The 124,362-nt window shown below is 40.0% G+C and overlaps 8 protein-coding genes and 1 long non-coding RNA gene across 13 annotated transcripts; 3 read left to right on the plus strand and 6 right to left on the minus strand.

The window, feature by feature from the left end:
- Nucleotides 1-12,341: 12,341 nt before the first annotated feature.
- LOC137189355 (uncharacterized) lies at nucleotides 12,342-18,713 on the minus strand. Its single transcript, XM_067599139.1, has 7 exons — nucleotides 18,466-18,713; nucleotides 16,560-16,868; nucleotides 15,438-15,737; nucleotides 15,129-15,277; nucleotides 14,900-14,992; nucleotides 14,755-14,796; nucleotides 12,342-14,391 (listed from the first exon to the last, which is right to left on the minus strand). The coding sequence occupies exons 1-7, from the start codon at nucleotides 18,506-18,508 to the stop codon at nucleotides 14,251-14,253; spliced, it is 1,077 nt and encodes a 358-aa protein (XP_067455240.1). The 5' UTR covers nucleotides 18,509-18,713; the 3' UTR covers nucleotides 12,342-14,250.
- Nucleotides 18,714-22,837: 4,124 nt separating this feature from the next.
- LOC137188755 (uncharacterized) lies at nucleotides 22,838-24,580 on the minus strand. The gene is made up of 2 exons (XR_010929511.1): nucleotides 24,545-24,580; nucleotides 22,838-23,348 (listed from the first exon to the last, which is right to left on the minus strand). It is a non-coding gene; the product is annotated as an uncharacterized lncRNA (long non-coding RNA).
- A 17,579-nt stretch (nucleotides 24,581-42,159) lies between these two features.
- Nucleotides 42,160-58,409, minus strand: LOC137189356 (uncharacterized). The gene is made up of 12 exons (XM_067599140.1): nucleotides 58,147-58,409; nucleotides 56,155-56,196; nucleotides 54,770-54,906; nucleotides 54,473-54,605; nucleotides 54,101-54,373; nucleotides 53,412-53,717; nucleotides 52,645-52,986; nucleotides 48,962-49,110; nucleotides 48,749-48,841; nucleotides 48,606-48,647; nucleotides 45,677-45,718; nucleotides 42,160-44,463 (listed from the first exon to the last, which is right to left on the minus strand). The coding sequence occupies exons 1-12, from the start codon at nucleotides 58,187-58,189 to the stop codon at nucleotides 44,323-44,325; spliced, it is 1,743 nt and encodes a 580-aa protein (XP_067455241.1). The 5' UTR covers nucleotides 58,190-58,409; the 3' UTR covers nucleotides 42,160-44,322.
- A 2,648-nt stretch (nucleotides 58,410-61,057) lies between these two features.
- Nucleotides 61,058-82,559, minus strand: LOC137189361 (uncharacterized). Of its 2 annotated transcripts, XM_067599147.1 has the most exons (8): nucleotides 81,946-82,559; nucleotides 75,728-75,877; nucleotides 75,444-75,567; nucleotides 70,651-75,350; nucleotides 68,752-69,072; nucleotides 67,581-67,916; nucleotides 63,747-63,923; nucleotides 61,058-63,053 (listed from the first exon to the last, which is right to left on the minus strand). In XM_067599147.1, the coding sequence occupies exons 4-7, from the start codon at nucleotides 70,691-70,693 to the stop codon at nucleotides 63,772-63,774; spliced, it is 852 nt and encodes a 283-aa protein (XP_067455248.1). In that variant the 5' UTR covers nucleotides 70,694-75,350; nucleotides 75,444-75,567; nucleotides 75,728-75,877; nucleotides 81,946-82,559; the 3' UTR covers nucleotides 61,058-63,053; nucleotides 63,747-63,771. The 2 variants fall into 2 exon arrangements, with proteins under 2 accessions (XP_067455248.1, XP_067455249.1); XM_067599148.1 differs by lacking the exons at nucleotides 70,651-75,350; nucleotides 75,444-75,567; nucleotides 75,728-75,877.
- A 488-nt stretch (nucleotides 82,560-83,047) lies between these two features.
- LOC137189360 (uncharacterized) lies at nucleotides 83,048-87,459 on the minus strand. Its single transcript, XM_067599146.1, has 10 exons — nucleotides 87,408-87,459; nucleotides 87,254-87,296; nucleotides 86,913-87,088; nucleotides 86,616-86,748; nucleotides 86,220-86,492; nucleotides 85,826-86,131; nucleotides 85,574-85,728; nucleotides 85,374-85,502; nucleotides 84,177-84,221; nucleotides 83,048-83,979 (listed from the first exon to the last, which is right to left on the minus strand). The coding sequence occupies exons 2-10, from the start codon at nucleotides 87,291-87,293 to the stop codon at nucleotides 83,800-83,802; spliced, it is 1,437 nt and encodes a 478-aa protein (XP_067455247.1). The 5' UTR covers nucleotides 87,294-87,296; nucleotides 87,408-87,459; the 3' UTR covers nucleotides 83,048-83,799.
- A 2,117-nt stretch (nucleotides 87,460-89,576) lies between these two features.
- On the minus strand, nucleotides 89,577-95,813 carry LOC137189359 (uncharacterized). 3 transcript variants are annotated; one of them, XM_067599145.1, is made up of 9 exons: nucleotides 95,688-95,813; nucleotides 93,424-93,590; nucleotides 93,134-93,266; nucleotides 92,762-93,034; nucleotides 92,368-92,673; nucleotides 92,107-92,270; nucleotides 91,907-92,035; nucleotides 90,706-90,750; nucleotides 89,577-90,508 (listed from the first exon to the last, which is right to left on the minus strand). In XM_067599145.1, exons 2-9 carry the CDS (start codon nucleotides 93,436-93,438, stop codon nucleotides 90,329-90,331), a joined length of 1,245 nt encoding a protein of 414 aa, XP_067455246.1. In that variant the 5' UTR covers nucleotides 93,439-93,590; nucleotides 95,688-95,813; the 3' UTR covers nucleotides 89,577-90,328. The 3 variants fall into 3 exon arrangements, with proteins under 3 accessions (XP_067455246.1, XP_067455245.1, XP_067455244.1); XM_067599144.1 differs by lacking the exon at nucleotides 95,688-95,813 and adding an exon at nucleotides 94,627-95,277 and having other exon boundaries at nucleotides 92,107-92,237; XM_067599143.1 differs by lacking the exon at nucleotides 95,688-95,813 and adding an exon at nucleotides 94,627-95,274.
- Nucleotides 95,814-96,013: 200 nt separating this feature from the next.
- Nucleotides 96,014-103,466, plus strand: LOC137189358 (uncharacterized). 2 transcript variants are annotated; one of them, XM_067599142.1, is made up of 11 exons: nucleotides 96,014-96,161; nucleotides 96,493-96,574; nucleotides 97,497-97,511; nucleotides 97,618-97,748; nucleotides 97,837-97,972; nucleotides 100,059-100,343; nucleotides 100,494-100,832; nucleotides 100,932-101,113; nucleotides 102,056-102,154; nucleotides 102,262-102,384; nucleotides 102,484-103,466. In XM_067599142.1, the coding sequence occupies exons 2-11, from the start codon at nucleotides 96,523-96,525 to the stop codon at nucleotides 102,700-102,702; spliced, it is 1,581 nt and encodes a 526-aa protein (XP_067455243.1). In that variant the 5' UTR covers nucleotides 96,014-96,161; nucleotides 96,493-96,522; the 3' UTR covers nucleotides 102,703-103,466. The 2 variants fall into 2 exon arrangements, with proteins under 2 accessions (XP_067455243.1, XP_067455242.1); XM_067599141.1 differs by having other exon boundaries at nucleotides 96,015-96,161; nucleotides 102,481-103,466.
- A 790-nt stretch (nucleotides 103,467-104,256) lies between these two features.
- Nucleotides 104,257-109,845, plus strand: prpf19 (pre-mRNA processing factor 19). Its single transcript, XM_067599149.1, has 16 exons — nucleotides 104,257-104,444; nucleotides 104,612-104,761; nucleotides 105,125-105,201; nucleotides 105,709-105,850; nucleotides 106,025-106,098; nucleotides 106,212-106,277; nucleotides 106,378-106,419; nucleotides 106,556-106,630; nucleotides 106,740-106,815; nucleotides 106,938-107,047; nucleotides 107,244-107,399; nucleotides 107,521-107,590; nucleotides 107,678-107,851; nucleotides 108,149-108,231; nucleotides 108,826-108,931; nucleotides 109,032-109,845. Exons 1-16 carry the CDS (start codon nucleotides 104,426-104,428, stop codon nucleotides 109,127-109,129), a joined length of 1,518 nt encoding a protein of 505 aa, XP_067455250.1. The 5' UTR covers nucleotides 104,257-104,425; the 3' UTR covers nucleotides 109,130-109,845.
- A 639-nt stretch (nucleotides 109,846-110,484) lies between these two features.
- tcirg1b (T cell immune regulator 1, ATPase H+ transporting V0 subunit a3b) lies at nucleotides 110,485-119,825 on the plus strand. The gene is made up of 21 exons (XM_067599150.1): nucleotides 110,485-111,071; nucleotides 112,188-112,310; nucleotides 112,657-112,735; nucleotides 112,833-112,981; nucleotides 113,089-113,184; nucleotides 113,305-113,366; nucleotides 113,457-113,583; nucleotides 113,729-113,811; nucleotides 113,919-114,012; nucleotides 114,195-114,407; nucleotides 114,518-114,668; nucleotides 114,775-114,914; nucleotides 115,958-116,115; nucleotides 116,198-116,288; nucleotides 116,403-116,521; nucleotides 116,668-116,881; nucleotides 117,320-117,430; nucleotides 117,524-117,610; nucleotides 117,712-117,832; nucleotides 118,001-118,172; nucleotides 118,934-119,825. Exons 2-21 carry the CDS (start codon nucleotides 112,194-112,196, stop codon nucleotides 119,025-119,027), a joined length of 2,478 nt encoding a protein of 825 aa, XP_067455251.1. The 5' UTR covers nucleotides 110,485-111,071; nucleotides 112,188-112,193; the 3' UTR covers nucleotides 119,028-119,825.
- Nucleotides 119,826-124,362: the final 4,537 nt, after the last annotated feature.

A 124,362-nucleotide genomic window follows, 5' to 3' on the forward strand; every position in this document is an offset into this window, starting at 1 on the left:
CCATCTGCACCTTTGTTTAGGAAATTTAAAATTTTGTCAATTTATTCTGTAAATATTCTTCTAACATGTGTGTTTATGTTCAAATTCATATATCACAGGAAAAACCTTCCAGATACATGTCATAATTTTTTCCTTTCATCATCAGACATTCACTCTTATTCAATGAGGCGATCAAAGGACTTTCATTTACCTTATTGTCTCATTTCCAGTCATCAGTTTTTATCAAATTTAGAGGTCCTCATCTCTGGAAATTCAATTCAAAGTACAACTTTGAAGTCGTCATCCCCTTTAATAACGTTTAAAACACATTTTTAAAAATATCTTTTATCTAAATAGAATTTTGTGTGATTGGGTATGTATTACACCTCTTTTCTCTCTTTTTCTCTTGTTTTCTGCTATACATGTTTTTTTTTTGTCTATTTGATGTTATATTGTTTTATGACTCACTATATTTTTATGACTTGTTGAAATGAAGGGGAGGACTTTGTTTAAGCCCTCTGGGCTTCCTTCCTCTGCTGCATAATTTAACATAATAATATAATAAATAGTTTTTTCTGTGTAGTATTTTATTGTATCCTTTGTACAAAAAATTTTTAAAAATGAAGGTTTTCACCAACTTTTACTTCATTGAAGCCCACTGCCCAGGCAAGACTGTTGGCCTGTGGGGTGCAAACTGAAAGGCATAGATTTCTCATCCTGAATGTTAGGAATCTTACCTTGTGAGGCAGCTGGATTCACAAGATCATGCAAGAATCCATCTTGTCAGGCTTCAAGTTATGCGCTTGTGTCCAAACCACCAGTGGTTCAGACCATCAGCTTTTCATGAGGATTTTAACGTGATCGCGTGATCTTGCGAATTCAGCTGCCTTGCAGGGTGAGATAGTGATAGACGGTGATAGACAGATGGTTCAGCCTGCCCTTTTCCAAACAGTTTCTAAGGTCAACCTCTCAGTTGGTTCTGTGTAACAAACCATCTGGCACATCAGATTACTAGGAAACAGTCTTCCCAGCAACTTTTTTGGCATCACTCAATGAGCGTTGGATCCCCATCTTTGTAGCCAAATCATAGGCCAGTTTCCGTACATCCCATGATGTTAGCCCAAAGAGAGCTCTCTCCATATGTTGGATGTGGCACACCAGATAATTTTCAAAGACTGCAGAGAACACAGCCGTTTTCCACAGACGAATATGGCCTGGCCTCTTCATCAGCTTGTCAAGGTGCCGACGAAGGGTTTTTGGTGGTCTGCCAAATTTCCAAGACACTGATTTCAGTGATTCGCCATCTTAAATGCATTTAAGTTCATCCTCTAGAGCCTGCTTCCCATACGTTCCTCTATTACTTGTCCTCGCGTAGAGCCTCATCTATAATGCAATAAAAATTTAAATATAACTTTAAATACCCCCATCCACACATACACATACTAGGGATGTGCAGAGAGCCCATTATTTGTATTTGTATTTGCATAAAAATGGAAATAGGTGTAAAAATCCTGTTTTTGTTTTTGTTGCAATTCTAATTTTAGGATAAGAAAGTGCTGAAATAAATGTTTATCAATTAACTATTTTGCAAAGGAGGTCCCCTCACCGGGTCTCTAACTCAGGTCATCCAGGCCATCGGCAACTGCAGTAACTACTCAGCTAAAGCTCAGCAATGTAAATAACCTGCGCACTGTTATTTTACAAGTTTTTTTTTTCTTTCTGAAGACAAATAATTTCCAAAATATTTGTACGAAAGTACACTTGCCACACTATTATCCCCCACCCACCCACACACACACACACACAACAACATGTTTACACAGGCTAGAATATACCACATCACCACGGATGCTTAACCTACACTAGCAAAGACTTCAAGCTAGACAACAGCAAGCTAATATTGCCTGCTATAACATTATCATCATAACATAAAGTCAGCTAGTTAGCCTCTTAGACTGATAATAATACATTTCTTACTGTTGGTTAGCTATTATGTTATTGTGTTAGATGATGGTGTAAATACTTTCTCAGAAATCTAACATTAATGAGACTAAACTAGACCTCTTTCCTCAAAAATCCTAATCTTACACTTTCACATATTACAAAAAAGTATTTGTTATTTTTTGTTCAAGCTAATGGATCACCCTCCAGATGATTCACATTTTAACAGTAAAAAAAGTTTGTGTATATCCTTATAAAAAACACAGAGACTTATTCTGTGCTGTCAAAATATTACCTCCCACAGGTGAAACGATATTGATGCTATTCAAAGATTAGCAAGACAACAACCATCCAAGAAAAGAGCTGAAATGAAAACTGGCTCCATCTAGTGGTCATGGGAGGAATTGGGGGGTGGGGGGGGTTAGTTGTGTTTGGCTTCTTACCTCTGGGGGTCATCCTTGCCTTACGTTTTACCCTACGCTTCATTTTCAGTGATGCCACCAAGGCCTTGTGGCCATTCTGATCTCTGACCTCGAAGTGTCCACCACATGAACTTTGGAGGCTCTCAATCAAAATTCCACATGGCTTTGACAGCTGAAACCCACCGCAATTAACTTCATTCAAGTCCTTCCTCTCTAGCCTGCCTTGACGAACTATCTCAGTCTCTAATGCTTTCAGTTTAAGGTCACTTCCTGGGAAGAAGTAAATGTTGCAGGAGTTCGGTTTCAGATCAAAAGTGAAGTCAAGTCTTTCTCCAGGACTCCGTTCATAGGACCTCGTGTTTGCTGGAAAAGAGGATGCACAAGACAGAAAATATTGAATTGATTCTCCACTCAAAATCTTTTGAATATCAAACACACGTCACAAAAAAAGAAGAAAGATGTCACTTCAGGATTTTAGAACTTGAAGTGGTCATTTCTCACTATTTCCTGACAATTCATCGACTTACAGACCAAAGGATTGAGAATTTAAAAACTGAGAAAACTATAAAAACCCTTGTGAAAACTTTTGAAACAAAGGAAGCTAAAAGTAAGATTTTTCCTATGCCAAGGCAATAATGAAAAAACACATCTGATATTGACTATAAAACACACTTACACTTCATTTTCAGTGACACCACCAAGGCCATGTTGTCACTGTGATCTTTGACCTCAAAGCGTCCACCACATGAACTTTGGAGTCTCTCAATCAAAATCCCACATGGCTCTGACAGCTGAAACCCAACGCATTTAACTTCATCCGAGCCCTTCCTCTCCTGCCTGCCTTGACGAACTATCTCAGTCTCAAACCCTTTCAGGTTGGGGTGACTTTCTGGGATGAAGTAAATGTTGCAGGAGTTCGGTTTAAGATCAAAAGTGAAGTTGAAGCTTTCTCCAGGACTCCGCTCATAGGACCTTTTGTTTGCTGGAAGAGAGGATGCACAAGACAGAAGACCTTAAAGTGATTCTCCACCCAAAATCTGTATCAAAGACACGTCTCCTGCAGTCTTGATTGGGGGTATAAGTTTCTAGTTTTGTTTTTCACATAGCAGCTGTTGTCAGCTTAAAGAAACTGTTTGAGATTTTGAGGCATCTTGAGAAGATCAATACCCATCTCATGTCTGTATGGTAAGTATGAGGCAATTGCACTTACAATGTAAGTGATGGTGAATATGAAGCTCAACATTAGTCTTTTTGGTGCCAAAGTCCCTCTTTTCGTACTTCCACCACAGCGCAACAGGGAAACACTATCTGAGGACACACAAAGAGGGAATTTGATGCTAAAAAGATGGTAAATGTGGTATCCACTTGATATGACTCAGACTGCTGAAGTCTCATACAGTGCTGCTTGAAAGTTTGTAAACCCTTTAGACTTTTCTCTATTTCTGCATAACTATGACCTAAACATGAACAGATTTTCCTAGAACTAAATAAAGGGAACCCAATTAAATTAAATTTGAACAAAACCTTCAACGGCATTTCTATAGGATTAAGGTCAGGACTTTGACGTAGCAATTCCAAAATATTAATCATTCCTTGGTAGAACGGCTTGTGTGTTTAATGTCATTGTCTTGCTACATGACCCACTTTCTGTAGAGCTTCAGCTCACAGTAAGATACCTTGACATTTTCCTGTAGAATTTGCTGATACAACTCAGAACTCATAGCTCCATCAATGATTGCAAGCCGTCCTGGTCCTGAGGCAGCAAAGCAGCCTAAACCATGATACTACCACCACCATGTTTCACAGATGGGATAAGGTTCTTATGTTGGAATGCAGTGTTTGCTCATTCTCTTCTCATTCAAACCGAAAGCTCGATTTTGGTCTCATCCATCCACAGAACATTTTGCCAATTGCTTTCTGGCTTATCAACGTGGTCTTGAACAAACCGCAGATGGCAGCAATCTTCTTTTTGGAGAGAAGTGGCTTTTTTCCTTGCAACTTTTTTCCTAGACATGACCCTGGGATCCCTTGTGCCCTCCCAAGCTATTACATGTCTGCTCTTGGTGTGATCTTTGTTGTTCAGCCACTCCTGGGGAGTGTAATAATGGTGTCTGATGGTTTGATGTCTTCCATTTCTACACAATTTGCCTGACAGTCAACTGGTGGAGTCCAAACTCTTTAGAAATGTTTTTGTAACTCTTTCCAGCCTGGTGAGATCAGCAACACTTCTTCTAAAGTCCTCAGAAATCTCCTTTGTTAGAGCCATGACACACTTCCACAAACCTGTGTGGTGAAGCTCAGACTTAATAGTGAAGACCCAGATTTCTCTTCTTTAAATAAGGTAGGGCCTCCTAAACTCACACTTGATTGTCATCCCATTGATTGAAACACCTGACTCCAATTTCCCCTTCAAATGAATTGATAAAGTTTCACATACTTTTGCCACGCACAAATATGGAAAATTGGATTATTTTCCTCAATAAATAAATGAACAGGTGTAAGGTTTTTGTCTCATTTGTTTAAGTGATGTCTCTTTATCTTTTAGGACTTGCATGGAAATCTGATCATGTTTTAAGTCACATTTATGTGGAAATAGAGCAAATTCTAAAGGGTTCACAAACTTTCAAGCAGCACTGTATAAGCTTCAGATAAACTTTTAAATACATTTTTACTCTAAGCAAGGACTGTGGATTTTGGCCCCCATCAATTGCATTGAAAGCGCATTCGAAGGGGATCTTTTAATAGCCTTTATGAACAGGAGGAACGATTACAGCAAGGCAAACCTCTTTCAGTGTTCATGTGGGCACCTAACTGTTGTTTTAAGATGGACTTGAAAAACTGTGAACATATCCTTTAAAACCAAAAAATCAAGAAAAGAGTGACAGTCATAGTGTCAGATCCAGGAATGGAAATGAAATAAAATGAGCATAATAAGGATCCTCACCTATTACTTCAATGGTCACATTATGCAGCAGTTTCTTATCTTTGTCTCTCATTGTGTAGAGGCCGCTGTCTTCTTGGGTTAAATAACTCTGCTCATAGTAGTAATATACAACCCCCCAATGGAGATCTACTATCCTCTTCAGCGGCTTGCGCTCTATGGGTGGATACTTGGGATTCATCCCCCTCTCAACATGACGTGTCCACAAGACTGTGGCCTCTGAGTTGCCCTTAGGGGTGAACTCTAGTGACCAAGTGTCTCTGTGCAACATCCACCTGTACGTCTTCCCATATTGTTCCTCAACATAACGGTCATCTGCGAGGCCTAGAGAGGAAACAGAAACAAACACACACATGAGTACTAACCTGATGAATATATGTTGAAGAGGAAGGACACCTGCCAGCATTCCCAGACACCCTTTGATCCTTTACATATTATAGTGGTGGAATGTAACTTAGTACATTTACTCAAATACTGTAAGTAAAATTTTGAGGTAATTGTACTTGACCTGAGTATTTCCATTGTGTGCTATATTTCAGAGGGAAATAATGTACTTTTTACACCACTACATTTATGTAGCACTTGGCTCCTAACACTACTATTTAGTAAGGATTTTAATAATTTTGGACCACAATCAGAGGATACCAGATTCAGACAGGAGGCAGAAATGGCTATCTGCAACATTAAATGACCACATGAGACAAGAAGCCATAAACTGGTACCATGTATTATTTTTGAAAATAAACAAAATAAATAAAATAATTTTAAGTTCAGTAAATAATTAAATTCCACAAAGTCAGTTTCAATTTAGCAACAAATTATTTCTTCTGTCACTTTTTCTTTTGGTTTTGAACCACTGAGTTCTTTTCTGTTTTGACTAGGTGCACCCTTCCATAGGTAAACTAAATTCTCAATATCTGGATCCAATGTTAGTTAGATAACAATATCAGAACCATATCCTGTTCAATATTATCACTTCACAACACACTTCAACCTTGCAACAGTTCACTATTCACTGCTCTCGCAATAAGAAAAATCACTTTAACCAAGGCACAAAAATACACCATATCAATAGTATGAATACTCAGTCCACTCATTTAAACCAGGATATGGATGGTAGGGACATGTTGCTGGATTGTCCCTACCTACCAACCCTACCCTTAATGTAAACCTTACTGTTTACAGTAAGATCTCTAGAGTTGCCAGGTTTGTTAGTGTTCTGCAAAAAAGTGCGCTATTATGATACAGAGTGAAAGAGCAGGATATGGGGGATACTCAACCTGATGATTTGACAACCCTCAACTTCAAGCTGTATGCATTTATGACAAGCAGCAGGCCAGCAGCAATAATGGAGTCAGTGAAGTGGAGAATCTGAAGCGCTTAGTATTTATAGTTTAAATCTTTCAAATGTCACAGAATTGAAAATGACTTCACTGGGCAAAACTAAGGTCATTTGATATTATATTTAATCTCAGGCATTAGGTGTCGTTAGCTAATTTGTGACTGTGGCTCAGACATGCTGTTTAATTAAACAACTTTATTACTGTTGGTGAAAATTCCTCCCAAAAGCAAATTAAGACATCTGGTCCCTTTTTTAAAAGAACCACAGTATCAGTAACAGTTGAGCTTAGTTAGACTTTTCTGTAATCAGTCCAAACATTAATCTTTGAAATTAGTGAGAGAAATATTTACTATTTGATGTCATCTCTCCCCTTTTCCATACGTGGTTCAAGAGCAGAGTTATTATTGCATATGTGTCATTAAGACATGAAAATTAATTAGAAGCTAAATTAGCCACAGCTTGTCCAACTGATCTGTTTGTGACTGTCAGGCATCATTTCATTATGAAAATCCTGTCAGCAGCAGCCTGAGCAGCACAGAGACACACAAACAGGTGAGCTCTGATGTCATAGTGAAAGATCTGGCCATAAGTTCAGGAGTGGAATGAAAAATAATACAAATAGAAGTTTTTAGATGATTTAATGATACGTTTGAGCATCACGTTGGCTGTGCCATGAAAGTCTTGGGTTGTGTCACCCAATTCCACAAACTGAAAGAAGGACAGAATCTCAGGTAATGTTTGAAAACCTTACAGCAGCTAATTACACAGCAGCACATTACCTACAGGTTTCTAAACATTTATTTCAGTGTATGATGTATTGTGACAGTCTATGATATGTTCTAAATTATTAAATTTAAATATTAAATTTGGTCTCAGATTAATAGTTAAGTAGTCCATCAATAAAATAAAATGTAAAAATCAGAAAACAAATCGACATCAAGTCCGGTTTCAGGCGAGAGCAGAGGTTGAGAACAGTCACTAGCGCAAACAACTATAAAATCAGAAATGAACTTGACAATGAGTGACACTAGAGATGACACGGCATCTAGGCCACGTGAAGACGCAGTAAATGGACCAGGGGCTACGTGATGACGCAGTAAATGGACCAGGGGTTGCCTCCTTCACTGCATGGAGATTTGCAGAGATGTGGGTAAAAGAGGGGCCACACGCCGCGGATGACCCCTCCACAGGAAAGCAGAAAAAGAAGTCATCAAAACAGACTGTTTTCTTGGTTTGACAAGTAGGCATTTACTATAGGCTGTTTATTTTTTATGATGACAGCACGTTTTGCTGTTGCATGTTGTGATTATTTTCTATTCAATACTGAAGTTTGCTGCGCATAGAGTTGAATTAAACAGTGAGAATGACATGAGGTGTTGTGGCTCGTCTGGCCGAGTGGCGCTATCCACAGTGCTGAAAGGAGCGCTGGGGGATTTAACTCTGGCACGTTACATTTAACCTTTTGTTTTGTTCTATATGATCACATCTCCTGTGTGTCCGCATGAGAAAAGGATAAGGCGTTAACTTGGCATCACATCGCTTTATGAATATTACTGTAACAGCTGTAAGAAATAGCCTAACAGGCTTCATAGTCTACACAAGCCCACTGTGGTTATGATTTATTTCCATGAATAAAACTTTCAAAAACGTCCCCCTCTCTGATTTTTTTTTTTTTTTTTACAAATCGCACCCTGTATATACTAACCATACGTTTACACCACTGCAGATACCATAAACTACTCCTGACTGAGAACCAGAGAAATACTGTTACTATAAATCCTACAATCATTTATACACTCAGGGCAACAGGATACAGTCATACAAGCAGTCTAAAAGAGAATGAATCATTTTCACACTCACCCAAACAAACACAGGCACTAAGCAACAGCAACACTATCATCATCTGACGTGATTCAAAATGCAAAACCCGAATCCAGTGTCACACAAATGTACCGTCTTCGAACAATTAAGCGCACGATATGATTATAATTGATCAATACTTTACTGACACATCCTGGCAGAGTAACCCCTTAACTATATGCACAACATTAAGACAGAAGTTGTACAAAGTACACAACCCGCACTATACTGTTAGTTACTGCGGTTTATGGACGGGGTTTGTTGGGAGAGGCTTTGTCTGGGCCCACCCATCAGGGCGTTTCCATCGCAGTGCTCGTGGTGCGTTTAAGTACGGTCGGAAATGACACAATAAGCGCCATGCCGGGCTCTAGGGATGACAATTTGTTTTGTTTTTCCATTTGTCCCTTTCTGTGAAATATCTCAACATACAAGATGGATTGACACAGACATTTATGGTCCTATATCCGACTTATGGTATCCCTTGACTTCTCCTCATAACGTCATTGCCACTATGAGGATCGCATTTTGATTGAAATGTCTCACCAATATTGGATGGGTCGTCATGAAGACTTTAATGGCCCCGTCAAGGTGAAATGGTATAACTTCGGTGATCCCTTATAGAGCCCCTCCTCACATGTATTAAGACATTATAAAACCAGTAGCCTATAATTACCACGTTAAAATCCTAAAAATGACATCTACTCTTTCTCCCTCATTAAGAAATCCAAATCTATGAATACGCAAATATACTTCATTTCAAAACTCTAACTGCTAACTAACTGCTGGGTGCACCCTGGTAGCCTATTGGTTAAGACGCATGCCACATACTCACAATGTCTGTGGGTCAAATCCGGCAGCGTACTTGGTTGCATGTCACATCTCTCTCACCTCATTTCATGTCATCTCTACCGTCCCTATCTGATAACAATGCCAAAAAAATAAAATAAACAGTTTACAGAAAAGTCTTCTGATACTGTATGTACACTGGAAGTTTCAAGTTTCCACACCACATGATGGGCTTCCACAATGTTACAAATTATGCTCTAAACTTCAACTACACTTCAGCAGATGAATGTGTAAAGAGGCTTCCATTGTCAAACTCTGCACATATGTCATTCTGCACAGTGAAGCTCAAACATCCAACTGAAAGAACAAGAATAACAATACGTTTCTGAGTGGAGGGCTAATGTGCAAGTGAACATATATAGAGGACAGCCACTAACAAACCCACACCCCTTACATTTAGTCAAGGACACACCTTAACAGAAATGATGCTCTCCCCCCATTCTCCTCCGTAGTGAACTGCATGTCACCGCCTCAGTATGAGGGGCTGCCCTAAAGACTCTCAACCTTCTCCATCAGAGCTTCAACCTCCTAACATCTCTCAGAGTTCTCCCAGCCCAGATCCAGAGTTTCCTGACCTTTCCTGGGTTCCCTCCTGCTACCACAACCTCAAGGAGATTTTTAGTTTAGCAATGCCTGTGCCACGCCTTGCCTCTGCCCTATGACTGCATCATTGACCTGCTCCCCAAAACGTCACCACCCAAGGGTCGCCTGTATTCCATGTCAGCTCCTGAAACCCAGGCCATGAGGATGTAGAAGAATCCCTGGCTGCAGGGATTATTCATCCTTCCTCCTTTCCCGTCGACAAGGATAAAACCCTGCGGCCTTGCATCAACTACAGAGGACTCAACAAGATCACTGTCCGCAACAGGTAACCACTCCCTTTAATTTCCACTGCTTTTGAACAACTACATGGTGCTAAGGTTTTCACTGAACTGGACTTACAAAATTCTTATCACCTGGTTGGAATAAGGGATGGGGATGAATGGAAGACACCATTTAACACTCCAAGTGGTCATTACAAATACCTGGTCATGCCATTTGGACTCACTGATGCCCCAGCTGTCTTTCAGGCCCTAGTGAATGATGTCCTCCAGGAGATGCTCAGTGAGTTTGTTTTTGTTTACCTGGATGACATCTTAATCTTCTCTCCTGATGAGCAAACTCTTATCCAGCATGTCCAGCGGGTCCTCCAGTGCCTCCTCCATCACCAAGTCTTTGTTAAAGCTGATAAATGTGAGTTTCACATGCTCCCCTGTCCTTCCTGGGATTCATCGTGTCTGAAGGGGAGGTCAAGATGGACCCAGAAAAGGTTAGTGTTGTTGTTGATTGGCCCATTCCCACTAGACATAAGTAGGTTCAACGTTTCCTTGGGTTTGTTAACATTTACAGAAAGTTCATCAGAAACTTTAGTTCTGTTGCTGCCCCCCTTCATGCACTAACCTCCTCTAAGTCTAGCTTCCAGTGGAACCCCCGGGCTGAGCTCGCTTTCCAAAGACTAAAAACTAGCTTCACCTCAGCCCCTGTCCTCATGCTGCCTGATCCCAACCTGCAGTTTGTGGTGGAGGTGAATGCTTCCTATGTGGGTGTGGGAGCTGTTCTCGCTCAGGGGTCAGCTAAGGATAACAAGCTACACCCCGTGCCTTTCTTTCCTGCAAACTGTTGGCCTCAGAGAGATACTATGATGTTGGCAACCAGGAGTTGCTCACTATTAAGGTGGTGTTGGTTGGAGGGGGCCAAACAGCCTTTTCTTGTCTGGACAGATCATAAGAACCTTGAGTACCTGAGGACGGCCAAGAGGCTCAACTCAAGGTGGGCTCTCTTTTTCAACCTTCTCCATTTCACCCTGCTCTATCATCCTGGCTCTAGGAACTTAAAACCTGATGCTTTCTCCCCTTTGTTTCCCTTTGAGAACTCTAGTAAAGACACTACTCCCAGTCTTCCTGCCTTGTGTGTTGTGAGCTCAGTCACTTGGGACATTGAGAGAAAGGCCAACAAAGCTAATGTGCACTATTAACCTCCAGCTGGCTGCCTGTCAAACCATCTGTTTGTGCCTCCTGACTTACGTTCACAGGTCATCCACTGGGCCCACTCTACCTGGTTTTCCTGTCACTCTGGAGTACATAGGACTATGCTCATCATACGACGGCGATTCTGGTGGCTGGCCATGGAGAAGGAGGTGACAGAGTATGTGGCAGCCTGCCACACTGACCCTGATCAGACATCTCCGTAGACTTTGTGACAGGTCTCCCCCCTTCCAAAAGTAACATCACCATCCTTACAGTGGTGGATAGATTTTCTAAAATGGTCCATTATGTTCCCTTGCCCAAGTTACCCTCAGTCGTTATGTTGCATCATGTTTTTCGCCTCTATAGTTTCCGCAGGAACTTTGTGTCTGACCAGGGTCCACAGTTTGTGATACAGTTCTTGCAGGCTTTCTGTTCACTCCTCGCATCCATCAGCCTCTCTTCTGGACACCATCCCCAAATCAACAGTCAGACGGAGCAGCTGAAGAACCAGGAGCTGGAGACCAGCCTGCGTTGCCTCGCCTCCCAGAGCCCCAACACATGGAGCAAACAGCTCAGCTCGGTCGAGTATGCACACAATTCTCTTCCGTGTTCCCCGTCTGGTCTCTTCCCCTTTCTGCACGCCTATGGATATCAACCTTCTCTCTACCCTACCCTGGAGAAGGAGGTTAGCGTGCCCTCTGTGCTGGCTCTGTTTCGCCACTGTCGCCGCACATGGGCTTTTTGAACTTGCTCATTGAGTCAGTGTCTGCATTTGAGTCCACGCCTGTGGTTCAGACACACACTCAGTCACATTTTAGCTTCTGCTCAGTTGAGTTTCTCTTGAGAACCAGTTGGTATGGTGGGAAAGAATTTATATGCTTGGACAAGCTTTTGGCTATGTGGTGACATGCTGGGTTGGTGGTGCCTGCAAGTAAATTAAACTGTATGTGGTTTTTTTTGGAGACAGAAGAACAAATACAGATAACCATATATTGTAGCAGGGTGTTAGTTTTAATATACCTGACCTAAAGTTAGAATTTCTATGATACAAGCACAAAATGTTCTCATGTATTCACAAATATTTTACAACTCTTCATATTATGCTTCTCAATAATAATAATAAACGTTATGTATAGCACCTTTCATACAAAAATGCAGCTCAAAGTGCTCAAAGAAATTACATGCACCAACTGCGTCACATGAAAATAGACATTAAATGAACATTAAAAACATTAATGTAACATAGGATGGAAAATAAAACCCACTGAAAAGTTATAATACTTTTTTAAGTTTAAAAATCAAATACATATAATGCATAAAATCAAGTAAAATTCAAAATTTTAAAAGAAGTGCAGCAGTGCATAAGTGCAAAACAGTGTGCAAAAAATAATTTCAGGCCTGTATCAGGACATAACTTGAAACACTATCGAACACCCACTTTTAAAAAGCTGTAGGTACACTGTCAATACATGAGGTGGAGGAGTTACATTCAGTGACAGTCTTGCAAAGCTCAGTTAGTGTAATACAGGTGAATTTTTACATGGTTACATCATTTTTATAAGATTTACTGAGATCATCTGTGTTCACATCAGCAGCAATACTGTCTCTACTTGAGGTTATTTTGTTATTAAAGGACAATGCGAGTTCTTCACATTTTGATGGAGAGAACTGTGGGGGGTCGGGGGCAGTGTTGAGTAGCTGGTCAAAAGTAGAGAATAATATTATAGAGTTCCCAGCATCCTTTCTAATGATCTTGGAAAAGTAATCTTCTCTTGCCAGACGTATCGCTTTGTTATAGGCACTCATGGCTTCTTTGTATATATTACAGTGAACTTTGAGTCTAGTTTTCCTCCATTTTCTTTCAGCTACCCAACAGATTCTCTTGATCTCATTAACAGTTATTGTTTAACAATAATTCCCTTTTAGTCTTTGTTAAGGTTAGGTTGGCATCAAAAACACACAGTGAGGGTCAGAAAGAGGTAATACTGAAACACTATCAATGTTTAAACCTGTTGTTGTTACTAAGTCGAGAGTGTTACCATGCTGATGAGTGGCTTTATTTACATGTTAGGTGAGTTCAAAGTTGTCCAGTAAATTTACAAGCTCCACAGCTTTGGAGTCATTCTTTTTATTAATATGAATATTCAGGTCTCCATTCAGGATTAACCGATCATGTCTACACTTGATACTAAGTGAGATCAGAGAATTCCTGTAGAAATAGTGATGAATATCTTGGTGGCCAATATATTGTAATGATGAGCACTGATTATTCTGCTTTGAGCTCAAGAGCAAGATATTCAAATGATGTAAATTCAACAAGTTCAATGTCATTACACACAAACTATGTAGAGAAAATATTATTATTAGTCATATTATACTTATTTACACAACAGTCATAAACCCTAACATGAGTTCCGAAACAATTAAAAATGTAAATTAAATGAAATATATTAAAAAGATCTACTTCATAAATAATCATTAAAGCTCCAAAAAGGAGGAAGTGTACATGTGAGAGTGACTGATAAAATGGAGACACATGCAAAATAGGCACATTGCAACTGTAGTCAGTTTACTGCTTGTGTGTAAAAGTAAAAGTGTAATAACAGAAAATGTATTGACACAGTTACGTTAACTGACCGCAGTGGTGTTAAGGCGTTGGTGCCACTCTCCAGTGGATACATGCAGGACGAAAAGGCAACTGGTGCGTTTCATATTTTTGGTAGATGTCAAACAATCACTCTCTTTAAAACATTTAGAAATGTGTGTGACTTGCCTGAGTAAATGAACATGTTTCTGAAATAGCTACAATATATATCAATGTAACATCTACAACTCATCATTCATAATCCACACTAGAATGTATAATGCAAGCACCAAATATTACAACAAGGATACCCATCAAAATTAAGGCCTTCAGAGGAAGTTGAGTTTGTCTGAGGTATAAACATTGGCTGAGTCTGAGGGAAAGGTCATCCCCTTGAGTTCAAACTGCGGCTCAACGTCAGAGTAGACGAGGGCAGATGGAACGGCTGCCTGCTCTGCTGAAGCCGCAACCTGTAGAGAAAAAGACCGACATGTCACTGTGTATCAGAGAATCATCAGCAAGCTCTAATTTTAATACAGATCCCACTGAATTAAGTCTAAAATACAGATAACTGTTGTTATTGTTGGTGCGACATGGAGAATATTAATGTCAAATTATTACCACAGATGTTTTGATACTGCAACCTTTAGGAAGTTTAATGTTCATTATTGCATTCTGAGGAAGACTGTGGTCTGGTTACAGTGATTACACCAAGAAATGTCAGTTTGGAAGGAACACAGATGTTGAAAAATACTATAAATTGCACTTTTATTCATCAAGTGTCTGAGTATATGTGTGTGCATGCTCAGACTAACATGTGCAGCAGGTCATACCTCAGAATAAGAAGGTGGCACATTGTCAGTAGGATCGTGTACCTGCAGAGTGACATAATAGTTTAACGGTGGAGAGGCAGGAGAAAAGACAGACAAAAGAACAGGAGAGGAGAAGTTCTCTCTATGCAATGCAACACACACTAACCAGTGGACCAGTCGGAGTATAAGAAGGCTGAGCGGGGTAGTGTGTCCCAAAGGGCTGACTCAATTCATCTGACCTCGGTCCAACAAGTTCATCCTGGAATTTAAATTAAACACATACAGTCCAGCGACACGATGGGAATATATTCTTTTACAGCATGACAATGATTTTCAGCCTGACGGTATTGTACACACAAAAAAGTGTCTAGAAGCTGTAAGGCAGAACATGTCACCTCAGGTGCAGATGCAGCAGCAGCTTCAGTCTCAGAATCGTCCTCTTTGGAGGGCCTCTTCCCACAACAGCAGACGAACACGAAAGCGAGGACCGACAACACAAGCGAAAAAATGAAAATCCCAAAACCAACATCAGAAGACTGTAGTGCTGAAACAATGAGTCGATTAAGTGATTAGTCAATTGACAGAAAATGTATCATCAACAATTAAAAGCTAAAAATAAACAAAAGGTGCTGAAAATAATGTTTGTCTTATGCCAAGGCAATAATGAAAAAACACATGTGATACTAACAATAAAACACACTTACGCTTCACTTCCAGTGACACCACCAAGGCCTTGTTGTCATTCTGATCTCTGACCTCGAAGCGTCCACCACATGAACTTTGGAGACTCTTAATCAAAATTCCACATGGCTTTGACAGCTGAAACCCACTGCAATAAAATGAGTCCTTCCTCTCTAGCCTGCCTTGACGAACTATCTTAGTCCCAAACCTTTTCAGTTTGAGGTCACTTTCTGGGATGAAGTAAATGTTGCAGGAGTTCGGTTCCAGATCAAAAGTGAAGTCAAGGCTTTCTCGAGCACTCAGTTCATAGGACATTGTGTTTGCTGGAAGAGAGGATGCACAAGACAGAAGGCATTAAAGTGATTCTCCACCCAAAACCTGTATCAAACACACATCTCCTGCAGTCTTGACTGGGGTTATAAGTTTCTAGTTTTGTTTCTCACATAGCATGGCAGCTGTAGTCAACTTAAAGAAATTGAGATCTTGGTGTGTTTTGAGAATATTGATACCACTCTCATGTCTGTATGGTAAGTATGAGGCTAACATCAGTAAATAAACTTACAATTTAAGTGATGGAGGCCAAAATCCACATGCCTCCTTCTGTGCAAAATGTATTTAAAACTTTATCTGAAGCTAATATGAAGCTTCAGCTGTCTAAATCAAGTCAAATCAAGTAGATATCTTTCAACGTTACAGTCTTTTAAAAGCAAAGGTCCCTCTTTTCATTACTTTACTTCCACTGCAGCTCAACAGGGAAACACTGTCTGAGGAAACACAAAGAGGGAATTTAATGGTAAAAAGGCTGTAGATGTGGCAGATATCCACTTGATATGACTAAGTCAGACTACTGAAGCTTCATATTAGCGTCAGATAAACTTTTAAATACATTGTTGCTCAGAACAAGGACTGTGGATTTTGGCCCCCATCAATTACACTGAAAGCACATTTGATCTTTTAATAGCCAGTATGAATAGTGAGGAAAACCTCTTTCAGTGTTCATATGGGCACCTGACTGTTATTTTAAGATGGACTTCAAAAACTGTGAACCTATCCTTTAAAACCAAAAATCCAAGAAAAGATTGACAGCCATAGTGTCAGATCCAGGAAAGGAAATGAAATAGAATGAGCATAAGAAGGATCCTCACCTACTACCTCAAGGCTCACAGTACGCAGCAGTTTCTTATCATTGTCTCTCATTGTGTAGAGGCCACTGTCTTCCTGGGTTAAATAACTCAGCTCCAGATACCCCCAGTGGAGACCTACTTTCCCCTTCGGTGGCTTGTGGCCTAAGACTGAAAATGGCGCATCCCACCCCTTCTCGACATGAAGTGTCCACAAGACTGTTGCCTTTGAGTTGTCCTTGGGGGCGAACTCTAGTGACCGAGTGTCTTCAGGTATCATCCACCTGAACGTCTTCCCATACTGTTTCTCAGCATAATGGTAATCTGCGAGGCCTGGAGAGGAAACAGACACAAACACACACTTGAGTACAAACCTGGTGAATGTATGTTGAAGAGGAAGGACACCTGCCAGCATTCCCAGACATCCTTTGATCCTTTACATATTTTATTGATGGAATGTGACATATGTGACAAAGTACATTTACTCAAATACTGTAAATACAATTTTGAGGTAAATATCCTTGAGCATTTCCATTTTGTGTTACTTTATACTCCATTGCATTTCAGAGGGAAATATTCTACTTTTAATTCCACTACATTTATTTCACAGCGATAGTTATAGTTATTTTTCAGTATTCAATATCTTATATGTAAAACATATGATCAGTTCATTAAATATGGATTGTTTTAGTGAACAGAACTCCTCGTGCACCTCCAGTATTTTCAATCAGGTGCTGATCAGTCGCAGGAACATATTAGGTGAAAATCAAAATTAACCATCACACGAAATTATTTCACTGTGACTTTATTAGGAGTGAATAACATGTTTCACCCGGACCTGAAGAAGCTACAGGCGGAACACGTTGTTCGCTCCTAATAAAGTCACAGTAAAGTCAATTCAGTGTGCGGTGGTTAATTATGGATTGTTTTAGATTAGACTATTCGACAGTATAAGGTGTTTTACCTTGACAACATTAAAATGCTGTTAACATGTGCACATATATTAATCCGTTCTTATACTCAAATAACAATAAAATCGGAAATGGACGTGACAATGAGTGACAACTGAGATGACACTGTGTCTAGGCTACGTGATGACGTTGTAAGTGGACCAGGGACTACGTGATGACGCAGTAAATGGACCAGGGGCTACGTGATGACGCAGTAAATGGACCAGGGGTTGCCTCCTTCACTGCCTGGAGATTTGCAGAGATGTGGGTAAAAGAGGGGCCACACGCCGCGGATGACCCCTCCACAGGAAAGAACAAAAAGACAGACTCCGTCATCAAAACAGACTGTTTTCTTATTCTGACAAGTAGGCATCTACTATAGGCTGTTTATTTTTATGATGACAGCACATTGTGCTGTTGCATGTTGTGATTATTTTCTATTCAATACTGAAGTTTGCTGCGCATAGAGTTGAATTAAACAGTGAGAATGACATGAGGTGTTGGGGCTCGTCTGGCCGAGTGGCGCTATCCACAGTGCTGAGAGGAGCGCTGGGGGATTCAACTCTGGCATGTTACATTTAACCTTTTGTTTTGTTCTATATGATCACATCTCCTGTGTGTCCGCATGGGGGAAGGATAAGGCGTGAACTTTACATCACATCGCTTTTATGAATATGACTGTAACAGCTGTAAGAAATAGCCTAACATGCTTCATAGTCTACACAGGCCCACTGTGGTTATGATTTATTTTCATGAATAAAAACGTTTCATAAAGGTCCCCCTCTCTGATTTTCCTTTACAAATCGCACCCTGTATATACTAACCATACGTTTACATTACTGCAGGTACCATAAACTACTCCTGACTGAGAACCAGAGAAATACTGTTACTATAAATCCCTACAATCATTTATACACTCAGGGCAACAGGATACAGTTGTACAAGCAGTCTAAAGGCAAATTAATCATTTTCACACTCACCCAAACAAACACAGGCACTAAGCAGCAGCAACACTATCATCATCTGACGTGATTCAAAACCCAAAACCCGAATCCAGTGTCACACAAATGTACCGTCTTCTACCAATTAAGCGCACGATATGATTATAATTGATCGATACTTTACTGACACATCCTGGCAGAGTAAATCCTTCACTGTATGTACAACATTAAGACAGAAGTTGTACAAAGTACACATCCCGCACTACACTGTTAATTATTACGGTTTATGGACGGGGTTTGTTGGGAGAAGCTTTGTCTGGGCCCACCCATCAGGGCGTTTCCATCGCAGTGCTCGTGGTGCGTTTAAGTACGGTCGGAAATGACACAATAAGCGCCATGCCGGCCTCTAGGGATGACAATTTGTTTTGGGGTTTTTTTTTTCATTAGTCCACTTTTGCGAAATATCTCAACATACAAGATGGATTGACACAGACATTTATGGTCCTATATCCGACTTGTGTGATCTCTTGACTTTTCCTCATAACGTTATTGCTACTATGAGGATCACATTTTGATTGAAATGTCTCAACAACATTGGATGGATTGTCATGAAGACTTTCATGGACCCCTCAATGTGAATGGTATAACTTCGGTGATCCCTTAAAAAGTCCCTCCAGACATTATAATACCAGTATATTTACCACGTTAAAATCCTTTAAATGACATCTACTCTTTCTCCCTCATTAAAAATTAAAAATCTATGAATATGCAAATATATTTCATTTCAAAACTTCAACTGCTGAGTGCGCTCTGGTAGCCTACTGTTTAAGACGCATGACCGATACTCACTGTTGGACGAATCCGGCAGTGGACCTTTGTTGCATGTCATCTCTCTCACCTTATTTCCTGTCATCTGTACTGTCCAGGTCTAATAACAATGCCATTTTTTTTTAAAGTCTCCTACTGCTGTATGTAAACTGGAGGTTGCAATTTTCCACACCATATGATTGGCTTCCACAATGCCACAAATAATGCTCTAAACTTGCCCCTTTCAGCAGATGAATGTGAAAAGAGGCTTCCAGTGTGAAACTCTGCACATACATCATTCTGCAAAGTGAAGCCCTAACATCCAACTGAAAGAACAAGAAGAAAAACATGTTTTTGAATGGAGGGCAACTTTAACTTTGCATATAACACCTTTGGGTTCTATATGTAACATGGTATATGTCAATTGTCATACCTTACAAAATGTTGTAGTTGTCATGCTGTGGACAGTGACTATTGTGACTAATAACAATTCCAATTCAATATTTGTTAGGGAACTGTTCTTGTTATTAGATCATCAGCACCCATTCTCACTCTTAGAAACATATTCAGCCCTAAACAGACAGTATACTGTGGCAGACCACCTCATAGGGATGTGCAGAGAGCCCAGTATTTGTATTTGTATCTCTATTTGTTGAGGCAGCAAAATTATTTGTATTTGTATTCGAATAAAAGTGGAAAGAGGCTTAAAAATCCTTTTTTTTTCAATTACGTGTTATTTAAGTGTTACAATAACTGTCCATCAATAAACTACTTTACAAAGGAGGTCCCCACACCGGGTCTTGAACTGGAGTCTCCCAGATCATAGATGACTGCACTGACTACTGAGCTAAAATTTTACTCATCACCTCAATGCAGACAGACCTCTACCTATTTATACACCCATAACACAGACACAGCACACCCTGTAACATGTAGGGAAGAACTTCAAAGGTGATTCTTGCTTTGCACTTTTCATTTATTGCTTAATTTTTACAACCTAACTTTGTGAAAAGGAGAAGGGGAGGACTTTGCTTGTGTCAGTAGCTCAGCTTTATCTCTGGGGAACACCCCCAACTCCGGGAGTGATGTCCAAATAAGAAAATGTGCGTCATGTAGCAGGTGGATGTGACTCCCCTTGTTGAGACCTGCTGTTAAATGTAACAGCGAAGCAGAGGAGAGAGACTGAGATAGTGATGTGACCGACCTGCATGCTGGTATTTTACATGGGTTTTTTCTTCCTGAAAACAAATAATTTTTAAAATATTTGTATGAAACAAATATTTGTAAAAAAAAAAAAAAAAAAAAAAAAAAAAAAAACACACACACACACACACACACAAACAAAAATTCACTGTTTGTGCTTTGCCAAATAACATATTTGTATTTGGGCACACCCCTGCTACCTAACCACAGTAAATGATAACAACCTAAGAAAGACATGTGCAGACTGAGTGACCAGTCAAGTCTATGGTTATGACAATAGTAGTGTAGTGAACTTGGGTTGTAGTTTTCTGTAAAGGCTATGACAACTAATCAAAGATTCATGGGTTTTACCTGATCTGAACTGTTACTGCTGACAGAGACTCTGTGACCTCATTGTTCTCAGCTGGACTTGATTGCTGAGATGGCGAACTGGTAAAGGAGAGCTAAGCAACTGTGTCCAGGGGAGCTTGATGCATGTCAGGTAATCTGTCCGACAAAGCCACCGTTATTGCACTCATGGTAGGGGGTTGGGGGCCATTTGTAGCTGTTTAGGACTGCCGGTGGCGAAGACAGACAGTATAGGGGGGAGATGTTCCTGTGGTGGGGCTGATGATAGTTAGGAACCAGGGAACTGGTACAAGTATTTTTTCAAAGATAGCATTGAGACAGAAGAACAAACACAGATAACCACATATTGAGATAGGGTGTTAGTTTTAATGCACCTGACACAAAGCCAGAATTTCTATGATACAAACACAAAATGTATGTATTCACAAATATTTTACAACTCTTCATATTATGCTTCTCAATAATAATAATACTAATTTTTATGTGTATAGCACCTTTCATACAAGAAATGCAGCTCAAAATGCTTTACAACAAAGAAATTACATGCACCAAGTGCTTCACATGAAATTGAAATTGAAACATTGAAAACATGTTAAAAATATGAATGTAACATAAGATGGACAATAAAACCCACTGAATACTTATAATATATTTTTTAAAAAGTTTAAAAATAGAATACATTTAGTGCATAAAATCAAGTAAAGTGCGAAGCAGAGTGCAAAAAAGAATTTCAGGCCTGTATCAGGACACAACTTGAAACACTATCGAACATCCACTTTTAAAAAGCTGTAGGTACAGGGTCAATACATGAGGAGGAGGAGTTACATTCAGTGACAGTCTTACAAAGCTCAGTTAGTGTAATACAGGTGAATTTTCCCATGGTTACATCATTTTTTCGGGATTTACTGAGATCATCTGTGTTCATATCAGCAGCAATACTGTCTCTACTTGAGGTTATTTTGTTATGGAAGAACAATGCGAGTTCTTCACATTTTGATACAGAGAACTGTGGGGGATCGGGGGCAGTGTTGAGTAGGTGAGTTCCCAGCATCCTTTGTAATAATCTTGGAAAAGTAATCTTCTCTTGCCAGATGTGTTTCTTTGTTATAGGCACTCATGGCTTCTTGTATATTAGAGTGAACTGTGTGAACACTGTTATTGTTTAACAATGGGGAGATTCTGTTGGTCGACCCCTTTTTAACCTTTAGTGGAGCAGCAGTTTTAAAGCAGATGACAAGGTGTTGTTAAAATATTCAACCATGTCATTTAAAGAGCAGTCTTCACTGAATGGGTCAAATGATCTCATAATATTAGAAAACATTGTTTCAGCCTTGTCATCTAGGAATCTCTTTTGAACCAAAAATTCCCTTTTAGTCTTTGTTAAGGTTAAGTTGGCATCAAAAACACACAGTGATGGTCAGAAAGAGGTAATACTGAAACACTATCAATGTTTAAACCTGTTGTTGTTACTAAGTCTAGAGTGTTACCATGCTGATGAGTGGCTTTATTTACATGTTAGGTGAGTTCAAAGCTGTTCAGTAAATTTACAAGCTCCACAGCTTTGGAGTCATTCTTTGTTATTAATATGAATATTCAGGTCTCCATTCAAGATTAATCGATCATGTCTATTGATACTAAGTGAGATCAGCTCTCAGAATTCCTGTAGAAATATTGATGAATATCTTGGTGGCCGATATAATGTAATAATGAATACTAATAATTCTGCTTTAAGCTGAAGAGCAAGATATTCAAATGATGTAAATTCACTCAGGTCAATGTCATTACACACAAACTGTGTAGAGAAAATGGCTGCAATCCCTCCTCCTTTCCTGTTTTGTCTGACTAATAACAATGATAAAGGTTTGTTAGTGTTTCAACAGAAAACCAACGAAACTCCTTATTTACACAACGGTCATAAACTCTAACATGAGTTCCAAAACATTAAAACAAATATATTAAAAACATCTACTTCATAAATAATCATTAAAGCTCCAAAAAGGAGGAAGTGTACATGTGAGAGTGACTGATAAAATGGAGACACATGCAAAATAGGCACATTGCAACTGTAATCAGTTTATTGCTTGTGTGTAAAAGTAAAAGTGTAATAACAAAAAATGTATTGACACAATTACGTTAACTGACCGCAGTGCAGCGGTGTTAAGGCGTTGGTGCCACTCTCCAGTGGATACATGCAGGGCAAAAAGGCAACTGGTGCATTTCATATTTTTTGTAGATGTCAAACAATCACTCTCTTTAAAACATTTAGAAATGTGTGTGACTTGCCTGAGTAAATGAACATGTTTCTGAAATAGCTACAGTATATATCAATGTAACATCTACAACTCATCATTCATAATCCACACTAGAATGTATAATGCAAGCACCAAATATTACAACAAGGATACCCATCAAAATTAAGGCCTTCAGAGGAAGTTGAGTTTGTCTGAGGTATAAACACTGGCTGAGTCTGAGGGAAAGGTCATCCCCTTCAGCTCAAACCGCGGCTCAACGTCAGAGTAGACGGGGGCAGATGGAACGACTGCCTGCTCTGCTGAAGCCACAACCTGGAGAGAAAAAGACCGACATGTCATTGTGTATCAGAGAATCACCAGCAAGCTCTAATTTTAATGCAGATCCGGCTGAATTAAGTCTGAAATACAGATAGCTGTTGTTATTGTTGGTGCAACATGGAGAATATTAATGTCAAATTATTACCACAGATGTTTTGATACTGCAACCTTTAGGAAGTTTAATGTTCATTATTACATTCTGTGATACAGTCGAGAGCTCCAGAAGAGCTACTAAATGGACTTTGTGGTGAGATTTTGTCAGCTGGTATCTCAGTGTTGACACAATTGTAAGTTATTGATTATTTTAAGAAGAACATTTAGTTTTGTTTCCTAAAAATGGCAAATGGTGGAACAACTGAGGAACCAAAGTAAAACATAACTTTAAACATTCTTCTTCTTTTACATAAAAGAAAAAATACTTCAAAACAAAAAGAGAGGCAGGGGGTGATGAGTGGCCAAATCATGGCAAAAGTGGTTTTAAAATCTGAGAGACAAAGAAGTTACATGATGTCAGATATGTTGAAGAGAGTGTGCATCATTTAAATGGTACACTCATATTTTTTGGTGTTTTGGGAAATGGTATGTAAAGTGCTGCAACTTTGTATGATACTTTATCTCTGCAATTTCTCTGAAGAAAGTGTAACAGGAAGTAACATGTTTGGTTAAAATACTATTAATAGTAAGTCAAAAAGCTATTACAAAGTATGTGGGGAAAACAGTGCCACAGACACTGATCAATTGTCTTGTAATTGTTGAAGAAATCGTCTTAATATAAAAACTGAGACATATCTTGAGACTACAAGAAGCACAACTGGAAGGAAAATGGAATAAAGGGCTGTTATACAACAAGACTGAGCTACAAATGAATGCATCAACAGGACATAATGAATGATGCATGTATTTCACAGTTTGTTTTGTTATTAATATTTAATGTTGGAAATATCTTGCCAAAAAAGATTGTAAAACGAAATTATCACTAAAAACTCAAGTAAAAACACCGATTAGCACAAACAACACACTGGAGAGCGACTGATCATCTCAACAAAGGTTTGGTTACAGTGATTACACCAAGATATGTCAATTTGGAAGGAACACAGATGTTGAAAAATACTATAAATTGCACTTTTATTCATCAAGTGTGTGAGTATATGTGTGTGCATGCTCAGACTAACATGTGCAGCAGGTCATACCTCAGAATAAGAAGGTGGTGGATTGTCAGTAGGATCATGTACCTGCAGAGTGACATAACAGTTTAATGGCGGAGAGGCAGGAGAAAAGACAGACAAAAGAACAGGAGAGAAGTTCTCTCTATGCAATGCAACACACACTAACCAGCGGACCAGTCGGAGTATAAGAAGGCTGAGCGGGGTAGTGTGTCCCAGAGGGCTGACTCAATTCATCTGACCTCGGTCCAACAGCCTCATACTGCAATTTAAATTAAACATATACAGTCCAGAGACACAATGGGAATACATTATGTTACAGCATGACAGTAATCTTTAACCTGACGATATTGTACACACAAAAAAGTGTCTAGAAGCTGTAAGGCAGAACATGTCACCTCAGGTGCAGATGCAGCAGCAGCGTCAGTCTCAGAATGATCCTCTTTGCTGCAGCACTCCTCACAGCAGGACTGCAAGCAAATGCAGAAACACGCAACGAGCAAAAAAACTCCAATGCCAAAAGCAATGTGAGAAGGGTCACGATGATTTCCTAGTGCTGAAACAATGAGTTGATAAAGTGATTAATCAATGAGAAGAAAATATATCACCAACAATGAATCAATTGTGTAATTTGATTTAATCAAATGATTGATAATTTAAAAATATAAAACTACCTACCCCCTAAATGTTACATTACACATACAGAAATTACCATTAGAATGGTTTGATTAATTAATTTCAATTAATTTCAAATTGATGGACCTAGGACAAATCATAACTGGAGAGATTTGTTTAAATAATATATAACTTTATTATCACTGATATTTAAATTACTGACATAAATAATATTGTTACATAAAAAAACATGCAGGTGTGAACAAATCATTAAAATTAGGTGAATAATAGGATTATTTTCAATATTTTCAAATCAATAAAACAACTATGAAATTTCACACTGATGTGAACAAACCAAAACAATGTAATTTCAAATCAGAGAAACAAAATTAACAATCAGGCCTAAAAAATGCCATTTAAATCGGCAAAACACATCAAATTTCCAAACAGGACTCACAGTAGAAACGTGCCTCTGTTGCATTGCTTCATTCCTCATGAGACCATTTCATAAAGTTTTCACACCACAATATGAGAACAGCTCAGTGCAGTACAGACATTCAGCATCCTCATCATTCTGGGTCTTCTTCTTCACTTCGATCCTCTTATTTTCTTGGGGCTTTTACACAATTTTCTTGCCATTGGCCTTCTCCTCCAGATCTCTCCTGTAGGTGCAGCTGTAATCACTGCTGCTGACTCAGCCTTCCTTTTTCTGGGCCTTGCCTGCTGTAGCTTTGGCTGAGGTGAAAGTGCCGGGATGAGACTTGACATGGACAGAAAACAGCGTTGAACTTTATAAATAGCACTGTTGATAAAACATGTAGCCTCTAAAAGACGAAAGGACACTTTTGTTGTCTTGCCATGAATGGGCAGGTGGTACAACCTTGGAGGTGTGTGGAGCAGGCTGTAGGGCAGGTTCTGGATCAAGTCCTGTTCTCCAAAAATGTCCCTGTTACATGGCATAAGACCACAGGCCCTGAACCCTTTCATTCCTTTTCCCAAACTGGCAGCCTGGCGGTAAGCTTTACCAAGGACGCCAGTAATTTCATAGAGGTTAATCCTCTTTCCAGGTTTTTGGTCTTCCATCAGTCGGCCACTTTCAGGCTGTTCATCTTCAGGATTCTGAAAAAGATCCTGTCGAGGGGCTGCATTTTAAGGCCGCAGTGAGGCAGTAGTGAAATCATGATTATGCCAAGATGTCTTGCCAGATTAACAGCCTCTAAGGTTTTATGTGGGTGGTTCACATCAAGTATGAGGATGTGTGGATCATTCTTGCTGGCGTTCACGTTCTTTGCAAAATGGGTGAGCCACTCCACAAATAGGTTGCCGTCGAGTCAATCTGAAACTCTTCCCACAGATCCAGGAGGTGCCCCTCTCATATGGATCTCGGTCATTCTCTTTCTCAGGAAAATAAACATCAGAGGAACAAATTGCCCTGCAGCTTTCATCGTACACAAAGCAGTGACATTAAATCCTCTCTCAGCATTCGTCATCCTCCTGACTTGTTGAGCCCCTTTTGTTGCAACCACAGACTGGGGTTTCTGGACGTTTCGGACTCCTATCTGATCCATGTTCCACAGCTAGGTGGGAAATATGTTGTTCAGCCTCTGAAGCATGTTTTCATAAACATCAAAGAATTCACCCACTTTATTGAAGCCTACTGCCCCAGTGAGGATTCTCACATGATCACATGCTCTTGCAAAGTAAGCTGCCTCGCAGGGATTGATAGACTATGATAGACAGATGGTTCATCCAATTACCTACCAAGTATTTTTTGAAAGTGCCTGCCCTTTTCCAAACAGTTTCCAAGGACTATTTCTCCGATGGTTCTGTGTAACAAATCATCTGGCACATCAGATTACTAGGAAACAGTCTTCCCAGCAACTTTTTTGGCATCACTCAATGAGCGTTGGATCCCCATCTTTGTAGCCAAATCATAGGCCAGTTTCCGTACATCCCATGATGTTAGCCCAAAGAGAGCTCTCTCCATATGTTGGATGTGGCACACCAGATAATTTTCAAAGACTGCAGAGAACACAGCCGTTTTCCACAGACGAATATGGCCTGGCCTCTTCATCAGCTTGTCACGGTACCAACAAAGTGTTTTTGGTGGTCTGCCAAATTTCTGAGATACTGAATTCAGTGATTCGCCATCTTAAATGCATTTAAGTGCATCTTCAAGAACCTGCTTCCCATAGCTTCCTCTGTTAGTTGTCCTCATGTTGAGCCTCATCTATAATGCAACAAAAATTGACAATCTTTATTGAGAGCCCATTATTTGTATTTGTATTTGCATAAAAGTGGAAATAGGTGTAAAAACCCTGTTTTTGTTTTTATTGCGACTCTAATTTTAGGATAAGAAAGTGCTAAAATAAATGTTTATTAATTAACTATTTTGCAAAGGAGGTCCCCTCACCGGGTCTCTGGCTCAGGTCATCCAGGCCATCGACAACTGCAGTAACTACTCAGCTAAATCTCAGCCCTGCTACACACAGAGACCTGCAGCTGTTCACACATCCATGACACACAGACAGCACAGCGGCGCAAAAGAGTCAGATGGAGACAGCGATGTAAATATGCAAAGAATTAAAGCTAGACTACAGCAAGCTAATATTGCATATTGCCTGCTATAACATTATTCTCGTAAAAGTTAGTTAGCCTCTTAGACTGATAATGATACATTTCTTACTGTTGGTTAGCTATTATGTTATTGTTAGATGATGGTGTAAATACTTTCTCAGAAATCTAACATTAACGAAACTAGACTAGACCTCTTCCCTCAAAAATCCTAATCTTACACTTTCATATATTACAAAGACATATTTGTTATTTTTAAGTAATAGATCACCCTCCAGACAATTCTCATATTAACAATAAAAAAAAGTTTGATTTTGACTTATTTTGTACTGTCAAAATATTACCTCCCACAAGTGAAACGATATTAATGCTATTCAAAGATTAGCAAGACAACAACCATCCAAGAAAAGAGCTGAAATGAAAACTAGCTCTGTCTAGTGGTCATGGGGGGAATTGGGGGGTGGGGGGGGGGGTAGTTGTGTTTGGCTTCTTACCTCTGGAGGTCATCCTTGCCTTACGTTTTACCCTACGCTTCATTTTCAGTGATGCCACCAAGGCCTTGTTGCCATTCTGATCTCTGACCTCAAAGCGTCCACCACATGAACTTTGGAGGCTCTCAATCAAAATCCCACATGGCTTTGACAGCTGAAACCCACCGCAATTAACTTCATTCAAGTCCTTCCTCTCTAGCCTGCCTTGACGAACTATCTCAGTCTCTAATGCTTTCAGTTTAAGGTCACTTCCTGGGAAGAAGTAAATGTTGCAGGAGTTCGGTTCCAGATCAAAAGTGAAGTCAAGTCTTTCTCCAGGACTCCGTTCATAGGACCTCGTGTTTGCTGGAAAAGAGGATGCACAAGACAGAAAATATTGAAGTGATTCTCCACTCAAAATCTTTTGAATATCAAACACACGTCACAAAAAAAGAAGAAAGATGTCACTTCAGGATTTTAGAACTTGAAGTGGTCATTTCTCACTATTTCCTGACAATTAATCGACTTACAAACCAAATGATTGAGAATTTAAAAACTGAGAAAACTATAAAAACCCTTGTGAAAACTTTTGAAACCACTTTGGATAAACCAAAAGCTAAAAGCAAACAAAAGAAGCTAAAAATAAGGTTTTTCTTATACCAAGGCAATAATGAAAAAACACATCTCATACTGATTATAAAACACACTTGCACTTCATTTTCAGTGACACCACCAAGGTCGTGTTGTCACTGTGATCTCTGACCTTGAAACGTCCACCACATGAACTTTGGAGACTCTCAATCAAAATCCCACATGGCTTCGACAGCTGAAACCCAACGCATTTAACTTCATCCGAGCCCTTCCTCTCTAGCCTGCCTTGACGAACTATCTCAATCTCAAACCCTTTCAGGTTGAGGTGACTTTCTGGGATGAAGTAAATGTTGCAGGAGTTCGGTTTCAGATCAAAAGTGAAGTCAAGGCTTTCTCGAGCACTCAGTTCATAGGACCTTGTGTTTGCTGGAAGAGAGGATGCACAAGACAGAAGACCTTAAAGTGATTCTCCACCCAAAATCTGTAACAAACACTCGTCTCCTGCAGTCTTGACTGGGTTGTAAGTTTCTTGTTCTGTTTTTCACATAGCATGGCAGCTGTTGTCAGCTTAAAGAACTGTTTGAGATTTTGGGGCATTTTGAGGAGATCAATACCACTCTCATGTCTGTGCGTTAAGTATGAGGCTAAAACCAGCAAATGTAAGTGTTGGGGGCCAAAATCCACATGCCTCCTTTTCTGCAAAATGTATTTAAAAGTTTATCTGAAGCCAATATGAAGCTTCAGCTGTCTAAATTGATCAAATCAAGTAGATATCTTTCAATGTTAGTCTTTTTAGTGCCAAAGTCCCTCCTTCCTCTTTTTGTCCCTCTTTTTGTATAACTCAGACTGCTGAAGTCTCATACAGTGCTGCTTGAAAGTTTGTAAACCCTTTAGACTTTTCTCTATTTCTGTATAAATATGACCTAAACATGAACAGATTTTCCTAGAACTAAATAAAGGGAACCCAATTAAATTAAAATTGAACAAAACCTTCGACGGCATTTCTATAGGATTAAGGTCAGGACTTTGACTTAGCAATTCCAAAATATTAATCATTCCTTGGTAGAACGGCTTGTGTGTTAAATGTCATCGTCTTGCTACATGACCCACTTTCTGTAGAGCTTCAGCTCACAGTAAGATACCTTGACATTTTCCTGTAGAATTTGCTGATACAACTCAGAACTCATAGCTCCATCAATGATTGCAAGCCATCCTGGTCCTGAGGCAGCAAAGCAGCCTAAACCATGATACTACCACCATCATGTTTCACAGATGGGATAAGGTTCTTATGTTGGAGTGCAGTGTTTGCTCATCATCAAACATAACTTCTCATTCAAGCTGAAAGTTCGATTTTGGTCTCATCCATCCACAGAACATTTTGCCAATTGCCTTCTGGTTTATCAACGTGGTCTTGAACAAACCGCAGATGGCAGCAATCTTCTTTTTGGAGAGAAGTGGCTTCTTTCCTAGACATGACCCTGAGTTCCCCTGTGCCCCCCTGAGCTATTACATGTTTGCTCTTGGTGTGATCTTTGTTGTTCAGCCACTCCTGGGGAGGGTAATAATGGTGTTTGATGGTTTGATGTCTTCCATTTGTACACACTTTGCCTGACAGTCAACTGGTGGAGTCCAAACTCTTTAGAAATGTTTTTGTAACTCTTTCCAGCCTGGTGAGATCAGCAATTCTTCTTCTAAAGTCCTCAGAAATCTCCTTTGTTAGAGCCATGACACACTTCCACAAACCTGTGTGGTGAAGCTCAGACTTTAATAGTGAAGACCCAGATTTCTCTTCTTTAAATAAGGTAGGGCCTCCTAAACTCACACTTGATTGTCATCCCATTGATTGAAACACCTGACTCCAATTTCCCCTTCAATTGAATTGATAAAGTTTCACATACTTTTGCCACGCACAAATATGGAAAATTGGATTATTTTCCTCAATAAATAAATGTGTAAGGTTTTTGTCATTTGTTTAATTGATGTCTCTTTATCTTTTAGGACTCGCATGGAAATCTGATCATGTTTTAGGTCATATTTATGTAGAAATAGAGCAAATTCTAAAGGGTTCACAAACTTTCAAGCAGCACTGTATAAGCTTCAGATAAACTTTTAAATACATTTTTGCTCAAAGCAAGGACTGTGGATTTTTGCCCCCATCAATTACACTGAAAGCACATTTGATGGGGATCTTTTAATAGCCGTTATGAACAGGAGGAATGATTACAGCAAGGAAAACCTCTTTCAGTGTTCATGTGGGCACCTAACTGTTGTTTTAAGATGGACTTGAAAAACTGTGAACATATCCTTTAAAACCAAAAAATCAAGAAAAGAGTGACAGCCATACTGTCAGATCCAGGAAAGGAAATGAAATAAAATGAGCATAAGAAGGATCCTCACCTATTACTTAAATGGTCACATTATGCAGCAGTTTCTTATCTTTATCTCTCATTGTGTAGAGGCCGCTGTCTTCCAGGGTTAAATAACTGCGTCTTTGTGCCTTTGAGCCTTTACATATTTTATTGGTGGAATGTAACTAACTACATTTATTCAAGTACTGTAAGTACAATTTTGAGGTAACTGTACTTGACTTGAGTATTTCCATTGTGTGCTATATTTCAGAGGGAAATAATGTACTTTTTACACCACTACATTTATTTCACAGCTATAGCTACTAGTAATTTTTCAATATTCAATATTTTATACTTAAAACATATAAACAGTTCATATGTGGGTGTTGATTTGGGTGTGGACGGTAGGGACATGTTGCTGGATTGTCCCTACCAACAATTTTACTGAACTCAAACAATCTAGCCGCTTCAACTTAACATAATGTTTACAGTAAGATCTCTAGAGTTGCCAGGTTTGTTAGTGTTCTGCAAAAAAGTGCGCTATTATGATACAGAGTGAAAGAGCAGGATATGGGGGATACTCAACCTGATGATTTGACAACCCTCAACTTCAAGCTGTATGCATTTATGACAAGCAGCAGGCCAGCAGCAATAATGGAGTCGGTGAGGTGGAGAATCTGAAGCGCTTAGTATTTATAGTTTAAACCTTTCAAATGTCACAGAATTGAAAATGACTTCACTGGGCAAAACTAAGGTCATTTGATATTATATTTAATCTCAGGCATTAGGTGTCATTAGCTAATTTGTGACTGTGGCTCAGACATGCTGTTTAATTAAACAACTTTATTACTGTTGGTGAAAATTCCTCCCAAAAGCAAATTAAGACATCTGGTCCCTTTTTTAAAAGAACCACAGTATCAGTAACAGTTGAGCTTAGTTAATAAGACTTTTCTGTAATCAGTCCAAACATTTATCTTTGAAATTAGTTGGAGAAATATTTACTATTTGACGTCATCTCTCCCCTTTTCCATGTGTGGTTCAAGAGCAGAGTTATTATTGCTTATGTGTCACTAAGACATGAAAATTAATTATAAGTTAAATTAGCCACAGCTTGTCCAACTGATCTGTTTGTGACTGTCAGGCATCATTTCATTATGAAAATCCTGTCAGCAGCAGCCTGAGCAGCACAGAGACACACAAACAGGTGAGCTCTGATATCATAGTGAAAGATCTGGCCATAAGTTCAGGACTGGAATGAAAATACATTTGAGCATCACTTTGGCTGCGCCATGAAAGTCTTGGGTTGTGTCTCCCAATTCCACAAACTGAAAGAAGGACAGAATCTCAGGCAATATTTGAAAACCTTACAGGAGCTAATTACACAGCAGCACATTACCTACAGGTTTCTGTACATTTATTTCAGTGTATGATGTATTTTGACAGTCTATAATATGTTATTTTTAAATATTATTTTGGTCTTCAAATCCGGTTTCAGACGAGAGCAGAGGTTGAGAACAGTCATTAGTTCAAACAACTCTAAAATCAGAAATGAACTTGACAACGAGTGACAATTGAGATGGCACGGCGTCTAGGCTACGAGATGACCCAATAACTGAACCAGGGGCTACGTGATGACGCAGTAAATGGACCAGGGGCTACGTGATGACGCAGTAAATGGACCAGGGGTGGCCTCCTTCACTGCATGGAGATTTGCAGAGATGTGGGTAAAAGAGGGGACACACGCCGCGGATGACCCCTCCACAGGAAAGAACAAAAAGACAGAGTCCGTCATCAAAACAGACTGTTTTCTTGGTTTGACAAGAAGGCATCTGCTGTGGCCTGTTTATTTTTATGATGACAGCACGTTGTGCTGTTGCAAGTGATTATCTTCTTTTCAACACGGAAGTTTGCTGCGCATAGAGGTGAATTAAACAGTGAGAGTGACATGAAGTGTTGTGGCTCGTCTGGCCGAGTGGCGCTATCCACAGTGCTGAAAGGAGCGCTGGGGGGATTTAACTCTGGCATGTTACATTTAACCTTTTGTTTTGTTCTATATGATCACATCTCCTGTGTGTCCGCATGAGAAAAGGATAAGGCGTTAACTTGGCATCACATCGCTTTATGAATATGACTGTAACAGCTGTAAGAAATAGCCTAACAGGCTTCATAGTCTACACAGGCCCACTGTGGTTATGATTTGTTTTCATGAATAAAACACTTTCAAAAACGTCACCCTCTCTGATTTTTTTTTTTACAAAACGCACCCTGTATACACTAACCATACGTTTACACCACTGCAGATACCATAAACTACTCCTGACTGAGAACCAGAGAAATACTGTTACTATAAATCCCTACAATCATTTATACACTCAGGGCAACAGGATACAGTCATACAAGCAGTCTAAAGGCAAATTAATCATTTTCACACTCACCCAAACAAACACAGGCACTAAGCAACAGCAACACTATCATCATCTGACGTGATTCAAAACCCAAAACCCGAATCCAGTGTCACACAAATGTACCGTCCTCGACCAAATAAGCGCACGATATGATTATAATTGATTATTTACTGAACTGACACATCCTGGCAGAGTAAGCCCTTCACCATATGCACAACATTAAAACAGAAGTTGTACAAAGTAAACATCTCGCACTATACTGTTAGTTATTGCGATTTATGGACGGGGTTTGTTGGGAGAGGCTTTGTCTGGGCCCACCCATCAGGGCGTTTCCATCGCAGTGGTCGTGGTGCGTTTAAGTACAGTCGGAAATGACAGTTTAAGCGCCATGCCGGGCTCTAGGGATGACAATTTGTTTTGGTTTTTCCATGTATCCTTTTTGTGAAATATCTCAACATACAAGATGGATTGACACAGACATTTATGGTCCTATATCCGACTTATGGTATCCCCTGACTTCTCCTCATAACGTCATTGCCACTATGAGGATCACATTTTGATTGAAATGTCTCAACAATATTGGATGGGTCGTCATGAAGACTTTAATGGCCCCCTCAAGGTGAAATGGTATAACTTCGGTGATCCCTTACAGAGCCCCTCCTCACATGTATTAAGACATTATAAAAACCAGTAGCCTATAATTACCACGTTAAAATCCTTTAAATGACATCTACTCTTTCTCCCTCATTAAAAATTCAAAATCTATGAATATGCAAATATACTTCATTTCAAAACTCTAACTGCTAACTAACTGCTGGGTGTACCCTGGTAGCCTATTGGTTAAGACGCATGCCACATACTCACAATTTCTGTGGGTCAAATCCGGCAGCGTACTTGGTTGCATGTCACAGCCTATCTCTCTCACCTCATTTCATGTCGTCTCTACCGTCCCTATCTGATAACAATGCCAAAAAAATAAAATAAACAGTTTACAGAAAAGTCTTCTGATACTGTATGTACACTGGAAGTTTCAAGTTTCCACACCACATTATGGGCTTCCACAATGTTACAAATTATGCTCTAAACTTGAACTACACTTCAGCAGATGAATGTGTAAAGAGGCTTCCAGTGTCAAACTCTGCACATATGTCATTCTGCACAGTGAAGCTCAAACATCCAACTGAAAGAACAAGAATAACAATATGTTTTTGAGTGGAGGGCTAATGTGCAAGTGAACATATATAGAGGACAGCCACTAACAAACCCACACCCCTTACATTTAGTCAAGGACACACCTTAACAGAAATGATGCTCTCCCCCCATTCTCCTCCGTAGTGAACTGCATGTCACCGCCTCAATATGAGGGGCTGCCCTAAAGACTTTTGATTGGTTATGCAATGCAGGTTTTGTTAAAAACTCTAATTGTTTCCACCCAGTTTTAACAACTAAACCTGGGAGATTGTCCTCTGTCTCTGTGAGCGAAGCATTTAGAGACTGACCTGTGAGTCGAAGTTTTGACTAACTGGACAGATTTGGTCATTTTAAATAAGAAAATTTTAAGTGTTAGTGTTTTGTGTTCAGTCCTGTTTATTATTGTCTTTATCTATTTGTAGTCTTATAATAGATCTTAAATGCAGCAGCAGTAATATATCAGTGGGAACTGGGGTAAGCTGGGGGAAAGTTAGCTGATAAGTATGGGGGGATACATGCTTGTCTACTCCAGTTTAATCAGCACACACTATAGTAATGTGAAATCAAGTGTGACAAGGGTGACTAGGGTCCAGTGTGTTTGCTGAAATGCTTCTTGCAATGATTCGTGTGTGTGTGTACCTGCATGTCGATTGCCATAGTGTGCTTACCTACATTGGCTGGTTTGGTCTGCTGTGATAGGCTACTCTGGGTGGCTGGTTAGCTGGGGGACAGACTGTCTGAGTGGGGCATGTCATAGCGTGGCCTTTCTTGTCCTCAGTCCACTAACAACATGCTGTTGTCTGATGAACTCATCTTTGCAAAAGAGACTATATTCTCCTTACATCGTTGTAAGTGTGTGATGTTCTCAGATCTCTGACAATGGACCATACTGGGGAAAATGGTGGTGGCAGTAGTAGCTTTTCAGCCTGTCTAGTTACTTAATAGCTACTCATACTAAAAGCAAGGTTTATTACAGTAATATTGATAGTTCTATATTGTGTCAATGTATTATGGGAATTAAAGTAATCTCTGGGATTTTTAATCAGAAAGGCTGCAGAAAAGCCAAAATAATTAAACCACAATATTTTTACACTAATAAAAAGGAATCAGTGACACACAAAGCTATTAAAAGGCTGCAATAGAAAGACTAGTGTTCACAGGGAATTGGACATTTCCAAATGTCAAATTAAAACATATCCTCTTTCTGGATTGTTTCTTCCACAATTGCATACAAATAAAAACCAAAGCAGAATTTTTGAATAATTGTTCAATAAAAAGCTTCCTCTGTTAGTGGAAGGCACAGTATCTTATAATAAACTGTAATAATCCAGTATCATCTTTGAGGTCTCAGTTTGAACTCACCACAATCAACCTGGTCTCTTCAAACCAGGCAGACCTAGGGGTGCTAGCAGTGCTGCAGTACCCCCACCTCAAGGTGCTGAACCCCCCCAGGTGGCTGGCAACTAATAGGCCCATTTGTGTTGTTGCAATAATTTATTTTTTTCTGTCGTGTGTGAGCCGGTCCAGCAAAAATAGACCCTGCACATAATGATAGTGGAGTGGGGAAAGGAACTGGGTGTGAGACATACGGTTATAGCGCCAGTTGTCACATGCCAGATAGAATTGTCCCCAGCAACCCGACAGAGCCAGGCCTCAGCAGTTTTTCTTTCCAACATACACACTTGTCATGCCCCATGTGGATAGTTAACTTACCTTTTTGTTTCTCCTAGTGTTCTTTATCTCGTACTTCCTGTTTTATTTTGATACTCACCTCTTGTCTTGTTTCAGGTCCTTCACTTCCTGCCCGCTTGTGCTTCCCTCCTATGTGATTACCTGCCCTGCCCTACTGTGTTGCACCTGTGTCTCATTGTCTCCCCTTTCCTAGAGCAGTAGTAGTCTTAGTGTTCCTTCCCTCTGTGTCAGTTCATCTTGTTCCCCTGTGACAGTGAACCACTGTTCTTTCCCAATGTGAGTTTTCTCTGAGCCTTATTGTTACCTGACCTGTTTTTGCCTTTTTGCCTGCTGATTTTTACACTGTTGCTTTGCTGACTGATCTCCCATGTACCGGCCCAGCTGTGATTGAAAGGACTGATTTTTGAACTCTCTAACTGAGTCTGTGTCTGCATTTGAGTCCAAGCCTGTGGTTCAGTATTGACAGTACAAACTGGCCATAACATGAACTCAGCGGACTCAGACCCAGTGCGCTCTGTTCTCCAGGCACATGTTCACAAGATTCACAGACAAGATGAACAGATCAGTCTCCTTTGCCGTGAAATGAAGGAGCTGACAGATTGCCAGGAGTCACTCATGTCAGCCTTCAGAACCCAGCTCACCTTCCTCCATGAACAAATGTAGAAGATGCAGAAACAGCCGGTTTCTGCTGAATCGACACTGACGGCACTTTCAGGTTCTGGTTCCAATGCTGCTTCTCCTCTGCCGACGTCACCATCCCTTCCTCTGCACCTTTCCAGACCAGAGCATTTCTCCAGAGACTCAGGTGATTGCAGAGCTTTCTTAACCCAGTGTGATTCGCACTTTGAGCTCCAGGCTGCTGTCTTTCCCTCCAACCACTCAAAGATTCCATATATAATTTCTCAGCTGACTGGGAGAACGGAGGCCTGGGCGATGGTGGAGTGGAGCCGGAAATCACCTGTCTGTAATTCCCTGTCGCTGTTCTTCAAGACCTTCACCCAAATTTTTCAGCAGACAGCCCCCGGATGCAAGGCAGCCCGAGCCCTGGTGAGACTGCAACAGGGTAAGAAGAGGGTCTCTGATTATGCCATAGAGTTCTGCACTCTAGAGTGTGATTGGAACCAGCCAGCCTTGTCCAATGCTTTTCTTGATGGACTTTCTGACACTCTCAAGGACCAACTAACCCCCCTTAAACCTGCCTGCAGAGCTGGATTCCCTAATCACCCTAGTTATAGAGATTGACAAGCATCTGTATGAGAGATAGAGAGGCAGAACCGGACCCTGGAGTTTCCTGCTGCTCCAGCAGAGGCAACAGGCTGGCAGCTCCTCTTCTTCTTTCTGGTGACACTTTCCTCCTGCTGACTCCACCACAGTACCCCCCTCAGCCATAGAAGAGCCTATGCAGCTTGGCCAAACCCATCTGACTCCAGAGGAATGCCAGCGATGAGTTTCAGAGGGACGCTGCATCTACTGTGGTCAACCGGGCCACTTCATCCCTTCCTCCCGGTTTAAAGACTAGTGAAGATGAGGGCACTGGTGAGCCTTACTTTGACTATTTCAAACCCCTATCAATTGCAACTTCTAATGTCTCTCACATTCCCTGTGTTTTCTCTTAAGCATCCAGTCCTAGTTGATTCAGGCTGAGATGCTTACTGTATGGACTTTGATCTTGCCAGGAAGCTGGGCCTCAAAACTTTCTGCCTCAACCAGCCCCTGAATACCAGGACCCTTGACAGCAGGCTATTATGTAAGGTCACTCATCTCACGCACCTGGCATGCCCCGACTCCCACACCAAAAGAATCAGATTTCATGTCTTTCGAGATCCTTAACACCCACTCATCGTGGGATGCCTCTGGCTCACACTCCATAACCCTCACATAGACTGGAAAACAGGTCAGATAATTTTGTGAGGAAAGACTGGTGTTAAAGACTGTTTCTCCTCCTCTCAACCTTCTCCATCAGAGTTTCAACCTCCTAACATCTCTCAGAGTTCTCCCAGCCCAGATCCAGAGTTTCCTGACCTTTCCTGGGTTCCCTCCTGCTACCACAACCTGAAGGAGATTTTTAGTTTAGCAATGCCTGTGCCACGTCCTTGCCTCTGCCCTATGACTGCATCATTGACCTGCTCCCCAAAACTTCACCACCCAAGGGTCGCCTGTATTCCGTGTCGGCTCCTGAAACCCAGGCCATGAGGAAGTATGTGGAGGAATCCCTGGCTGCAGGGATTATTCATCCTTCCTCCTTTCCCGTCGACAAGGATAAAACCCTGCGGCCTTGCATCAACTACAGACAGACTCAACAAGATCACTGTCCGCAACAGGTAACCACTCCCTTTAATTTCCACTGCTTTTGAACGGTGAATGGTGCTTCACTGAACTGGACTTACAAAGTTCTTATCACCTGGTTGGAATAAAGGAGGGGGATGAATGGAAGACACCATTTAACACTCCAAGTGGTCATTACGAATACCTGGTCATGCCATTTGGACTAACTGATGCCCCAGCTGTCTTTCAGGCCCTAGTAAATGATGTCCTCCAGGACATGCTCAGTGAGTTTGTTTTTGTTTACCTGGATGACATCTTAATCTTCTCTCCTGATGAGCAAACTCTTATCCAGCATGTCCAGCGGGTCCTCCAGTGCCTCCTCCATCACCAACTCTTTGTTAAAGCTGATAAATGTGAGTTTCACATGCTCCCCATGTCCTTCCTGGGATTCATCGTGTCTGAAGGGGAGGTCAAGATGGACCCAGAAAAGGTTAGTGTTGTTGTTGATTGGCCCATTCCCACTAGACATAAGGACGTTCAACATTTCCTTGGGTTTGTTAATATTTACCGAAAGTTTATCAGAAACTTTAGTTTTTATTGCCCCCCTTCATGCACTAACCTCCTCTAAGTCTAGCTTCCAGTGGAACCCCCGGGCTGAGCTCGTTTTCCAAAGACTAAAAACTAGCTTCACCTCAGCCCCTGTCCTCATGCTGCCTGATCCCAACCTGCAGTTTGTGGTGGAGGTGAATGCTTCCTATGTGGGTGTGGGAGCTGTTCTCGCTCAGGGGTCAGCTAAGGATAACAAGCTACACCCCGTGCCTTTCTTTCCTGCAAACTGTTGGCCTCAGAGAGATACTATGATGTTGGCAACCAGGAGCTGCTCACTATTAAGGTGGTGTTGGTTGGAGGGGGCCAAACAGCTTTTTCTTGTCTGGACAGATCATAAGAACCTTGAGTACCTGAGGACGGCAAAGAAGCTCAACTCAAGGTGGGCTCTCTTTTTCAACCTTCTCCATTTCACCCTGCTCTATCATCCTGGCTCTAGGAACTTAAAATCTGATGTTTTCTCCCCTTTGTTTCCCTTTGAGAACTCTAGTAAAGACACTACTCCCAGTCTTCCTGCCTTGTGTGTTGTGAGCTCAGTCACTTGGGACATTGAGAGAAAGGCCAACAAAGCTAATGTGCACTATTAATCTCCAGCTGGCTGCCTGTCAAACCATCTGTTTGTGCCTCCTGACTTACGTTCACAGGTCATCCACTGGGCCCACTCTATCTGGTTATCCTGTCACTCTGGAGTACGCAGGACTATGTTTGTCATACAACAGCGGTTCTGGTGGCTGGCCATGGAGAAGGAGGTGACAGAGTATGTGTGCAAGGTCTCTTGACGCCCAGCTTCTGGTCAGCTCCATTCACTCCCTGTGCCACATCGACCCTGGTCAGACATCTCCATGGACTTTGTGACAGCTAACAAAGTTAGCATCACCATCCTTACAGTGGTGGATAGATTTTCTAAAATGGTCCATTATGTTCCCCTTGCTCAAGTTACCCTCAGCCAAGGAGACAGCCGAGGTTATGTTGCATCATGTTTTTCACCTCCATGGTTTCCCCATGGACGTTGTGTCTGACTGGGGTCCACAGTTTGTGGTACAGTTCTTGCAGGCTTTCTGTTCACTCCTGGGTGCATCTGTCAGCCTCTCTTCTGGACACCATCCCCAAACCAACGGTCAGATGGAGCAGCTAAACCAGGAGCTGGAGACCAGCCTGCATTGCCTTGCCTCCCAGAGCCCCAACACATGGAGCAAACAGCTGATCTGGGTCGAGTGTGCACACAATTCCCTTCCATATTCCTCATCTGGTCTCTCCCCCTTTCAGTGCGCCTATGAATATCAACCTCCTCTCTTCCCTGCCCTGAAGAAGGAGGTTAGCGTGCCCTCTTTGCTGGCTCTGGTTTCACTAAAGACTTACGTCTCAGAGTGGAGTCCCAGATCTCGCCCCCAGGTTTGCCGGTCCATTCCCTGTTTGCAAGGTCATTAACCCAGTAGCAGTCAAACTCAAACTCCCCAGAGCCACGAGAGTCCACCCAGCCTTCCACATGAGTCAAATTGAACCTGCCAAAGAGAGCCATGTGGTCCCTGCCTCCAGACCCCCTTCACCTCCCTGGTTCATCGATGGAGGCCCCGTTTACACCGTACACAAGCTCCTGGCATTCCGGCATCGGGGACGTGGGTTCCAATACCTGGTGGATTGAAAAGGATACAGCCCAGAAGAACATTCCTGGGTCTCAGCCAGGAACATTGTGGACCCCTCATTCATCCAGGACTCCCATCAGACCCACCCTTGCAAACATGGATTGCAGAAGCCAGCTGTAGAGGAGGGGGTACTGTCATGCCCCTTCTGGATAGTTAAATTACCTTTGTGTTTCTCCTGGTATTCTTTGTCTTGTACTTACTGTTTTATTTTGATACTCACTTCTTGTCTCGTTTCACATCCTTCACTTCCTGCCCTTGTGTGCTTCCCTCCTGTGTGTATTTGTTCTTTCCCCTCAACCTTCCCTGATTTGTGGTCAATTTTGTTATGTCAGTGCTACTTCGTTCAACTATTTGGAATATCTGGCAGATACTGTCTTGAGCATCTCTGTGAAAACATTTGAACTCTTTTTGAAGTTCCACTTGAAGTTGATCCACCATAAAGTGGATTTCTGACAAAAGGGGCCTTCCAGAATTTGTCAGTTCCTCTTCCACAACCATTTTGATTCCCTTCACTATGTTATCCATATCCGTTTCCATACTTTCCTTATGAGATACAATCTTTGATATCAGTTGGCAGTTGGCTTAGAAGTGTTTATTAGAGGAAGTCTGACTCTCTTCAACACCCTAGTTCAGCTCTTTTATTGCTAGACCTTGTGCTTCCATTGCTTTATGTAGTTCATGGTTTCTACCATAAGAGATTAAAAAAATTTTTCCAGGAACCTGCCCTGCCCTAATGTGTTGCATCTGTGTCTCATTGTCTCCCTAGAGTATATAGTCTTAGTGTTCCCTTACCTCTGTGCCAGTTCGTCTTGTTCCCCTGTCACAGCAGTCCAGCATTCTTTCCTAGTGTGAGTTTTCTGTAAGCCTTATTGTTACGTTAACTGTTTTGCCTTCTTGCATGCTGATTTATGCACTCTTGCTTCACTGACTGATCTCCTGTGTACTGACCCAGCGGTGATTAAAAGGACTGATTTTTGAACTTGCTAACTGAGTCTGTGTCTGCATTTGAGTCCAAGCCTGTGGTTCAGTATTGACACAAACTCAGTCACATTTTAGCTTCTGCTCAGTTGAGTTTCTCCTGAGAACCAGTTGGTATGGTGGGAAAGAATTTATATGCTTGGACAAGCTTTTGGCTGTGTGGTGACATGCTGGGTTGATGATGCCTGCAAGTAAATTATACTGTATGTGAATTTTTTTAGACAGAAGAACAAATACAGATAACCATACACTGTAGGAGGGTGTTAGTTTTAATATACCTGACACAAAGTCAGAATTTCCATGACACTAGCAGAAAATGTTCACATGTATTCACAAATATTTTACAACTCTTCATATTATGCTTCTTAATAATAATAATCATCATCATCATCTTTATGTGTATAGCACCTTTCATACAAGAAAGGTAGCTCAAAGTACTTTACAACAAAGAAATTACATGCACCAAGTGCTTCACATGAAAAAGAACATAAAATAGACATAAAATGAACATTAAAAACATGTTAAAAACATTAATGTAACATAAGATGGAAAATAAAACCCACTGAAAAGCTATAATAATATATTTTTAAAAAAGTTTATAAATAGTATACATATAGAGCATGAAATCAAGTAAAATTCAACATTTTAAAAGAAGTGTAGCAGTGCATAAATGCAAAACAGAGTGCAAAAAATAATTTCAGGCCTGTATCAGGACATAACTTGAAACACTATCGAACATCCACTTTTAAAAAGCTGTAGGTACAGGGTCAATACATGAGGAGGAGGAGTTACATTCAGTGACAGTCTTACAAAGCTCAGTTAGTGTAATACAGGTGAATTTTCCCATGGTTACATCATTTTTACAGGATTTAATGAGATCATCTGTGTTCACATCAGCAGCAATACTGTCTCTAATTGAGGTTATTTTGTTATGGAAGAACAATGCAAGTTCTTCACATTTTGATGCAGAGAACTGTGGGGGATCGGGAGCAGTGTTGAGTAGGTGAGTCCCCAGCATCCTTTGTAATAATCTTGGAAAAGTAATCTTCTTTTGCCGGATGTATTGCTTTGTTATAGGCACTCATGGCTTCTTGTATATTAAAGTGAACTGTGAGTCTCCATTTTCTTTCAGCTGCCCAACAGATTCTCTCGATCTCATTAACACTGTTATTGTTTAACAATGGGGAGATTCTGTCGGTCGACCCCTTTTTAACCTTTAGTGGAGCAGCAGTTTTAAAGCAGATGACAAGGTGTTAAAATATTCAACCATGTCATTTAAAGAGCAGTCTTCACTGAATGGGTCAAATGATCTCATAACATTAGAAAATATTATTTCAGCTTTCTCATCTAGGAATCTCTTTTGAACCAAAAATTCCCTTTTAGTCTTTGTTAAGGTTAAGTTGGCATCAAAAACACACAGTGAGGGTCAGAAAGAGGTAATACTGAAACACTATCAATGTTTAAGCCTGTTGTTGTTACTAAGTCTAGAGTGTTACGATGCTGATGAGTGGCTTTATTTACATGTTAGGTGAGTTCAAAGCTGTTCAGTAAATTCACAAGCTCCATGGCTTTGGAGTCATTCTTTTTATTAATATGAATATTCAGGTCTCCATTCAGGATTAACCGATCATGTCTATTGATACTAAGATCAGTTCTCAGAATTCCTGTAGAAATAGTGATGAATATCTTGGTGGCCGATATAATGTAATAGTGAATACTAATAATTCTGCTTTGAGCTCAAGAGCAAGATATTCAAACAATGTAAATTCACTCAGGTCAATGTCATTATACCCAAACTGTGTGGAGAAAATGGCTTCAATCCCTCCTCCTTTCCTGTTTTATCTGACTAATAAAAATGATAAAGGTTTGTTAGTGTTTCAACAGAAAACCAACGAAACACCTTATTTACACAACAGTCATAAACTCTAACATGAGTTCCAAAACATTAAAACAAATATATTAAAAACATCTACTTCATAAATAATCATTAAAGCTCCAAAAAGGAGGAAGTGTACATGTGAGAGTGACTGATAAAATGGAGACACATGAAAAATAGGCACATTGCAACTGTAGCCAGTTTACTGCTTGTGTGTAAAAGTAAAAGTGTAATAACAGAAAATGTATTGACACAATTACGTTAACTGACTGCAATGCAGCGGTGTTAAGGTGTTGGTGCCACTCTCCAGTGGATACATGCAGGGCGAAAAGGCAACTGGTGCATTTCATATTTTTGGTAGATGTCAAACAATCACTCTCTGTAAAACATTTAGAAATGTGTGTGACTTGCCTGAGTAAATGAACATGTTTCTGAAATAGCTACAGTATATATCAATGTAACATCTACAACTCATCATTCATAATCCACACTAGAATGTATAATGCAAGCACCAAATATTACAACAAGGATACCCATCAAAATTAAGGCCTTCAGAGGAAGTTGAGTTTGTCTGAGGTATAAACATTGGCTGAGTCTGAGGGAAAGGTCATCCCCTTGAGCTCAAACTGCGGTTCAACGTCAGAGTAGACGGGGGCAGATGGAACAACTGCCTGCTCTGCTGAAGCCACAACCTGGAGAGAAAAAGACCGACATGTCATTGTGTATCAGAGAATCACCAGCAAGCTTTAATTTTAATGCTTTAATTCAGATCCGGCTGAATTAAGTCTAAAATACAGATAGCTGTTGTTATTGTTGGTGCAACATGGAGAATATTAATGTCAAATTATTACCACAGATGTTTTGATATTGCAACCTTTAGGAAGTTTAATGTTCATTATTGCATTCTGTGATACAGTCCAGAGCTCCAGAAGAGCTACTAAATGGACTTTGTGGTGAGATTTTGTCAGCTGGTATCTCAGTGTTGACACAATTGTAAGTTATTGATTATTTTAAGAAGAACATTTAGTTTTGTTTCCTAAAAATGGCAAATGGTGGAACAACTGAGGAACCAAAGAAAAACATAACTTTAAACATTCTTCTTCTTTTACATAAAAGAAAAAATACTTCAAAACAAAAAGAGAGGCAGGGGGTGATCAGTGGCCAAATCATGGCAAAAGTGGTTTTAAAATCTGAGAGACAAAGAAGTTACATGATGTCAGATATGTTGAAGAGAGTGTGGATCATTTAAATGGTACACTCATATTTTTTGGTGTTTTGGGAAATGGTATGTAAAGTGCTGCAACTATGTATGATACTTTATCTCTGCAATTTCTCTGAAGAAAGTGTAACAGGAAGTAACATGTTTGGTTAAAATACTATTAATAGTAAGTCAAAAAGCTATTACGAGGTATGTGGGGAAAATAGTGCCACAGACACTGATCAATTGTCTTGAAGAAATCGTCTTAATAGAAAAACTGACATATATCTGGGGATACAAGAAGCACAACTGGAAGGAAAATGTTAAAAATGGCTGTTATACAACAAGACCGAGCTATAAATAAACCCATCAACAGGACTGTGTGAATGATAATGAATTATGAATGTGTTTCACAAACAGTTTGTTTTGTTATTGTTATTTTTTGTTGCAAATGTCTTGCCAAAAATGATTTAAGTGGAAAACAAAATTATTGCTAAAAACTCAAGTAAAAACACTGACTAGCACGAACAACACACTGGAGAGCGACTGATCATCTCAACCAAGGTTTGGTTACAGTGATTACACCATGAAATGTCCATTTGGAAGGAATACAGATGTTGAAAAATACTATAAATTGCACTTTTATTCATCAAGTGTGTGAGTATATGTGTGTGCATGCTCAGACTAACATGTGCAGCAGGTCATACCTCAGAATAAGAAGGTGGTGGATTGTCAGTAGGATCGTGTACCTGCAGAGTGACATAACAGTTTAATGGCGGAGAGGCAGGAGAAAAGACAGACAAAAGAACAGGAGAGGAGAAGTTCTCTCTCTGCAACGCAACACACACTAGCCAGCGGACCAGTCGGAGTATAAGAGGGCTGAGCGGGGTAGTGTGTCCCAGAGGGCTGACTCAATTCATCTGACCTCGGTCCAACAAGTTCATCCTGCAATTTAAATTAAACATATATCGTCTAGAGATATTTGGTTAAAATACTATTAATAGCATGTCAAAAAGCTATTATGAGATATGTGGGGATATGTGCCACAGACACTCATCAATTGTCTTTTAATTGTTGAAGAAATTGTCTTAATGGAAAAACTGACATATCTTGAGACTACAATATTAACAAAATTACCACTAAAACCTCACTGAAAAACAATGACTAACCAGCACAGTCGCCAGAATAAAATGTTGCCATTGTACATTTTTGCAAACTATGGATACGTTGAATTTTTACATTTCAATAGGCCTTTGTATCATATCAACATTTCTACAATATGTATCATAGCCTCCTGACTACCAGTAGTTCAATTTTGTCCTCTGTGGAGGACATTCGCAAACCTGAATATCTCCCATCCACAACATACTACTGCTTTAACTCCTTTTGCTGTCTATAGAGGACAGATAGGGCTTTTCAATGATACCAAATGTGAAGGGGTGGGGCTTTGGGACCATTCACTTCCACATCCAGGAAAATGGCGTCCGTCAGTGCAAGCACATTTTATGGGAAGAGGAAAGGTAAGTGAATAAAGCTTTTTATTGAGCAAATTTTGGCTTGAAATGTTGATGGCATTTTTTATATAAGTCTCTTAAGAACAGATTAAAACAGTTTCTGAATTAATTTAGTTGTATTTTAGCATATTATTGAAAAGTTTAAAAAATGTCCTCCGTAGTGGACGTTTATAGTTAATTACTTAATTTTGTCCTATTTTTTTTCAAATGAAAAGAAAGGGAGTCATTCTCAGAGGCAGAGAGAATTTTACTGCGAATCGTTGAGGGAAACTCAGATATTGAGTTGTCTGATGATATTGAGGATGTCTGAGTCTGCCTAGAACAGGAAAATTGTGCATTGATGAGCAAATGGTTCCATTTACTGGTCGATGCCCAGTGCGCCAGTATGTACCAGGTAAACCACACCCAATTGGGCTGAAGGTGTTTGTCTTGGCCGCACCAACCGGTCTGGTCTTAGACTTTGTGATCTACCAAGGCAAGACTACCTTCAAAGTTACAGAAGGAGAGGGCATCGGAGAGCAAGCCGTTCTTCATTTGGCAGAGTCTGTTCCCAGAGGAACCCACCTGTTCTTTGACAGGTTATTCACAACGATCAACCTCCTCGACACCCTGATGGCAAAAGGGATGACAGGGACTGGAACCCTCATGACAAACAGGGTGCCAAAGGAGTACAAGATCATAGGGGATAAACCCTTCAAAAAGAAAGGAAGAGGGGCATCAGAGATGGTAGTCAGAAGAAGCACTCCTGAACTTGCTGTCATAAAGTGGTTGGACAACAAGCCAGTTGCCATGGCATCCTCCGCCTATGGTATTGAACCTCAGGACACACGCAGAAGATGGTCCAAGAAGGACAAAAGGTTTGTCCAGGTGTCAAGGCCACTGGCAATTGCTGAGTACAACACCAACATGGGTGGTGTGGACTTGGTTGACCGAATGTTGAGTTTCTACAGGATGGCCTCTCGCACTCGGAAATAGACAGTGCGTGCAGTTTTTCACTTTTTTGACCTGGCAATCACCAACTCCTGGCTTCAGTATAAGAGTGACAGCCAGTTTCTGGGGAAGAAACCACTGAAGTTCCTTGACTTCAAACTGCTCCTTGGTGAAGACTTGATTACTCGGGCCCAAGCAGGCATCGCAAGTGATAGCGAAGATGACTACACTCCACCACGTCAAAAGTGGAAACCGCAGCCAAATGCAGCTTTCAGACACTATGGCGCCATCCATCTTCCAGAGATGGTGGACGAAACGCATGCATCAAGGTGTCGCAGATCCAGCTGCAAGAGCAAAACATACGTGATGTGCACAAAGTGCAAGGTATTCCTTTGTGTTTCCAAGAAGGGGAATTGCTTTTTGAAGTATCATACCAAATAAGGACTAACTGGTTGCCATCAAGGTTCAGTTTCACATACGGCGTTCTGATGTTCACTGTGGAAACATTATATCTTAAAAGCATAACAAAGCAAAACAAAAAAACAAAAGTGATGATGGACAGTTATGTGGATGTCAAACTCGTTCTTATGATGACTTTTTGAAATTTTCATTGGGACTAACTAGTTGCCATCAAGGTTCCGTTTCACATGTATGGCGTTCTGATGTCCACTGTAGTGGACACATGATATCTTAAAAATAAAAACTTTTTTTAAAAAAAAAATGTTTTCAGCATTCTAATTACTTAACAAGGATTGGGGAATTTAAAAAAAAATGTAATCGGACAATATTTTTTTTCCTGGTAGTCAGGAGGATAGGGAACGAGACGTAGTTCTGATGACATCTATATCAGCTGACTTTCTTATTTAGCGGAGGCAGGTGTGGAAGTGGTTAGAAAGTTGCAAAAGCAGCAGAGACCACTGTTTGAGAGTTTCAACCACATTTCAGCTGATGAAACCTAACATTTTACTGTAACATCCAGTCACTTGTACCACTGTATCTGTGGTTTGCAGACACGTACAATGCCAACGTTCTATTCTGGCAATTTACTAGTATAAACAACACACTACAGTGAAGAAATGTCAATTTGGAAGGAACACAGATGTTGAAAAATACTATAAATTGCACTTTTATTCATCAAGTGTGTGAGTATATGTGTGTGCATGCTCAGACTAACATGTGCAGCAGGTCATACCTCAGAATAATAAGGTGGCACATTGTCAGTACGATCGTGTACCTGCAGAGTGAGATAACAGTTTAATGGTGGAGAGGCAAGAGAAAAGACAGACAAAAGAACAGGAGAGGAGAAGTTCTCTATGCAATGCAACACACACTAACCAGCGGACCAGTCGGAGTATAAGAAGGCTGAGCGGGGTAGTGTGTCCCAGAGGGCTGACTCAATTCATCTGACCTCGGTCCAACAGCCTCATACTGCAATTTAAATTAAACATATACAGTCCAGAGACACAATGGGAATATATTCTTTTACAGCATGACAGTGATCTTTAACCTGATGGTACTGTACACACAAAAAAGTGCAGAATGTGTCACCTCAGGTGCAGATGCAGCAGCCGCTTCAGTCTCAGAATCGTCCTCTCTGGAGGAGCTCTCCCCACAGCATTTCTTCAAGCAACCGCAGAAACATGTCCCAAAGAGAGAAACAGCAGCAATAATACCAACTGTAGTATCACCGCGACTCCCTAGTGGTGAAACAATGAGTTGATTAATTGATTAGACGATGGTTAGAAAATGTATCATCAACAGAAATGTCTTAAATTGTCCCTGATTTATATCATTGCAAACTGAATATCTTATCTTGGACAAAAAGACAAGATGTCACCTTACCACAATTTATAGACTTACAGACCAAATGATTGATCATTTAAAAACTGAGAAATTATATAAACCCTTGTGAAAACTTTTGAAACCACTTTGGATAAACCAAAACCTAAAAGCAAACAACAGAAGCTAAAAATAAGGTTTTTCTTATGCAGAGCCGATAATTTAAAAAAAACACATTTGGCACTGATTTTAAAATACATTTGGGGGTAAAACGAGGTAAGACGCCCCCCTTAAGAACAATGTCTATTTTCTTTTAAAATATATACAATCTGAATATCAATATAATATGTTGACAAGATGTATGCTTACATAAACACATTCAGAGGGTAATTAAATCATAACAGACTACAACTTTGTTATTATAAAACTAAACTTAACGTCTTGTAAAGGGGCATCTTACCCCACAACTCGGGGAAGATTCTCCCCCACCAGGGTAAGAACACTTGGGGGGCATCTTCCCTCATGAGTAATTTTGATATATAGACTTGGTTTTCATGCATAACATTTAACTTTATTGACATTGCTCTTACTTGAACTGCATAATGAACTTACTTTTAATTGTTTTTAGAATGGTTTGATTATTGCCAATTAATTTCAAATTGATGGGCCTAGGACAAATCACAATTGGAGAGATTTGTTTAAAATATGTATAAGTTTATTATAATTGATATTTAAATTACTGACATAAATAATATTGTTACGTAAAAAAAACATGCAAGTGTGAACAAATCATTAAAATTATGTGACTAGCAGGATTATTGTCAATATTTTCAAATCAATAAAACAACTATTAAAATTTCATTTTGATGTGAACAAACCAAAAAACTGTCATTCCAAATCAGAGAAACAATTTAACAATCAGGCCTAAAAAACGCCATTTAAATCAGCAAAGCACAACAAAAATTAAACTTCCAAACAAACTCACAGCAGAAACCTGCCTCTGTTGCATTGCTTCATTCCTCATGAGACCATTTCATAACGTTTTCACACCACAATATGAGAACAGCTCAGTGCAGTACAGACATTCAGCATCCTCATCATTCTGGGTCTTCTTCTTCACTTCGATCTTCTTATTTTCTAGGGGCTTTTTCACAATTTTCTTGCCACTTGCCTTCTCCTCCAGATCTCTCCTGTAGGTGCGGCTGTAATCACTGCTGCTGACTCAGCCTTCCTTTTTCTGGGCCTTGCCTGCTTGCTTTGGCTGAGGTCAAAGTGCCGGGATGAGACTTGACATGGACAGAAAACAGCATTGAACTTTATAAATAGCACTGTTGATAAAACATGTAGCCTTTGAAATATTATAAGACACTTTGGTTGTCTTACCATGACTGGGCTCTCAAGCAGCCTGGTGGGAGTAGGTGTGTGGAGCAGGCTGTAGGGCAGGTTCTGGATCAAGCCCTCTTCTCCAAAAATGTCCCTGTTACATGGCATTAGGCCACAGGCATGAACTCTTTCACCCCCTTCCCCAAACTGGCAGCCTGGCTATAAACTTCACCAAATCGGCCAATAATCTCATAGATGTTGATTCTCTTTCCAGGTTTTTGGTCTTCCATCAGTCGGCCACTTTGCTGTAGCTCATCTTCAGGCTTCAGAAAAAGGTCCTGTCAAGGGGCTGCATTTTAAGGCCGCAGTGAGGCAGTATTGAAATCATGATTATGCCAAGATGTCTTGCCAGATTAACAGCCTCTAAGGTTTTATGTGGGTGGTTCACATCAAGTATGAGGATGTGTGGATCATTCTTGCTGGCGTTCAAGTTCTTCGCGAAGTGGGTGAGCCACTCCACAAATAGGTTGCCGTCGAGTCAATCTGAAACTCTTCCCACAGATCCATTCTCTTTCTCAGAAAGATAAACATCAGAGGAGCAAATTGCCCTGCAGCTTTCATCGTGCACAAAGCAGTGACATTAAATCCTCTCTTAGCGTTCGTCATCCTCCTGACTTGTTGAGCCCCTTTTGTTGCAACCACAGGCTGGGGTTTCTGGATGTTTTGGACTCCTATCTGATCCATGTTCCACAGCTAGGTGTTCAACATGTTCCGTTTCTGAAGCATGTTTTCATAAACATCAAAATATTCACCCACTTTTACTTTATTGAAGCCTACTGCCTGGGCAAGGCTAGTGGCCTGTGGGGTGCAGACAGAGAGGAATAGATTTCTCATCATGAATGTTTGCAAGATTCGCAAGATCAATCTTTTCAGGCTACAAGTTATGTGCTTATCTCTGAACCACCGGTGGTTCAGACCATCAGCATCCTATGAGGATTCTCATGTGATCTCGTGATCTCTGGAATCCAGCTGCCTTGTAAGATAATATGGTGATAGACAGATGGTTCATCCAATCACCTACCAAGTATTTTTTGAAAGTGCCTGCCCTTTTCCAAACAGTTTCCAAGTATTATCTCTCAGATGGTTCTGTGTAACAAACCATCTGGCACATCAGATTACTAGGAAACAGTCTTCCCAGTAACTTTTTTGGCATCACGAAATGGGTGTTGGATCCCCATCCTTGGAGCCAGGTCATAGGCCAGTTTCCTACATCCCACAATGTTTGCCAAGAGAGAGCTCTCTCCATATGTTGGATGTGGCACACCAGATCATTTTCAAAGGTTGCAGAGAAGACAGCAGTTTTCCCCTGATGAATATGGCCTGGCCTCTTCATCAGCTTGTCACATGTGCCGACGAAAGGTTTTTGGTGGTCTGCCAAATTATAGAGACACTGATTTCAGTGATTCACACAGTCTTTAATGCATTTAAGTGCATCCTCAAGAGCCTGCTTCCCATAGCTTCCTCTGTTTCTTGTCCTCGAGTAGAGCCTCATCTATAATGCAAGAAAAATTTCAAACCTTTTTTTCATGACTTTAAATAACCCCCTTCCCCATACACACATTAGGGATGTGCAGAGAGCCCATTATTTGCATTTGTATTTGTATTTGTATAAAAGTGGAAATAGGTGTAAAAATCCTGTTTTTGTTTTTATTTCAATTCTAATTTTAGGATATGAAAGTTTTGAAATGAGTGTTTATCAATAAACTATTTTGCAAAGGAGGTCCCTACAATGGGTCTCGAACTCGGGTCACCCAGGCCATCGATGACTGCAGTGACACACAGTCAGCACTGTGGAGCAGAGGAAAGAGATGGAGGCAGTGATGTAACCAACCTGTGCACTATTATTTGACCAGGTTTTTTTTTTTCCTTCCGAAAACAAATAAATTTGTAACATAAAGTCAGCTAGTTAGCCTCACAGACTGATAATAATACATTTCTTACTGTTGGTTAGCTATTATGTTATTGTGTTAGATGATGCATACTTTCTCAGAAATCTAACATTAACAAGACTAAACTATTCATTCTTTAAAGCGAGGGCGTCTTCCCTCAAAAATTGTTTGGCTTCTTACCTCGGATGGTCTTCTTTGTCTTATGGTTTACCCTACGCTTCATTTTCAGTGACACCACCAAGGCCTTGTTGCCATGCTGATCTATGACCTCGAAGTGTCCACCACATGAACTTTGGAGGCTCTCAATCAAAATCCCACATGGCTTTGACAGCTGAAACCCACCGCAATTAACTTCATCCGAACCCTTCCTCTGCAGCCTTCCTTGACGAACTATCTCAGTCTCAAACTCTTTCAGTTTGAGGTCACTTTCTGAGATGAAGTAAATGTTGCAGGAGTTCGGTTCCAGATCAAAAGTGAAGTCAAGCCTTTCTCCAGGACTCAGTTCATAGGACCTTCTGTTCGCTGGAAAAGAGGATGAACAAGACAGAAGATATTAAAGTGATTCTCCACCCAAAATCTGGTGAGCAGAAAATGTATCACCAACAATTAATCAATTTGTAGTTTGCAGAAATGTCTGAAATCGTCCCTGATTTATATCATTTGTAAACTGAATATCTTGTCTTGGACAAAAAAGAAGAAAGATGTCACTTCAGGATTTTGGAACTTGCAATGGTCATTTCTCACTATTTCCTGACAATTTATAGACTTACAGACCAAATGATAATTTAAAAACTGAGAACACTAAACAAACCCTTGTGAAAACTTTTGAAACCATTTTGGATAAACCAAAAGCTAAAAGCAAACAAAAGAAGCTAAAAATAAGGTTTTTCTTATAGCAAGGCAATAATGAAAAAACATATCTGATACTTATTATAAAGCACACTTACGCTTCATTTTCAATGACACCACCAAGGCCATGTTGCCATTCTGATCTCTGACCTCAAAACGTCCAACACATGACCTTTGGAAGCTGTCCATCAAAATCCCACATGGCTTTGACAGCTGAAACCCAACACAATCAACTTCATCCGAGCCCTTCCTCTCTAGCCTGCCTTGACGAACTATCTCAGTCTCAAACTCTCTCAGGTTGAGGTCACTTTCTGAGATGAAGTAAATGTTGCAGGAGTTCGGTTCCAGATCAAAAGTGAAGTCAAGCCTTTCTTCAGGACTCAGTTCATAGGACCTTGTGTTTGCTGGAAAAGAGGATGCACAAGACAGAAGATATTAAAGTGATTCTCCACCCAAAATCTGGTGAGCAGAAAATGTATCACCAACAATTAATCAATGTGTAGTTTGCAAAAATGTCTGAAATTGTCCCTGATTTATATCATTCTAATCTGAATATCTTGTCTTGGACAAAAAGAGAGAAAGATGTCACTTTAGGATTTTGGAACTCCTCTTATCTCTTATCAGACTTGCTGACGCTACCAGCAGCTCTGTCAGAGGCACAAACTGAGCTACAGTTATCAGTGTTGTGATATTTATAGCTGACACCATTTCTTTTCTGTGAAATGAATGTAATGTTAACCAGATACACAGCAGTTTAAAAGGCTCACATGCATTTTTCTATCATTACCTTTTACTATGAGCTTTATCCTTGATAGCAAAGTCTTGTCTTTTTTCCTGAAGTTGTAGAGGCCATTGTCTGCCTGAGTGAGTTCGGAAATCTCCCAGACATTATGCTTCACATGTCCTCTGCCTCCCGTATTGGTCTGAGGGTCTGTGCGATTCCACAGGACTCTTGGCTGGTCCACACTGAGGATAGGAGTGAACTCCAGGAATTCAGCCTCTCTAGGAACATTGAAGGAGTACATAGCCTTGTAAGACCTCACCACTTGTTCAGCACACTCTAAAAAAACACATAGAGGGAAAAAAAGGGTTGAATTATTCTTTTTAAGAATACTACAGATTTTCTGGTGAAAAATATAGTATTGTTTAATGTTCTCACCCAAAATGTTTAGTTTGACGATATCAAATGGTCTTTCACCAGCAATTGAGACTGAAAAAGTTCCATCATCTCTTTCTGTCAATTTTGTCAAAGTAACTGAGTAAGGAGAAGACTTGAAGCGTGGGTCCTTCACCTGAATAGACAGACAACACAAATAAATGTACTCAGGACAGAGAGAGATACATTCAAGATTGTCCTGATTTGAACAGGAGCCAGACATTTGACATATTTCAGATGCTATCTGGCATGGATACCACAGAAATATTGGTGAAAGATATTGCATCACAAGCTGCTCACCTTCCCCTTTTCCATCACTAGCTTCCTGGATCCGCCTGTCTTACTTGGAGTGAAGTACATCCGTCCATAGAAAAATAAAAGCCTAAATTGTGAAGTTCCTCCATAGCACACGTCTTTCTGAATAACATCAGATGAATCTTTAATCAGAAAGAAGTGAAGAAGAGATACTGTAGATGAAGGGTATATTAAGGTAAGACAGTAAACATCTGAGAGCATGCAAAAAACATATAAAAAAGGGCCTGGCTGTCTAACTATAATGTTGTAGAAACAGGGTCCACGCATCTTCCAACAAAAAGCAGCTGAATCAGATGCTTTTTAGTTTAGGACAACAGACTACGAAAAACAGAAGGGACTGGAGCACATTGATTAATTTGCAGCCTTTAATTAGTGTTGAAACATTAGTCTGTTTGCACAATTAAAGGCTGCAAACTAATCAGTGTGCTCCAGTCCCTTCTGTTTTTTGTAACTATAATGTTGCTTTGGGTATAAAAAAAATGAAGCAGATTAGATAAGGCCATGAAGATAACAAAATGCCTCAACGAGTGTACAGCACATCTGGCTCAAAGCAGATGTAGTGCTTATTTCAAAACCTCATTCTTCAATCCAAAAAGGAATGACGATCAAAGGAATTGGCAAAAACAAAACAAAAACGAGCCATTTTTGACTGTTTTTTCGTTATTTGATTCTGACATCAAAAAAAGTTTTCCGTTTTTTGGTTTTGAAACAAATAAGAGATTTACCGTTTTTTCATTTTTGATTACAAATGAATTACAGATTATCCGATTATACCCGTTATGGTCAAATGCACCAAAGTGAGTCTAAAAATAGAAGGTATGGACAGTGTTGATCTCCTGTTTTCTGTTTGATTTGATCTGATCGCAGATGTTAATTGGAACCCAACTATTCACATTTAACTCCACAGGAAGCAAACACATGGGCTGCAGCTGCTGCAGAATAGGCCTAACCCCTGGGCCACACTGAATGCGTGAGCAGCGCGTGTGCGTGTGTGTCGCTGAACTGCTGCGTCTCTCATGCTTGCAGCGTCCACACTGGAAGCGTGTCTGCTGCGGCGCTTCTGCCACTGGCAGCCCTATCTTTCTCGTTTTCCCTGTCTATTTCTGCACGCGGAGAAAATAGGCGAGACCTCGAACCTCTAGATGAAGCGCTCGTGACACGCGCTGCTCACGCATCCAGTGTGGCCCAGGGATTATGTTTTTACACGCACACAAGTTTGCATTTGTGCCAGTTGAATGTCAACAGGACCTACAGCATGTTTGGACACGAGCCAAATAAAAACAACGACTTTTTTAATGAAAGTTGATGCTAAATATTTTTAAATGCACAGTTGCATTTATTCTGTGAACCTGTGCAAATCAGCTACTCACCTGTTAGGCGATACCGGACAGAGCTAAAATCGTCAGTAACACCTGCAGAGAAATCAACAGTTTCACACATCGAGCTCAAGACACCAGAGAGACAAAAATCACTGTGAAAGAATAAGTTTGGTTCGCTAGAGTTTGTGCAGCACCCAGAACATTGCGCGTGGCTAAGTTGTTTTTATATTTAAGCAAGCAACCAAAGTTTATTTATATAGCACCTTTCACAGACACCAGACACAAAGTGCCTCTCGGTGGGTACCCTTAACAATATGGTGAAAGCTGAGAGGCATAGAAATATCGACAATAAACACCTCTTAACATACAATGAAGATAAGGAAGATAACTCCTATAACCGACCAAGGTACGTTTGAACCGTTTGTTTTTTCGGTACAATTGACACAGACAGAAACCGGAAACAGGTCGTTTTTTTAAATGTAAAATTTTGGGCAAAAAACAAAAAGCCCCAATTCAGTTTGATTTCTTGTTTTCCGTTCTTACTGACAGAACAAATTTACCACTCAAAGTTTCATTTTCATTGGTGGGTGGGCCCTCAGCACCCTCTTGTTTCTGATTGGCCAGTGTCTTCTATCAATTGTGTTTGAGCTGCATTCTTCAAAATAAAGGTTCCACCTCTTTGTCTTTGGACAGTGCAATGCCAACACAAAATATATAGAACAGACCTTTAGCCTTTAATAATTGATGATTATAATTGAATAATAATTTATTATGCTCTTACTGAGAGGTGCTGCACATGATTTTGTTTTATAACCTACAATGACAGTAAAACTGTTTTGCATATCAAATGAACAAGCTGTCATTCATTTTCAAATATTCACTTAGTGCATAGATTATAAAGTAATGCAACAGCATTATATTGTATTGCCAGTTCATGTGCAGCTGAGTGACCATAACACATTTTGGGCCAAATCCACAAAGAATGGATTGCGCCCACTAATAGCATCATGAATTGCGCAACATTTGTACCTGTAATCTGCCCCGTTTTAAGATCCTATTCACAAAAGATGCCGCTCAGAGCAATATGCCCTTGTTTTGCTTCTGATTGAGTGAGCGGAGCGGTTTCCAGTGTTTAAGACTTTTCTCCACATTTCAACACACATATTCGTTCATAATGAAAAAACTGCAGAGCACAAAAGCCTCAATTTGAATGTCAATAATAAATGTAATAGGCAGAGGTGCGCGCGCACACAGAGCTCTTCACAATTACAAACCAACTTTCATGTATTGTGCATCTTCTACTTCTCTAGTATTTCGCATAATATAATCTACTCAAATATCAAAATATAGCTATTAATGTGACTCAGGCAGGTCTGAAACGTGTTAGATTAATGTCTGAATCTTACAATAATGTCGTTCAGGTGTCACTGAATGTATCCAGAATGTTGCAGAAACATCAGTACTGATGTTCTGTTTGCTGTCAGCTGCACATGAACCAGCAATACAATAAAGCGCTGTTGCATTACTTTATGCAGCAACTGAATATTTGAAAATGAAAGACAGCACATTCATTTGATATGAAAAACACATTATTGTCATTGTAGGTCACAATAAATTATTTATCAACTATAACCATCAATTAATAAAGGCTAAAGCTCTGTCTGTCTGTTTATATATTTTGTGTTGACATTGGCACTTTCTAAAGGCAAAATAGTGGAACCTTTATTTTGAAGAGTACAACGCAAACGTAACTGATAGAGCACACTGGCCAATCAGAAACAAGGGGGCGCTGAAGGCCCTCCCACCAATGAAAATGAAACATTGAGTGGTAAATTCGTTTTGTCAGTAAGAACAGAAAACAAGAAATCAAGCTGAATTTGTATTTTTAGATTTTTGCCCAAAATTAAAAAAAAAAACAAAAAAACAACCTGTTTCTGGTTTCTGCCTGTGTCAATTGTACCGAAAAAACAAGCGGTCCAAACGTACCTTGGTCAGACAGTCATACAAGCAGTCTAAAGGCGAATTAATAATTTTCACACTCACCCAAACAAACACAGGCCCCCAGCAACAGCAACACTATCATCATCTGCCGCGATTCAAAACGTAAAACCTGTGTCCAGTCAGTGGTACACAAATGTACCGTCTCCGACCAATTAAGCGCACCATATGATTACGATTGATCAATACTTTACTGAAACATGCCGGCAGAGTAAACCCCTCACTATATGCACAACATTAAGACAGAAGATGTACAAAACATACATCCCGCATTACACTGTTATGAATAGCGGTTTATGGACGGGGTTTGCTGGGAGACGCTTTATCTGGGCCCACCCACCAGGGCGTTTACATTGCAGTAGCCTATTCGTGGTGCGTTTAAGCACTGTCGGAAATAACCATTTAAACGCCATGCTGCGGCTCTAAGAATGACAATTTGGGTTTTTCCCCCAATAGTTCGCTTTTGTGAAATATCTCAACATACAAGACAGATTCATGCAGACATTTATGGTCCTATATCTGACTTGTGCGATCCCTTGACTTTTCCTCATAACGTTACTGCTACTATGAGGATCACATTTTGATTGAAATGTCTCAACAACATTGGATGGATTGTCATGAAGACATTATAAAACCAGTATAATTACCACGTTAAATCCTTAAAATGACATCTAGCCTACTCTTTCTTCCTCATTTAAAAATTCGGAATTCATGAATATGCAAATATCTTTCATTTCAAAATTTTAACTTCTAGGTGCGCTCTGGTAGCCTACTGGTTAAGACACATGCCTCATATATCCCATACCCTTACCCTTTTCTCTCTTTTTTGAGTAAGCTTCAGGTAACCTTCAGAGAACATTCCCTGAAGGTTTTTTAAATAACCTGGAGAAAACCTTTAGGGAACATTCCCGGACGTTTCTCTAAAGTTGTTTTTGGTTTGTTTGTTTGTTTGTTTGTTGTTGTTGTTTTTGAGTAACCTTCAGGGAATGGTTACTCAAAAAAAAAAAAAAAAAAAAAAAGGGAAAGGGAAAGGTTTTTTTTTTTTTTTAAATATAACCCTTAAAGAACATTCCTAGAACATTTATTAAATGTTACAAATTATATAACCATCAGAGAACTTTTAGGGAACGTTCCCTATTTGCTAGGATTCCTATACAACATTCATGCACCTATAGTAATCAAGTAGTCCACTTACAGTGTTCATTTTGGGTCTTTTCACAAATGACAACATATGGAAAAAAGATTTTAAAACTACGGTAATTCTATTTGTTGTATTTTACTCCCATGATAAGCGGCTGCGGCACCATTACTGCCCACCTGAGGCTGGTGCCATGTGTACATTGAAAGCATGAGTGGAAAAAGAAAGTACTTTTCTTTCAATTACAACCGTAGTCTCCTCGAAGTTTATGACAATAAATTATGTAATATAATTAAGGATTACAACTAAAAATGAATAAGGTGTAAAATAATTAGGAGTACAATTTAGAGTAAAAAAAATCTTTCTTTCGTACTGTTAATATTCTGGGTTATTTTATGGGATAGGATAGGCAAAAATAAGCCTTGGGCTTCAGCTTATTCCTTTCTCAGTCATTGATTGTGTGAAATTTTGATTGTGTGAAATGGACTGGTGTAAACATATGAAGTTTTCGTCAGTTGCATACCCACACAAATTGTTGTTTTGTTCCTTATAATGTATGACCGAAATAAACCAGTCATTCATTCAAAAGGGGGAAATAAATCTAAGGAAAGGATCAGCGCTCTCTTCGCCGGTTCTGCCGCCGTGGAAAAGGAGGAACTTGTCATTGGCAAAAGTCAGAACCCCGCTGCCTCAAAAATGTGCGCACATTGCGTTTGAAACAACTGTATTGTATTTTCAAACAGTCAATAAAATTCAGTATATAGCGAAGCTGTCCGTTTCATTACTTTATATTTATGCAGGCTAATAAACATACAAATGTCAATTATGTTATAAAGAAAAAAAATGTTGATGATTATGTAGTTGGTAATGGAATTTTGGTTCTCCTCTGTTAGCGTACACCATAATTTTAAACATACATCTGATATTATTTAGCCTACTGATAATATAGCCACAGTCCATGATCTGAATGTTCATTTATTAACAAATAAAGACAAAACCATAATTAGGGAAGTGTTTCTCCTCACTCTCTCCACCGAGACTCATCTTGCCGGTCCAGGGACCGACCCATCAACCTTTAAGCCATCACAAGACACCTATGTCATTGTGTATAATTTTCCCCATTAATCTGTCAGCAATTTTTTTTGCCAAGCCATCTCTTTTGCCTTGTTAATTGCGGCAGTATTGCCCTTTCTGGTGATGACTCCTTTATATTCTTCATATAGATACACCAGTAGTGTTTGTGCTGCTGCTGAGAGGAACACCTCTCTAGTTTCTCTTTTTGTGACATAATCTCTTCTTTTTGACAATCGACTGATCTGGGCTGCTTATGTGCTCCGTGCACGCGCACACTGCAAGCTTATTCAAGCCTGGCAAGAGTAAGCATTGACTAGACATGGCTAAGCTGCATTAGTGGAACGGCTCGAGCCTTAAGTGAAAGTTGACGTTAATTCTAGCCAGGCCATTTCAAGTAAGCGCAACTTTCTTTACCTGTGTTGATGGAATACCCCTCAGGTGTTGTTGAGCTTTATTCTTCCTGAACTGAGCGAGCGGGACTGTGTCCTGAGGAGCTTTATGTATGTCGGGGGTAATTTCCCCAATGAAGCCACTGTTATTGCACTCACAATAGGGGGGTGGGAGCTGTTCGTGTAGCCGTTTAGGACTGCCGGTGGCGAAGACAGACAGTATAGGGGGGAGATGTTCCTGTGGTGGGGCTGATGATAGTTAGGAACCAGGGAACTGGTACAAGTATTTTTTCAAAGATAGCATTGAGACAGAAGAACAAACACAGATAACCATATATTGAGATAGGGTGTTAGTTTTAATGCACCTGACACAAAGTCAGAATTTCTATGACACAAACACAAAATGTTCACATTAATAATAATAATAACAACAATAATAATAATAATAATAATAATAATAATAATCTTTATGTGTATAGTACCTTTCATACAAGAAACATTAATGTAACATAAGATGGAAAATAAAACCCACTGAATAGCTATACTTTTTTTTAAAGAAGTTTAAAAATAGAATACATTTAGTGCTTAAAATCACTCAAAACACAATATTTTAAAGGAAGTGCAGCAGTGTATAAGTGCGAAGCAGAGTGCAAAAAATAATTTCAGGCCTGTATCAGGACATTATTTTAAACACAGTCAAACACCCGCTTTTAAAAAGCTGTAGGTACAGGGTCAATACATGAGGTGGAGGAGTTACATTCAGTGACAGTCTTACAAAGCTCAGTTAGTGTAATACAGGTGAATTTTCCCATGGTTACATCATTTTTACAGGATTTAATGAGATCATCTGTGTTCACATCAGCAGTAATACTGTCTCTACTTGAGGTTATTTTGTTATTGAAGAACAATGCGAGTTCTTCACATTTACATGCAGAGAACTGTGGGGGGTCGGGGGCAGTGTTGAGTAGGTGGGTTCCCAGCATCCTTTGTGATGATCTTGGAAAAGTAATCCTTTCTTGCCAGATGTATTGCTTTGTTATAGGCACTCATGGCTTCTTGTATATTAAAGTGAACTGAGTCTCCATTTTCTTTCAGCTGCCCAACAGATTCTCTTGATCTCACTAACATTGTTATTGTTTAACAATGCGGAGATTCTGTCATTCGACCCCTTTTTTAGGTTAGGTTGGCATCAAAAAACACACAGTGATGGTCAGAAAGTGGTAATACTGAAACACTATCAATGTTTAAACCTGTTGTTGTTACTAAGTCTAGAGTGTTACCATGCTGATGAGTGGCTTAATTTACATGTTAGGTGAGTTCAAAGCTGTCCAGTAAATTTACAAGCTCCACAGCTTTGGAGTCATTCTTTTTATTAATATGGATATTCAGGTCTCCATTCAGGATTAATCGATCATGTCATTGATACTAAGTGAGATCAGCTCTCAGAATTCCTGTATAAATAGTGATGAATATCTTGGTGGCCAATATAATGTAATAATGAATACTAATAATTCTGCTTTGAGCTCAAGAGCAAGATATTCAAATGATGTAAATTCACTCAGGTCAATGTCATTACACACAAACTATGTAGAGAAAATGGCTGCAATCCCTCCTCCTTTCCTGTTTTGTCTGACTAATAACAATGATAAAGGTTTGTTAGTGCTTCAACAGAAAACCATATTTACACAACAGTCACAAACTATAACATGAGTTCCAAAACATTAAAACAAATATATTAAAAACATCTTCTTCATAAATAATCATTAAAGCTCCAAAAAGGAGGAAGTGTACATGTGAGAGTGACTGATAAAATGGAGACACATGCAAAATAGGCACATTGCAACTGTAGCCAGTTTACTGCTTGTGTGTAAAAGTAAAAGTGTAATAACAGAAAATGTATTGACACAGTTACGTTAACTGACTGCAGTGCAGCGGTGTTAAGGCGTTGTTGCCACTCTCCAGTGGATACATGCAGGGCGAAAAGGCAACTGGTGCATTTCATATTTTTGGTAGATGTCAAACAATCACTCTCTTTAAAACATTTAGAAATGTGTGTGACTTGCCTGAGTAAATGAACATGTTTCTGAAATAGCTACAGTATATATCAATGTAACATCTACAGCTCATCATACATAATCCACACTAGAATGTATAATGCAAGCACCAAATATTACAACAAGGATACCCAACAACAAGGAAAATTAAGGCCTTCAGAAGAAGTTGAGTTTGTCTGAGGTATAAACACTGGCTGAGTCTGAGGGAAAGGTCATCCCCTTGAGTTCAAACTGCGGCTCAACGTCAGAGTAGACGGGGGCAGATGGAACGACTGCCTGCTCTGCTGAAGCCACAACCTGGAGAGAAAAAGACCAACATGTCATTGTGTATCAGAGAATCACCAGCAAGCTCTAATTTTAATGCAGATCCAGCTGAATTAAGTCTGAAATACAGATAGCTGTTGTTGTTGGTGCAACATGGAGAATATTAATGTCAAATTATTACCACAGATGTTTTGATACTGATACCTTTAGGAAGTTTAATGTTCATTATTACATTCTGTGATACAGTCGAGAGCTCCAGAAGAGCTACTAAATGGACTTTGTGGTGAGATTTTGTCAGCTGGTATCTCAGTGTTGATACAATTGTATTTTATTGATTATTTTAAGAAGAACATTTAGTTTTGTTTCCTAAAAATGGCAAATGGTGGAACAACTGAGGAACCAAAGTAAAACATAACTTTAAACATTCTTCTTCTTTTACATAAAAGAAAAAAATACTTCAAAACAAAAAGAGAGGCAGGGGGTGATGAGTGGCCAAATCATGGCAAAAGTGGTTTTAAAATCTGAGAGACAAAGAAGTTACATGATGTCAGATATGTTGAAGAAAGTGTGGATCATTTAAATGGTACACTCATATTTTTTGGTGTTTTGGGAAATGGTACGTAAAGTGTTGCAACTATGTATGATACTTTATCTCTGCAATTTCTCTGAAGAAAGTGTGTGAGTATATGTGTGTGCATGCTCAGACTAACGTGCAGCAGGTCATACCTCAGAATAAGAAGGTGGCACATCGTCAGTCGGATTGTGTACCTGCAGCCCCTTCAGTCTCACAATCATCCTCTCTGGAGGAGCTCTCCCCACAGCATTTCTTCAAGCAACCGCAGCAAGACGACAAAAAGAAAAAAACACCACTGGCAATAGCAGCTACAGTTTCACGGCGAAGCCCTAGTGGTGAAAAAATGAGTTGATTAACTGATTAGTCAATAGTTAGAAAATGTATCATCAACATATCATTGTAAACTGAATTATCTTATCTTGGAAAAAAAGGAGAAAGATGTCACTTTAAGGTTTTGTAACTTGCAATGGTCATTTATAGACTTGCAGACCAAATGATTGCTAAGAATCATTGCTGAGAAAATGGACCTAAAAACAAACAAAAGAAGCTAAAAATAAGGTTTTTCTTATGCCAAGGCAATAATGAAAAACACATTTGGCACTGATTTTAAAACACACTTGGGGGTAAAACGAGGTAAGACGCCCCCCTTAAGAAAAATGTCTATTTTCTTTTAAAATATATACAATCTGAATATCAATATAATATGTTGACAAGACGTATGCTTACATAAACACATTTAGAGAGTAATTAAATCATAACAGACTACAACTTTGTTATTATAAAACTAAACTTAACGTCTTGTAAAGGGGCATCTTACCCCACAACCCGGGGAAGATTCTCCCCCACCAGGGTAAGAACACCCAGGGGGCATCTTCCCTCATGAGTAATTTTGATATATAGACTTGGTTTTCATGCATAACATTTAACTTTATTGACATTGCTCTTACTTGAACTGCATAATGAACTTACTTTTAATTGTTTTTAGAATGGTTTGATTATTGCCAATTAATTTCAAATTGATGGGCCTAGGACAAATCACAATTGGAGAGATTTGAAAAAAACATGCAAGTGTGAACAAATCATTAAAATTATGTGACTAGCAGGATTATTGTCAATATTTTCAAATCAATAAAACAACTATTAAAATTTCATTTTGATGTGAACAAACCAAAAAACTGTCATTCAAAATCAGAGAAACAATTTAACAATCAGGCCTAAAAAATGCCATTTAAATCGGCAAAGCACAACAAAAATTAAACTTCCAAACAAACTCACAGTAGAAACCCTCCTCTGTTGCATTGCTTCATTCCTCATGAGCCCATTTCATAAAGTTTTCACACCACAATATGAGAACAGCTCAGTGCAGTACAGACATTCAGCATCCTCATCATTCTGGGTCTTCTTCTTCACTTGATCTTCTTATTTTCTTGGGGCTTTTTCACAATTTTCTTGCCATTGGCCTTCTCCTCCAGATCTCTCCTGTAGGTGCGGCTGTAATCACTGCTGCTGACTCAGCCTTCCTTTTTATGGGCCTTGCCTGCTGTAGCTTTGGCTGAGGTGAAAGTGCCGGGATGAGACTTGCCATGGACAGAAAACAGTGTTGAACTTTATAAATAGCACTGTTGATAAAACATGTAGCCTCTAAAAGACGAAAGGACACTTTTGTTGTCTTGCCATGAATGGGCAGGTGGTACAACCTTGGAGGTGTGTGGAGCAGGCTGTAGGGCAGGTTCTGGATCAAGTCCTGTTCTCCAAAAATGTCCCTGTTACATGGCATAAGACCACAGGCCCTGAACCCTTTCATTCCTTTTCCCAAACTGGCAGCCTGGCGGTAAGCTTTACCAAGAACGCCAGTAATTTCATAGATGTTAATCCTCTTTCCAGGTTTTTGGTCTTCCATCAGTCTGCCACTTTCAGGCTGTTCATCTTCAGGATTCTGAAAAAGGTCCTGTCGAGGGGCTTCATTTTAAGGCCGCAGTGAGGCAGTAGTGAAATCATGATTATGCCAAGATGTCTTGCCAGATTAACAGCCTCTAAGGTTTTATGTGGGTGGTTCACTTCAAGTATGAGGATGTGTGGATCATTCTTGCTGGCGTTCACGTTCTTTGCAAACTGGGTGAGCCACTCCACAAATAGGTTGCCGTCGAGTCAATCTGAAACTCTTCCCACAGATCCAGGAGGTGCCCCTCTCATATGGATCTCGGTCATTCTCTTTCTCAGGAAGATAAACATCAGAGGAACAAATTGCCCTGCAGCTTTCATCGTGCACAAAGCAGTAACATTAAATCCTCTTTCACAGGCTGGGTTGCTGGATGTTTTGGACTCCTATCTGATCCATCTTCCACAACTAGGTGGGAAATATCTTGTTCAGTTTCTGAAGCATGTTTTCATAAACATCAAAATATTCACCCACTTTTACTTTATTGAAGCCTACTGCCTGGGCAAGGCTAGTGGCCTGTGGGGTGTGGACAGAAAGGCAAAGATTTCTGAATGCTAAGAACCTTAACTTGTGAGCAGCTGGATTCACAAGATCATGTGAGAATCCATCTTGAGCTTCAAGTTATGCGCTTGTGTCCGAACCACTTTTTTGGCATCATTACATGGGTGTTGGATCCCCATCCTTGTAGCCAAGTCATAGGCCAGTTTCCGTACATCCCATGACGTTAGACCTAAGGGAGATCTCTCCATATGTTGGATGTGGCACACCAGATCATTTTCAAAGACTGCAGAGAACACAGCCGTTTTCCCCAGATGAATTTGGCCTGGCCTCTTCATCGGCTTGTCACGGTACCGACAAAGCTTTTTTTTTCTTTCTGAAAACTGATCATTTCTAAAATATTTGTTCAAAATACATACTTGTAAAAACCCATTATTTGTGGTTTTCTGAATTCCGTATCCAGATTTGTCTCCACCCCTAACACACACACACACACACACACACACACACACACACACACATACACACACACACACACACACACACAACCACATCTGTACACAGGCTACAATTTTTCACATCACCACGGATGCTTCGCCTACAGCGAAGAATTCAACTAGCTAGGTAGTACTACAGCAAGCTATTATTGCTAGCTATGTTATTATTGTATCATAAAGTCAGCTAGTTAGTCTCTTAGACTGATAATAATACATTTGTCTTTATGTTTTATTTATTTATTGGGACCATGTACAGTGTTAAACATAAATGTTACCCTTTGATGTACTGTACCAGAATTAGTTTATAACTAATTTTCATCTGCAGTCCCTTCAGCTGGTCACAATTAAAAAATATAACAGAACAATAAAAAACAGTACAAAGCAAAAAACATACAGGATACATACAAGGCTATACACAGTCGCACATCACATACAGCCACAATGTCAACTAGGAATTAAAAATGTAAGCTTGTCAAATTAAAAGCAAGATTATTTGTGTTCATGAGAAGACCATGAGAGAAAATGTAGAGTCAGTGGTTACAGAGCTGAGTAGCTTTAACAGACTTTTTAATTTGGTTTTAAACGTACTGATGTAACTGCAGCTCTTCATATCGTCAGGTAAGGCATTCCACTGAGTTGTAGCTTTTAGAGAGAATGCTGACTGCCCAAATGCAGTGCTACGAAATGGTCTGGTATGATCTTGTATAGAGGATATTCTACAAAATCCTACTCTTACACTTTCACATATTACAAAAAAATATTTGTTATTTTTTGTTCAAACTAATGGATCACCCTCCAGATGATTCTCATATTAACAGTAAAAAAAGTTTGTCCTTTTAAAATCCCCAGAGGCTTATTTTGCACTGTAAAAATATTATATCAACTTACCTCAAAACCACTTCTTTTGATTTCCTCCCACCAGTGAAATGATTTCGATGCTATTCAAAGATTAGCAAGGCCATTACCATCCAAGAAAAGAGCTGAAATTAAAATTAGTTCCATCTAGTGGTCATGGGGGATTTAGCAGGGGTGAGGGGTGTTTGGCTTCTTACCTTTGGTGGTCGTCTTAGGGTCTACCCTATGCTTCACTTCCAGTGATGCCACGAAGATCGTGATGTCATTCTGATCTCTGACCTCGAAGCGTCCAACACATGAACTTTGGAAGCGCTCAATCAAAATCCCACATGGCTGTGACAGCTGAAACCCACCGCAATTAACTTTATCCAACTCCTTCCTCTCTAGCCTGCCTTGACGAACTATCTCAGTCTCAAACCCTTTCACGTTGGGGTCACTTTCTGGGATGAAGTAAATGTTGCAGGAGTCCCATGTAAGATCAAAAGTGACGCCAAGCCTTTGTCCAGGACTCAGTTCATAGGACCTTGTGTTTGCTGGAAAAGAGAATACACAAGACAGAAGACCTTAAAGTGCTTCTCCACCCAAAACCTGTATCAAACACACTGCAGTCTTGACTGGGGTTGTAAGTTTCAAGGTTTTTTTCACATAGCATGGCAGCTTTAGTCAACTTAAAGAAATTGAGATCTTGGGGTGTTTTGAGAATATTGATACCACTCTCATGTCTGTATGGTAAGTATGAGGCTAACATCAGTAAATGCACTTACAGTGTAGGTGATGGAGGCCAAAATCAACATGCCTCCTTCTGTGCTAAATGCATTTAAAACTTAATCTGAAGCTAACATGAAGCTTCTGCTGTCTAAATAAAGTCAAATCAAGTAGATATCTTTCAGTGTTACAGTCTTTTTAGCGCCAAAGTCCCTCCTTTTGTTACTTTACTTCCACTGCAGCTCAACAGGGAAACACTGTCTGAGGAAACACAAAGAGGGAATTTGATGGTCAAAAGGCTGTAGATGTGGCAGATATCCACTTGATATGACTAAGTCAGACTAGTGAAGCTTCATATTAGCGTCAGATAAACTTTTAAATACATTGTTGCTCAGAACAAGGACTGTGGATTTTGGCCCCCATCAATTACACTGAAAGCACATTTGAAGGGGATCTTTTAATAGCCAGTATGAACAGGAGGAATGATTACAGCGAGGAAAACCTCTTTCAGTGTTCATATGGGCACCTGACTGTTGTTTTAGGATGGACTTGAAAAACTGTGAACTTGTCCTTTAAAACCAAAAATCCAAGAAAAGATTGACAGCCATAGTGTCAGATCCAGGAAAGGAAATGAAATAAAACAAGCATAAGAAGGATCCTCACCTATTACCTCAATGGTCACATTAAGCAGCAGTTTCTTATCTTTGTCTCTCATTGTGTAGAGGCCACTGTCTTCCAGGGTTAAATAACTCAGCTCGTAGTAGCAACATATAAACCCCCAGAAGAGATCAACTTTCCCCTTCAGCGGCTTGTGGTCTAAGGCTGAAAATGCCGGATCCATCCCCTTCTTGACATGACGTGTCCACAAGACTGTCACCTCTGAGTTGCCCTTGGGGGTGAACTCTAGTGACCGAGTGTCTTCAGGTATCATCCACCTGAACATCTTCCCATACTGTTCCTCAACATAACGGCCATCTGCGAGGCCTAGAGAGGAAACAGAAACAAACACACACTTGAATACAAACCTGGTGAATGTATGTTGAAGAGGAAGGACACTTGCCAGCATTCCCAGACATCCTTTGATCCTTTACATATTTTAGTGGTGGAATGTAACATTTACTCATGTACTGTAAGTACAATTTTGAGGTAATTATACTTTACTTTAGTATTTCCATTTTGTGTTACTTTATACTCCACTAAATTTCAGAGGTAAATGTTGTACTTTTTACTCCATTTCATTTATTTCACAGCTGTAGATACTGGTTACTTTTCAATATTTTACATGTAAAACATATGATCAGTTCATAAAATATGGGTTGTTATAGATTAGACTATTCAACAGTATTAGGTGTTTTACCATGACAGCATAAAAATGCTGCTAACATGTGCACATATATTAATCTGTTTTAATACTCAAATAAAATATATATATATACTTGTATGATAAACATAACACTAAATTGGGTCACTTTGCATAATGAGTAGTTTTACTTTTGATACTTAAAGTACATTTTGCTGACAATACACTTACTTGAGTAAGATTTTGAATGCAGGACTTTTACTTGTAATTGAGAATTTCTTTCATTGTGGTATTGCTATTTTTAGAGTAAAAGATCTGAAGATGCTGATATTTTTCCAGATCTTATATCCTATATATCATGTTATATACAGTGGTTATATAAAATATATAAATGTAAAATGTAAAAGAAATTTCACAAATGTGTGAATAGGAAACAAGAAATATTTTTTCAAAAGATGCACATATCCAGTCAAAGTATATATCCCTGCCTCTGCTGAGTTATTTTATCCCCGGTGGAGAAAAAAATGTAGCCTATCCCCTTCATAATGATTTATGCTGCTTCAGAGACCATATAAAATGTCTAAAATGGGCTATTTAGAAAATATAAAGTGCTGCAATGTGAGAACAGTCATTAGTACAAACAACAATAAAATCAGAACTGGACTTGACCATGAGTGATAATAGAGATGACACCGAGTCTAGGCCATGTGATGATGCAGTAAATGGACCAGGGGTTGCCTCCTTCACTACTTGGAGATTTGCAGAGATGTGTGTAAAAGAGGGGTCACACACCGCAGAAAAGCAGAAAAAGAGGATAGAGTCCGTCATCAAAGCTGTTTTCTTGTCTGACAGGTAGGCATCTACTGTATCCTATTTATTTTTATAATGCTAAAATCAATTGCCACAATGGTACCTCCAGCCCAGACAAAGTCCTCCCAGACCTCCAGACATAAAGGCAAGTAGGGGGAGTGTTTGGTGGCACTGCCTGAGGTAGCAGATGAAGTTTGGTGGCTGTCGTGCGAAAACTGACTGAACAGTAAGGCTTTGGAAAATCAAATCAGATAAAAAAATCTGCAAAGTAATGGGGCAAAAACGCAGAAAAAACATTAAGCAGGGAGAACTTGTAGTCTATGCATTTCCAAAAATGCATAGCCCTAGACGACTGCCATTTGGCCTATGCCACAGGTGTAGTCGTACAATCAGGGCACCAAGATACAGTCATACTAGCAGTTTAAGAGCGAATTAATAATTTTCACACTCACCCAAACAAACACAGGCACTTAGCAACAGCAACACTCTCATCATCTGACGTGATTTAATATGTAAAACCGAATCCAGTGTCAAACAAATGTGCCGTCTTTGACCAATTAAGCGCACGATATGATTATAATTGATCGATACTTTACTGTCACATCCCGGCAGAGTAAACCCTTCACTATATGTACAACATTAAGACAGAAGTTGTACAAGGCACAGGTCCCGCACGATACTGTTACTAATGGCGGTTTATGGACAGGATTTGTTGGGAGGGACTGTCTGGGCCCACCCATCAGGGCGTTTCTGTTGCAGTACTGGTGGTGCGTTTAAGCACTGTGGGAAGTGACAAATTAAGAGCCATGCCGGGCTCTAAGGATGACAATTAGTTTTTTTTCCATTAGTCCATTTTTGTGAAATATCTCATCATACAAGATGGATTGACTCAGACATTTATGGTCCTACATCTGACTTGTGTGATCCCTCGACTTTCCCTCTTAATATTATCGCCACCATGAGGATCACATTTAGAAAATACTCTGCTTGGAACAATAATGTGTGTCCAATACGGTTATTCAACATTAAAATCCTTAACATGACATCTACTTTTTCTCCTTCATTAAAAATTGAGAATCTATGAATATGCAAATATGTTTCATTTCAAAACTTTAACTGCTGGGTGTGCTCTGGTAGCCCACTGGTTAAGACGCATGCCACATACGCACGATGTCTGTGGGTCAAATCCAGCAGCAGACCTTTGTTGCATGTCATACTCTATCCCTCTCACCTCATTTCCTGTCATCTCTATTGTCCATGTCTAATAACAATGGCAAAAAATAAATTAAAAAGCTTAAAGTCTCCTACTACTATATGTACACTGGAGGTTTCAAGTTTCCACACAACATGATGGGCTTCCACAATGTCACAAATCATGCTCATAGGCCAGCTCCTAAAAATCTAAACTTGCCACTTTCAGCAAATGAATATGAAGAGGCTTCCAGTGTCTAATTCTGCACATACATCATTCTGCACAGTGACGCTCAAACATCCAACTGAAAGAACAAGATGAAAAACATACAGTGCCTTCGGATGAATGGGTCTATTGTCATACCTTACAAAATGTAGTTCCCATGAGGTGGACAGTGACACAGGCACAATCACATGATGCAAAGACTGTGGTTATGATTTCATTTGATACTACATTACTTTGGTGGATGCAAGCCACATGTTTTACACATCCACTGGGAGCAAATTTGGAGTTCAGCATCTTGCAGGAAGTGCCTGGAATCAACCCACCAGCTGATAAGATTAACAGACAAACCTCTCCGACATGAGCTACAGCCACCCCTAAATTGGGTACTACTGGGTAGGTTAATTCCTCTTAAACCAAACCATAATAAACTATTATTGAGATGTTGTTTCCACTCTTTTGCAGCTTTTCTCTGGGCTTTAATACAGTCCAACGAGGCAACAAATGAAACTTTCAAAGTTCAGGAGCAAACTTCTTTTCCAAAATTTGAAAGTCAAAGTTTAGTCACACATCTTTACACAAACATTTATACCACACATTTATGGAGTTTCTCAAAGCCAAAAGAAGAGTTTATGGAAAAAAAACCTCCAGCTTACACAAGATCTACAAGTGTGTGAAAAGATAAACAGAGTAACAGTTTACAGTTTTACAAACAAACAAAAAAGATCACGTCATTTCTCAAAAATCCACAGATACATTTACATATGAACCTGAAGAAACACAATAAGGGTTTGAAACAACAATATAAAAACATTATGTATAGATTAGTAAAGTCAGTAACCATGGCTTAAATTGCTGAGTGTAGTGTGTTTCTTTATATTCTATATTATAGAGATACTCTGATGAGGCACTTAACTCTTGAAACACAGCATATGTAGGAATAGACCTAAATTGATAAAAGTCTTGATGTTAGACTCCACTGCTTCACACTCAACTGCGGCCTTACAATCAACTTAAGGGATCAAGAGTTAACTGATAAAACACTATTAATTTGGTTTTCTCTGTGTTTCCCTTGTGTGTTCCTTCACTCCTCCTGTGTTCATGTACTCCTCCTCTCACCTGCCCCGCATTACCCTTGTTTGCCCTGCCCTGCTCCTAGTGTCTTCCCCAGTCTATCAGCTCCCAGTCTGCCCTTGTGTTGTGTTACTTGTTCCTTAGCTGATTACTTTAATTCCTGTTTTATTTTGAAATGTTTTCTCCTTGTGTTTTGTTACCTTTACTTCCTGTGTTTTCCCACCTTTGTTGATTGCTTTGTGTTTCATCTGTGTCTTGTTTCACACACCTGTGTTCAGTTTGTAATCAGACCCTGTGTATTTAAGTCCTGTTCTTAGTTCAGTTTTGGTTAAGTCGTCCATGTTTCTGGTCGATGTTCCTTGTTCCTGTGTCTCAGTATCTCCTGTGTCTCAGTCTTGTGAGTTATTCATTAAATATTCTGCATCTGATCCTGCCTGCCTGCCTGCCTGCCATCTTCTGCGTTTGGGTCCATCTGCTCCACTCACTTCTTGATATGGACCCAGCAGAGACGGACCTGATTTCTGTTTTCCGGCCATTGATTCATCCTAATGACTCTGATGGTGAGCAAATTATCAAGTTTTTTCAGTCTGTCCATGAGGAGGACCCTGTTCTGGCCATGAAGTTGATGGCAAGGCGCTGGGAGACTGTGGAGCATGAGGCTCCATTCTCTGTGCTCCCCAGTAGCCATCCAGCCTCCAAGCCAGCTAACCTTGGCCCTGCTAGCCCTCAGATTGCACCCTGGATGGCTTGCAACCAGCCACCCCCACAGTCAGTTAGGTGTGGGGTTGTGAGCCTGCAACCTGCCAGTCCTAAGCCAGCTCCAGCCCAAAACCCTTACCTAGGCATCTGCCTGACTCTGGGAGGCCCTTAGAGCACCAACCAGAATTCCGGTCGACATGGCAGACGACAAAACCTCTCATCAGGTCGCCTGCCTTGCCACCTTGCCTGTCTGGTCCAGGGCTGCTACTCCACTCCCCAGTGCCTCAGAGTCACCGTTCTCCAGTGTCACAAAGTCTCAGTCCCTGGTTCCCAGCTTTCAGCTCATGCACCAGCCCAAGCAACCTCTTGACCCCACTGAGCTGTAGCAACCGGCTGGGCTGCCGCAGCAATCCTGCGCCAGTCCCCTGTTCCTGAGCTGTGCCAATCCCCTGTTCCTGAGCTGCAACCACCCTGTCCCTGTCTGCCCGAAGTCATAGAGTCCCTGGTCCTTGGGTTCCTGTTGAGCTGTTCCCTTTGCCAAGTTTGCCTGATTCCAGCTCTCCCAAGGAAGCCAATTCTCCACTTCCTGGATCCCCAGTGGTTCCACCTCTGAGTCTGCAACATCCCCAATGGCTCCGCCTTCCAAGTCTGCAGCATCTATCTAAGTCTGCGGCTATTCTCCCAGTGGCCCAGTTCTCCATGTTTCCACTGCCCAGTGCACCAGCCAACAACCTTCCAGACCTCCAGTTGGCAGTCTCCGCTGACCCACTGCCAGACCTTCCAGATCTTCTAGACCTCCAGTCAGCCCTCTTCACTGACACTCAGCCAGACCTCCAGTTGGCTGTCTCTGCCAACCCATGGCCAGACCAGCCAGATCTGCAGGTTTGCCTCTCCTGCGCCCCGACCATGTCTTCTGATGCCAGGTGCCCTTCTTGGCCTCTGGCTTCCCTGCCAGCCCTCTGCCCAGCCACCAGAGGGGCTCTGCCTTAACCGCCAACCCCTTGCCCAGCCTCCAGAGGGGTTCCACCTTCGCCGCTGGCCTGCAGAACAGAGCAGCTCCTCACATCTGGTCGCCCTCCTGAGCAACTTCTGCTGTCTGTCCTGCGTCCCAGTCACCCTCCCGGGCAACTTCACCTGTCTATCCTGCCTCCCGGTCATCCTTCACAGTAGCTTCAGCCATTTCCCCTGCCCTCCTGTTGCCTGTTGGAGGTCCTCAGTTTTCCCTTGGTCCTGCCTTCAGGCTGCTCATCTGTGACTTTTACTGTGCCCCTGTTCAGCCCCAGGGCCATTTGCCTGGGGCTCCTAGCTCTGCCTCGGTTCGGCCCACGGGCTGTCCCCCTGAACTTTCTGACTCTGCCTCTGTCCAGCCCCCAGGCCTTCCACCTGAACTCTTTTGCTCTGCCCCTGTTCAGTCCCTGGGCCGTTTGCCTGGGGCACCTGGCTCCACCCCTGTCCGGCCTCAGGCTGGCCACCTGCCTGTGCACCACCTTCCTGGTTCCCTATGCCCTGGCAACCTTCCTGAGCATGACCCTCTTGGTTCCCCACGCTCTGGCCGCCTGCCCGAGCGTCACGTCCCTGGCTACCTGCGCATTGTCCTGGCCTATGGACTGTCAATTTGTATCATTATAATGAGAAAAAAAGGTCTTTGAGGAAATATAAGAAATGCTCCTTTCTGTCCCAGCTGGCTGTGGGATGTGTTGGAGGCTTGTTTGACATTAGCTAGCAGGGTAGCAGTGTTACAGCTTACTGAACAGAGACAACGTAAACAAACTGCTGTAGCTACAAGTCATGGACAGACAGTGTATCACTAACAGGGATTTTAAAGAGCAATGACCAAACCAGCATCTAACTGGACCCTTGACTGGTCAGGGCTGAAGATGGGAGTGAACTCCAGGAATTCAGCCTCTCTAGGAACATTGCGGGAGTACATATCCTTGTAAGACCTCTCCACTTCTTCAGCACACTCTAAAAAAACACATAGAGAAAAAAACAGGGTTGAATCTTTAAGAATGCTACAGGTTTTCTGGTGGAAAACATAGTATTGTGTAATGTTCTCACCCAAAATTTTCAGGTTGATGACATCATGTTGTCTGTTGCCATCAAATGAGAGATATCAAGTTCATCTCTTTCTGTCAAATCTTAAAAGTGAGGTAGTAGAAACCCTGAGGTATGGGTCTTTCACCTGAATAGCATGAACAACACAAATAAATGTCCTCAGGACAGAGAGATAAGTTTAATATTGTCCTGATTTTAAAAGGAGCCAGGCATTTGACATGTTTCAGATCCTACCTGGCATGGATACCACAGAAATATTGGTGAAAGTTGCATCACAAGCTGCTCACCTTCCAGTTTTCCATCAGCAGCTTCTTGGATTCCCCTGTCTTACTCGGAACGAGGAACATACGTCCATCGAAAAAAGGTGGTGAATAAGCGTGGTAAGCGTAAATCTCTGCCATAGCACTGCTCATAATCATGGATATTTATGGATGAACCTTCAATCAGAAAAAAGTGAAGAAGAGATACAGCAGATGGAGCGTATATTCAGGTAAGATACTAAACATCTGAAAACATGAAAAAACATATAAAATGGGCCTAGCTGTCTAACTATAATGTTGCATCTAATATAAAATGTAGCAGTTCAGACCGTGCTGAAGCGCTACAGTAAGCATATTGTGTAATTTCCGGTTGCCGACTGAGTTTTCTGATAGTGCTTTTGCTGCTCTCAACTCAGTTGATTTTGCTATATTCCTCATTACTGTGGATAAATACCCGCTGTACCTACGCTAGTTCTACTCAAGCACTCTTAGCTCTCTCCTTCTTTTAGCAACTTTTCTCACTAATCCCACAATTGTTAGTTATTTTAGCTAAGCAGTTAGCTTAGCAGCTAATTTAAGCTAAGCAGTTAGCTATGGCTTCTCTCTCTCCCTCTGGCTCTCCTGCTCTCTCTTGCTCAGTGTGTCATATGTTTAGCCATTCCTCTGCCTCCTCTAGTGATAATGGTACATGTAATAAATGTAGTTTATTTGCAGTGCTGGAGGCGAGGCTCAGTGAATTGGAAGCGCAGCTCCACACCATGGAAAAACAATCATTAGCTAATGTAGCCCCTAGTAGCCGGTGCGGGCCGACCTAGCGTAGCTCCTACTCCCCTGGTGGTTCCTGTGCAGCCGGGAAGCCAGGGTGGCTGGATGACTGTCCGGAGGAAGCATAGCCCTAAGCAAAAAAAAAGACTGTCCAGAGGAAGCATAGCCCTAAGCAAGAGCCCACAGTTCACCACCAACCAGCTCATGTTTCTAACAGGTTCTCCCCACTCAGTGACATACCTGCTGAGAAAGCAACTCTGATTATTGGCAGCTCCATAGTGAGAAATGTGAAGTTAGCGACACCAGCAGCCATAGTCAAATGTATTCCTGGGGCCAGAGCGGGCGACATTGAATCAAATTTAAAACTGCTGGCTAAGGATAAACGTAAATATGGTACAATTGTTATTCATGTCGGCGGTAACAACTCCCGATTACGCCAATCGGCGGTCACAAAAATTAATGTTGAGTCGGTGTGTAGCTACATGTGCAAAGACAATGTCGGACTCCGGTCAACCGCTGGCTGTCGAGGTGGTGTCCCGCAAACAACATGGGCTTCATAGACAATTGGCAGACTTTCTAGGGAAGACCTGGTCTGATTAGGAGAGACAGCATACATCCCACTTTGGATGGAGCTTCTTTCATATCTAGAAATATGGCTGAGTTTATTAGCAGATGAAAACCATGACAACCCAGAGTTGAGACCAGGAGGCAGAGCTGCAGTCCTACACGCTTCTCTGCGCTTCCATTAGAGCAGTTACCCACCCAAAACCACATAGAAACTGTGTCTGTCCCCCGACCACTTAAATCAATTAAATGTAAAATAAACAAAAGAGGAGTCATTCATAAAAATCTAAAAAAAAATTAACACCACCTCCGCCACTGTACAACAAAATAGGAGAATTACATGTGGACTCTTCACTATCATTTAAAGCCGTATTAGTAAACGATCTAATCTCAGATTATCATATTGATTTATTTTGTCTTACTGAAACCTGGCTGTGTCATGAAGAATATGCCAGCCTTAATGAATCCACTCCCCCCAGTCATATTAATACTCACATTCCTCGAGACACTGGCCAAGGAGGAGGAGTTGCAGCCATTTTTAACTCAAGCCTAATAATCAACCCTAAACCTAAATTTAATTATAACTTATTCAAAAGCCTTGTTCTTAATATCTCTCACCCAACCTGGAAAACTTTACAGTCAATTCTATTTGTTATAGTGTACCGTCCTCCTGGCCCATACTCTGAATTTTTATCTGAATTCTCAGAGTTCTTATCAAGCTTAGTCCTTAGTACAGATAAAGTAATTATAGTAGGTGATTTCAATATTCATGTGGATGTCAATAATGATAGTCTTAGCACTGTATGTAGCACTTTATCTCAGTATTAGACTCAACTGGCTTCTTTCAGAGTGTAAATAAACCCACTCACTGTCTTAATCACACCCTCAATCTTTTTCCGATTTACGGCATTGAAATTGACCATTTGATAGTTCTTCCACAAAATCCTATTTTATCAGATCATTACTTGATAACTTTTGAATTCCTATTACTGGATTACACACCACCAAATTAAAGCAAACATCGCAAAAATTTGAAAGGATTTGGCGTTTCACCAAACTAGAAGAATCTTGCTTAGTCTGGCAGGATAGTCTTAAAATATATGGGAAGGCCCTCTAAAACCAGTCCTAGGTTTCTTTTCAGCACTTTGGCCAAGCTAACAAAGAGTCATAACTCTATTGATCAATGTATTCCTATAGCTCTTAGTAGTAACGACTTCACGAGCTTCTTTAATGATAAAATTCTAACTATTAGAGACAAAATTCAGCACCTCCTGCCCTCAACAGGCACAGATTTATACACAAACACAGGAACCTTATAAACAGCTGTAAAACCCGATATATATTTAGACTGTTTTTCTCCAATTGACCTTTCTGAATTAACTTCAACGATTTCTTCATCCAAACCATCAACCTCTCTCTTAGACCCCATCCCAACTAGGCCGCTTAAGGAAGCCTTACCCTTAGTTAGCACTTCTTTAATAAATATGATCAATCTGTCTGTAGTAACAGGCTATGTACCAGAGTTCTTTAAAGTAGCTATAATTAAACCTCTTCTTAAGAAGCCTACTCTTGATTCAGGCGTTTTAGCCAACTATAGACCTATATATAATTTTCCATTTCTCTTTAAGATCCTTGAGAAAGCAGTCGCCAATCAGTTGTGTGACTTTCTACATAACAATAGTTTATTTGAGAATTTGCAGTCAGGATTTAGAGCGCATCATAGCACAAAGACAGCACTGGTGAAAGTCACAAATCATCTCCTAACTGCATCGGACAAAGGACTTCTCTCTGTACTTGTCTTTTTAGATCTTAGTGCCGCATTTGACACAATTGATCATCACATCCTATTACAGAGACTGGAACATTTAATTGGCATTACAGGAACTGCATTAAGCTGGTTTAAGTCCTATTTATTGATATTAATTGATTTCAGTTTGTACATGTTAACGATGAATCCTCAATGCATGCAAAAGTTAGACACAGAGTTCCACAAGGTTCTGTACTTGGACCAATACTATTGACCTTGTATATGCTTCCTTTTGGCAATATCATTTGGAAACTCTCCATAAATTTTCATTGCTATGCAGATGATACCCAATTATATTTATCAATGAAGCTAGATGAAACCAATCAGTTAACTAAACTCCAAGCATGCCTTAGGCCATATTCAGACCAAATCAGGCAGTGTGGTGTTCAGCTGCAGGGTCAAGCAGAGGTGTGTGGGGGTTATGGGCATGTTTATTTGTGCTCTACACACAACCACTGTGAAACAATCAGAAAATAACGTTTTATTGATCTGATTCACCGGCTCTCTCCCTCTCTTCACTCACTCTCTAGCTTGCTCAGCCACTGCTGCTGTCTCTCTCTCTCTCTCTCTCTCTCTCTCTCTCTCTCTCGCTTGTGCTCTCTCTCCCTCTTTCTCTCGTCTTTGTTCTCCGTCATGGCAGAGCTTACAACTCTGATCAGTCTGATCTCCAGCTGTGATTGGCCACCGCAGCCTTCAGCCGCAGTGATGTTGGGTTGTGTTTTTCCAAAGTTGATTCTGGCTCAACTTTCCAGCCACGGTCCGGTGCGATGTTTTCGCTGCACCGCCTGATTTGGTCTGAATACAGCCTCAAGGACATAAAGACCTGGATGACCTGCAATTTTCTGCTACTAAACTCAGACAAAACTGAGGTTATTGTGCTTGGCTCTAAACACCTTAGACACACATTATCTATTGATATAGCTACTCTAGATGGCATGACTCTAAGAAACCTGAGTCCTTGGTTGTTCGCACCCAGTGAAATGATGGAACCAGCTTAACAAAACTAGAGAACCCCCTCCTCTCTCTCTCTCTCTCTCTCTCTCTCGCTCTCTCTCCTCACGGCTGCTGCTAGAGCAGCTCTCTGCTGCTCAGCTCTCTGCTCTCTGGTGTGGCCTGCTCACAGCAGACACACACAGAACTCTTTTCTTTACAGCAGAAGACGTGAGAGTATGCCTAAGACTCAGAAACTAAGTTTTCTAGTGCCAGCAGCTCCCACACAAGTCTGCTGGCTGATTCAACAAGCACAGGAGCCACAAAGCAGAGTTAGTTTGCCGCTAACTCTTTAAGGACTGCACAAAGGAATGACTTGAGCCCTCTGACCTGCACAACTGGAGCACTGTCTACCCAGAAAAGCCTGCATGTTTCCGCTTGGAGCCAAACTCTTCTCAGCCTGACTCATCTACGGATTCGCCAGCTGAGAAGCAGCACGCCACAAAGCATCTCTTTCTTCATGGACTTGGTAACACCTGGGCATAGCCTAGCAACATATAGTATAGCATAGCACGGCTAAGCAAGACTGTTTAACTTAATCAATGCACTGTACATGTATTGATTTGTTACTCAGTGAACTATTGTTGTGATGTCTTGTCCATGGTCAGGTTATTGCATAGCCACACCGCTAGGTTAATGTTTAACCTTGCATGCTTAACACATGTTACATCCAGTAACTAGGCCTTGCATGTAATTAACCTCTTCCTAACCTGGTACCTTTAGTCTACACCAATTGGCCTTGAATAGAGAACCACACAGTTAAGAGGTTTAAAACCTAGCTTTGCAAACTTTGGTTCAGGCAGCACATGTGGTTCAAGACACCACATGGTCTGGCCTTTTATCTCTGTAGTTCCCTCTGTTGGCCATGTTGTCTGCATGCCATGTGCTCAGTCACCAGGTGACTTTAGCCATCTTGCCATTGTCTTCCTCACACACACACACATACACTTGTATATAGGTACACTTAGCTAGATTAATATTGTGTGTTTTGCTCTTTTACCTTTTTGTTACATAAATGCTTTTGGATATACCTGTTGTCTGTTTTAATGTTTCACAAGAGTGAGTTTTGCCAACCTCTGCTCTGCAAAGAACTCCAAAATCCTTCAACCTTAACTAACTATTGATATGGTGATTTGGTTTATAGTTATTAAGTTAATTATTAATCAAAGTTCTAAATTGATAGATTAGTAGACTGAATTAGCCATCTTTTTCCCTGAGTCCAGGGTGGTGCCCCGTTATTATTAATTCTTATTAATAATTTTATTGATTTGAATAATTAATAATTATCTTTGATGATCATTAATTATTGCTGATAGCCAAACTTGTAGCCAAGGCCCAACAGGTATAATGTCAATATATAGGTTACATCCCAGTTTTACAAATCTATTTTGTTGTCACATGACTAGAAATGAATTGACCTTTTACCCACTTTCATGAAAAAAAAAAAAACCCAAAAAAACAGAACAGCAGCAACACATACACGTGGGAACTGACCTTATTATTACGCAAATAAGTGAATTTTAATAATAAAAGGGTAAAATATATTGATAAATGAATAAAATTCAAGTGAAGAAATAAATAAAAAATGCACAAAGGTGACAAATATATCTATAAAAATGTACAATTAGTGTAATGAATTCAATTTAATTAAAGGTTAATCCTGAGGTGATTGTAAAACATAAGGCAAATAATGTACAATTAATTAATTACACATTTATAGATTTAAATCTCAGTGTCTTTGTGGATATTTCTCGATTTCCTCCTCGACAGACTATATTTGCTGCTTTTATATTAACGTAATTTCTACATTTAATTTATTGTCTAATGGGACACGTTATGGTCAAATGCAGCAAACTAAGTCTAAAAATAGAAGGTATGGACAGTGATCATGTTTCTACTGGCAGTGAACACTGCAACTGCCGCAGAACAGCTCACGTTTTTACACGCACAAAAGTTTGTATTTGTGCCAGTTGAATGTCAACAGGATCCACAGTATGTTTGGCGAGGCCTCGCTTAATGACTTCCAAATAGTAAAAACAAAAACAACGAGATGTTTTCTTTTAAAAAAAAAAAAAAAAAGAAAAAAGAAAAAGTGAAACCGCGCGAATGAGCTACTCACCTAAGACGAAACAGGACAGTGTAAAGATTGGCAGTAACATGACCTGCGGAGAAATCAATACTAGTTCACTGTTATTACGGCAACGACGCGTCTCACGTCTCAAAGGACAAAAGTGGACACCGCGTGGACCCAGTACTATGGGCGAGGCTTCACACTCATCGTCATAACTGCGCCAAATGTAGGCTTACACAAACTCCACATATGCGCACAGCGGTTTCCAATCAAAGCGATTCATCTGAGGGGTCTCAAAATAATTTAAGGCATGTTAGGACAATAAATATTTCTGTAACACACAAAATTATATTCTTTTTTTTCTTTTTCTTTTTGCCTTTTTTGTGCCTTTTCTTGTGTAATACTGGATACTTTCACCTCTTCAGACCACTAAAAATTCTTCAAATAAAAAAAAAAAATCCAAGAAGGCAAAATCAAAATCACTCTTTGGTTGAAGTGTCATAATCTGTGGAGATTAGAGATCACAAGTAGACATTTGAGGTGTCACAGACCAAAAAGGTTGGAAACCACTGGTTTATGGTAGCCTGTAGCCCATGCTGGTGATATTTACAGATACTTTGATATGTATATATTTATTGATTGATTTTTAGGTATTGATGTACTCTTTGAATCTGGTCAGTATCATCATATTTTGTGGTTTTTGGTATCCCTGCATTTCATCCATGTTCCCACTGCTTAAAAATGTATTTATATTATTATTAATCAAACGTTTATGTAATGTGTATGTTAATAAAGCAGTTACAGTATATGCACAGCACCAGTTTTATTTATGTAACAGAGGCAGGTTAATGTGATATCTGAAGTAAAGTCACAATACAATTTTTTTTTGTACAAGAAAGCTCATGTCTGCTTAAGTACACTTGGATTATCTTCAGTAGGACAATTTAACATTCCTCCTTATAAATTAGAGAATTCATTTAAATAAAATGGTGAGGCATGCATGGACAAAGATAAATCCTTTTAATCTGTCTCCCACATCAGCCAAGTAATAAACTATTATTGAGATTTTGTTTCCATTCTGCTGCAGCTTTTCTCTGGGCTTTAAAACAGTCCGACAAGGCAATACATGATGCTTTCAAAGTCCAGGAGAAAATGTTAAGGTCAAAGTTTAATCACACATCTTTCTACAAATATTTATACCACATATCAAATATCACAATTTTACATTAATGGAGTTTCTCAAAGCCAAAAGAAGAGTTTATGGAAAAAAAAGCTCCAGTTTACACAAGATCTACAAATGTGCGAAAAGATAAACAGAGTAACAGTTCACAGTTTTACAAACAAACAAAAAAAGACCACATAATTTCTCAAAAATCCAGACACATTTATATATGAACCTGAAGAAACATGAAAAAGGTTTGAAACAACAATATAAAAACATTATGTATAGATTAGTAAAGTCAGTAACCATGGCTTAAATTGCTGAGTGTAGTGTGTTGTTTTATATTCTATATTATAGAGATGCTCTGATGAGGCACTTAACTCTTGAAACACAGCATATGTAGGAATAGACTTACAACCAACTTAAGATATCAAGAGTAAACTGATAAAACACTATTAATACTTTGTCTCTGTCTGTCTCTATACTATAAGCTGTCCAGTAAAGGTTTAAAATTCTCAAAAATACAAAACCCAAAGCTAATAATACTCTGCTGGCCCCAAATTTGTTTGATCGCGCTGCATAATTGTGTGTATTTACATTAAAAAAGACAATATCCCATACCCTGAGTAACTTATGATAAGTTTGGTCATGTGTCAAGGATTGAAGTAGCTATGTGCCAGCTAGTCACAAAACACCATGCTGAATTCAACTCCGCACCACATGAACTTTCATTGTGTTGCCTACAGGAAGTTGAGTTTGTCTGAGGTGTAAACATCATTATAATCTGAGTTTGAGCTGAGGGGAGGAGCAGAGGGAAAGTTTACTCCTTTCAGCTCAAACGTTGGTCCAGAGTCTGAGGAGAGACAATCGGAGCCCAGTGAGAAAGTTGGAGCTGCTCCCTGCCCTCCTGGAACTGCAACCTGGAGAGAGCAGTGAACAAAAAAAGGTGTGTTAATGAAACAGCTGAAATAAGTTTGATGAGTTAAATGAGTCTGCCCTTGAGGGACCAAACATCATTCTTAGAATAGGGACTTTCTTGGGCTTTTAAGAGTATATGATTTTTGCCTGAAGACTTTTGATTTCATGCATTTTTAGGGAATTTTGTGTGTGTTTGCACCTCAGGCTGAGTCTTGTTCACATGGATATCCACTGGGTTGTACGCCTGTAAGGTAAAATAATGTATGCATTTTAAACAGTGGGAAAAATGAGGAAATTAAGCAAGAACGAAAAAGAGAAGCACAGGTACAGATCTATTCAGTTCAACTGAAATCACATTTAATCCTTCTTTGCAGTCAAAAGTACTGTCCGCATGTATTTTAAATGTATTGTTAACAGTTTTGTATCAAAAAGGTCTTTGAGGAAATATAAGAAATGCTCCTTTTTGTCTCAGCTGGCTGTGGGATGTGTTGGAGGCTTGTTTGACATTAGCTAGCAGGGTAGCAGTGTTACACCTTACTGAACGGAGACAAAGTAAACAAACTGCTGTAGCTACAAGTCATGGACAGACAGTTTGTCGCTAACAGGGATTTTAAAGAGACAGAAACCAGCATCTAACTGGTCCAAAACATGGATGTTGCTCAATTATAACTCTTTCTTTGTATCATGAATTTCTAATCCATGAAGGTGTTATGTTTGTTAAACTTTCCTTGGGCCTAGAAAAGCAATTTTAAAATCTGTGATGTCCTCCCAGTGTAAAGTTTATGCGTTAAGCGGGAACTCGCAGATATATTGAGTGGGCTGCACAATGCAGAATCAAACCCAGAAGCTAGAAAACTTTTTTAGCTTACGTACCAAACAAGCAATTTACACTCAAATGAATAGGAGCCATGTTTGAGTCTGGTATACAGTTACTATACTACATGTCAAGAGTGACATTCACAGGTATGTTAACATGTTTAATGTGCTGCAGCTGTGCAACTAATTAGCTAACTAGCCAGCTAACTGATGATAGCGGTTCACTTTTCCCCAGTGAATGTTTGTTTGATGGCTCGTTCAACAAGCTGGACAAGATGTGTGTTCATGTTTGTAAGTTGGATAAGAAAGAGACTTTAGCAGGAAAACTCATGATCTTGTTGTTGAGTAGCAACAGTTTATCAAAATAAGGACTCCAGCTACATGGGCAAACAGAACAGTATTTAATCAAAGTAATGCAAAACTAGGCAGCACTATCATGAAATTAAACAATTTAAAATATGCATTTATCCTTTTTGGTTTTAGATTTTTTTCTCAAAGGAGAACACGGGACAAGTGAATTACTTAGCAGATATGAATGCTGTAGTAGACAATAAAAAGACACTTGGACACAAACACGTACCGGGGGCCCAAGGGAGGTAGTAGGTTCTCTAGTAGGTTCTTGAGTGCCCAGAGCATTATAAGGCTGATGAGAGTAAGCTGGAGGAGGTGGTGCAGCAGAGTAACTTGGGCCTTCAGGTTGATTTCTACCCTGCATTTGGAACAAGGACACTTAAGTAAAAATAGCAACAAATATTGTAAACAATTTGAGTGAGTACTTACATGGTAATATGCAGCAGGTGCCGCTGCAGTTTGAGGAGTGGACTCCGTTTTCGCAGAGCTCTTTTTACAACAGCGCTTCTTCAAGCAGCAGCAGCAGCCGATCACAAGGATAATGCCGGCAATTAAAGCAACATAAACAAATGCAGGAGGAAAATCTGTGAGACAAAAGAGATGTTGGAGGTTTATGTTGATGATCAGTAACAGTTTGTTCATACAGTTTTCCTCCCGTAAGAAAAAAATGCTCTCGCTCACCATCTTCTACTTTCACCTGCACAACAAGGACCAGGTTGCCCTCCTGGTCTCTGAACTCAAAGGCACCAGAGTCTGTGCTTTCCACAGGAGAAATCTCTATGCCTTCATACACCTCCTGAAGTCTCCCTATTAAATTCAAAGATTCTGACATCGAGTCGTCTTCTTCAACCAGATTGCCAGCTCTCATCAGCATTATGCTCTTTTTCCTCCCTTTAGGAGTGAAGGCCATGTGCCACGGGGTAAAAGCCACAGGATATGTGATGTAGAGGTCCTCGTTCACCTTTGCATCATAGTATGTTTTGTGCTCTGTGTGTGATGAACAATACATTGTTTTAGAATATTTAATCAGATACATAGCAGTCTAAAAGGTTTGCAAACATATTTCTATCATTACCTTGTACTATGAGCCTTATCCTAGATTTCAGAGTCTTGTCTTTTTTCCTGAAGTTGTAGAAGCCGTTGTCTGCCTGAGTGAGTTTTGAAATCTCCCAGACATTACGTTTCACATGTCCTCTGCCTCCCGTATTGGTCTGAGGGTCTGTGCGATTCCACAGGACCCTTGACTGGTCCAGTCTGAAGATGGGAGTGAACTCCAAGAATTCAGCCTCTCTAGGAACATTGTGGGAGTACATATCCATGTAAGACCTCTTCACTTTTTCAGCACACTCTAAAAAACAAAAAAAACAAAACAAAAAAAACACATAGAGAAAAAAACAGGGTTGAATTATTCTCTTTAAGAATACTACAGGTTTTCTGGTTGAAAAAAGATTGTATTGTTTAATGTTCTCACCCAAAATTTTCACTTTGAGGATATCGAATATGCGTCCTATACTAAATGAGACCGAAAAAGTTCCATCATCTCTTTCTGTCAAATCTGTCAAAGTAAGTGACGTTCTGGAAACCCTGAGGCGTGGGTCCTTCGCCTGAATAGACGGACAACACAAATAAATATACTCAGGACAGAGAAATATACATTTAAGATAGTCCTGATTTGAACAGGAGCCAGAAATTTGACATGTTTCAGATCCTACCTGGCATGCATACCACAGAAATATTGGTTAAAGTTATTTCATCACAAGCTGCTCACCTCCCCGTTTTCCATCATTATCTTCCGGGATCCCCCTTTACTCGGGGTGAAATACATCCGTTCAGGGTAAAAAGTTGGTACATAATCAAATGGTATGTATACATTTCTTCCATAGCACACCTCTTTCTTAATAACATCGTCTGAACCTTCAATCAGAAGGAAGTGAGGAAGAGATCCTGTAGGTGGAGGGAATATTAAGGTAAGACAAACATCTGGGAACACGCAAAAAAACTTTTAAAAAATATATATGAAACATAAAATAAAAATTGATGCTAAATATCTTTAAATCCACATACTCTAGGTGCATTTATTCTATGAATCTGTGCAAATGAGCTACTAACCTAAAGCGAAACAGGACAGTGTTAAGACTTTGAGTAACATGACCTGCAGAGAAGTAAAACAGTAGTTCAATGTTATTACGGCAACGACGCGTCTCACTGTTTCAGAGGACAAAATTGGACATCGAGTATAAGACACTAGACAGACAGGACTCACTGTGACAAGGCAGATTGCGCTTCTTCTTCTTCTTCTTCCTCTGGCAGGATTTTGGTAGTGTGGACGCTACTAGGATCATGTCTGCCCTCCGCAGGACAAAAAATTAACTGGCACAATCACAGAAAGATTTAATAGAGAATGACAAGACTCCTAGGTCTGACAATCTCATATAAAAAGTTTTTTCTTTCTGTATATTTGCACCATTCTAGGAAAACATGTTTGACTGTTTCAGGACGTCCATATTCACATAATCCAGTAGGAGGTTTTCCTATAATGTGCTGGTACTGATTTAACACACAGCATCAGAGCCTGTCTGCAAAATTTTATCAGAATCTCTTCTGGTTCCACCACAATAATTGCCTTTTTTAATCTGAGGATGAGGAGATAAATAGCACCTTCCTCTGGTCTCCTTTTCCCGTAATCCCTGCTATTCTCTTTCAACACCGTCCTTGATTTTTCCTCTAACAGGGATATATTTAGATCTTCTTTCTTCAGGATTGACTCTGCTATAGAATTGGCTGTTTTATTTCCCTCAACTCCAGTATTCCCAGGAACCCAGCAAAACTTGACTTCACAGCCAGTCCTCCCAATTCTAAACAAAACAGATAAGATCTCATTACTAAGGTCAGGTCCAGCTTTTGAGTCACCTTCTCTTAAAGCCATCAGAGCAGCTGCTGAATCAGAATAAATGAGAACTTTGTTTGGTCTTACGTCCTCTGTCCACCACAAAGCCCAAAGAACTGCTAATAGTTATGTTGTGAAAACAGAGCTTCCATTTGTGGTCGATGCAAAGTCCAAGCTGAGCCACATACACCCCAAATCCTGCTTTCCCACACTTTGGGCCAATAGAACTGTCTGTGAAAATTTTCAAATAAGATCCCATTACTCTGTTAAGATAATGCTCTATTTTTGAAGCTATCACACTATTATCCTTTTCTTGTAAAAAGAAAAGTGAGACCAATGTCCAGCTCTTGCATTAGCCAAAAGGTACAAATAACCATCCCATGGGTTTTGCTGTGTTCCTGCTCCATTCTCAGTTTCCTGACCCACTGATTTATACTGTTGAAAAATGGTGTTTTTGATTTTGACACCAGAGGCCCACGGCCCTTGCAAAAGACATCTAGCTGGGAGGGTTTGATTGGAGCCACTTAGTTTTCCCCAGTACTGCAGCAACATACAGTTTTTTTCCTTTGCTGGAGTTTGCACAGCACCTAGAACATTGGGCGAGGCTTCACACTTTCTTTGCATCATAACTGTGCCAAATGTGCACAAAATGCAGCGGTTCCCAACGAAGGCGATTCATCTGAGGGGACAAAAAATGATTTAAGGCATATACGGATAATAAATATTTCTCTAATACACAAAATGATATTCACTTTTCTGATATTTTGCCTTTGTCTTGTGTAATACTTGATACTTTCAGCTCTTCAGATCACTAAAGATCCTTGAGATAAAACAATCCAAGAAGACATAATCACTCTTTGGTTGAAGTGTCATAATCTGTGATGATGGGGTCACAAGTAGATATTTAAGATGTAACAGGCCAAAAAAGTTGGAAACCACTGCTTTATGGTAGCCTATAGCCCTGGTGGTGATATTTAGAGACACTTTCATTTTTATCTATTTATTTACTTATTTTTAGCTATCTCTATGATGAATACTTTGAACCTGGTCAATTTCATATTTAATGTTTTTTTTGGGGTGGGGTTCCATTTTGGTAACCCTGCATTGTATCCATGTCCTCAAGGCTTAAAACATGCTTATATTTGTATTATTCAAACACAATTATGGAGTGTATATTTTAATTAAGCAGTTACAGTATATGCACAGAACCAGTTTTACTTATGTAACAGAGACAGTTTAATGTAATATCAGGAGTAAAGTCACAATACAAACATTTTTTTGTACAAGAAAGCTCATGACTGCTTAAATACACTTAGATTATTGTAGGACAACTAAAACCGCAAAGTTCCTCCTTATAATTTAGAGGATTCATTTAAATAAAATGGTGAGGCATGCATGGACAAAGATAAATCCTTTTAATCTGTCTCCCACATCAGCCAAGTAATAAACTATTATTGAGATTTTGTTTCCATTCTGCTGCAGCTTTTCTCTGGGCTTTAAAACAGTCCCATGAGGCAATACATGATGCTTTCAAAGTCCAGGAGAAAATGTTATGGTCAAAGTTTAATCACACATCTTTCCGCAAACATTTATACCACATATCAAATATCACAATTTTACATTAATGGAGTTTCTCAAAGCCAAAAGAAGAGTTTATGGGAAAAAAAAGCTCCAGTTTACACAAGATCTACAAATGTGTGAAAAGATAAACAGAGTAACACTTTACAGTTTTACAAACAAACAAAAAAAGACCACATAATTTCTCAAAAATCCAGACACATTTATATATGAACCTGAAGAAACATGAAAAGGGTTTCAACAACAATATAAAAACATTATGTATAGATTAGTAAAGTCAGTAACCATGGCTTAAATTGCTGAGTGTAGTGTGTTGTTTTATATTCTATATTATAGAGATGCTCTGATGAGGCACTTAACTCTTGAAACACAGCATATGTAGGAATAGACTTACAACCAACTTAAGATATCAAGAGTAAACTCATAAAACACTATTAATACTTTGTCTCTGTCTGTCTCTATACTATAAGCTGTCCAGTAAAGGTTTAAAATTCTCAAAAATACAAAACCCAAAGCTAATAATACTCTGCTGGCCCCAAATTTGTTTGATCACGCTGCATCTGTGTGTGTATTTACATTAAAAAAGACAATATCCCATACCCTGAGTAACTTATGATAAGTTTGGTCATGTGTCAAGGATTGAAGTAGCTATGTGCCAACTAGTCACAAAACACCATGCTGAATTCAACTCCGCACCACATGAACTTTCATTGTGTTGCCTACAGGAAGTTGAGTTTGTCTGAGGTGTAAACATCATTATAAGCTGAGTTTGAGCTGAGGGGCGGAGCAGAGGGAAAGTTTACTCCTTTCAGCTCAAACGTTGGTCCAGAGTCTGAGGAGAGACAATCGGAGCCCAGTGAGAAAGTTGGAGCTGCTCCCTGCCCTCCTGGAACTGCAACCTGGAGAGAGCAGTGAACAAAAAAAGGTGTGTTAATGAAACAGCTGAAATAAGTTTGATGAGTTAAATGAGTCTGCCCTTGAGGGACCAAAAATCATTCTTAGAATAGGGACTTTCTTGGGCTTTTAAGAGTATATGATTTTTGCCTGAAGACTTTTGATTTCATGCATTTTTAGGGAATTTTGTGTGTGTTTGCACCTCAGGCTGAGTCGGGTTCACATGGATATCCACTGGGTTGTACGCCTGTAAGGTAAAATAATGTATGCATTTTAAACAGTGCTGGAAAAATGAGGAAATTTAGCAAGAACGAAAAAGAGAAGCACAGGTACAGATCTATTCAGTTCAAATGAAATCACATTTAATCCTTTGCAGTCAAAAATACTGTCCGCATGTATTTTAAATGTATTGTTAACAGTTTTGTATCAAAAAGGTCTTTGAGGAAATATAAGAAATGCTCCTTTTTGTCTCAGCTGGCTGTGGGATGTGTTGGAGGCTTGTTTGACATTAGCTAGCAGGGTAGCAGTGTTACACCTTACTGAACGGAGACAAAGTAAACAAACTGCTGTAGCTACAAGTCATGGACAGACAGTTTGTCGCTAACAGGGATTTTAAAGAGCAAAGACAGAAACCAGCATCTAACTGGTCCAAAACATGGATGTTGCTCAATTATAACTCTTTCTTTGTATCATGAATTTCTAATCCATGAAGGTGTTATGTTTGTTAAACTTTCCTTGGGCCTAGAAAAGCAATTTTAAAATCTGTGATGTCCTCCCAGTGTAAAGTTTATGCGTTAAGCGGGAACTTGCGGATATATTGAGAGGGCTGCACAATGCAGAATCAAACCCAGAAGCTAGAAAACTTTTTTAGCTTACGTACCAAACAAGCAATTTACATTCAAATGAATAGGAGCCATGTTTGAGTCTGGTATACAGTTACTATACTACATGTCAAGAGTGACATTCACAGGTATGTTAACATGTTTAATGTGCTGCAGCTGTGCAACTAATTAGCTATCTAGCCAGCTAACTGATAATAGCGGTTCACTTTTCCCCAGTGAATGTTTGTTTGATGGCTCGTTCAACAAGCTGGACAAGATGTGTGTTCATGTTTGTAAGTTGGATAAGAAAGAGACTTTAGCAGGAAAACTCATGATCTTGTTGTTGAGTAGCAACAGTTTATCAAAATAAGGACTCCAGCTACATGGGCAAACAGAACAGTATTTAATCAAAGTAATGCAAAACTAGGCAGCACTATCATGAAATTAAACAATTTAAAATATGCATTTATCCTTTTTGGTTTTAGATTTTTTTCGCAAAGGAGAACATGGGACAAGTGAATTACTTAGCAGATATGAATGCTATAGTAGACAATAAAAAGACACTTGGACACAAACACGTACCGGGGGCCCAAGGGAGGTAGTTGGTTCTCTAGTAGGTTCTTGAGTGCCCAGAGCATTATAAGGCTGATGAGAGTAAGCTGGAGGAGGTGGTGCAGCAGAGTAACTTGGGCCTTCAGGTTGATTTCTACCCTGCATTTGGAACGAGGACACTTAAGTAAAAATAGCAACAAATATTGTAAACAATTTGAGTGAGTACTTACATGGTAATATGCAGCAGGTGCCGCTGCAGTTTGAGGAGTGGACTCCCTTTTCGCAGAGCTCGTTTTATAAGTGCGCTTCCTCAAGCAGCAGCAGCAGCAGCAGCAGCCGATCACAAGGATAATGCCGAAAGCTATAAGAGCATAAACATATGCAGGAGGAAAACCTGTGAGAGAAAAGAGATGTTGGAGGTTTATGTTGATGATCAGTAACAGTTTGTTCATACAGTTTTCCTCCCGTAAGAAAAAAATGCTCTCGCTCACCATCTTCTACTTTCACCTGCACAACAAGGACCAGGTTGCCCTCCTGGTCTCTGAACTCAAAGGCACCAGAGTCTGTGCTTTCCACAGGATAAATCTCTATGCCTTCATTCACCTCCTGAAGTCTCCCTATTAAATTCAAAGATTCTGACATCGAGTCGTCTTCTTCAACCATATTGCCAGCTCTCATCAGCATTATGCTCTTTTTCTCCCCTTTAGGAGTGAAGGCCATGTTCCACGGGGTAAAAGCCACAGGATATGTGATGTGGAGTTCCTCGTTCACCTTTGCATCATAGTATGTTTTGTGCTCTGTGTGTGATGAACAATACATTGTTTTAGAATATTTAATCAGATACATAGCAGTCTAAAAGGTTTGCAAACATATTTCTATCATTACCTTGTACTATGAGCTTTATCCTAGATTTCAGAGTCTTGTCTTTTTTCCTGAAGTTGTAGAAGCCGTTGTCTGCCTGAGTGAGTTCGGAAATCTCCCAGACATTACGCTTCACATGTCCTCTGCCTCCCGTATTGGTCTGAGGGTCTGTGCGATTCCACAGGACCCTTGACTGGTCCAGTCTGAAGATGGGAGTGAACTCCAAGAATTCAGCCTCTCTAGGAACATTGTAGGAGTACCTACCGTTGTAAGACCTCACCACTTGTTCAGCACACTCTAAAAAAACACAGAGAGAAAAAAACAGGGTTGAATTATTCTCTTTGAGAATGCTACAGGTTTTCTGGTGGAAAACATAGTATTGTGTAATGTTCTCACCTGTAATTTCCAGTTCGATGACATCATGTAGTCTGTTGCCATCAACTGAGATCGAAAAAGTTCCTTCATCTCTTTCTGTCAAATGTTCCAAAGTAACTGAATTCAAAGAAACCTTCAAGCGTGGGTCCTTCGCCTGAATAGTATGAACAACATAAATAAATGTACTCAGGACAGAGAGATACGTTTAAGATAGTCCTGATTTGAACAGGAGCCAGACATTTGACATGTTTCAAATGCCACCTGGCATGGATACCACAGAAATATTGGTTATTGCACCACAAGCTGCTCACCTCCCCGTTTTCCATCACTAGCTTCCTGGATCCCCCTGTCTTACTCGGAGTGAAATATATCTGTCCACGGAAACCAGGTGGTGTATATTCAAATGGGAAGCGAAAATCTCTGCCATAGCACCGCTTATGGTCATATTCAGTATAGTCATGGTCATTTATGGATGAACCTTCAATTAGAAAGAAATGAAGAAGAGATACTGTAGATGCAGAGCATATTAAAGTAAGACAATAAACATCTGAAAACATGCAAAACATATCAAATGGGCCTGGCTGTCTAACTATAATGTTGCTTTGGGTATAAAAATGTAGCAGATCAGATAAGGCCATGAAGATGACAAAATGCTACAATGAGTGTTCAGCACATCCGACTCAAAGCAGATGTGGTGCAAATGTGGAATTTGCTGGAGGCTCAGATGACTCATTTAAGGTATAGGCTAATGTTGATATCCAAGGTGACATCCCAGTATTACAAATCTAGTTTGTTGTTTGCCTTTAACTTACATCCATGAACAAAACAAAAACAAAACAGCAGCTACACATACATGGGAACTGACCTTATTATTACACAAATAAGTGAATTCATGAATAAAAGGGTAAAATACATTGATAAATGAATGAAATCCAAGTGAAGAAATAAATAAAAAATGCACAAAGGTGACAAATATATCTATAAAAATGTACAATTAGTGTAATGAATTTAATTTAATTAAAACAGTTAATCGTGAGGCGATTGTAAAATATGAAGTGAATAATGTGCAATTAATTAATTACACATTTATAGATTTAAATCGCAGTGTCTTGTGGATATTTATCGATTTCCTCCTCTATAGACTATATTTGCTGTAATTTCCACATTAAATCTATTGTTTAATGGGACGCGTTATGGTCAAATGCAGCAAAGTAAGTCTAAAAATAGAAAGTATGGACAGTGTTGATCTCCTGTTTTCTTTTCGATTTGATCTGATAGCAGATGTTAACCAGAACCCAACTATTCACATTTAACTTCACAAGCAGCGAACACATGGACTGCAGCTGCGTCAGAACAGCTCGCATGTTTTTACACGCACACAAGTTTGTATTTGTGCGAGTTGAATGTAAACAAGATCCACAGTATTTGGACACGAGCCCTCGCTAAGTGACTTCCCGGTAGTAAAAACAAAAACAACGGGGAAAAAAGTGAAATTGTGCAAATGAGCTACTCACCTAAGGCGAAACAGGACAGTGTTAAGATTGTCAGTAACATGACCTGCGGAAAAATCAACACTAGTTCACTGTTATTACGGCAACGACGTGTCTCACGTCTCAGAGGACAGAGGTGGGCACAGAGCTCAAGACATCAAACGGATATAACTGACTGGTAAAGGACGAAGCTTTTTTCCTCTGGTGTTTCGGTGTTTGCACAACACCCACAACAATGGGCGTGGCTTCACATCTTCTGTGCGTCATAACCGCGACAAATGTGCCCAAACTGCACATTCCCAACCAACGTGATTCACCTGAGAGGTGTCAAATTGATTTAAGGCATATAAGGACAATAAACTTTTCTGTATCACACAAAATGATATTCATTTTTTCTAATTTGTTTGCCTTTTTCTTGTGTAATACTGGATACTTTCACCTCTTCAGACCACTAAAAATCCTTCAAATAAAACAATCCAAGAAGACAAAATCAAAATCAGTCTGGTTCAACTGTCATCTGTGATGATTAGAGATCACAAGTAGACATTTAAGGTGTCACAGGCCAAAAAGGCTGGAAACCACTGGTTTATGTTAGCCTATAGCCCATGCTGGTTATATTTACAGACAGTTTTATTTTTATTTATCAATTTATTTATTTTTATTATCTTCATGATGTATTCATTGAACCTGGTCAATATCATCATATTTTATGTTTTTTTTTCCTTTGGTGACCCTGCATTACATCCATGTTCCCACTGCTTAAAAATGTATTTATAGCCTATTGTTATTGATTAAACACATTTATGCAGTGTATATTTTAATAAACCAGTTACAGTATATGCACAGCACCAGTTTTATTCATGCAACAGAGGCACTTTAATGTAATATCGGAAGTAAAGATACAATTTATTTTTTTATAAAGGAAAGCTCATGACCGCTTAAGCACACTTGGATTATTTTCAGTGCGACAATTTAAACTGCAAAATTCCTCCTTAAATATCACAGGATCAATTTAAATAAAATTGTCCAGTTCACAGATATCAATGCACATAGTTGAAATTTATAATGTTCAACCTTTCACTGACCTTTCGGAAAGTTGTTGTCTGATGGTAGGCCAAGTCATATTCTGGAAACATATTACATTCAGTGTCTGGCGGGCATCGACCTGCTGCTGTTGTTTACTCTGAGCGCATAGAGTCAGTTTCCTCGCTCTCTCCGCAGAAAACCATTTTTTATAAGAGATCATATATTTTCTTGTTTTTGTAAATTCCAAGGTACATTTTAAATTTAATCTTGGCGCACACCAAGAGTAACCCACTTAGCGTCTGTGCACTCTCTTGCGCTAATTGCGTATATTTACGCAGACGCTGGGGAAAATAACGCGACGTGTGACGCAGCTGTCGCAGGAGCTGCCGAGAATACAACCTAGCCATCGCCATAAATAAAATACAAGGCCAAATGCTCATGCGCGCTCTGCAAAGGACGCTGTTATCCTCCTGTCCTCATTCACAGAAACATTTGTAAACATCTAGCGGCGGACTTATTTTCACATCCTGCAGGTGAGTTTAGACTATAGACTGTGATACATTTGTACATTATCATTAACTGACGGTCGAATGGGCGTTAATGTCGCGCAGTAAATGCTCCCCAGTGGATGGGAAACATGCTGGACACCTGAATGGACATGTCTTCAAAGAGCAGACAAGGCGTCATGGATCAGACTAGTATTGAGTATTGATGTCCTGTAGATGTATGCATCTGCAGAAACACAGTTGTCTCGGAGCTCCCGCTTGTGTAGCTGTTGATTGATGATCGCATGACTCGCTGGCTTGTTTTCAGAGGAGCATGGGCATGAATGACAATCATGTTTGCATCTCTGTCCACTATAAGAAACAATCCGGTCTGTCTTTACGGGAGAAGATGTCCTCTTGTGCTCTACTCGCTGCCCTTTTCAGCCTCCCTCTTGCTTTGGGTAAGTTCTTGAATAAAATTTTGGCACCACTTTCTAATTAGACACCAGTGGCAGAACTCCTTTAAGTAAAAGCCAGGCATACACACACACACACACACACACACACACACACACACATACAGTGTAAAAAACCCCTTAAAAGTAAGAGTGTGGCTTAAACCGTCAAGAGTCATAGACTGATCCCTGTCTCTATAATGTTTCTGCAATTAAAATAAGTAAATTACATTTTTATTAAAATAGATAGATACTTGAGTAAATGTAGATGATATTCTGCCACTGTAAGACACTGCTCATAAAGTATTTATCAATTGTAACTAATGGCTAAAATAATTGTTGTTTATTTATTTGTAAGCCGTTTCTAAGAACAATATTTATAGGTTGTGAAAATCCCTTTGAATGTTTTTTTTTCCTTTCTATGTGGTAATAATGCAGTTATTCAAGTTGACAGACAGTTATACATGTTAATAGAGTCATTAATAAAGAGTTACAGGTTTCCATAGCCAAAGTTAGTAAATTATGTGCAATAATAAATGCAAATGCAATTCTAACAGTCATTATCATCTATCGACTGCAGCTTTAAATTAGTTGCTAATAAATTGTCTAATAAAAGACTCTTTTGAGGTCAGAGGTCAAAGAGTCCATTGTAGAGGTCTGCGAGCTAAACTAAAGAGCTAAAAAAGAAAAATCACATGTCATACTGAAGGAGGATAAACAATATGGAAAAAAAACGCTGTTTTTACTAATGGCTTATAATTAATCAATAAAACATTATTAAGTAGTAATAAAACTCAACTTTTAAACCATTTACAAAGGGTGATTAGAGTGTTATTCCACTGCATGTGAGGTCTGTGTATTGTGTTGGAGAAGCACAATTATTTATGCAAAAATAAATAATCATATTTATTTTGTTCTCTCTCCATAGGTTGGGTCGTGCTGGGTGAGTCAGCAGCAATATTTCATCACATATCCTTCACATTAAAAAAACAAAAAAATAAAACATGTTCTGACAAAGAGGTTGCTGATTTTCTTTCCTACTTGGACAGGTGACAGAGAAGAAGCCCAGATGGTTTGTGCCGGGAAGGAATTCCGTCTGCCGGTGTACTCGATATCAAGAACTGTGACTTTTACGCCGAACCCTCCAGGAATGAGACGTGTCCTGCTGGAAAAAACCATTGTGGGTGGAAGTGTGTCTGCGTGTTCATGCTTGTGTTTGTTTGTTGTGTGTACGCATCACCAAAACCTCATTTATTGTACGACTGCAGGTAAAGGACCCACGGTTCGAATGGACCAGAGATAAGATGCTAGTCCTGAAAGAAGTGACTCATGAAGATCAGGGACTTTACGCCATCAAACTGTCCTCTGGCTTCACCTACGAGACTGTACGTCTGACTGTTTCAGGTGGGATAGTTTCCTCTTTATTTGTGAAATCCACCGAGCATCACTTACCTGTTTAATTCAGTAAAAATCCTCCATTATAAGTAAAAGTAAATCCTACTTGAATAAAAGTACAGCAAAATTTACATAAAGTATCAAAAGCAAAAGTGCTTGTTATGCAGTAAAATGGCCCCTGTTGTAACTGATGTGTTATTATATTTTGCATTGTTAAATTGTTAATATTGCATCAGTGCATAAGCAGCAATTTACTGTTGTAGCTGGTCGTTTAACTACTTTATATACAGTTGGATATAAAGTACAGTCTGCTGGTAAAGATGAAAAAATCTGCTACATCAATTTGTATTAATTTTTTGGACTTTGTTTTGTAATAGTGGATCGTTTTACCTCTGTGGGCCTTGAACAAATTATTGTTATTGAAATGAAACCATCTGGGAAGTTTAGAGGGGAAATCTCTTTTGGTGGAACTGCAATAACTCATTGATGTCTGAAATGTGACACACAGCTTCAAATGCATTGCCTTTTTGTAAGGCCTTGAGCCAAAAAGATGGAGGACCAGTGGTCTAATTTTTAACAATGCATTGTATATTTTCATTTCATAGGTTATTTACATGTATAGACACCTGAGCAATGGAGGAAGTGGAGCAAATGCATCCCCATTATTCAATTAGGGGGAGCAAAGTTATGGTTTTTCTACCCTACTTTTTGTCTTTTTAAAAATAAATTTATCATCATACAGTCCCTGCAATCAGGTGATTATATTTAAGCAGCCTATATCAGTGATCATTTTTCTATTTTCAGCAACTGCCAAAAACAAGTAATAAAAAAATCTGACGTTTTCGGACCACCCCGAAAGTTAGTTCAGTCCAACCTGTGGTGAGAAAGAGACAGACAGACAGAGCGGAGCTTTTCCTCACAGCACCAAAGTGTCTGAATTAACAAACAGTCAAATGTCCAGCGGTGGACAGTAACTTGTTCAGACTTCTGCAAAATACTCTGCTTTAGTTTCAGTTTTAGTCATACTTTGAATGGAATTATTTTGAAATATGATAACACATCACTCATAATGCGTGATGCTCTCTGATCCGGCTGCTCTGTGCTGTGCTTTTATTATTATGATTATTCTCTCATTTTCTCATACAAGTTGACTCTAAGGGGCAGTAAGGTCTAGTCCTCAACTAAAATGGCCCTTTTAAGTCTTGAGCAGCAAAAATCACCTTCCGAATTGTGCATTAAAATAGTCCTTGATTTGAGATAATGTAGGTTAAAATAATCTGCTTTTGAAGTTATGATTACATTCCTGTATAACATTACAACTACAATAGCAACCACTAGAACCTGTGTGTGGGATTAGATTTAGACAGTTGAGGTGAGGCCATTTCATTCATCAAATTGTTTTTACTTTGTTGCAATTGCTAGACTTTGAAGATGCCTTGTGAGTATTGAGATTAGCAGCCCTCAGGTTTAACATTGTTTAACCAGGTTTAATTATACAAATCATGTTGTGATGTGTTGTAAGACTATTTCATTTATATAAATTGTTTGTCCTTGTTTAACCTTGAATATGGCCTAGTAGCCTGCAACCTACTAACATTTTAGGCTACATAATGTTTTTATGAATATAATTTCAAATATGAAATAGCTTTTCCTCTAATAATCATTTCCTGTCCTCATCCACACAATTATAGACTGTTCTTGATGAATTCCTGGTTTTCATAGCCTCCTCAATCTGACTAATCTAGTCCAGTGCAGGTTGCTGTTTCTTGACTTAATCCAAGAGGTCAGATGGTGTAGAAATGTAGGGAATGTGTTTTCAACTTTCCAAGTTTTCTCCCTCATTTAAATACATAACCAGGCACCTATGGATACATGTTATACATTTTTTATGCGAAATCTTAAACTGAAAAGTAACAGCTGCCAAATAAGGCAGTGAAATAAAAAAGTGTAATTTCCCTCTGAAATTTTGTGAAGTAGAAGTGTGTAATAGCATACAATTTAACTTCAAAACTGTACTTAAGTTCTGTACTTGAGTAAATGTACTGCTGATCATCCTCTCTTTCTTTCATCCATCACCCCTTTCGTCTTGCTTCAGAATGCATTAAGTACTACCAGAGAAACTACGGGGACAACTTTGAGCACAACATCCCTGAAAATGCCTCCTTGCTCGAGTTTTCTCCCCGGGGATCTCCACCGGAGGCCATGCCAGTTGTGTTGTGGAACTGGACAGACCCTGACACCAGTGATATGGGCCGGGGGAGGCTACTGCGGGGCAGGAAAGTCTGGGTGGCCGAGAGAGTGACGCAAGCGGACCAAGGCAACTACACCGTGAGAGATGGCAGAGGGAAGGTCTTGTCCCGTAGCACCCTCACTGTCCGCGGTGAGCAGAGAAAGAACACCAGAAGATTTTAAACTTTAGGATCCTGTCAACAATAATGATTATATTTTATCTTTCTCTCTCCATCTGATTCCCTCTCATACCTTCATCCTCCCCTCCTCTCTCTGTTCACGATCCTGCATGTGGATGCAGGGCACGCCTTCAATGTCACCCGCTTCACCAAGGAATCCCTAAACCTGCCCCTCTTTCTTCCTGTCCCTCATGCCAACCTTATTTTTACCCCCGCCCGACACCCTGACGAAACCTCCCTGGGCCCTTTCGACCCTAAGCCCCCTCGTGGCCCCGTGCAGCTGATCCGCGAGGGCCAGATAACAGACTATGACATGCGGTACAGGGGCCTCATCTCTCTGGGCAGAAATGGCTCCATCAATGAGGTCATCATAGTGAGACTGACCTCAAGGCATGATGGGGTGTATGAAATCAGAGATGGGGATGGCAACCTGGTGTCCTCCACCTTTTTGCAGGTGATCGGTGAGTGACAGTTTTTTTTTTGTATCTGAATTGTTTGTTTCACCACAGTCACCATTCCCCCCGATGTCTGTTCCATCTCTGTGTCTCTAATCTCTCCAGAAAAGGGGGGTAGATGGCGAGCGCTTCTCAAGTCCATCACTGTCCCCTCCGGCATGTTTGTGTCGCTGGCTGGTTTCATCCTGTTCATGAAGCGCTACCCTAACTGCACCATTTCGCAGATCTTCGCTGGCTTCAGAGCAATCCGCACTCCACCAGCCAACCCTCCGAGGGTCAACATCCAGGTGAGGAAATCAGGAGAACCAGGTTATTGGCCCTGCTGGCTGAGATAGCTGTTCAGGTAGCAGAATTGATATATGGGATGTTCTTAAAATAAATCTGGTCTTGCCTTATTTTAGACACTAACCACCAAGTACTTTCCAAGAAATATAAAAAGCAAAGAATAAAAGCAAATCACTCACGCAAACACAAAATCAATATAAAACTGAATGCCAGTCCATTGAAAATCTTTCATAAATGTGCATAAATGTAGACCAAGGCCTCTATGGCTTTGGGGTTTTTTTTCCAAAATGCTGAGACATGCTGCAGACATACAACTAGAACATACAGGAGGTGAATTAAAGAAAAAAAAAAAGAATAAATGAGTAGAGAAACAGAACAAATGCAGATGCCTCCATACAGGACATGAGAGGGTCACTGAATAGTTTGATGAGTATGACAATTATCTGAATTATATATTTTGGCCTTCGCAGTCACCAGATCTCAACTCAATTAAAAACCTATGGGGGATTTTGGAGCGACGGACAATAATGCAATTATGGTATGGTGTTCATCCCTCCAGTAGAGATCCAGAAACTTTTAGAATCAATGAGCATTGAAGCTATTCTTGTGGCTCACGGTGGCCCAACATCTTAATATGACACCACGTTTCTTTGTTTTCTCTCAATTTGTCATCTTGTGTGTCAGACTGAGTATGTTAATAGTGTAAATCAGTGGTGTTTGTTAAATTTTGGTATCACACCCAACATAAAGCCTTAAAAAATCATGTATGTGAGTTAGTTTCACAATAATAATGTATCAAACGAGATGTGAATACAAAAGAAAAATAATGTTCTTTAGCAAGAGATTGAAATCTTCATGATTATAAATTATGTAGATGACTGCCTCATCAAACCAAGAGGCTTCACTGAGTTTTATGTGTCTGTGTGTGTTTGTGTTGCGTGCAGGACTACAGTCAGCCCTGCATTCAGCCCTCAGGCTTCAGTCACTCTCAGCAGCCTGGAACACCAAGGAAATGGATCCCGAGAGCCAGTCCAACCCATACTGTAAGGCTGATTTTGTTTTCCATCTCTCTTTAGTTGAAACTGTTAAATTGGTCTGTGCCTGTGTGAATGTATTATATGTAGAAATGTGCTGGTATTTGTATTTCCAGGGTTACGCTCCTGTTATCGCAGGAACTCCATCTCAGCTAACGCCTGCTCATGTGAGAGCTGAGAACCAGGAAGCACAGAGATCGGCAGCTGGGAGCTCCCCTAGTCATAATTTAACTACTGAGGTAACGCTATACTCTAGCTGTGAGTATTTGTGTGTCACAGACTAAAAAACTTTTGTTGTTTTTTTTTTTAAAACATATGGCTTCATTCGTTCTTAGCAGGAAACATCTAATGAGGAAGAGAGGAAGATTTCCTTTTCGGTGCCCGGGGCTTCAGACTGTCTCCACTCCTCTGAGGACTGCGTTCAATTCCAAATCAAGAAAGATGGAGATAAAGAAAGGTGGAGCAAATCTGAAGAGTATTTTTCTGCACTGCCACTAGACACGGACACGTCTGAATCCTGCACTGTTTACACTTCGGAGAAACTGAACCACTTATAGAGCACAGAGATGTGGAGCTGAAATAAGGGACAAAGAAACAAAACATGCGGAGAAAGTTATGAAGGAAAAGAAAAGAAGGACCTTGCCTGTGCCTTTTGCATCTGAGCCTAGTATAAATGGTTTGACATCAATATTGCATGCCTTTTGTTAATGTAATTGTAATTTTTCTGCAGCATGAGTTGAGCATTAGCCTTCCTGTTGTCATATTTCCCATTTCTTGACACTGACTGATGGTGCTCCTGACGTCTCCTTTAGCCTCTGCTGTTACCTACCTCCAGACCCTCAGGACCAATGTAATATGCACTGTATATTTTTGCTGAGAGTGTGTGTATGTGTGTGTGTAACGTGATCTTTAGAGCTACACAGAAATGAGCGTTGTGATATGAAACTTTGCAAAAGGGAACTTTAAACTACTGTACAGTAATGTAGAGTTAGATGAAGTGTTTTTCTCCATCCATCATGTTAACGACTCCTAACTGCAACAACAATTAATTGTCATGTTAAATGTATGTTCTGCAGTTTAATGTTTATTGCACTTAAATACTGTATTTACCCTTGAGGTAACTGTAGTAATAGTTTTGTGAAATGTAACAAGTTCCAACAAATATTGCATAAGTGTATTAATCCATGAATTTTGTGTTCAGAATCTTATTGCCAGATCTTTCTAGTGACAAGAATGATAGATGGACGTGTAATATTTTTGTAATATCAATTTGTTCAAGAGCATGTCATCTCTTAAACAATAAAATTTACTTTTAACTTTATCTTGATTTTCTCCAATAATGTTGGTGACGCCTTCAAATGGCTTGTTTTGTCTGAGTGACAGTTCATATCCAAAGATATTCAGTTTGACCCTTGTGTATTTTTAAGATTGGTTTTACTTCCTCATTGTTTGGTGTCCCACAGACCCCTCTGTTCAATGTGAAAAATAACAGTAATAGCAATTGCAAAAGTAACTAATTGATCAGAATAAAATTAACAAGTCAGGAAGTCTTCGGGTGATAAAACAATGTTTGGTATATTTTTGAGCTGTTCAAGAGAGCCCAGGGTCTCCAGGAGCCCACACAGAACATTAGGGTTAAGTCAGTTTTAAAATTGAAAAATCCTCTGCTTCCAGCCTCTTAGATATGAATATTTTCTGGTTTCTTCTATGATCAAAAACAGAATATCTGTGGTTTGTGGACTGTTGGTCTGGAAAACAACACGTTTTAGATTGCATCATGGGCTTTGAGAAACAGTGATTGACATTTTTCACCATTTTCTGACATTGTACAGACCAAAACAAATGGACAGATTAATCGATAATTGAAAAATAATCGTTAGTTGCAGCCCTAAATTATTAAATAGAAGTCAAGTAGCACATGCTGACGTGTTACAAGAGGAAACAGTGAATATTTGACATTTTTACCTGAAAAAAATGACTGAAACAAACCAAAAAAAATGGTCATCGATCCACATTATATTTTCAGTACTAGATAGGTACATTGATAAGTGATTGGTGCGATCCCGGCAGTAGAGGGCAGTACGGCACCTGTGAGGATTGAGCGCTAAAGAGATCGTAGAAGAAGAAGAAGCCAGTTTGTAGCGGCAATGAAAGGACAGCGTGCTACTTCCAACCTGAGCAAAACATAAGTAAAGCGTACATTAGTGGTAATATCTATCAAAGTACAAAGCGGGCGTAATTCCATTTTCTGGAAACGACTTTTAGGACTGCACTGGGAAGATGTCTTTGGTTTGTGCAAGTAAGTGAAGTTAAATTCATTGATATGACGAGCACCGCGCTAATGCTACTAGCTAACTTAGCTAAGGTTAGCGGCCATGCAGTGCCACCGTGTACTTGTGAAGGCTCACTAGTCATGTTTGTAGTTGTTTTTTGTTGATTTGTAAGCTCTGGTTGCATTTTTTACAGTCTCCAACGAGGTCCCAGAGCACCCGTGCGTCTCTCCGGTGTCCAACCAGGTGTTTGAGCGCCGGCTGATTGAGAAGTACATCGCTGAGAATGGGACGGACCCGATGAATGGACAACCTCTGTCGGAGGAGCAGCTCGTAGATATCAAAGGTAAATCATAGGCAGCAGCTGGCGAAACACACCGGTTTACTAACCAAACATGTTGCTGTATTTAACCGCATTCAATGTAGTTAGGTAATCTGGCTACTGAGAAAAGGCTTTAAAAAGCTACTAACAGTGTCAGTCTAGTGTTATTTATATTTTCAGCCAGTAACGGGAAAGTTATATGAAGAGCTGTATTACTAAAACTTATTTTCATCATAGATTCATCTAAGGATTACTTTTTGATTCATTTACTTTACAAAATATATCCATATCTTGCAGCCCTGATAAAGTCAGCACAAATAAACTGGACGAATTGATGATTGAAGCAGAGACACAGTACTGAATTTTTGCAACTTTTCTCTTTTCTAGTGTCCCATCCTATTAGACCAAAGGCTCCATCAGCAACAAGCATTCCTGCCATTCTCAAGTCTCTCCAAGATGAGTGGGTGAGTTGTTATCCTTGACAGAGTTGTAAAGAGGAAAAATGACTACAAGACACCTTCACATTGTAAATGTTACCCAACATTTTTGTATGTTCTCTAATATTCCCAGTCAATGGTGTCTAAATGCAGACTTCACTATACCTTTCCAAAATAGTCTCATGATGGCATTTCCTGTGAATTGTTGAGCTGTTGTTTCTTTCTAGACCGTATTTATTTATTTTTTAACCAATATTCTTAAAATGATTAATTATTGGTGTAGCTTGGTGTGTTTTCTCTCTTTACTGTAAAATCTCAGGGCTTCTTGCTCTAACTGTACTATTGCTGTCACTCTGTCCCACACACATGTACAATGCATAGGAAACTTCCAAATAGTTTGCTGTCTGATTGGGTGGGGGAAACTGAGTAAAAATGCAAGACGGTTCTGTGATGTTAAAGTAGCACAGATTTGATTTTTCTTCTTTAAAAACCACCACTGATTGAGATGACACCTTCCTTTTGTATCTCTTCTAGGATGCCGTTATGCTTCACAGCTTCACCCTGAGGCAGCAGCTGCAGACAACTCGTCAAGAGCTGTCCCATGCCCTCTACCAGCATGATGCCGCCTGCAGAGTCATCGCTCGACTCACCAAAGAGGTCACTGCTGCGAGAGAAGGTGGGTTTACGACTCTATTGTAGGGCAACATTCCAGTTGTCAAGCACTTCAAATGGCTTTTATTTGTTCATCGATCATCAGCTCTCTCCAGAATATGCTTCACACCGACATGGCCGCATAGATAATAATGTGTGATCATGTTTTTCTAATGTGGTCTTATTTGTTTTCTTACAGCTCTTGCCACACTCAAACCCCAGGCTGGATTGGTTGCCCCTCAGGCAGTCCCTGCCTCTCAGCCAGCTGCAGCAGTGAGTGATCGACTTTTAATTCCAGTCTATAAAATACTGATCAATACTGCTACATCATCATCTTTTGCCATACTCCCTCCTCACAATCTCTGTTTCTGTTGTCTATATTGCAGGGTGCTGGTGGAGAGCCTATGGAGATTAGTGAACAGGTGGGAATGACCCCAGAGATCATCCAGAAGGTAAGATTTTTCCTTTTATCTACATTAATCATGATTCGACTTGGCCGTCGATGTGTAACATTTGTGTGACCTGTTTCAATATTTATTTTCCTGTTTGCAGCTTCAAGACAAAGCCACTATCCTCACCACAGAGAGAAAGAAGGTATGATATTGTTCAGCCGTTTTTAGTTTCCTACATTTCCGTTTCCGCGGTAATATTTCAAGGTTGCAGAGTAACCATTGTGGTACTATGTAATATACTTAATGCTCCTTGTAACAACTTCACTGCATTTCTCCAGAGAGGAAAAACTGTCCCAGAGGAGCTGGTTAGAGCTGAGGATCTCAGTAAATACCGCCAAGTGGCCTCCCATGCTGTAAGTATTGATTTCTGTCTGAGTAAAATTTAAAATTTTCTTCTTTTATTCAGAATGCAAAAACAGATTTTAATGATGTGTCAACATGCTTTGTCTTTGTTGCCTTCAGGGTCTGCACAGTGCCAGTGTACCTGGTATTCTGTCTCTGGATCTGTGTCCCTCAGACACCAACAAAGTGCTCACCGGTACATTGACCTCATCTTATGCTCAGTTGCATCTTTTTACTTTGAAGTCTTTTGTGATTGGTAACACATCAGAAGTCAGTTGAAGTCTTCTATTTGATATCGACCCTCTTGTGTTCGCCTAGGTGGAGCTGATAAGAACGTGGTTGTGTTTGACAAGAACGAGGAGCAGATTGTGGCGACACTTAAGGGCCACACCAAAAAGGTCACCTCTGTCATTTACCATCCATCCCAGGTAACTTTCTTTCCTTTCTTCCATCAGCAACCAGTTGAAATCGCCTCTAATGACCAAGTCAGGTCATTGCACTTTTTTTTTCTTTTCAAAAGGACAGTTAAATTTATTGAGAAACATGCTAAACATGATCTATTATTCTGATCAGTTGTCACTTTATTTCCCACCCCTCACTCCCTTGCTGTCTTTGCCCCTCTAGTCTGTGGTCTTCTCTGCATCTCCAGACACCACCATTCGTGTGTGGTCCGTCACCGGGGGCAACTGTGTCCAGGTGGTGCGTGCCCATGAGGCAGGTGTCACCGGACTCTCCCTACATGCTACTGGGGACTACCTGCTCAGCTCCTCTGAGGATCAGGTATGTATGCAGCTTGAGGAAAATACAGACAGACCTCATACACCTTACTAATAGTGAAACATTGATAGTGCATTTCTTAACTGGTTAACTGCTTCACATCACTGTTTGTCTTGTTTTGCAGTACTGGGCCTTTTCTGATATCCAAACTGGTAGAGTCCTCACCAAAGTCACTGATGAAAGTGCTGGCTGTGGTAAGTGCCTCAGTGTTTACTTGTGTGTTTGACAATTTAAATAGGAGCCATATTTCAGGTGGTAATGTTCCTGTTTGCCCCCCACAGCTCTCACCTGTGCTCAGTTCCATCCTGATGGTCTCATCTTTGGTACTGGAACGGCTGACTCCCAAATCAAGATTTGGGATCTGAAGGAGCGCACCAACGTGGCCAACTTCCCTGGACACTCTGGCCCCGTCACCTCCATTGCTTTCTCTGAGAACGGATACTATCTGGCTACAGGTGACAACTACTAGCAGCATTTTAACTCAATGTTGTCGCTGATTTTTGATTGTTGTAACATTGCAGGATCATTTGGCATCATCAAAAAATGCACACACATCACATTAACCCATACGCTGACCTTCAGTATCTTAAAATCCTACTGAGAAATCAAATTACAGAAATGTAGGGGTTTTTCGGACTATTGCTAACTTTAACATTTTCAGCTCTTGCTTTTGACCTAAAGTGACTTGGAACTGTATATGTAATTGCATTTATTTAATCACACTGACATCCTTGTCTGATGCTGTGCTCCAGGTGCCCAGGATAGCTCTCTGAAACTGTGGGATCTGAGGAAACTGAAGAACTTCAAGACCATCACCCTGGACAACAACTATGAGGTAAGAAGTGCTGATATTTCTCCTGTTATTAAAGGAACACTTGACTCTTTGGGGAAAAAGGCTTATTTGCTTTATTGCTAATTTTCAGATGAGAAGAATAATATTATGTTTGGACACTTAACATGAAGACAGAGCCAGCAGGCAATTAGCTTAGCATAAAGACCGGATGCTATTTGTTTGCGGGGAGCAGTGGCATCCTGGAGTCTTGGGAGGGAAGAGGAAGGATGAATAGTTACAGCACATAACTCCCTGTAAAACTGTGTCGTTTTTACATGAGTATTTTTTCTACATTGTCTTTATGCTAAGCTAATCACCTTCTGGCTCTAGCATCATATTTAGCATACAGACATGAGAATGTCTAACAATCCCTGAATTTATAAATTGACGTAAAGGAAGAGTCTGATTAGCAATACTATCAGAATGTTAATGGGAAATATGAGCTTGGCAAGCACATGAATTCGATTTACATACATCATGTGTGACTGAGAATGTAAGAAATAATCATGTTTTTTTTACACTGGGTTTGATCATTTCTCATCATGACTGCCATTGGCCTTTGCCTTTCTATGTCATTCCATTGTTTTCCTGTTTCAGGTGAAGTCCCTCGTGTTTGACCAGAGTGGTACCTACCTGGCTGTAGGAGGGTCTGACATCCGCGTCTACATCTGCAAACAGTGGTCTGAGGTCCTCAACTTCACCGGTGAGCAAGAAATGCCATTCTGTTTCCAAATGTTTATCCAATATGTATGTCACATGTTATTTGTGGTTTTTAACCTTGGTTTTTTTTTGTCCATTTGTAGACCACACAGGATTGGTGACTGGAGTGGCCTTTGGAGAGAACGCTCAGTTCCTGACCTCAGCAGGAATGGACAGAAGTCTCAAATTTTACAGTTTGTAGAAAAGCATAAATTCATGATGGCGGGAGGAGGATAAGAATGGTCTCTATGTCTGAACGGTCACTATGCTGGACACAGACTTAGCATAGACCTATAATTTTTAGAAGAAAAAAAAGGAAAAAAAATCACTGCTAACTTTGCTTCATTAGTGTGTTAGTCCTCATGTCCAGGAAAGAGATCCCAATAAAATTATCTGCTATTTGAAACCACAGCAGCATGGTTAGGATAACATGTTTGTTGGCATTGTGAGTTTGAAAATCTAAATGATGTGAAATGCCTGCGTAATGTTTGTGTCTGATTTGCCAGCAGTTATGATTTTACTGTAGTCATTTTCTTTTGTTGTGTGTGTGGTAGGTGGGAGGGGGGTCCTAAGTTGCTTCTAATACAACTTAAGTGTTGTACACTGGAGAACTGTAAGTGGGGTGACAACAATCTCCTTTGATTCCTAATGTTTCATTACAGTATCTTTCGGGTAAGATGGAAATACATCTGTAGTGATGTACAGTACAGCTGAGCAGAAGTTGAACAGGTGTATGAAATTCATGTTCCTCTGTGAAAAATTAAGTTTTGTTTAACCTCCCCTCAGTTTCATTTCCTCTTTCATTTGTTCCATTTAAACTTTTGTCTATTTTCCAATTGTATATTTCTCATTATTTGCTATTGTACCGGTTGCAACTCTGCCCTTTTACAATAAAATAAAATATCTTTTGTATTGCCATTTATGCGTGTGTCAGATCAAGACAGGATTCTCTGAAGAAAATCAAATATTTTCCTTCCAGTATTTCACCAGATTAAGATTTTAAATGTCATTTTTTTTGCTGGATAAAAAATATTTAAACTTTTGTGAAAATTCTATCGGATAAAAATGAAGGCAAGCTTTTTTTTTTTTTTTTTTTTTTTTTTTTTGTTAAATTCTCACTTTGGATATATCAAGGTATAGTATAAACAGTATGATAATTATAATAAGACTTACAGGTCCATTGACAGTCCATTCCCTTTTTACAAATGCAATTTAAGGAAACAATGAGAAACAAATTAAATAAAATTAAAAAATACAGATATAAAAACTAAAATGTCTCCTTCAAAAGCAAAATTTAGTAAAGAGAACAATTGAGGTTATCTTACGGATACTCAATTTACTAAAAAATAAATAAACGGAAATACACATCAAAGAAATTATGGACGTACAGGTGTATAAGCGGATTCTTAAACCGTGTGAGGAGGGATTTTCACCATGGTCACGTGAATACAGGTGTTGTGTCGAAGTCTGTTACCCCCTCAAATAATGTTCCCCAGTCGTGTTTCCCGTAGCTCCACCTCCATGGTTACGGTTATGGTTATGGTTGTGTTTAAATGTAGTAAAGATAACTGGTTGTGGTGAAGGTAAACTTGTGGTCAGGTTAAACACCTCAGAAGACGGCTGGTCGGGTTAGGGATAAGGTTGGAGGAAACACATTATCGGTGGGGGAACAGACTTCACCACAACATCTTTTCAAAATGTAATTTTTTCTTGGTTTTAAAACTTAACGGATGTTGTTGCCGTTGACAACGCCCCCTTGAGCTAATGAAAATCACGCTGAACTGATAGTAAACCAGCTGTTGGAGATTTAAAATCAGCTATAAGCAGAAGATTATTATTCGTGTTGCGTGAACATAATTAACGCTAGACATTAAACTCCATCGACTACATTAAACGGATCTAACGTTTGCGTCCTTTACCGCCATTTAAAAACGAAAATTCCGGCCGTGGTCTCGGCCAACTGTCACGTGAGACCGCAGTAACGTGACTCTCACAAACGGGAAGTGTGCGACAATAGTCGCAAGCAAGAACTTCTCATAAACAACGTTTGGTCTGACCGGTCTGTCGGTCAGTCGGTCGGTACGGGGCTGAACAGCCTGGAAGATAACAGGTTGGAGTCTAGCAGAGTTTACCAGAAAAGACAGGTAAGAGCCTCCATTTCTAGCTTCGTTTTGTGCTCACATGAAGCTGTTTTCTGCCTCATAGCCGCCGTGTATGAACTGCTGTAGTCAAGACACAAAATGAAACAATTTCCCCCCAACTTAAATTAAATCACAATATGTTTGTTTTTAAAGCTAAAGTTGTAAATCGAGAAGTTTACATCGTCATTGCTAACGTTTCATTTGCATGATGCTGTGACAAGAAACGAAACTGCCCCACTTCTGTTGATCATGGTGAAAGAATGCAGACAGAGAAATAGATACAGAAACATTTCTATATCTATGAACAGAGCCATTTAGCTGGGGTCATTATTCATTCAAGAAAATGCTAGATTCTTTTAAAAAGTCTATTTTTTCTTTATGACTAGGCATTGATGTGTTTATAGATACAGATCATGTGCTCTTGGATGTTTACTCAACTTGTGATTCAGTACATGCACTCAGCTAAAACCGATGCAGTATGAAACAACTGCCCTCCAATAAATCCTACCTCAATGAAGGTTTTAATGTTCAGTTTTTGTTCAGCACTGTTCTGGAAAGGTGTTGAATATTTATTGTATTATACTGAGAGGTGTTTCTAATATTTTGTCTAGCCCATTTATACTAAACAAGGTAGATTTTCGTATAAGGAAATATAATAAAATACAACTTAACACCAGCATACAGTTGAATCAACACCTCTCTGAAACACTATCAACAAAAACTGAACATTATAATCTAATAAACTGTCAACTAAGAGTATATTTCTGTATATAGGCTACAGCTGTGTTTTTTTTAGTATTTTATAGTAAGATTTTACTTAACAAACTGAAAATAATATGAACTTTTTGTGAAAGAATGGAAATTCCAGCTGCTCATCACAGTCAGGAGAAGAACTTGATGCTTCCCCTTTTCTTCAGTTTCCATTGATTGGCTTCTGCATTGTCACTGAGAGGCTTTTATTGTCCTCTCTGAACTTTATTTTTTACTGTTTACTGCCTCTCTCTGCTTCACTTTCTTAGTGGTATCTCACATTCTTCTGTAAACCGCAGTACTTTGGATACATAGTTAACTTTTAGAGGTAAATATTAATGTGGACTTGTTTCCCTTGTCGTTGTACAGGCAACTATGGGCTCCATGTTTCGCAGTGAGGAGGTGTGCCTGGTGCAGCTCTTCCTTCAGTCCGGCTCGGCCTACAATTGTGTCAGTGAACTGGGAGAGCTGGGCCTCGTTGAGTTCAGAGATGTGAGTAATGCTTGGTGCATGATCTTGTTAGAGTACAAAACAAAGGAAGGTTCAGTGGCTTCCTAAACTAATCAGCTACTGTCCCCATTTGATTAGAATTTTTTTCCTCATGTAACTGTTTTGACCTAATTTTTACCTTTTTAAAATCTCTAAATGAAGGACTGATTTAAACCCATCTGCATCTTGGCTCATATCACTTTGGAATTTGCAGCCTTTCTAAATTTGAGCGTAGATGAGCTGGTAAACCGATGGTTGCTATGAATCACCACGACAAACAGTAACATTTTCCTTCTCTCTTACTGTCAGATGAACATGACTAACCTCCATCCTCTCTCTTCTGCTCCAGTTAAATCCTAATGTCAACGCCTTTCAAAGGAAATTCGTCGGAGAGGTCAGACGATGCGAGGAGCTTGAGAAAACCTTTAGTAAGTATTGACACATTGTTCCATCAGTGTTCTTTATTTATTAGTTTTCCTTAAATTCTCCTTTTTCCCTTTCTGACCTTCTTTATCTGCCCTTCAGCCTTCCTGGAGCAGGAGATCAATCGCTCCCTGTCTCCACCCCTACAGGGTCCCCTCCCTCCTCCATGTCCGACACCTTTAGCGCCTCAGCCCCGTGAACTCATCACCATAGAGGAGGAGAGCGAGAGGCTGGCCAGAGAGCTCAAAGAGGTGAGCGCCAAAAAAGTTCCTCTGTTGTCTCCTCAGTGTACTCTCAGAGGAGGTTAAACAGTTTTTTTTTCGTTTTTTTTTTTTAAATCATGCGTGTTTCTCACCAGGTGTCCAGGAATAGAGACAGCCTTCGGGCTCAGCTGACCCAGCTCTGTCAGTACCGAGGAGTCTTGACCAAAACACACTCTCTCACTGCCTCACAGGTGAGAAGAACTAACATTTCTTGAATAAATCCTGCATCATTCACGACTTTATCTTATATTAGTCAGCTGCAGTGACCCACAGATAAAACTTGTCTTAATTTTTTTGGCATCTTCTCACAGGCACCACCACCTGTACTGGAAACCCAAGGCCTGTTTGATAACCGCCAAGATGTCCACCTCAGGTAGATGTTATTTCTTTATTTAAACCTCTTATTTTATGGGGTTTTTTCTGTATTTTATCTACATCTTTCACTGCTTCTCCTCTCTCTCAGTTTTGTGGCAGGAGTGGTCCATCCTTGGAAAGTCCCCTCATTTGAGCGGTTGCTGTGGCGAGCGTGTCGCGGTTATATTGTCGTGGATTTCAGAGAAATGGAGGATCGTCTCGAGCATCCAGAAACGGTGGGAACTGGGAGACAGAAGGAGGGGAATCACGGTCGAGGGATAGAAATGAAATATATTCCTAGTATACATAGAAATAGTCTCTGATGATAAGTTTTCTTACAGGTCGTTAATCACAGCTGTTAACTGTTTTCTTCATTTGCAGGGGGAAATGGTGCAATGGACCGTATTTCTCATTTCCTATTGGGGAGATCAGATTGGACAAAAAGTCAAGAAGATATGTGATTGGTGGGTAAATCTGTGCATCAGTTAAAGTTTTCTTTCATTATTGTAGATTTCCACACTGCAGTGTCTGTTTAACCTGTTGGATAACTTTTGATTTCTTTACTTCATAGCTTCCGCACACAGACATTTGCATACCCTGAGAGCACTGCTGAAAGAGAGGAAGTTCTCCAGGGACTTCAAGGCAGAATTGAAGACATCAAATCAGTAAGTATAAAGCACTTTTTATAAAAGCACTGAGTATTGTAGTCATCAAAATAACCAGAAAGCCCAAAATAACAATAATGTGTCTTTTATTTCTTCAAAGAATTGCTGACATTTTTTCCTCCATAATATCAGAAACCATGTCATCTTACATGACTCTCCTCTCACTTCCCTCTGTGCTCCAGGTGTTGTCTCAGACGGAAGCCTTCCTGCAGCAGCTGCTAATGCGGGCGGTGGCCGTGCTGCCCCAGTGGAAGGTGCGGGTCCAGAAGTGCAAGGCCGTCCAGATGGTTTTAAACCTCTGCAGCCCCTCCGTCACTGACAAATGCCTGATCGCCGAGGCCTGGTGTCCCATCGCCAAGCTGCCTGAACTGCAGAGCGCGCTGAGGGAGGGAGGGGTAAGACCAAAGAGAACAGCAGAAACATTAGAGTTGCAGATGAGGGGGCTTTTCCGGTATTTTTCTAAATTCTCCCATTTTTATCCAACCCTCCTCTTCTGTCTTCTCAGAGGAAGAGTGGCAGCGGAGTCGACTCTTTCTACAACCGCCTGCCTTCGTCCACCCCTCCGCCCACCCTGTTCCCCCTCAACTCTTTCACAGCTGGTTTCCAGAACATCGTGGACGCCTACGGAGTGGCCAGCTACCGTGAAGTCAACCCAGGTACGTCACCACAAACATGTCAAACGTTTAGGCCAGAGAACTCTCAGCCTCGCATGTATTAATCTTTTACTTTAGTCAAGTCTGGTCTCCTTTGATGCCTCTGCAGCGGTGTACACCATAATTACATTCCCCTTCCTGTTTGCCGTGATGTTCGGGGATGTGGGTCACGGTTTACTGATGACTCTGGCTGCCCTCTGGATGGTTCTTGAGGAGAAGGACCCCAAACTGAAAAACAACAACAATGAGGTAATTCAGAGGATGTTTACTGGCAGTGCGCACACACACACACACACACAGATACTCAAGCTCAACACAAGAAGAGGACATATGAATATCTGAGTTTGATAGTGTTTTATATATATTTGTTTCACCTTACTGAGTCCAAATCCCTCAAAGGACTGTATCATTTGTTTTCTTGCTGAGAGTTGGGTGAGAAGACTGATTCCGCTCTTGTATCTGCAGCCAGCAGCTGGTTATTTGAGCTTTAAGTGTAAAAACAACACATGGTGGTTGATCGGGGAGTTTCTATACCTATTTCTCTGCAGGTGCGATGTCCTCTTAGGGGTGACGAGACTCAAAAGAAATAGCTTCTCCTGGCCGAGAAATAGTCCAGCACATACCTTAAACCCCCATAAAATCACAACTTGTGTCCTCCTGGCTGTAACTTAACATTTAACAAACGCATAGGAGAGTGGTATTGACCCTCTCATCTAAATATCTGCAAGGAAATGGTCCTATTTCTGAAAACTATTCCTTCAAATAAACCCTATTTATTTGTTTGTTTGTGTTTTTGGCTTTCTACAATTTAAAATAACAGCATGTGTAGCTTAATATTTAAGAATTAAAACGTTAAACTCTGCTAAATGTTAAATTTTGCCACATGTTAGCCACGTTGTTAATGGCGACCTGAATGTTTCATACATGGCTCTTTGCTTACAATTTAAAAGAAGAGAGAGGAAATAAAAGATTTGGTCAGAGTTCAGTGAATCCAGGTGTTTCATCAAATTGAAACCTGCATGAAATGGAACCACGTTAGATTTGTGCTAAAACAATTGCTTTCTCACTCCTTGTCATTTTATTGAGAGCACCATTGCATGTGATGATCCGTGCAAGTGCTATTGTACTGTCTATTTATGGGTGCACATGGTTTTAGATTTAGTTTTTTAAAATTTTGTGTCTTATTTATTTTTAGAAGTAAAAAAAGAATTTAGCTCTGTAGCTGTACCATGAACACTAAACACTGAAATGAAATGAAATCCATCTCTGTGTCCTCCCCCTGTGTGGTTCAGATCTGGAAGATGATGTTTGGGGGAAGGTATCTGATTCTTCTGATGGGACTGTTCTCTATCTACACGGGGGCCATTTACAACGAGTGCTTCAGCAGAGGCCTCAGCACCTTCAGCTCAGCGTGGCACGTCGGCCCGATGTTTGAGAATAACATCTGGAAGTGAGGACATTTCATACATTCATCATCTCCAAACACCTTGTGTCTTGTACAGCTTTGCAAATTTGTGATTTATCCCTTCCAGCGCGTCAGTCCTGGCAGGGAGCCAGTACTTGTCCATGGATCCTAATGTGACAGGTGTTTTCACCAATCCTTATCCATTTGGCATTGACCCGGTATGGCCGTCACACTCATGAATCCCTCCTTCACGACCCCCTTTTTTTTTCATGCTGTCATTTTGTTTGTCACTGCATCCAGACTCATTCTCTCTTGTTTTGTGTCATTTTCAGATCTGGGGCTTGTCCAACAACAAACTAACTTTCCTTAACTCGTACAAGATGAAGATGTCTGTCATCATCGGTGTCATTCACATGACTTTTGGAGTCTGTTTGTCATTCTTCAACTACTAGTAAGCAGCCGTATTTTAATTTTTCACGTGTGTAAAACCTGTAAGAAGTATGTTCATGTTCATCTATACCTTCATTCCTCATTTCTTTTCATATTTATCCTGACTTGCCCTTCCCGCTTTGCTTTTATTTTTGTGTGTTTTCTCAGCCACTTTGGCCAGGTAAGCAGCGTGTTCTTCGTGCTGATCCCTGAGCTGTTCTTCATGGTGTGTCTGTTTGGATACCTGGTGTTTATGGTGATCTTCAAGTGGATTGCCTACACTCCCGCCCAGTCCAAAATCGCTCCCAGTATACTCATCCACTTCATAGACATGTTCCTCTTCACAGACAACCCCAGCAACCCACCGCTCTATCAGGGACAGGTGTGTGGTTTGCTTATTTCCCTAAAAGGAACTTATCAGTGTTTGTATGTACTTTTATATTGATGAACACATTTTCCAACACTTCAGAGTTATGTTTTGTCAGTACAGTATAAAAAATCAACTCAAAGATGCCTAAAACCTGGTCGAGACATGAGCATTTAGTCAGATTTATTTAATTGTTGCAAGGTAATGGAGGTGAAAGCATTGTTTTGAGAGCTGGTATGTACATTGCTTTGGTGGGAAGCAGCATCTGAGACATAATTTCCATGAATAATAATGTAACAGCAACCTTTTTTAATACAAAAGATGCCATATTTCCATTTGATATTTTTCATACATGCATTGGAAAATGGTTCACAATTATTAAAGTATGTTATTTGTAATTAATTGGGGAAACAACTTGAAAAAACAAGTGTCCTTTTAACTTTTCATGTGTAGGTTGTGGTGCAGAAGATCCTGGTAGTGCTGGCTCTGTGTGCTGTCCCCGTCCTCCTGCTGGGGAAACCCACCTATGAATACGTAACATTCAAAAAAAGAAGACGTCAAGTGGTGAGTGTGTGTGTGTGTTTAGCTGAAATTTTCAACCTTTTCATCTACAGTCGGCTCATTTTCTGACAGATTTCTGATTCTCTGCAATATCAGGAGGACGACAGACGTCCGTTGGTGGCCGACGACGTTTCCATTAACACTCGTCAAGGGGAGGTGGAGGGAGGAAATACTGAAGAGGAGGTAAGGGGGGGGGTTTCAGTAACATGATTCATAAAACCAGTTCAGAGATGGGCTCTTGCGGTTCTTATGTAACCGTTTTAACTGTCTAAATCTGTCCGCAGGAGTTTGATGCTGCGAATGTATTCATGCATCAGGCCATCCACACCATAGAGTACTGCTTGGGATGCATCTCCAACACCGCTTCTTACCTCCGACTCTGGGCCCTCAGTTTGGCTCACGCACGTTAGTAGCACCCAGACTGACACACACAAACACAATGTGTGTGTCTTCATACTCACATGATGCACACACACACAGACAAACTTCCTCTTGAAAACACACTCATGCTATTTATTTTTCCAGTCATTTATTCATAGACTCTGCTGTCTGACGGTGAGTTTCCCTCCACAGAGCTGTCAGAGGTGCTGTGGGTGATGGTGATGCGTATCGCCCTGAGGTGGCAGGGCTATGTGGGATCTGTAGTCCTTTTTGTGATTTTCGCCTTCTTTGCTGTGTTGACCATCTCCATCCTGCTTGTTATGGAGGGCCTCTCAGCTTTCCTGCACGCGCTCCGTCTGCACTGGTAAGGATGATTTTTTTTTTTTTTTTTTTAAGGTTTACACGAATTGTTTAGGAGTCCTGAACCTTTTTCTTTTTAATATTCAGGCTGGATAACAGCACTGAGTAAAATCTAGAGCAGATGTTTACTTTAGTGCATGTTAAAGATTTTACAGGGTCAAGTGCTTTACAGAAAAGAAGAAAGAATTAATAAACTGCAAATAAAAACAAACACAGATTATAGAACACTTTTGGATAAAATAAAGTTATCCACATCAGAGTTTAGTCAAACAGGTTTCTTATCATTTCATACTGGTGACCACCATGGATGTATAAGAGCTGGATAGGGCGCCACCACTCAGCCCTGCATAGTGGACTTCTTGGTTTAAGAGTGTGTCCAATTGTCACATTTCATTATTTTTTGTGTATAAAAGGAAAGTTTTGTGTGATGGTGGCGCTAGAGAAAAGGCCCAAACCACCTGTTGTGACTGTGAATGTTTTTTTTTTTTTTTAAACCCAGCTGTTTGGTTTTGAGATATCTAATGAAAATGTTGATCAAAGGATTTTCTTTTTTTAGCTGACAGTGGCACCACACCAGTGAGTGTCACCAAATCAGTAATTGTCTGTAACTGGTACATTATTAAGCTTTATGACCTCTAGAATGAGCTGGACATGATTGCTGGTGAATCAGGGTGTAAGTAGAAATGGCGTGGGTGGACAAAAAAGGATTATGCATTGTAGATTTTATCTGCCGTTGTGTGTTGACTTTGCTTCTCTCTCTTACAGGGTGGAGTTTCAGAACAAGTTCTACAGTGGATCAGGCTACAAGCTGAACCCTTTCTCCTTCTCATCTATGATCAATGCATCAGCTGCTATATGATTGGCCAAATAATTAATTAGGATTGCCAAACGGTTGTATTAATTTATGTATCTTATTGTGAGTACTTGGACTGCAACACATCAGAATGACCCTGTCTTAACAACGCTATTATATTGACTGAGGGTATGAAATGGTTTACTTGACTTGCACAATAATCATGATGGTATAGACTGTTATTTTTGCATCAGTAGAATGAGAATGATATAATTCCTATAGAGGGAATTACAATTGCATTGTATGAAATGAAAAAAATATACTTTTGTATCTCCTTGCTAATTTCTTTCCACTATCAGTGTTACGTTCTGCTTTCTAATTACTCAATAGCTCAAGAAATGATTAGTAATCATTAACTTTTCACTTTATGAACATTTATTACAAATCATCATTTTGAAAAGGGAAAAGCACGTCAATTAAGTAATCTGTTCTGCAGTTTAAGGGAATGTGTGATTGTTAAATTGATGTATTGTGCTTCAATTAGCCAGTCCTGTAGGATTCTTCAAGTAACAGCAGGGAATTATCTGAATGATTTTCATGAGCCAAAGATACTTTCCCCTCATCGTCATGTCTTCCAAGCGCAACACACATCAGCTATTTATTGGTAGTAAAGGTTTTTCTTGTGCCTTACTGGGACTGAGTGCTTGTTTTTAGTCTTTGGAACATATCATATCATGCATCATTATCATGCCACCACTTTAAACAACACTCTGCCTGGGACATTTGTCTCTTTTTTTTCCTGTCAGTTTGCACTCTCAAATTGATCAAATTTGAACTGAAATTAAATATGATTTTCTTGTTTAATCTTGTGTGAAGTCATTCACCACCTGTTGCCTGGTCACACTATATTATTATTTATTATAATAATGTCAAGTACAACTAATTCTAAGTTGCGGATCCTGTACTTAAAGATCCAGTCCAGACATGATTTAAGACATAAAAATTACTATTATTATGCTTTGTGTAATAATTTGTCTCATATGTATTTTCCATTAAAAAAGTTCAATTACCTGGTTAGAAATGTTTTAAAATGACTTAAATCAAGATGAAGGAAGTCCGGCTTTTAAATATACTGACTTGTCTGATATGTGTGTAAGAAAAGGAAACTATTATTCGTGTAAAGCGTATAGCACTGTAAAAGCTTTTTTGAATGATTTAAGCCTTTTTTTAATGTGTGCGGCATCACTGTGACGTCACAGACGTGCGTGTCCTCCAGCTCCGGATCGTCGTGGCTGTCCTGGCGGTCCGAGCGTTGACTAAGTGTCATGCTCTCAAGAACCGGACCCAGGAGGCGTGCGTCGCCTGTACCAGACGTCTGATTAACCAGACAATGCAGGGGCTCCGTGTTACCGAAGGTTTCTGCCCGGACGTCAAGAGCACCAAGAAACTCAGCAAATCTCTGGTGAAAAATGTGCAGAAGCATTTTGTCGGCAAACGCCTGCTGGAGTCTGCGACCCAAGATAAAGCTGTGGACCAGGTCATCATCCGGTCTATGCAGGTTAACATCAGAGCCACAGTAACACTTGCCAGCAAGTTTATTTTGGCGGTGTTACTGGTTTAAAGCTGCTTTAGGGAGGTCAGGACCTCACAACAAGAGATGACGTGGTCCAGAGCTTATACAATTATTAATAACTTCATAAATAAATTCAGAAAATTAAAAAACTCGACAATTTTACTTTAAGATTTCTGAAACATTTCTTCTTCAATTATTTACACCTGATTTGTTCCTCTTTGAAGGAGAATGACGCTAGCCGCTAGGGTCAGTTAGCTCAAGCGAGCTATTGTTTAAAAATACTGTAAAACTGCATAAAACGGTTAAAGTTAACCAAGCTATTTTACACAACTGTCATCATTAGCCAGCGGCAGCTCGCGCTTGGCTGGCGCGAGCTACCTGTCAAACTAGGAAAGTTGGCCAGCTGTGCTGCCCTTCAAAGGCAAAATGCAGTACTATGAAATAATTTAAACAATAAAAATGGCTTCCAAGTTTGTTTGCTTTCTCAACAAATGAATAGTTGGCACATCTATGACAGAATATGATATACTGGCATTCTGTGAATTTCACAAATTTGTGAATTTATGAATTTCTCTGCTCATCACAGAACTAACTATAACTTAAGATCAGGCCAGTGGCTGAAAAACAACATCTGGCCACCATGCCAGGTTGGCCAACTCATGCCGGAGACTGCCATCCATAGAGCAGAGTGCATCCAAGCAATTGGACTAAGCCAATCCAAGAGATGTTTGTGGAGTTGCCACATTTAGTAGACACTCCAGGCATGGTGAGCTTACATCTCACAGTATAAGTTTTACTCATTCGATTTATTTTTTGTCTCTTACACCTTATTTTGCATGTTTGTCTTTTCCTGTACTTAGATTTCTCAGGATTTCTTAGTATTATATCCGGAGTCTTCTGGGAGGTCAACTGAAAACTGGAAGGAGAGGACTGCTGACCTTTTCTTCAACATAGATTTCCTCACAGCAAGTATTCACATTTTAAAAATGGGTTGTTTATTTTTTATATCCCTGGAGCTGGTTGTAACATTTCAGCCTCAACCTTGTCAATCATAACTTTTAGGAGAGCAACAGTAAGACCTTTGCACTTTACAATTGCCTTTTTGCGAGTTAGAACATTCTAGAGCTGTCTGATGCCAACTTTATCGGGTCTATTGTAGTTTGAATGGATCTCTATCGATCCACTGGCAAAGTTAGTTTCAAATATGTTCACTGTTGCATTTGAAAGACATTTGACAGACATTTTAATTTGACAGATAAACAAGGTGACACAGCGTTATAGCTGCTGCCGGTGCTGCTCCCAGCTGTGCTTCACAAAGTCAGAAGGAGAGATTTCCTCCCCAGGAGCCTGGATATTCACACGGCCTTCATTGATATCCAGCCTTTGAGTTAAGACAATCATTTAATATCCTGCTTCACAGTAGTATTCACTGTTTTGGTAAGTTTAGCATATACATATTGCACTTATTGGATCATCCAGTAACCAAACTCATAAAAAATTGTTTATGCAAACCTCAGTGTTCAGGTTCACCTATAACAAAGTCCTGTATTGGATTAATGAAGTTTACTTGCATTCCTCAGAGAAAAAATATCTGCTCTTAGAGTTAAACCTGTTGTGACAACTTTTAAGGATCTTGTTCTTCTTTTTTTTCAGATTGGAACTAACATGGTGGACGAACTGGCCTGAGTGACAACACAGTACCTATGTGTTCTCAAGGTGGGGAAGGGGTATGGGTGTTCCAAGCATTTGTGACAATAAATGGGACAGCATTGGAGCACCTGTCTCTTTTTTTCAGACCATCATCTTTGACATCCCAGGAAACTGATCAAATGCAGTAAAGTTAATGAGAGCTTAATTTCCTGTGATTTAAGGATGAAATTTTGCTGACTAAGACGAGGTAGGTGCAGTATCTTTCCTCTCAAAAGGGTTGGGGAGGGCGTACAAGTGATAAGCATATTACTGAAAATAGTGGGCTTCTCAACAAATTGCTTCCTGGAGACTTAATTTTAGCTGATCGTGGGTTTGATATAAGGGACAGTGTTGGGCTTATGTGTGCAGAGGTTAAAATCCCTGCCTTTGCTAAAGGCCATTGTCAATTGGATGCATGGGACGTTGAGCTTACTTACACAAGAGATAGCACACCTGAGAATTCATGTGGAGAGGGTCATAGGGACTATAAGAACCAACACAATACTCCATGACACTGTTCCAATCAGTATGGTACTTCCATGTAAGGGTGAGGATGCGACAAGATCGTCACAGTGTGCTGTGCTTTTACCAACATGTGCTCCAGTGTGGTTATGCTGCCACCACAGTGGCTGCACCCGTAGTTGTGTTGTTGAGGAGTGGAGATTTACTATTAAGGTTTATTACCATGAATGCATACCCTATGTGTCATGTCTGGTAATATTGCCTTTCTGTATAGCGTATATTGTGTTATCTTTTTTGAAGTGTTCCTTTTGTACATATGATGTTACATTTTCCCTGTCAAAATAATAGAGTCATAGTTGCATTAATAGACAGAGGTGCCTCTAATAGGTAGGTAGTATGTATGATGACTATTTAGCCTGACTCTTTCGTAGGAGTACAAACTATTTGGGGTACATGAGTTGTATATTTTTCCTTATGTACCTTTTGTATATATGTAGCCCATTTATAAAAATCTATGTAAATTATAAAAACATGATCTCTCTGTTCAACTCTGCAAGGTTTATTACCATCCAATAATATTATATTTAATGACAGCTTACAGTTTATGTTACAATCTAATATGTTACAATAAAATGAATGTCTAGCTTTAAAACAGTTTAATTTTATTGCCCTGTTCTCTACTTCATGTTGCAGTCACAAGACATACATTGTTTCATAACTGTGCAATAACTATTTACATACTATTTACATTTAAAAACAACTGTGAATCAATGTCCACTATGTATTGATCTATTTGGGGCGAGATGGACAAATCCATTGCTCATCTTCAGCAGGGGGGTGACTAAGTCCTACACAGCCTAGGTGGAACCACCAGATTTTACAGCTCTGGTCGTCACAGGCCACCATGTCATCCAGCTCCTCAGGCCCTCGACAGAAGCACCACAATTCCTCTTCTTCCTCTCCCTTCCTTCCTTCTCTTGCTTTTCTTTTGCCTTTTTCTTCATCATTCTCTTTCCCACCTAGGACTGTGTGAGCTAGTTGGCCTGTATGTTGTTGCTGTGACACAGCCTGTGCGGTGGACTCGGGCCCTGTTGAGGTTGAGGCAGAGGGGGCTTGAGTAAAATGGTGTGCCACAAGCTCAGGGAGGGAAACCTTCTGGAAAAACTCCTGAGCCTTCTCCAAAAGCGATGTCCAGAACTCCAGTTCTGGCAGGATACGCACCACAGCACAGTCCATCTTTGTCCACACAACAAAGTCGCAGAACTGTGTCGCCGTCACAAAGATCTGTGTTTGAACCTGGCTGTAGTAGTTTCTTTTTAGTTCTAGGTTGCCATCAACTGTGTGGAGACAGAAGGACTTGTCAAATGTGTGACAGGACTGATGGAGTTCAGTCTTTGTATTTGCTGGGACATTTTATTTCTAAACAGCCGCTGCCACAGCAATGACATGAGATGAGGCCATCCAGTGAAACCCCAACCTGTGGGAACAGTGAGTTGATAACAAAACCACACTGTGCCACTTTCAGGTTGACATGATGTTGCGCTTGTCTGGCTATGTACACTTTCCTGGCGTCCTCCTCATGCTCGAGTCCCCATCTGGTATCTGGAGTCACCACCTGTTTGCTTGGGTAACACGCCTTTTCGACAGTGGACAGAGCTTACTTGTCGATGTTAGTGG

The sequence above is a fragment of the Thunnus thynnus genome, chromosome 9, assembly GCF_963924715.1.
Source record: "Thunnus thynnus chromosome 9, fThuThy2.1, whole genome shotgun sequence".
Lineage (NCBI taxonomy): Eukaryota > Metazoa > Chordata > Actinopteri > Scombriformes > Scombridae > Thunnus > Thunnus thynnus.

What these genes read in the sequence shown, in the direction of transcription:
- LOC137189355 (XM_067599139.1), bottom strand. Translation starts at nt 18,508, where the DNA reads ATGATGATAGTGTTGCTGCTGCTTAGTGCCTGTGTTTGTTTGG. An exon ending in GGTGTCACTGGAAGTGAAGC is followed by an intron (nt 15,278 to 15,437) that starts GTAAGTGTGTTT and finishes TCATTGTTTCAG; the next exon opens with CACTACAGTCTTCTGATGTT. An exon ending in ATACTCCGACTGGTCCACTG is followed by an intron (nt 14,797 to 14,899) that starts GTTAGTGTGTGT and finishes GTCACTCTGCAG; the next exon opens with GTACACGATCCTACTGACAA.
- LOC137189356 (XM_067599140.1), bottom strand. Translation starts at nt 58,189, where the DNA reads ATGATGATAGTGTTGCTGTTGCTGGGGGCCTGTGTTTGTTTGG. An exon ending in TAGTGATGGAAAAGGGGAAG is followed by an intron (nt 54,606 to 54,769) that starts GTGAGCAGCTTG and finishes CTGTCTATTCAG; the next exon opens with GTGAAGGACCCACGCTTCAA. An exon ending in TGCCACCTTATTATTCTGAG is followed by an intron (nt 45,719 to 48,605) that starts GTATGACCTGCT and finishes GTCACTCTGCAG; the next exon opens with GTACACGATCCTACTGACAA.
- LOC137189361 (XM_067599147.1), bottom strand. Translation starts at nt 70,693, where the DNA reads ATGATGAGAGTGTTGCTGTTGCTAAGTGCCTGTGTTTGTTTGG. An exon ending in AAGTGCCTGTGTTTGTTTGG is followed by an intron (nt 69,073 to 70,650) that starts GTGAGTGTGAAA and finishes TTTCCTCTCTAG; the next exon opens with GCCTCGCAGATGGCCGTTAT. An exon ending in CCCTAAGACGACCACCAAAG is followed by an intron (nt 63,924 to 67,580) that starts GTAAGAAGCCAA and finishes TTTCACCACTAG; the next exon opens with GGCTTCGCCGTGAAACTGTA.
- LOC137189360 (XM_067599146.1), bottom strand. Translation starts at nt 87,293, where the DNA reads ATGTTACTCAAAGTCTTAACACTGTCCTGTTTCGCTTTAG. An exon ending in ACTGTCCTGTTTCGCTTTAG is followed by an intron (nt 87,089 to 87,253) that starts GTTAGTAGCTCA and finishes CTCCACCTACAG; the next exon opens with GATCTCTTCCTCACTTCCTT. An exon ending in CCTCAAAGTGAAAATTTTGG is followed by an intron (nt 86,493 to 86,615) that starts GTGAGAACATTA and finishes TTTGTTTTTTAG; the next exon opens with AGTGTGCTGAAAAAGTGAAG.
- LOC137189359 (XM_067599143.1), bottom strand. Translation starts at nt 94,666, where the DNA reads ATGTTACTGACAATCTTAACACTGTCCTGTTTCGCCTTAG. An exon ending in TAGTGATGGAAAACGGGGAG is followed by an intron (nt 93,267 to 93,423) that starts GTGAGCAGCTTG and finishes CATACTATTCAG; the next exon opens with GCGAAGGACCCACGCTTGAA. An exon ending in GCAGGTGAAAGTAGAAGATG is followed by an intron (nt 92,271 to 92,367) that starts GTGAGCGAGAGC and finishes TTTCTCTCACAG; the next exon opens with GTTTTCCTCCTGCATATGTT.
- LOC137189358 (XM_067599141.1), top strand. Translation starts at nt 96,523, where the DNA reads ATGTCCTCTTGTGCTCTACTCGCTGCCCTTTTCAGCCTCCCTCTTGCT. An exon ending in TGTACGTCTGACTGTTTCAG is followed by an intron (nt 97,973 to 100,058) that starts GTGGGATAGTTT and finishes GTCTTGCTTCAG; the next exon opens with AATGCATTAAGTACTACCAG. An exon ending in GTCATAATTTAACTACTGAG is followed by an intron (nt 102,385 to 102,480) that starts GTAACGCTATAC and finishes ATTCGTTCTTAG; the next exon opens with CAGGAAACATCTAATGAGGA.
- prpf19 (XM_067599149.1), top strand. An exon ending in GCCAAGTGGCCTCCCATGCT is followed by an intron (nt 106,631 to 106,739) that starts GTAAGTATTGAT and finishes TGTTGCCTTCAG; the next exon opens with GGTCTGCACAGTGCCAGTGT. An exon ending in TGATGAAAGTGCTGGCTGTG is followed by an intron (nt 107,591 to 107,677) that starts GTAAGTGCCTCA and finishes TGCCCCCCACAG; the next exon opens with CTCTCACCTGTGCTCAGTTC.
- tcirg1b (XM_067599150.1), top strand. Translation starts at nt 112,194, where the DNA reads ATGGGCTCCATGTTTCGCAGTGAGGAGGTGTGCCTGGTGCAGCTCTTC. An exon ending in GCCTCGTTGAGTTCAGAGAT is followed by an intron (nt 112,311 to 112,656) that starts GTGAGTAATGCT and finishes CTTCTGCTCCAG; the next exon opens with TTAAATCCTAATGTCAACGC. An exon ending in GAGGAAATACTGAAGAGGAG is followed by an intron (nt 117,611 to 117,711) that starts GTAAGGGGGGGG and finishes ATCTGTCCGCAG; the next exon opens with GAGTTTGATGCTGCGAATGT.